The sequence below is a fragment of the Leuresthes tenuis genome, unplaced genomic scaffold (genome assembly GCF_036924035.1).
Source record: "Leuresthes tenuis unplaced genomic scaffold, fLeuTen1.0.hap1 SCAF_17, whole genome shotgun sequence".
Classification (NCBI taxonomy): Eukaryota; Metazoa; Chordata; class Actinopteri; order Atheriniformes; family Atherinopsidae; genus Leuresthes; species Leuresthes tenuis.
Window position 1 is genome coordinate 24,260,814 of NW_027325371.1, and position 127,280 is coordinate 24,388,093.

General features: G+C 41.6%; 14 non-coding genes across 14 annotated transcripts; 8 read left to right on the plus strand and 6 right to left on the minus strand.

The window, feature by feature from the left end:
• Positions 1–9,837: 9,837 nt before the first annotated feature.
• LOC140274196 (U5 spliceosomal RNA) lies at positions 9,838–9,951 on the minus strand. The gene has a single exon (XR_011908171.1). It is a non-coding gene; the product is annotated as a U5 spliceosomal RNA (small nuclear RNA).
• Positions 9,952–15,483: 5,532 nt separating this feature from the next.
• On the plus strand, positions 15,484–15,597 carry LOC140274316 (U5 spliceosomal RNA). Its single transcript, XR_011908281.1, has one exon. It is a non-coding gene; the product is annotated as a U5 spliceosomal RNA (small nuclear RNA).
• Positions 15,598–15,905: 308 nt separating this feature from the next.
• LOC140274179 (U2 spliceosomal RNA) lies at positions 15,906–16,089 on the plus strand. The gene has a single exon (XR_011908155.1). It is a non-coding gene; the product is annotated as a U2 spliceosomal RNA (small nuclear RNA).
• A 17,359-nt stretch (positions 16,090–33,448) lies between these two features.
• LOC140274197 (U5 spliceosomal RNA) lies at positions 33,449–33,562 on the plus strand. Its single transcript, XR_011908172.1, has one exon. It is a non-coding gene; the product is annotated as a U5 spliceosomal RNA (small nuclear RNA).
• Positions 33,563–36,807: 3,245 nt separating this feature from the next.
• LOC140274096 (U2 spliceosomal RNA) lies at positions 36,808–36,991 on the minus strand. Its single transcript, XR_011908087.1, has one exon. It is a non-coding gene; the product is annotated as a U2 spliceosomal RNA (small nuclear RNA).
• Positions 36,992–37,299: 308 nt separating this feature from the next.
• LOC140274131 (U5 spliceosomal RNA) lies at positions 37,300–37,413 on the minus strand. Its single transcript, XR_011908112.1, has one exon. It is a non-coding gene; the product is annotated as a U5 spliceosomal RNA (small nuclear RNA).
• Positions 37,414–49,509: 12,096 nt separating this feature from the next.
• On the minus strand, positions 49,510–49,623 carry LOC140274198 (U5 spliceosomal RNA). Its single transcript, XR_011908173.1, has one exon. It is a non-coding gene; the product is annotated as a U5 spliceosomal RNA (small nuclear RNA).
• An 11,168-nt stretch (positions 49,624–60,791) lies between these two features.
• Positions 60,792–60,905, plus strand: LOC140274200 (U5 spliceosomal RNA). Its single transcript, XR_011908174.1, has one exon. It is a non-coding gene; the product is annotated as a U5 spliceosomal RNA (small nuclear RNA).
• A 3,245-nt stretch (positions 60,906–64,150) lies between these two features.
• LOC140274099 (U2 spliceosomal RNA) lies at positions 64,151–64,334 on the minus strand. The gene has a single exon (XR_011908090.1). It is a non-coding gene; the product is annotated as a U2 spliceosomal RNA (small nuclear RNA).
• A 308-nt stretch (positions 64,335–64,642) lies between these two features.
• Positions 64,643–64,756, minus strand: LOC140274323 (U5 spliceosomal RNA). The gene has a single exon (XR_011908287.1). It is a non-coding gene; the product is annotated as a U5 spliceosomal RNA (small nuclear RNA).
• A 15,561-nt stretch (positions 64,757–80,317) lies between these two features.
• LOC140274317 (U5 spliceosomal RNA) lies at positions 80,318–80,431 on the plus strand. Its single transcript, XR_011908282.1, has one exon. It is a non-coding gene; the product is annotated as a U5 spliceosomal RNA (small nuclear RNA).
• Positions 80,432–80,739: 308 nt separating this feature from the next.
• On the plus strand, positions 80,740–80,923 carry LOC140274252 (U2 spliceosomal RNA). Its single transcript, XR_011908223.1, has one exon. It is a non-coding gene; the product is annotated as a U2 spliceosomal RNA (small nuclear RNA).
• Positions 80,924–96,159: 15,236 nt separating this feature from the next.
• On the plus strand, positions 96,160–96,273 carry LOC140274318 (U5 spliceosomal RNA). Its single transcript, XR_011908283.1, has one exon. It is a non-coding gene; the product is annotated as a U5 spliceosomal RNA (small nuclear RNA).
• A 308-nt stretch (positions 96,274–96,581) lies between these two features.
• On the plus strand, positions 96,582–96,765 carry LOC140274191 (U2 spliceosomal RNA). Its single transcript, XR_011908166.1, has one exon. It is a non-coding gene; the product is annotated as a U2 spliceosomal RNA (small nuclear RNA).
• The last annotated feature ends 30,515 nt before the right edge of the window (positions 96,766–127,280 follow it).

The window sequence follows — 127,280 nt, forward strand, 5'->3', positions numbered from 1 at the left end:
CAAAAAGCTGTTGAGAAAGGGTGAGAATGCCCGACTATAAACTATCAAATGTGGGAGCGGAGTTGTTCGGCTGTGAGTAGGTGTGATTCTACAACCATAATTGCTGAAAAATGTGTTAGAAAAGGTAAGAATGCCGGACCATATATCACCAAAAGCGGGAGAGGTTGTGTTCGGCTGCAAGTAGGTGTGAATGTCCAGCCATAATTACTCACAAATGGGTAAGAAAAGGTAGTATTGCCAGACCATATATGATCAAAACAGGGAGCGGAGGTGGTTCAGCTGCAAGAAGGTTTGAATGTCCGACTAAAGTTTGTAAAAAGCGGGTAAGACAAGGTGTGAATTCCCGACAATGTATGATCAAAAGAGGAGTGGAGGTTTTCGGCTGCAAGAAGGTCTGAATGTCCACCCATAATTACTGAAAAATGGGTAAGAAAAGGTGCGAAAGCCCAACCGCACATGATCATAAGTGGATGAGAAGGTGTTCGACTGCAAGTAGGTGTGAATGTAAGATCATAATTTGTAAAAAGCGGGTAAGAAAAGGTAAGAATGCCCAACCATAAATTATCAAAAGCGGCAGCAGAGTTTCGACTGGTATTTATCAATGTCTAGATAGATTCAACAAAAAACAACGTTGTACTTTGCAGTAAAAGAAAGTGCAAATCAAAAGTTTTAGGAATCCGAGAATAAGCTTATTTTCATGAGTTCTGCACGATTTCGGATTTTATGTATAAAATGAATTCCTTCACGCAAACTAAGTTAACACTGCTTTGTCCTTCATATGTACCCATTTCTACATATATTTCAAGCATAAACTTCCTCATACTACCCTGAATGAGAAAGAGCCACACTTGTGATTAAGCCATACGCCCCTTTTGAGGAGTTCTGCATGGTTTGGGATTTTATCTATAAAATTAATTCCTTCACACAAACTATGTTAAAACGGCTTTTACCTTCATATTTATCAATGTCTCGATAGATTTAAACAAAAAAACAACGTTGTACTTTGCAATAAAAGAAAGAGCAAATCAAAAGTTTTAGGAATCCGAGAATAAGCTTATTTTCATGAGTTCTGCACGATTTCGGATTTTATGTATAAAATGAATTCATTCACTCAAACCGAGTTAAAACTGCTTTTTCCTTCATATTTATCAATGTCTAGATCGACTTCAACAAAGAACAACATTGTATTTTGCAGTAGAAGAAAGAGCAAAACTGAAGGATCAGGAATCCGAGGATAAGCTTCTTTTCATACGTTCTGCATGATTTGGGATTTTATGTATAAAATGAATTCCTTCACTCAAACTAAGTTAACACTGCTTTGTCCTTCATATGTACCCATTTCTACATATATTTCAAGCATAAACTTCCTCATACTACCCTGAATGAGAAAGAGCCACACTTGTGATTAAGCCATACGCCCCTTTTGAGGAGTTCTGCATGATTTGGGATTTTATCTATAAAATCAATTCCTTCACTCAAACTATGTTAAAACGGCTTTTACCTTCATATTTATCAATGTCTGGATAGATTTAAACAAAAAAACAACGTTGTACTTTGCAGTAAAAGAAAGAGCCAATCAAAATTTTTAGGAATCCGAGAATAAGCTTATTTTCATGAGTTCTGCACGATTTCGGATTTTATGTATAAAATGAATTCATTCACTCAAACCAAGTTAAAACTGCTTTTTCATTCATATTTATCAATGTCTAGATCGACTTCAACAAAGAACAACATTGTATTTTGCAGTAGAAGAAAGAGCAAAACTGAAGGATCAGGAATCCGAGAATAAGCTTATTTTCTTATGGGCAAGTGGGAACTGCTTTGTCCTTCGTATTTATCAATGTGTAGATGGATTTGAACTTCTTCTACTGCAAAGTCCAATGTTTTTCTTTGTTGAAGTCGATCCTAGACATTGATGAATATGGAAGGACAAAGCAGTTTTAACTTGGTTTGAGCAAAGCAATTCATTTTATAGCAAAATCCGAAATCGTGCAGAACTCATGAAAGCAGGCTTATACTCGGATTCCTGAAACTTTAGATTTGCTCTTTCTTTTACTGCAAAGTACAACGTTGTTTTTTTGTTTAAATCTTTCTAGACATGGTAAATATGAAGGACAAATCAGTTTTAACATAGTTTGAGTGAAGTAATGCATTTTATAAGCAAAACCCCAAATCATGCAAAACTCACGAAAAGCTTTTTCTCGCTTTTCACTGCTTTTTACAAACTTTGGTCGGACGTTCACACCTTCTTGCATCCGAACACCTCCGCTTCCGCTTTTGATGATGTATATTCGGGCATTCCAACCTTTTATTACCCGCTTTTTACAAACCATTGTTGGACTTTCACACCTTCTTGCAGCCGAACACCACCTCTCCCGCTTTTGATGATGTATGGTCCAGTATTCTTACCTTTTCTAACACATTTTTCAGCAATTATGGTCGGACATTCACACCTACTCACAGCTGGACACCTCCGCTCCCGCTTTTGATCATACAATGTCGGGACATCGCTCCTTGTCTTACCAGCTTTTTACAAACTTTAGTCGAACATTCACACCTTCTTGCAGCTGAACACCTCCGCTCCCGCTTTTGATGATGTATAGTCGGGCTTTCGAGCCTTTTCTTACCCGGTTTTTACAAATTATGGTTGGAAATTCAGACCTTGCAGCCGAACACCTCCGCTCTCTCTTTTGATCATACATTGTCGGGCATTCGCACCTTGTCTTACCCGCTTTTTACAAACTATAGTCAGACATTCACACCTTGCAGCTGAACCTCCGCTCCCTGTTTTGATCATGTATGGTCTGGCAATACTACCTTTTCTTCCCCCGTTTGTGAGTAATTATGGCTGGACATTCACACCTACTTGCAGTCGAACAGCTCTGCTCCCGCTTTTGATTATGTTTGGTTGGATATTCGAACCTTTTCTTAACTGCTTTTTACAAACCATGGTCGTACTTTCACACCTTCTTGTAGCCGAACAACTCCGCTCCCGCTATTGATTTTGTACAGTCGGGTATTTTAACCTTTTCTTACCCGCTTTTTACCAACTATGGTCGGACATTCAGACCTTCGTACAGCGGAACACCTCCGCTCCCTCTTTTGATGGTGTATGTTCGGGCATTCAAACCTTTTCTTACCCGCTTTTTCCAAACTATGGTCGGCTATTCACAGCTTCCTCTCCACCCACCATACTTGTATGGTGGGATATTCACACCCACTTGCATCCGAAGACCTCCGCCCCAAATTTTGTTGATATTTAGTCGGACATTCGCACCTTACCCGCTTTTGGCAAACTATGGCCTTCTTGCAGCCAAACAACTCTGATCTTGCTTTTGATGATGTAAGGTTGGGCATTCAGACCTTGCTTCACCTGCTTTTCACCAAATATAGTCGGACATTCACACCTTCTTGCAGCCGAACACTTCCGCTCCACCTTTTAGTGTTCTATCACACCTTTTTTTTCACCGCATTTTATACATTATGGTTGGAAATTTTCAACCACTCTCATCCGAAGACCTCTCCTCCCGCTTTTGTTAATATATTTGAACTTTAGTTTGACATTCAAACCTTCTTGCAGCTGAACCACCTCCGCTCCCTGTTTTGATCATATATGGTCTGGCTACTACCTTTTCTTACCCGTTTGTGAGTAATTATGGCTGGACATTCACACCTACTTGCAGTCGAAAACAACCTCTCTCGCTTTTGATGATGTATGGACCGGCATTTTTACCTTTTCTAACACATTTTTCAGCAATTATGGTCGGAGATTCACACCTACTCACAGCCGAACAACTCCGCTCCCGCATTTGATGATGTATAGTCGGGCATTCTCACCCTTTCTCATCAGCTTTTTGCAAATTATGATCTGACATTCACACCTACTTGCAGTCGAACAGCTCTGCTCCCGCTTTTGATTATGTTTGGTTGGATATTCGAACCTTTTCTTAACTTCTTTTTACATATTTTGGTTGGACGTTCACACCTTCTTGTAGCCGAACACTTCCACTCCTGCTTTTGATGATGTATGGTTGGGCATTCACACCTTTTTTTTGCCCATTTTTCAGGAATTATGGGTGGACATTCACACCTTGCAGCTGAACACCTCCTATCCCACTTATGATCATGTGCGGTTTGATTTTCGAAAAGTTTCTTTCATGTTTTCTAGCAATTATTGATGGACATGTAGACCTTCTTGCAGCTGAACACCTCCGCTCCCGCTTTTGATCATACATTGTCAGGCATTCGCACCTTGTCTTACCCACTTTTTACAAACTTTAGTCGAACAGTCACACCTTTTTGCAGCCGAACACCACCTCTCCCGCTTTTGATGATGTATGGTCCAGCATTCTTACCTTTTCTAACACATTCTTCAGCAATTATGGTCGGACATTCACACCTACTCAGAGCCGAACACCTCCGCTCCCGCATTTGATGGTGTATAGTCGGGCATTCTCACCCTTTCTCATCAGCTTTTTACAAATTATGATCTGACATTCACACCTGCTTTTGATAATGTATTGTTAGGCATTCGCACCTTTTTTTTTACCCATTTTTCATGAATTATGGGTGGACATTCACACCTTCTTTCAGCCGAACACCTCCTCTCCCGCTTATGATCATGTGCGGTTTGATATTCGAAAATTTACTTTCTTGTTTTAAAGCAATTATTGATGGACATTCAAACCTTCTTTTTGATGGTGTATAGTCGGGCTTTCGAGCCTTTTCTTCCCGGTTTTTACAAACCATGGTCAGACTTTCACACCTTCTTGTAGCCGAACAACTCCGCTCCCGCTATTGATTGTGTACAGTCGGGTATTTTAACCTTTTCTTACCCGCTTTTTACCAAGTATGGTTGGACATTCACACCGTCTTACAGCGGAACACCTCTGCTCCCGCTTTTGATGGTGTATAGTCGGGCATTCGAACCTTTTCTTACCCGCTTTTTACAAACTATGGTGGGACATTCAAACCTTCTTGTATCCGAAAACCTCCGCTCTCTCTTTTGATCATACATTGTCGGACATTCGCACCTTTTCTTACCCGCTTTTTACAAACCATGGTCGGACTTTCACATCTTCTTGTAGCCGAACACATCCGCTCCCGCTATTGATTGTGTACAGTCGGGTATTTTAACCTTTTCTTACCCGCTTTTTACAAACCATTGTTGGACTTTCACACCTTCTTGCAGTCGAACACCACCTCTCCCGCTTTTGATGATGTATGGTCCAGTATTCTTACCTTTTCTAACACATTTTTCAGCAATTATGGTCGGACATTCACACCTACTCACAGCTGGACACCTCCGCTCCCGCTTTTGATCATACAATGTCGGGACATCGCTCCTTATCTTACCAGCTTTTTACAAACTTTAGTCGAACATTCACACCTTCTTGCAGCTGAACACCTCCGCTCCCGCTTTTGATGATGTATAGTCGGGCTTTCGAGCCTTTTCTTACCCGGTTTTTACAAATTATGGTTGGACAATCAGACTTTGCAGCCGAACACCTCCGCTCTCTCTTTTGATCATACATTGTCGGGCATTCGCACCTTGTCTTACACGCTTTTTACAAACTATAGTCAGACATTCACACCTTGCAGCTGAACCTCCGCTCCCTGTTTTGATCATGTATGGTCTGGCAATACTACCTTTTCTTCCCCCGTTTGTGAGTAATTATGGCTGGACATTCACACCTACTTGCAGTCGAACAGCTCTGCTCCCGCTTTTGATTATGTTTGGTTGGATATTCGAACCTTTTCTTAACTGCTTTTTACAAACCATGGTCGTACTTTCACACCTTCTTGTAGCCGAACCACTCTGCTCCCGCTATTGATTGTGTACAGTCGGGTATATTAACCTTTTCTTACCCGCTTTTTACCAAGTATGGTTGGACATTCACACCTTCGTACAGCGGAACACCTCCGCTCCCTCTTTTGATGGTGTATGTTCGGGCATTCAAACCTTTTCTTACCCGCTTTTTACCAACTATGGTCGGACATTCACACCGTCTTACAGCGGAACACCTCCGCTCCCGCTTTTTATGGTGTATAGTCGGGCATTTGAACCTTTTCTTACCCGCTATTTACAAACTATGGTAGGACATTCAAACTTTCGTGTATCCGAAAACCTCCGCTCTCTCTTTTGATCATACATTGTCGGACATTCGCACCTTTTCTTACCGGCTTTTTACTAACCATGGCCGGACTGTCACACCTTCTTGTAGCCGAACACATCCGCTCCCGCTATTGATTGTGTACAGTCGGGTATATTAACCTTTTCTTACCCGCTTTTTACCAAGTATGGTTGGACATTCACACCTTCGTACAGCGGAACACCTCCGCTCCCTCTTTTGATGGTGTATGTTCGGGCATTCAAACCTTTTCTTACCCGCTTTTTCCAAACTATGGTCGGCTATTCACAGCTTCCTCTCCACCCACCATACTTGTATGGTGGGATATTCACACCCACTTGCATCCGAAGACCTCCGCCCCAAATTTTGTTGATATTTAGTCGGACATTCGCACCTTACCCGCTTTTGGCAAACTATGGCCTTCTTGCAGCCAAACAACTCTGATCTTGCTTTTGATGATGTAAGGTTGGGCATTCAGACCTTGCTTCACCTGCTTTTCACCAAATATAGTCGGACATTCACACCTTCTTGCAGCCGAACACTTCCGCTCCACCTTTTAGTGTTCTATCACACCTTTTTTTTCACCGCATTTTATACATTATGGTTGGAAATTTTCAACCACTCTCATCCGAAGACCTCTCCTCCCGCTTTTGTTAATATATTTGAACTTTAGTTTGACATTCAAACCTTCTTGCAGCTGAACCACCTCCGCTCCCTGTTTTGATCATATATGGTCTGGCTACTACCTTTTCTTACCCGTTTGTGAGTAATTATGGCTGGACATTCACACCTACTTGCAGTCGAACACAACCTCTCTCGCTTTTGATGATGTATGGACCGGCATTTTTACCTTTTCTAACACATTTTTCAGCAATTATGGTCGGAGATTCACACCTACTCACAGCCGAACAACTCCGCTCCCGCATTTGATGATGTATAGTCGGGCATTCTCACCCTTTCTCATCAGCTTTTTGCAAATTATGATCTGACATTCACACCTACTTGCAGTCGAACAGCTCTGCTCCCGCTTTTGATTATGTTTGGTTGGATATTCGAACCTTTTCTTAACTTCTTTTTACATATTTTGGTTGGACGTTCACACCTTCTTGTAGCCGAACACTTCCACTCCCGCTTTTGATGATGTATGGTCCAGTATTCTTACCTTTTCTAACACATTTTTCAGCAATTATGGTCGGACATTCACACCTACTCACAGCTGGACACCTCCGCTCCCGCTTTTGATCATACAATGTCGGGACATCGCTCCTTGTCTTACCAGCTTTTTACAAACTTTAGTCGAACATTCACACCTTCTTGCAGCTGAACACCTCCGCTCTCTCTTTTGATCATACATTGTCGGGCATTCGCACCTTGTCTTACCCGCTTTTTACAAACTATAGTCAGACATTCACACCTTGCAACTGAACCTCCGTTCCCTGTTTTGATCATGTATGGTCTGGCAATACTACCTTTTCTTCCCCCGTTTGTGAGTAATTATGGCTGGACGTTCACACCTTCTTGTAGCCGAACAACTCCGCTCCCGCTATTGATTTTGTACAGTCGGGTATTTTAACCTTTTCTTACCCGCTTTTTACCAACTATGGTTGGACATTCACACCGTCTTACAGCGGAACACCTTCGCTCCCGCTTTTTATGGTGTATAGTCGGGCATTTGAACCTTTTCTTACCCGCTATTTACAAACTATGGTAGGACATTCAAACTTTCGTGTATCCGAAAACCTCCGCTCTCTCTTTTGATCATACATTGTCGGACATTCGCACCTTTTCTTACCGGCTTTTTACAAACCATGGTCGGACTGTCACTCCTTCTTGTAGCCGAACACATCCGCTCCCGCTATTGATTGTGTACAGTCGGGTATATTAACCTTTTCTTACCCGCTTTTTACCAAGTATGGTTGGACATTCACACCTTCGTACAGCGGAACACCTCCGCTCCCTCTTTTGATGGTGTATGTTCGGGCATTCAAACCTTTTCTTACCCGCTTTTTCCAAACTATGGTCGGCTATTCACAGCTTCCTCTCCACCCACCATACTTGTATGGTGGGATATTCACACCCACTTGCATCCGAAGACCTCCGCCCCAAATTTTGTTGATATTTAGTCGGACATTCACACCTTACCCGCTTTTGGCAAACTATGGCCTTCTTGCAGCCAAACAACTCTGATCTTGCTATTGATGATGTAAGGTTGGGCATTCAGACTTTGCTTCACCTGCTTTTCACCAAATATAGTCGGACATTCACACCTTCTTGCAGCCGAACACTTCCGCTTTTAGTGTTCTATGAGGCATTCACATATTTTTTTTCACCGTATTTTATAGATTATGGTTGGAAATTCTCACCCACTCTCATCCGAAGACCTCTCCTCCCGCTTTTGTTAATATATAGTCGGGCATTTGAACCTTTTCTTACCCGCTTTTTACAAATTATAGTCGAACATTCACACCTACTTGCAGCTGAATACTTCCGCTCCACCTTGTAGGTATGTATGGTTGGCATTTGCACCTCTTTTTATACTGATTGCTGAAGATTAAGTTGTACTTTCTCAAACTACAACTTTTTTTTATTTGTTGAAACTTGATTTGAAGTGGATAAATAAGGAGGACAAACAGTTTTAAGTCACGCTGATAGAAGAAATTAATTTTATAGCAAAATCTGTACTTCGTCATATGTCGAGAGATGCTTATTGCTGAAGAAGTTCTTTCTCATTCTACAAAGTACAACGTTGTTTATCGTTGAAACTTGATTAGACATGAATAAATATGAAGGACAAAGCAGTCTTAACTTGGTTTGAGTTAATGAATTCGTTTTATAGGAGAATCCGAATTCGTGCATAACTCATAAAACAGAGCTTATTGTCGGATTCCTGAAGAATGATTCTGGTTCTTTCTAATAATACAAAGTTTGTTGTTTATTGTTGAAACTTCATCAGAAGTGAAGAAATAAATGAATGCCTATCAACAAATTGACCTTCTGTTGACCTTCGGGGAGGTGAGTATCTTCACTAGACTCACCTGTCTGCTCTTCCTCCTCATTTAGCGTAGCTCCACCCTCTGCCTGTGAATTCTCACAGACTTCAACACTGAGTGGTGAGGCCTCTACAGGCCCCTCCCCTTTTTGCTCCTCACTTCCAATCCGAACTTTTGGCGGGAAGTTTGAATTTATTGGGTCAACCTCTTCACTTTGTTCACCAACTGCCACCTTTGGTCCTTCTCTTTGTTGGCTTGACTGTGGCTTTACCGTCTTTAATTTGTTGGCAAAAGATTTAGGGCAATCTCTGAAGAGGTGATTTAATTCTCCACAGAGATTACATTTCCTGCCATTTGGACACTCTCCAAAAGTTTGCCCAATTTCTCTGCTCTTCCCACATAACACCTTGGTACAAGCCTCAACCAGGTGCCCATGCTCACCACACTTGCGGCAGAACTTGGGCTGCCCCTGGTAGTGGATGTAACCTCGGTTTTCAAGGTGGCCAGAGTGTCGCCCACCCGCTGCACTGAGCACTCTTCAGCCCTTTTAAATGGTATAACTTTGCACTCCCGCACGCTCCAGCAAGCACCATTCAAGCAACAACTTTGCACTCCAGCTTCGAACATCGGCACAGTCGCAACAAGTAAGGCGACTCTACTCAGAGAAGTCACTCTGCATAGTAACAAGATTTCTTTTGCACAGACAGAAAGGGCTTCACCCGCAAAGGTAAAGCCTGCCAAAAATAGAAACAACTCATTAGTGCTGCTCTCCACAGAAATCTTTAGTAAAAGGCGAAAGACTTGTACGTTATGAAGAGAAACCAGAGTACGATTATCCGTCACTGCGGGAGCAGGGCATCAGGCGTGGTGAGCTTTGCTTGGTTGAGACGCTTGCCCCCCCCCCCTTGCTCCTCGGCTGACCAAGTAGGAACAATCGGGCCCTCTTCGATGGCTGCCTTGTCTTTTACTCTATGCAAAAGACAAGGCAGCAACAAAAACACCACGAGAATCCCGTATTGAGGCTTTGTTCTGACCGCTCATTCAGTGTCGCGTTTCTTTCAAGCAATTCTCCCGGTTAGCCGACACTCGGCTCGCTCCCATAGCCGTGTTAAAGTCTACTTCGCATTCACTCTCTTTTCTCTGCAGACTCTTGGGATTTTATCTATAAAATGAATTCCTTCACTCAAACTATGTTAAAACTGCTTTGTCGTTCATATTTACCATGTCTAGAAAGATTTAAACAAAAAAACAACGTTGTACTTTGCAATAAAAGAAAGAGCAAATCAAAAGTTTTAGGAATCCGAGAATAAGCTTATTTTCATGAGTTCTGCACGATTTCGGATTTTATGTATAAAATGAATTCATTCACTCAAACCAAGTTAAAACTGCTTTTTCCTTCATATTTATCAATGTCTAGATCGACTTCAACAAAGAACAACATTGTATTTTGCAGTAGAAGAAAGAGCAAAACTGAAGGATCAGGAGTCCGAGAATAAGCTTCTTTTCATACGTTCTGCATGATTTGGGATTTTATGTATAAAATGAATTCCTTCACTCAAACTAAGTTAACACTGCTTTGTCCTTCATATGTACCCATTTCTACATATATTTCAAGCATAAACTTCCTCATACTACCCTGAATGAGAAAGAGCCACACTTGTGATTAAGCCATACGCCCCTTTTGAGGAGTTCTGCATGATTTGGGATTTTATCTATAAAATCAATTCCTTCACTCAAACTATGTTAAAACGGCTTTTACCTTCATATTTATCAATGTCTCGATAGATTTAAACAAAAAAACAACGTTGTACTTTGCAGTAAAAGAAAGAGCCAATCAAAAGTTTTAGGAATCCGAGAATAAGCTTATTTTCATGAGTTCTGCACGATTTCGGATTTTATGTATAAAATGAATTCATTCACTCAAACCAAGTTAAAACTGCTTTTTCCTTCATGTTTATCAATGTCTAGATCGACTTCAACAAAGAACAACATTGTATTTTGCAGTAGAAGAAAGAGCAACACTGAAGGATCAGGAATCCGAGAATACGCTTATTTTCTTATGGGCAAGTGGGAACTGCTTTGTCCTTCGTATTTATCAATGTGTAGATGGATTTGAACTTCTTCTACTGCAAAGTCCAATGTTTTTCTTTGTTGAAGTCGATCTAGACATTGATGAATATCGAAGGACAAAGCAGTTTTAACTTGGTTTGAGCAAAGCAATTCATTTTATAGCAAAATCCGAAATCGTGCAGAACTCATGAAAGCAGGCTTATACTCGGATTCCTGAAACTTTAGATTTGCTCTTTCTTTTACTGCAAAGTACAACGTTGTTTTTTTGTTTAAATCTTTCTAGACATGGTAAATATGAAGGACAAATCAGTTTTAACATAGTTTGAGTGAAGTAATGCATTTTATAAGCAAAATCCCAAATCATGCAAAACTCATGAAAAGCTTTTTCTCGCTTTTCCCTGCTTTTTACAAACTTTGGTCGGACGTTCACACCTTCTTGCATCCGAACACCTCCGCTTCCGCTTTTGATGATGTATATTCTGGCATTCGAACCTTTTATTACCCGCTATTTACAAACTATGGTAGGACATTCAAACTTTCGTGTATCCGAAAACCTCCGCTCTCTCTTTTGATCATACATTGTCGGACATTCGCACCTTTTCTTACCGGCTTTTTACAAACCAAGGTCGGACTTTCACACCTTCTCTTAGCTGAACAACTCCGCTCCCTCTTTTGATTGTGTACAGTCGGGTAATTTAACCTTTTCTTACCCGCTTTTTACCAAGTATGGTTGGACATTCACACCTTCGTACAGCGGAACACCTCCGCTCCCTCTTTTGATGGTGTATGTTCGGGCATTCAAACCTTTTCTTACCCGCTTTTTCCAAACTATGGTCGGCTATTCACAGCTTCCTCTCCACCCACCATACTTGTATGGTGGTATATTCACACCCACTTGCATCCGAAGACCTCCGCCCCAAATTTTGTTGATATTTAGTCGGACATTCGCACCTTACCCGCTTTTGGCAAACTATGGCCTTCTTGCAGCCAAACAACTCTGATCTTGCTTTTGATGATGTAAGGTTGGGCATTCAGACCTTGCTTCACCTGCTTTTCACCAAATATAGTCGGACATTCACACCTTCTTGCAGCCGAACACTTCCGCTCCACCTTTTAGTGTTCTATCACACCTTTTTTTTCACCGCATTTTATACATTATGGTTGGAAATTTTCAACCACTCTCATCCGAAGACCTCTCCTCCCGCTTTTGTTAATATATTTGAACTTTAGTTTGACATTCAAACCTTCTTGCAGCTGAACCACCTCCGCTCCCTGTTTTGATCATATATGGTCTGGCTACTACCTTTTCTTACCCGTTTGTGAGTAATTATGGCTGGACATTCACACCTACTTGCAGTCGAACACAACCTCTCTCGCTTTTGATGATGTATGGACCGGCATTTTTACCTTTTCTAACACATTTTTCAGCAATTATGGTCGGAGATTCACACCTACTCACAGCCGAACAACTCCGCTCCCGCATTTGATGATGTATAGTCGGGCATTCTCACCCTTTCTCATCAGCTTTTTGCAAATTATGATCTGACATTCACACCTACTTGCAGTCGAACAGCTCTGCTCCCGCTTTTGATTATGTTTGGTTGGATATTCGAACCTTTTCTTAACTTCTTTTTACATATTTTGGTTGGACGTTCACACCTTCTTGTAGCCGAACACTTCCACTCCTGCTTTTGATGATGTATGGTTGGGCATTCACACCTTTTTTTTGCCCATTTTTCAGGAATTATGGGTGGACATTCACACCTTGCAGCTGAACACCTCCTATCCCACTTATGATCATGTGCGGTTTGATTTTCGAAAAGTTTCTTTCATGTTTTCTAGCAATTATTGTTGGACATTCAGACCTTCTTGCAGCTGAACACCTCCGCCCCCACTTTTGTTGATGGTGTATAATCGGTCATTCGCACCTTACCCGCTTTTGGCAAACTATGGCCTTCTTGCAGCCAAACACCTCTGATCTCGCTTTTGATGATGTAAGGTTGGGCATTCAGACCTTGCTTCACCTGCTTTTCACCAAATATAGTCGGACATTCACACCTTCTTGCAGCCGAACACTTCCGCTTCACCTTTTAGTGTTCTATGGGGTATTCACACCTTTTTTTTCACCGCATTTTATAGATTATGGTTGGAAATTCTCACCCACTCTCATCCGAAGACCTCTCCTCCCACTTTTGTTAATATATAGTCAGGCATTCGAACCTTTTCTTACCCGCTTTTTACAAATTATGGTCGAACATTCACACCTACTTGCAGCCGAATACTTCCGCTCCACCTTTTAGTGATGTATGGTTGGCATTTGCACCTTTTCTTACCCTCTTTTTATAATGATTGCTTAAGATTAAGTTGTTTTTTCTCAAACTACAACATTTTTTTAATTGTTGAAACTTGATTTGAAGTGGATAAATAAGGAGGACAAACAGTTTTAAGTCAGGCTGATAGAAGGAATTAATTTTATAGCAAAATCTGTATTTCGTCATATGTCGTGAGATGCTTATTGCTGAAGAAGTTCTTTCTCATTCTACAAAGTACAACGTTGTTTATCGTTGAAACTTGATTAGACATGAATAAATATGAAGGACAAAGCAGTCTTAACTTGGTTAGAGTTAAGGAATTCGTTTTATAGGAGAATCCGAATTCGTGCATAACTCGTAAAATAGAGCTTATTTTCGGATTCCTGAAGAATGAGTCTGGTTCTTTCTCATAATACAAAGTTTGTTGTTTATTGTTGAAACTTCATCAGAAGTGAAGAAATAAATGAATGCCTATCAACAAATGTGGGATCTAAACTCTAGTGCTTCCTCTAAAATAATTTCCTTTCTCAATTTAGAAATGTGTGTGTGTAAGTCACAACACCCGTGACACCAAAACGGCTTTCTTTTCTCTCTTTTCTCTACACTCTGCACTGTGAGCACACACACCAAATCAGAAAGGCTTTTTTCTCTCTTTTCTACATTATGGACTGTGGGGACACAAAACCGCTCTCACTTTTTTTTTTTTTGATTGTGTGCCAGGGCGTTGTCTCACGTATTAGATTATGCTTACGATACGAATGGGTTTATCAGTCACATCAGAATCCATACATACTGATCCTCCCGTAATAAAATGGTCGGATCTAATCAAACACACTTTGTTTCTTGTGACAATCAAGTCAGCGAAACACAGATACACGTCAAGACACTGAATCAAGTTTGCCACAAGAACTCATAAGTTTGGCAGTATTGCTCTGCCGTCAGCAATCATACACCCATTTTATTTTCGTGAGACATGTGCAGGCACCTGTTCATCTACTGTTCTATCACTATGAATTAGTTTATCTATTATCAATAAGGATACTTCTACAACTACTATCAAAGTATGTCCAGACTTCTTATGTTGTCAGTTGCTATATATGAATAAGTGGGTAGCTACTGACAAGCATTAAGCATGTCACACAGCCCAAACATATAACATTTCAGGACACACCACACAGTTAACAACCACAGTGAAGTGTCAAAGCCCAAACATGTAACATTCAACAGGACACTTACACAACACATTCAAATCAAACAGTCAGACAACATACAAGAACATATACCCCAGCCGGCATTGCTCCCTGCCTATTTTCCTACAGCTCACTATGTGTGCGCACACCTTTATTCACAAACTCTTCAACTTATACTCTTTTACCAAAGCTGCTACAGCTCGATTGGCCGAATACCCTTAGATCCTATTTCGGTGAATTTGACATCTGCCTTACATGTAACAGATTAGCGGTTTAGCAGTTTTAATTTAGTTTGAGTGAAGGAATTCATTTTATAGCAAAATCCGAAATCGTGAAGAACTCATGAAAGTAAGCTTATTCTCGGATTCCTGAAACTTTAGATTTGCTCTTTCTTTTACTGCAAAGTACAACGTTGTTTTTTTTTTTTGTTTAAATCTTTCTAGACATGGTAAATATGAAGGACAAAGCAGTTTTAACATAGTTTGAGTGAAGGAATTCATTTTATAGATAAAATCCCAAGAGTCTGCTGAGAAAAGAGAGTGAATGCGAAGTAGACTTTAACACGGCTCTGGGAGCGAGCCGAGTGTGGGCTAACCGGGAGAATTGCTTGAAAGAAACGCGACACCGAATGAGCGGTCAGAACAAAGCCTCAATACGGGATTCCCGTGGTGTTTTTGTTGCTGCCTTGTCTTTTGCACAGGGGCAAGCGTTTCAACCAAGCAACGCTCACCATGGGGAAGGTGGCTATGGCAACTAGCCTGATGCCCTGCTCCCGCAGTGACGGATAATCGTACTCTGGTTTCTCTTCATAACATACAAGTCTTTCGCCTTTTACTAAAGACTTTCGTGGAGAGCAGCACTAATGAGTTGTTTCTATTTTTGGCAGGCTTTACCTTTGCGGGTGAAGCCCTTTCTGTCTGTGCAAAAGAAATCTTGTTACTGTGCAGAGTGACTTCTCTGAGTAGAGTCGCCTTACTTGTTGCGATTGTGCCGATGTTCGAAGCTGGAGTGCAAAGTTGTTGCTTGAATGGTGCTTGCTGGAGCATGCGGGAGTGCAAAGTTATACCATTTAAAAGGGCTGAAGAGTGCTCAGTGCAGCGGGTGGGCGGAGGTGCAACGTGACACTCTGGCCACCTATGGCCATAAAAAGAACACTGCTACAAGTGCGCATTGTGCCAGCAAGGGCCCTCGGACCTGAAACAGTGGACAGTTATCGCTTCTCGGCCTTTTGGCTAAGATCAAGTGTAGTATCTGTTCTTATCAGTTTAATATGTCCTCTATACGAGGACTACATATTAAATGGATTTTTAAGAATAGGAGTTGAAAAAGAAGCTTGCTCCGTTCACTCCAAGCATCGACCCAGTACTGCAGTGCCGCTGGGAACGGTGCGCTCTTCTCTGCTCTTGTGAAAAAGCAAACAGCGGTGCAGGATGGAAGTTTCAGGGAGCCCAAGATGAAACTTTCTTTTAATCTGCTGAGAAAAGAGAGTGAATGCGAAGTAGACTTTAACACAGCTCTGGGAGCGAGCCGAGTGTGGGCTAACCGGGAGAATTGCTTGAAAGAAACGCGACACCGAATGAGTGGTCAGAACAAAGCCTCAATACGGTGTTCCCGTGGTGTTTGTGGCTGCCTTGTCTTTTGCACAGAGTAAAAGACAAGGCAGCCATCGAATAGGGCCCGATTGTTCCTACTTGGTCAGCCAAGGAGCAAGGGGGGGGAGCAAGCGTCTCAACCAAGCAAATCTCACCAAGTAGGAACAATCGGGCCCTATTCGATGGCTGCAACACCTGAAAGAGATATTGATGAGAGACCCGATCAAAAGCTTTTTCAAAGTCTAAATTTAAGATGACAAGCCGGGTGTTTCTGTCTCTAGCGTAATCAATGATGTCTCGAATCAGTACGAGGCTGTCGGTGAGTTGTCTCTCTGAGATGGCACAAGCCTGGTCTGGGTGAATTACCTCCTCTAAAACAGAGGACATCCGTGTCGTTAAAACCTTGCTAAAAAGTTTACAGTCAAAGTTTAAAAGTGTGATGGGCCTCCAATTCTTTAGGTCAGTCTTATCATTTTTATCAGAAGTGAAGAAATAAATGAATGCCTATCAACAAATGTGGGATCTAAACTCTAGTGCTTCCTCTAAAATAATTTCCTTTCTCAATTTAGAAATGTGTTCGAAAAGGTAAAAATGCCGGTCTATACATAATCAAAATCGGGAGAGGTGGTGTTCAGCTGCAAGAAGGTCTAAATGTCCATCAATAATTGCTAGAAAACATGAAAGAAAATTTTCGAAAATCAAACCACACATGATCATAAGTGGGAGAGGAGGTGTTCAGCTGCAAGAAGGTGTGAATGTCCACCCATAATACCTGAAAAATGGGTAAAAAAAAGGTGCGAATGCCCAACCATACATCATCAAAAGCAGGAGTGCATGTGTTCGGCTACAAGAAGGTGTGAACGTCCAACCAAAGTTTGTAAAAAGCAGTTAAGAAAAGGTTCGAATATCCAACCATACATAATCAAAAGCGGGAGCAGAGCTGTTCGACTGCAAGTAGGTGTGAATGTCAGATCATAATTTGCAAAAAGCTGATGAGAAAGGGTGAGAATGCCCGACTATACACCATCAAATGCGGGAGCGGAGTTGTTCGGCTGTGAGTAGGTGTGAATCTCCGACCATAATTGCTGAAAAATGTGTTAGAAAAGGTAAGAATGCCGGTCCATACATCATCAAAAGCGAGAGAGGTTGTGTTCGGCTGCAAGTAGGTGTGAATGTCCAGCCATAATTACTCACAAACGGGTAAGAAAAGGTAGTATTGCCAGACCATATATGATCAAAACAGGGAGCGGAGGTGGTTCAGCTGCAAGAAGGTTTGAATGTCCGACTAAAGTTCAAATATATTAACAAAAGCGGGAGGAGAGGTCTTCGGATGAGAGTGTTTGATAATTTCCAACCATAATGTATAAAATGCGGTGAAAAAAAGGTGTGATAGAACACTAAAAGGTGGAGCGGAAGTGTTCGGCTGCAAGAAGGTGTGAATGTCCGACTATATTTGGTGAAAAGCAGGTGAAGCAAGGTCTGAATGCCCAACCTTACATCATCAAAAGCGAGATCAGAGGTGTTTGGCTGCAAGAAGGCCATAGTTTGCCAAAAGCGGGTAAGGTGCGAATGTCCGACTAAATATCAACAAAATTTGGGGCGGAGGTCTTCGGATGCAAGTGGGTGTGAATGTCCGACTATATTTGGTGAAAAGCAGGTGAAGTAAGGTCTGAATGCCCAACCTTACATCATCAAAAGCGAGATCAGAGGTGTTTGGCTGCAAGAAGGCCATAGTTTGCCAAAAGCGGGTAAGGTGCGAATGTCCGACTAAATATCAACAAAATTTGGGGCGGAGATCTTCGGATGCAAGTGGGTGTGAATGTCCGACTATATTTGGTGAAAAGCAGGTGAAGCAAGGCCTGAATGCCCAACCTTACATCATCAAAAGCGAGATCAGAGGTGTTTGGCTGCAAGAAGGCCATAGTTTGCCAAAAGCGGGTAAGGTGCGAATGACCGACTAAATATCAACAAAAGTGGGGGCGGAGGTCTTCGGATGCAAGTGGGTGTGAATATCCCACCATACAAGTATGGTGGAGAGGAAGCTGTGAATGGCCGACCATAGTAAAAGGCGGGTGAGAGAAGGTGCGAATGTCAAAGCATACATAATCAAAACAGGGAGCGGAGGTGTTCTGCTGTAAGAAGGTGTGAATGTCCAACCATAGTTGGTAAAAAGCGGGTAAGAAAAGGTTAAAATACCCGACTGTACACAATCAATAGCGGGAGCGGAGTTGTTCGGCTACTAAAAGGTGTGAAAGTCCGACCCTGGTTTGTAAAAAGCGGGTAAGAAAAGGTGCGAATGCCCGACAATGTATGATCAAAAGAGGGAGTGGAGGTTTTCGGCTGCAAGAAGGTCTGAATGTCCAACCATAATTTGTAAAAACCGGGGAAGAAAAGGCTCGAAAGCCCGACTATACACCATCAAAAGTGGGAGCGGAGGTGTTCAGCTGCAAGACGGTCTGAATGTCCATCAATAATTGCTAGAAAACATGAAAGAAAATTTTCGAATATCAAACTGCACATGATCATAAGCGGGAGAGGAGGTGTTCAGCTGCAAGAAGGTGTGAATGTCTACCCATAATTACTGAAAAATGGGTAAGAAAAGGTGCGAAAGCCTAACCATACATCATCAAAAGAGGGAGCGGAGGTGTTCCGCTGTAAGACGGTGTGAATGTCCGACCATAGATGGTAAAGAGCGGGTAAGAAAAGGTTAAATTACCCGACTGTACACAATCAAAAGAGGGAGCGGAGTTGTTCAGCTAAGAGAAGGTGTGAAAGTCCGACCTTGGTTTGTAAAAAGCAGGTAAGAAAAGGTTCGTATGCCCGAATATACACCATCAAAAGCGGAAGCGGAGGTGTTCGGCTGCAAGATATTGTGAACGTCCGACCAAAGTTTGTAAAAAGCAGTTAAGAAAAGGTTCGAATATCTAACCAAACATAATCAAAAGCGGGAGCAGAGCTGTTCGACTGGAAGTAGGTGTGAATGTCAGCTCATAATTTGCAAAAAGCTGATGAGAAAGGGTGAGAATGCCCGACTATACACCATCAAATGCGGTAGCGGAGTTGTTCGGCTGTGAGTAGGTGTGAATCTCCAACCATAATTGCTGAAAAATGTGTTAGAAAAGGTAAAAATGCCGGTCCATACATCATCAAAATCGGGAGAGGTGGTGTTCAGCTGCAAGAAGGTCTACATGTCCATCAATAATTGCTAGAAAACATGAAAGAAAATTTTCGAAAATCAAACCACACATGATCATAAGTGGGAGAGGAGGTGTTCAGCTGCAAGAAGGTGTGAATGTCCACCCATAATACCTGAAAAATGGGTAAAAAAAAGGTGCGAATGCCCAACCATACATCATCAAAAGCAGGAGTGCATGTGTTCGGCTACAAGAAGGTGTGAACGTCCAACCAAAGTTTGTAAAAAGCAGTTAAGAAAAGGTTCGAATATCCAACCATACATAATAAAAAGCGGGAGCAGAACTGTTCGACTGCAAGTAGGTGTGAATGTCAGATCATAATTTGCAAAAAGCTGATGAGAAAGGGTGAGAATGCCCGACTATACACCATCAAATGCGGTAGCGGAGTTGTTCGGCTGTGAGTAGGTGTGAATCTGCAACCATAATTGCTGAAAAATGTGTTAGAAAAGGTAAAATTGCCGGTCCATACATAATCAAAATCGGGAGAGGTGGTGTTCAGCTGCAAGAAGGTCTAAATGTCCATCAATAATTGCTAGAAAACATGAAAGAAAATTTTCGAAAATCAAACCACACATGATCATAAGTGGGAGAGGAGGTGTTCAGCTGCAAGAAGGTGTGAATGTCCACCCATAATACCTGAAAAATGGGTAAAAAAAAAGGTGCGAATGCCCAACCATACATCATCAAAAGCAAGAGTGCATGTGTGCGCCTACAAGAAGGTGTGAACGTCCAACCAAAGTTTGTAAAAAGCAGTTAAGAAAAGGTTCGAATATCCAAACATACATAATCAAAAGCGGGAGCAGAGCTGTTCGAATGCAAGTAGGTGTGAATGTCAGATCATAATTTGCAAAAAGCTGATGGGAAAGGGTGAGAATGCCCGACTATACACCATCAAATGCGGGAGCGGAGTTGTTCGGCTGTGAGTAGGTGTGAATATCCGACCATAATTGCTGAAAAATGTGTTAGAAAAGGTAAGAATGCCGGTCCATACATCATCAAAAGCGAGAGAGGTTGTGTTCGACTGCAAGTAGGTGTGAATGTCCAGCCATAATTACTCACAAACGGGTAAGAAAAGGTAGTAGCCAGACCATATATGATCAAAACAGGGAGCGGAGGTGGTTCAGCTGCAAGAAGGTTTGAATGTCAAACTAAAGTTCAAATATATTAACAAAAGCGGGAGGAGAGGTCTTCGGATGAGAGTGTTTGAAAATTTCCAACCATAATGTATAAAATGCGGTGAAAAAAAGGTGTGATAGAACACTAAAAGGTGGAGCGGAAGTGTTCGGCTGCAAGTGGGTGTGAATGTCCGACTATATTTGGTGAAAAGCAGGTGAAGCAAGGTCTGAATGCCCAACCTTACATCATCAAAAGCGAGATCAGAGGTGTTTGGCTGCAAGAAGGCCATAGTTTGCTAAAAGCGGGTAAGGTGCGAATGACCGACTAAATATCAACAAAAGTGGGGGCGGAGGTCTTCGGATGCAGGTGGGTGTGAATATCCCACCATACAATTATGGTGGAGAAGAAGCTGTGAATGGCCGACCATAGTAAAAGGCGGGTGAGAGAAGGTGCGAATGTCAAACCATACATAATCAAAACAGGGAGCGGAGGTGTTCTGCTGTAAGAAGGTGTGAATGTCCAACCATAGTTGGTAAAAAGCGGGTAAGAAAAGGTTAAAATACCCGACTGTACACAATCAATAGCGGGAGCGGAGTTGTTCAGCTAAGAGAAGGTGTGAAAGTCCGACCTTGGTTTGTAAAAAGCGGGTAAGAAAAGGTTCGTATGCCCGAATATACACCATCAAAAGCGGAAGCGGAGGTGTTCGGCTGCAAGATATTGTGAACGTCCGACCAAAGTTTGTAAAAAGCAGTTAAGAAAAGGTTCGAATATCTAACCAAACATAAGAATGAGTCTTTTCCGCTGTAGAATGCCCGACTATAGACCATCAAATGCGGGAGCGGAGGTGTTCGGCTCTGAGTAGGTGTGAATGTCCGACCATAATTGCTGAAGAATGTGTTAGAAAAGGTAAGAATGCTGGACCATACATCATCAAAAGCGGTAGAGGTGGTGTTCGGCTGCAAAAAGGTGTGACTGTTCGACTAAAGTTTGTAAAAAGTGGGTAAGACAAGGTGCGAATGCCTGACAATGTATGATCAAAAGCGGGAGCGGAGGTGTTCAGCTGCAAGAAGGTCTACATGTCCATCAATAATTGCTAGAAAACATGAAAGAAACTTTTCGAAAATCAAACCGCACATGATCATAAGTGGGATAGGAGGTATTCAGCTGCAAGGTGTGAATGTCCACCCATAATTCCTGAAAAATGGGCAAAAAAAAGGTGTGAATGCCCAACCATACATCATCAAAAGCAGGAGTGGAAGTGTTCGGCTACAAGAAGGTGTGAACGTCCAACCAAAATATGTAAAAAGAAGTTAAGAAAAGGTTCGAATATCCAACCAAACATAATCAAAAGCGGGAGTAGAGCTGTTCGACTGCAAGTAGGTGTGAATGTCAGATCATAATTTGCAAAAAGCTGATGAGAAAGGGTGAGAATGCCCGACTATACATCATCAAATGCGGGAGCGGAGTTGTTCGGCTGTGAGTAGGTGTGAATCTCCGACCATAATTGCTGAAAAATGTGTTAGAAAAGGTAAAAATGCCGGTCCATACATCATCAAAAGCAAGAGAGGTTGTGTTCGGCTGCAAGTAGGTGTGAATGTCCAGCCATAATTACTCACAAACGGGTAAGAAAAGGTAGTATTGCCAGACCATATATGATCAAAACAGGGAGCGGAGGTGGTTCAGCTGCAAGAAGGTTTGAATGTCAAACTAAAGTTCAAATATATTAACAAAAGTGGGAGGAGAGGTCTTCGGATGAAAGTGGTTGAAAATTTCCAACCATAATGTATAAAATGCGGTGAAAAAAAAGTGTGATAGAACACTAAAAGGTGGAGCGGAAGTGTTCGGCTGCAAGAAGGTGTGAATGTCCGACTATATTTGGTGAAAAGCAGGTGAAGCAAGGTCTGAATGCCCAACCTTACATCATCAAAAGCGAGATCAGAGGTGTTTGGCTGGAAGAAGGCCATAGTTTGCCAAAAGCGGGTAAGGTGCGAACGTCCGACTAAATATCAACAAAATTGGGGCGGAGGTTTTCGGATGCAAGTGGGTGTGAATATCCCACCATACAAGTATGGTGGAGAGGAAGCTGTGAATAGCCGACCATAGTTTGGAAAAAGCGGGTAAGAAAAGGTTTGAATTCCCGAACATACACCATCAAAAGAGGGAGCGGAGGTGTTCCGCTGTACGGAGGTGTCCGACCATACTTGGTAAAAAGCGGGTAAGAAAAGGTTAAAATACCCGACTGTACACAATCAATAGCGGGAGCGGATGTGTTCGGCTACAAGAAGGTGTGACAGTCCGACCATGGTTTGTAAAAAGTAGGTAAGATAAGGTGCGAATGTCCGACAATGTATGATCAAAAGAGAGAGCGGAGGTTTTCGGATACACGAAGGTTTGAATGTCCTACCATAGTTTGTAAATAGCGGGTAAGAAAAGGTTCGAATGCCCGACTATACACCATAAAAAGCGGGAGCGGAGGTGTTCCGCTGTAAGACGGTGTGAATGTCCGACCATAGTTGGTAAAAAGCAGGTAAGAAAAGGTTAAAATACCCGACTGTACACAATCAATAGCGGGAGCGGAGTTGTTCGGCTACAAGAAGGTGTGAAAGTCCGACCATGGTTTGTAAAAATCAGTTAAGAAAAGGTTTTAATATCCAAACCAAACATAATCAAAAGCGGGAGCAGAGCAGTTCGACTGCAAGTAGGTGTGAATGTCCAGCCATAATTACTCACAAACGGGGGAAGATAAGGTAGTATTGCCAGACCATACATGATCAAAACAGGGAGCGGAGGTTCAGCTGCAAGGTGTGAATGTCTGACTATAGTTTGTAAAAAGCGGGTAAGACAAGGTGCGAATGCCCAACAATGTATGATCAAAAGAGAGAGCGGAGGTGTTCGGCTGCAAGGTCTGAATGTCCAACCATAATTTGTAAAAACCGGGTAAGAAAAGGCTCGAAAGCCCGACTATACATCATCAAAAGCGGGAGCGGAGGTGTTCAGCTGCAAGAAGGTGTGAATGTTCGACTAAAGTTTGTAAAAAGCAGGTAAGACAAGGAGCGATGTCCCGACATTGTATGATCAAAAGCGGGAGCGGAGGTGTCCAGCTGTGAGTAGGTGTGAATGTCCGACCATAATTGCTGAAAAATGTGTTAGAAAAGGTAAGAATACTGGACCATACATCATCAAAAGCGGGAGAGGTGGTGTTCGGCTGCAAGAAGGTGTGAAAGTCCGACAATGGTTTGTAAAAAGCGGGTAAGAAAAGGTTCGAATGCCCGAATATACATCATCAAAAGCGGAAGCGGAGGTGTTCGGATGCAAGAAGGTGTGAACGTCCGACCAAAGTTTGTAAAAAGCAGTGAAAAGCGAGAAAAAGCATTTCGTGAGTTCTGCATGATTTGGGATTTTGCTTATAAAATGCATTACTTCACTCAAACCATGTTAAAACTGATTTGTCCTTCATATTTACCATGTCTAGAAATATTTAAACAAAAAAACAACGTTGTACTTTGCAGTAAAAGAAAGAGCAAATCTAAAGTTTCAGGAATCCGAGTATAAGCCTGCTTTCATGCGTTCTGCACGATTTCGGATTTTGCTATAAAATGAATTGCTTTGCTCAAACCAAGTTAAAACTGCTTTGTCCTTCCATATTCATCAATGTCTAGATCGACTTCAACAAAGAAAAACATTGGACTTTGCAGTAGAAGAAGTTGAAATCCATCTACACATTGATAAATATGAAGGACAAAGCAGTTCCCACTTGCCCATAAGAAAATAAGCTTATTCTCGGATTCCTGATCCTTCAGTGTTGCTCTTTCTTCTACTGCAAAATACAATGTTGTTCTTTGTTGAAGTCGATCTAGACATTGATAAATATGAAGGAAAAAGCAGTTTTAACTTGGTTTGAGTGAATGAATTCATTTTATACATAAAATCCGAAATCGTGCAGAACTCATGAAAATAAGCTTATTCTCGGATTCCTAAAACTTTTGATTGGCTCTTTCTTTTACTGCAAAGTACAACGTTGTTTTTTTGTTTAAATCTATCGAGACATTGATAAATATGAAGGTAAAAGCCGTTTTAACATAGTTTGAGTGAAGGAATTGATTTTATAGATAAAATCCCAAATCATGCAGAACTCCTCAAAAGGGGCGTATGGCTTAATCACAAGTGTGGTTCTTTCTCATTCAGGGTAGTATGAGGAAGTTTATGCTTGAAATATATGTAGAAATGGGTACATATGAAGGACAAAGCAGTGTTAACTTAGTTTGAGTGAAGGAATTCATTTTATACATAAAATCCCAAATCATGCAGAACGTATGAAAAGAAGCTTATTCTCGGATTCCTGATCCTTCAGTGTTGCTCTTTCTTCTACTGCAAAATACAATGTTGTTCTTTGTTGAAGTCGATCTAGACATTGATAAATATGAAGGAAAAAGCAGTTTTATCTTGGTTTGAGTGAATGAATTCATTTTATACATAAAATCCGAAATCGTGCAGAACACATGAAAATAAGCTTATTCTCGGATTCCTAAAACTTTTGATTTGCTCTTTCTTTTATTGCAAAGTACAACGTTGTTTTTTTGTTTAAATCTATCAAGACATTGATAAATATGAAGGTAAAAGCCGTTTTAACATAGTTTGAGTGAAGGAATTAATTTCATAGATAAAATCCCAAATCATGCAGAACTCCTCAAAAGGGAGGTATGGCTTAATCACAAGTGTGGCTCTTTCTCATTCAGGGTAATATGAGGAAGTTTATGCTTGAAATATATGTAGAAATGGGTACATATGAAGGACAAAGCAGTGTTAACTTAGTTTGCGTGAAGAAATTCATTTTATACATAAAATCCGAAATCGTGCAGAACTCATGAAAATAAGCTTATTCTCGGATTCCTAAAACTATTGATTTGCACTTTCTTTTATTGCAAAGTACAACGTTGTTTTTTGTTGAAATCTATCTAGACATTGATAAATACCAGTCGAAACTCTGCTGCCGCTTTTGATAATTTATGGTCGGGCATACTTACCTTTTCTTACCCGCTTTTTAAAAATTATGATCTTACATTCACACCTACTTGCAGTCGAACACCTTCTCATCCACTTATGATCATGTGCGGTTGGGCTTTCGCACCTTTTCTTACCCATTTTTCAGTAATTATGGGTGGACATTCAGACCTTCTTGCAGCCGAAAACCTCCGCTCCTCTTTTGATCATACATTGTCGGGCATTCACACCTTGTCTTACCCGCTTTTTACAAACTTTAGTCGGACATTCAAACCTTCTTGCAGCTGAACCACCTCCGCTCCCTGTTTTGATCATATATGGTCTGGCAATAGTACCTTTTCTTACCCGTTTGTGAGTAATTATGGCTGGACATTCACACCTTCTTGCAGCTGAACACCTCCTCTCCCGCTAATGATCATGTAAGGTTTGATATTCGAAAATTTTCTTTCATGTTTTAAAGCAATTATTAATGGACATTCACACCTACTTGCAGCCGAACACCACCTCTCCCGCTTTTGATGATGTATGGACCGGCATTCTTACCTTTTCTAACACATTTTTCAGCAATTATGGTTGGAGAATCACACCTACTCATAGCCGAACAACTCCGCTACCGCATTTGATGGTGTATAGTCGGGATTTCTCACCCTTTCTCATCAGCTTTTTGCAAATTATTCTCTGACATTCAGACCTACTTGCAGTCGAACAGCTCTGCTCCCGCTTTTGATTATGTTTGGTTAGATATTCGAACCTTTTCTTAACTGCTTTTTTACAAACTTTGGTCGGACGTTCACACCTTCTTGTAGCGGAACACCTACGCTTCCGGTTTTGATAGTGTATATTCGGGCATACGAACCTTTTCTTACCCGCTTTTTACAAACCATGGTCGGACTTTCACACCTTCTCTTAGCTGAACAACTCCGCTCCCTCTTTTGATTGTGTACAGTCGGGTATTTTAACCTTTTCTTACCCGCTTTTTACCAACTATGATCGGACATTCACACCGTCTTACAGCGGAACACCTCCGCTCCCTCTTTTGATGGTGTATGTTCGGGCATTCGAACCTTTTCTTACCCGCTTTTTACAAACCAGGGTCGGACTTTCACACCTTTTAGTAGCCGAACAACTCCGCTCCCGCTATTGATTGTGTACAGTCGGGTATTTTAACCTTTTCTTACCCGCTTTTTAGCAACTATGGTCTGACATTCATACCTTCTTACAGCGGAACACCTCCGCTCCCTCTTTTGATGGTGTATGTTCGGGCATTCGAACCTTTTCTTACCCGCTTTTTACAAACTATGGTGGGACATTCAAACCTTCTTGTATCCGAAAACCTCCGCTCTCTCTTTTGATCATACATTGTCGGACATTCGCACCTTTTCTTATCCGCTTTTTACAAACCATGGTTGGACTTTCACACCTTCTTGTAGCCGAACACATCCGCTCCCGCTATTGATTGTGTACAGTCGGGTATTTTAACCTTTTCTTACCCGCTTTTTACCAACTATGGTCGGACATTCACACCTTCGTACAGCGGAACACCTCCGCTCCCTCTTTTGATGGTGTATGTTCAGGGTATTCAAACCTTTTCTTACCCGCTTTTTCCAAACTATGGTCGGCTATTCACAGCTTCCTCTCCACCATACTTGTATGGTTGGATATTCACACCCACTTGCATCCGAAGACCTCTGCCCCAAATTTTGTTGATATTTAGTCGGACATTCGCACCTTACCCGCTTTTGGCAAACTATGGCCTTCTTGCAGCCAAACACCTCCGCTCCCGCTTTTGATCATACATTGTCAGGCATACGCACCTTGTCTTACCCACTTTTTACAAACTTTAGTCGAACAGTCACACCTACTTGCAGCCGAACACAACCTCTCTCGCTTTTGATGATGTATGGACCGGCATTCTTACCTTTTTTAACACATTTTTCAGCAATTATGGTCGGAGATTCACACCTACTCACAGCCGAACAACTCCGCTCCCGCATTTGATGGTGTATAGTCGGGCATTCTCACCCTTTCTCATCAGCTTTTTGCAAATTATGATCTGACATTCACACCTACTTGCAGTCGAACAGCTCTGCTCCCGCTTTTGATTATGTTTGGTTGGATATTCGAACCTTTTCTTAACTGCTTTTTACAAACTTTGGTCGGACGTTCACACCTTCTTGTAGCCGAACACATGCACTCCTGCTTTTGATGATGTATGGTTGGGCATTCGCACCTTTTTTTTACCCATTTTTCAGGTATTATGGGTGGACATTCACACCTTCTTGCAGCTGAACACCTCCTCTCCCACTTATGATCATGTGTGGTTTGATTTTCGAAAATTTTCTTTCATGTTTTCTAGCAATTATTGATGGACATTTAGACCTTCTTGCAGCTGAACACCACCTCTCCCGATTTTGATGATGTATGGACCGGCATTTTTACCTTTTCTAACACATTTTTCAGCAATTATGGTTGGAGATTCACAACTACTCACAGCCAAATAACTCCGCTACCGCATTTGATGGTGTATAGTCGGGCATTCTCACCCTTTCTCATCAGCTTTTTGCAAATTATGATCTGACATTCACACCTACTTCCAGTCGAACAGCTCTGCTCCCGCTTTTGATTATGTTTGGTTAGATATTTGAACCTTTTCTTAACTGCTTTTTACAAACTTTGGTCGGACGTTCACAATATCTTGCAGCCGAACACCTCCGCTTCCGCTTTTGATGGTGTATATTCGGGCATACGAACCTTTTCTTACCCGCTTTTTACAAACCAAGGTCGGACTTTCACACCTTCTCTTAGCTGAACAACTCCGCTCCCTCTTTTGATTGTGTACAGTCGGGTAATTTAACCTTTTCTTACCCGCTCTTTACCATCTATGGTCGGACATTCACACCGTCTTACAGCGGAACACCTCCGCTCCCTCTTTTGATGATGTATGGTTAGGCATTCGCACCTTTTCTTACCCATTTTTCAGTAATTATGGGTAGACATTCACACCTTCTTGCAGCTGAACACCTCCTCTCCCGCCTATGATCATGTGCAGTTTGATATTCGAAAATTTTCTTTCATGTTTTCTAGCAATTATTGATGGACATTCAGACCGTCTTGCAGCTGAACACCTCCGCTCCCACTTTTGATGGTGTATAGTCGGGCTTTCGAGCCTTTTCTTCCCCGTTTTTTACAAATTATGGTTGGACATTCAGACCTTCTTGCAGCCGAAAACCTCCACTCCCTCTTTTGATCATACATTGTCGGGCATTCGCACCTTTTCTTACCCGCTATTTACAAACCATGGTCGGACTTTCACACCTTTTAGGAGCCGAACAACTCCGCTCCCGCTATTGATTGTGTACAGTCGGGTATTTTAACCTTTTCTTACCCGCTTTTTACCAACTATGGTTGGACATTCACACCTTCTTACAGCAGAACACCTCCGCTCCCTGTTTTGATTATGTATGGTTTGACATTCGCACCTTCTCTCACCCGCCTTTTACTATGGTCGGCCATTCACAGCTTCCTCTCCACCATACTTGTATGGTGGGATATTCACACCCACTTGCATCCGAAGACCTCCGCCCCCACTTTTGTTGATATTTAGTCGGTCATTCGCACCTTACCCGCTTTTGGCAAACTATGGCCTTCTTGCAGCCAAACACCTCTGATCTCGCTTTTGATGATGTAAGGTTGGGCATTCAGACCTTGCTTCACCTGCTTTTCACCAAATATAGTCGGACATTCACACCCACTTGCATCCGAAGACCTCCGCCCCAAATTTTGTTGATATTTAGTCGGACATTCGCACCTTACCCGCTTTTGGCAAACTATGGCCTTCTTCCAGCCAAACACCTCTGATCTCGCTTTTGATGATGTAAGGTTGGGCATTCAGACCTTGCTTCACCTCCTTTTCACCAAATATAGTCGGACATTCACACCTTCTTGCAGCCGAACACTTCCGCTCCACCTTTTAGTGTTCTATCACACCTTTTTTTCACCGCATTTTATACATTATGGTTGGAAATTTTCAACCACTCTCATCCGAAGACTTCTCCTCCCGCTTTTGTTAATATATTTGAACTTTAGTTGGACATTCAAACCTTCTTGCAGCTGAACCACCTCCGCTCCCTGTTTTGATCATATATGGTCTGGCAATACTACCTTTTCTTACCCGTTTGTGAGTAATTATGGCTGGACATTCACACCTACTTGCAGCCGAACACAACCTCTCTCGCTTTTGATGATGTATGGACCGGCATTCTTACCTTTTCTAACACATTTTTCAGCAATTATGGTCGGAGATTCACACCTACTCACAGCCGAACAACTCCGCTCCCGCATTTGATGGTGTATAGTCGGGCATTCTCACCCTTTCTCATCAGCTTTTTGCAAATTATGATCTGACATTCACACCTACTTGCAGTCGAAAAGCTCTGCTCCCGCTTTTGATTATGTATGGTTGGATATTCAAACCTTTTCTTAACTGCTTTTTACAAACTTTGGTTGGACGTTCACACCTTCTTGTAGCCGAACACATGCACTCCTGCTTTTGATGATGTATGGTTGGGCATTCGCACCTTTTTTTTACCCATTTTTCAGGTGTTATGGGTGGACATTCACACCTTCTTGCAGCTGAACACCTCCTCTCCCACTTATGATCATGTGTGGTTTGATTTTCGAAAATTTTCTTTCATGTTTTCTAGCAATTATTGATGGACATTTAGACCTTCTTGCAGCTGAACATCACCTCTCCCGATTTTGATTATGTATGGACCGGCATTTTTACCTTTTCTAACACATTTTTCAGCAATTATGGTTGGAGATTCACACCTACTCACAGCCGAACAACTCCGCTACCGCATTTGATGGTGTATAGTCGGGCATTCTCACCCTTTCTCATCAGCTTTTTGCAAATTATTCTCTGACATTCAGACCTACTTGCAGTCGAACAGCTCTGCTCCCGCTTTTGATTATGTTTGGTTAGATATTCGAACCTTTTCTTAACTGCTTTTTACAAACTTTGGTCGGACGTTCACAATATCTTGCAGCCGAACACCTCCGCTTCCGCTTTTGATGGTGTATATTCGGGCATACGAACCTTTTCTTACCCACTTTTTACAAACCAAGGTCGGACTTTCACACCTTCTCTTAGCTGAACAACTCCGCTCCCTCTTTTGATTGTGTACAGTCGGGTAATTTAACCTTTTCTTACCCGCTTTTTACCATCTATGGTCGGACATTCACACCGTCTTACAGCGGAACACCTCCGCTCCCTGTTTTGATTATGTATGGTTTTACATTCGCACCTTCTCTCACCCGCCTTTTACTATGGTCGGCCATTCACAGCTTCCACTCCACCATACTTTTATGGTGGGATATTCACACCCACTTGCATCCGAAGACCTCCGCCCCACTTTTGTTGATATTTAGTCGGTCATTCGCACCTTACCCGCTTTTGGCAAACTATGGCCTTCTTGCAGCCAAACACCTCTGATCTCGCTTTTGATGATGTAAGGTTGGGCATTCAGACCTTGCTTCACCTGCTTTTCACCAAATATAGTCGGACATTCACACCTTCTTGCAGCCGAACACTTCCGCTTTTAGTGTTCTATGAGGCATTCACATATTTTTTTTCACCGTATTTTATAGATTATGGTTGGAAATTCTCACCCACTCTCATCCGAAGACCTCTCCTCCCGCTTTTGTTAATATATAGTCGGGCATTCGAACCTTTTCTTACCCGCTTTTTACAAATTATGGTCAAACATTCACTCCTACTTGCAGCTGAATACTTCCGCTCCACCTTTTAGGTATGTATGGTTGGCATTTGCACCTCTTTTTATACTGATTGCTGAAGATTAAGTTGTTCTTTCTCAAACTACAAATTTTTTTTAATTGTTGAAACTTGATTTGAAGTGGATAAATAAGGAGGACAAACAGTTTTAAGTCAGGCTGATAGAAGGAATTAATTTTATAGCAAAATCTGTATTTCGTCATATGTCGAGAGATGCTTATTGCTGAAGAAGTTCTTTCTCATTCTACAAAGTACAACGTTGTTTATCGTTGAAACTTGATTAGACATGAATAAATATGAAGGACAAAGCAGTCTTAACTTGGTTTGAGTTAATGAATTCTTTTTATAGGAGAATCCGAATTCGTGCATAACTCATAAAATAGAGCTTATTTTCGGATTCCTGAAGAATGAGTCTGGTTCTTTCTCATAATACAAAGTTTGTTGTTTATTGTTGAAACTTCATCAGAAGTGAGGAAATAAATGAATGCCTATCAACAAATGTGGGATCTAAACTCTAGTGCTTCCTCTAAAATAATTTCCTTTCTCAATTTAGAAATGTGTGTGTGTAAGTCACAACACCCGTGACACCAAAACGGTTTTCTTTTCTCTACACTCTGCACTATGAGCACACACACCAAATCAGAAAGGCTTTTTTCTCTCTTTTCTACATTATGGACTGTGGGGACACAAAACCGCTCTCTCTCTTTTTTTTTTTTTATCGTGTGCCAGGGCGTTGTCTCACGTATTAGATTATGCTTAAGATACGAATGGGTTTATCAGTCACATCAGAATCCATACATACTGATCCTCCCGTAATAAAATGGTCGGATCTTATCAAACACACTTTGTTTCTTGTGACAATCAAGTCAGCGAAACAGCGTATACACGTCAAGACACTGAATCAAGTTTGCCACAAGAACTCATAAGTTTGGCAGTATTGCTCTGCCGTCAGCAATCATACACCCATTTTATTTCCGTGAGACATGTGCAAACACCTGTTCATCTACTGTTCTATCACTATGAATTAGTGATCTATTATCAATAAGGATACTTCTACAACTACTATCAAAGTATGTCCGTACTTCTTATGTTGTCAGTTGCTATATATGAATAAGTGGGTAGCTACTGACAAGCATTAAGCATGTCACACAGCCCAAACATATAACATTTCAGGACACACCACACAGTTAACAACCACAGTGAAGTGTCAAAGCCCAAACATGTAACATTCAACAGGACACTTACACAACACATTCAAATCAAACAGTCAGACAACATACAAGAACATATACCCCAGCCGGCATTGCTCCCTGCCTATTTTCTTACAGCACACTATGTGTGCGCACACCTTTATTCACAAACTCTTCAACTTATACTCTTTTACCGAAGCTGCTACAGCTCGATTGGCCGAATACCCTTTGATCCTATTTCGGTGAATTTGACATCTGCCTTACATATAACAGATTAGCGGTTTAGCAGTTTTAATTTAGTTTGAGTGAAGGAATTCATTTCATAGCAAAATCCGAAATCGTGAAGAACTCATGAAAGTAAGCTTATTCTCGGATTCCTGAAACTTTAGATTTGCTCTTTCTTTTACTGCAAAGTACAACGTTGTTTTTTTTGTTTAAATCTTTCTAGACATGGTAAATATTAAGGACAAAGCAGTTTTCACATAGTTTGAGTGAAGGAATTCATTTTATAGATAAAATCCCAAGAGTCTGCTGAGAAAAGAGAGTGAATGCGAAGTAGACTTTAACACGGCTATGGGAGCGAGCCGAGTGTGGGCTAACCGGGAGAATTGCTTGAAAGAAACGCGACACTGAATGAGCAATCAGAACAAAGCCTCAATACGGGATTCTCGTGGTGTTTTTGTTGCTGCCTTGTCTTTTGCACAGAGTAAAAGACAAGGCAGCCATCGAATAGGGCCCGATTGTTCCTAGTTGATCAGCCGAGGAGCAAGGGGGGGGGGAGCAAGCGTCTCAACCAAGCAAAGCTCACCATGGGGAAGGTGGCTATGCCAACTAGCCTGATGCCCTGCTCCCGCAGTGACGGATAATCGTACTCTGGTTTCTCTTCATAACGTACAAGTCTTTCGCCTTTTACTAAAGATTTCTGTGGAGAGCAGCACTAATGAGTTGTTTCTATTTTTGGCAGGCTTTACCTTTGCGGGTGAAGCCCTTTCTGTCTGTGCAAAAGAAATCTTCTTACTGTGCAGAGTGACTTCTCTGAGTAGAGTCGCCTTACTTGTTGCGACTGTGCCGATGTTCGAAGCTGGAGTGCAAAGTTGTTGCTTGAATGGTGCTTGCTGGAGCGTGCGGGAGTGCAAAGTTATACCATTTAAAAGGGCTGAAGAGTGCTCAGTGCAGCGGTTGGGCGACACTCTGGCCACCTTGAAAACCGAGGTTACATCCACTACCAGGGGCAGCCCAAGTTCTGCCGCAAGTGTGGTGAGCATGGGCACCTGGTTGAGGCTTGTACCAAGGTGTTATGTGGGAAGAGCAGAGAAATTGGGCAAACTTTTGGAGAGTGTCCAAATGGCAGGAAATGTAATCTCTGTGGAGAATTAAATCACCTCTTCAGAGATTGCCCTAAATCTTTTGCCAACAAATTAAAGACGGTAAAGCCACAGTCAAGCCAACAAAGAGAAGGACCAAAGGTGGCAGTTGGTAAACAAAGTGAAGAGGTTGACCCAATAAATTCAAACTTCCCGCCAAAAGCTTGGATTGGAAGTGAGGAGCAAAAAGGGGAGGGGCCTGTAGAGGCCTCACCACTCAGTGTTGAAGTCTGTGAGAATTCACAGGCAGAGGGTGGAGCTACGCTAAATGAGGAGGAAGAGCAGACAGGTGAGTCTAGTGAAGATACTCACCTCCCCGAAGGTCAACAGCCGAAGAGGACGGCATCTGAGCCTCTGATTCCCCAGTTGTATCAGAGAAGAGGGGAAGGGTTAGGTCCCTTTCAGACAGTTCTTCAGTGGAAGAACCTAGAGTCTTCCCCTCCGACTCACCAAATGAGGTCTCCTTTTTAACTTCAGCTCTGCAATCAACCCCCAGGGACTCAAAGTTGAATGCAACATTGCGTCAGAGGCCAACACCGAGAGTCCGAAAAGGAAATATAGATCACCCTACTCACTTTTCACCTAAAGAAATGAAGGAAGAGCTAGTTTCCCAAGAAATAACCTGTGTGTAATTTGTTTTGATAACTTAGAAAAACGAAAATGACATACCTACTTTCCTTTATGCTTTTAATGGTTCTCACCTTCTCAACACTAAATGTGAGAAGTGTGAAATCAAAGACAAGAGCCCAGAGTATTTTATCCTTCTTAGACTCCATAAAATCAGATGTGTTTTTAATACAAGAATGTGGACTACCTTTTTTAAAAAACCATAGACAATGGGAGGAAATGTGGCCCCATTTATCGAAATGGAGTGGCTCAAATCAAAATAAAAATGATGGTGTGGCCATTCTAATTAAAAATCTGCATGTTCTGGTGAAAGGTAGCACAGTGGTGAGAGACGGACGGGCACTTTTAGCACACTTGAATTTTATGGGGCAAGACTTTAACCTCTTAAATATTTATGGTTTCAATGGAAAAAATGAAAGGTATGACCTTTTAGAAGATATACAGCTTTACATGCTAGGGCAAGTACCTTTAGTTGTAGGAGGGGATTTTAACTGTATCTTGAGCAGGAAAGATAGAAAAAGAGCAGGGGTAGATTTTAAAGTGGATAAGACTTCGATTTTACTTCAGCGCATATGCAGGGATTTTAAGCTTACTGACTGTTTTAAAACCATGCATCCCAGAGAGGAGGGCTTCACCTGGTTTAGTCATGATGGCACCAGAGCCTCTCGCATTGATTATTTCTTTACTAGAGATTGCCCACCCACTGATGTTAGATTAACCCCTGTTTTCTTTTCAGACCACCTTATGCTCTCCTGCACCCTTTCACCCCCTTCTGGTGTGACGGTAGGAAGTGGTCTGTGGAAACTCAACTGTTCCCTGTTGGAGGATGAAATCATAGTCAGTCAGTACAGGGAATGTTATAAAGAGTGGCAGACCCTTCAAGACCTCTACGAAACACATGCACAATGGTGGGAAATGGTGAAGGAAATGACCCAGACTTTTTTTAAACAGCAAGGTAAACGTAAAAAAAGGAAAGAGAATAGATGTATGATGGGACTACATAAACGCTTACAGCACTACTTTAAACTAAATCAGTGTGGCATAGACTTTAAAGAAGAAATCAAAGATGTCAAAAAGGAAATGTCAGTTTTAGCAGAAATAAAGAGTAAAGGAATTTTTGTAAGAAGCAGGGAGCAGGAAATTGAGGAAGGTGAAAAAGAAAGAAAGTTATAAATAAAAAGGAGTGTATTCAAAATCTAAAAAGAGAAGATGGGTTTTTAACAAAATCCACACAAGAGATGATTGAAACTGTACATACCTTTTATAGTAACATGTACAAAGAGAAACCAGTGCACTTGGAAACATCGGCAGAAATCTTAAAATTCGTTGACAAAACCGTAAAAGAGAATGCACACTTGACACAGAATTTTACTGCTTTAGAGTTAAAAAAATGCCTAACAGGTTTTAAGAGAAGTCGAGCTCCGGGTTTAGACGGGCTTCCTGCAGAATTCTATCTGACCTATTGGGACCTTTTATCATCAGACATTTTAGATGTTTTTAAAGATTTTGAAAAACTCGACCGACTGCCTGACAGTTTTAGAGTGGGAATAGTGACTCTACTTTATAAAAAAAATGATAAGACTGACCTAAAGAATTGGAGGCCCATCACACTTTTAAACTTTGACTGTAAACATTTTAGCAAGGTTTTAGCGACACGGATGTCCTCTGTTTTAGAGGAGGTAATTCACCCAGACCAAGCTTGTGCCATCTCAGGGAGACAACTCACCGACAGCCTCGTACTGATTCGAGACATCATTGATTACGCTAGAGACAGAAACACCCGGCTTGTCATCTTAAATTTAGACTTTGAAAAAGCATTTGATCGGGTCTCGCATCAATATCTCTTTCAGGTGTTGCAGCCATCGAAAAGGGCCCGATTGTTCCTACTTGGTGAGCTTTGCTTGGTTGAGACGCTTGCCCCCCCCCCCCTGCTCCTCGGCTGACCAAGTAGAAACAATCTATTCGATGGCTGCCTTGTCTTTTACTCTGTGCAAAAGACAAGGCAGCCACAAACACCACGGGAACACCGTATTGAGGCTTTGTTCTGACCACTCATTCGGTGTCGCGTTTCTTTCAAGCAATTCTCCCGGTTAGCCCGCACTCAGCTCGCTCCCAGAGCCGTGTTAAAGTCCACTTCGCATTCACTCTCTTTTCTCAGCAGATTAAAAGAAAGTTTCATCTTGGGCTCCCTGAAACTTCCATCCTGCACCGCTGTTTGCTTTTTCACAAGAGCAGAGGAGAGCGCACCGTTCCCAGCGGCACTGCAGTACCGGGTCGAGGCTTGGAGTGAACGGAGCAAGCTTCTTTTTCAACTCCTATTCTTAAAAATCCATTTAATAAGTTGTCCTCGTATAGAGGACATATTAAACTGATAAGAACAGATACTACACTTGATCTTAGCCAAAAGGCCGAGAAGCGATAACTGTCCACTGTTTCAGGTCCGAGGGCCCTTGCTGGCACAATGCGCACTTGTAGCAGTGTTCTTTTTATGGCCATAGGTGGCCAGAGTGTCACGTTGCACCTCCGCCCACCCGCTGCACTGAGCACTCTTCAGCCCTTTTAAATGGTATAACTTTGCACTCCCGCATGCTCCAGCAAGCACCATTCAAGCAACAACTTTGCACTCCAGCTTCGAACATCGGCACAGTCGCAACAAGTAAGGCGACTCTACTCAGAGAAGTCACTCTGCAAAGTAGCAAGATTTATTTTGCACAGACAGAAAGGGCTTCACCCGCAAAGGTAAAGCCTGCCAATAATAGAAACAACTCATTAGTGCTGCTCTCCACGGAAGTCTTTAGTAAAAGGCGAAAGACTTGTATGTTATGAAGAGAAACCAGAGTACGATTATCCGTCACTGCGGGAGCAGGGCATCAGGCGTGGTGAGCTTTGCTTGGTTGAGACGCAACTGACAACATAAGAAGTCTGGACATACTTTGATAGTAGTTGTAGAAGTATCCTTATTGATAATAGATAAACTAATTCATAGTGATAGAACAGTAGATGAACAGGTGCCTGCACGTCTCACGAAAATAAAATGGGTGTATGATTGCTGACGGCAGAGCAATACTGCCAAACTTATGAGTGCTTGTGGCAAACTTGATTCAGTGTCTTGACGTGTATACGCTGTTTCGCTGACTTGATTGTCACAAGAAACAAAGTGTGTTTGATAAGATCCGACCATTTTATTACGGGAGGATCAGTATGTATGGATTCTGATGTGACTGATAAACCCATTCGTATCTTAAGCATAATCTAATACGTGAGACAACGCCCTGGCACACAATCAAAAAAAAAAAGAGAGAGCGGTTTTGTGTCCCCACAGTCCATAATGTAGAAAAGAGAGAAAAAAGCCTTTCTGATTTGGTGTGTGTGCTCATAGTGCAGAGTGTAGAGAAAAGAGAGAAAAGAAAGCCGTTTTGGTGTCACGGGTGTTGTGACTTACACACACACATTTCTGAATTGAGAAAAGAAATTATTTTAGAGGAAGCAGTAGAGTTTAGATCCCACATTTGTTGATAGGCATTCATTTATTTCTTCACTTCTGATGAAGTTTCAACAATAAACAACAAACTTTGTATTATGAGAAAGAACCAGACTCATTCTTCAGGAATCCGAAAATAAGCACGAATTCGGATTCTCCTATAAAACGAATTAATTAACTCAAACCAAGTTAAGACTGCTTTGTCCTTCATATTTATTCATGTCTAATCAAGTTTCAACGATAAACAACGTTGTACTTTGTAGAATGAGAAAGAACTTCTTCAGCGATAAGCATCTCTCGACATATGACGAAATACAGATTTTGCTATAAAATTAATTTCTTCTATCAGCGTGACTTAAAACTGTTTGTCCTCCTTATTTATCCACTCCAAATCAAGTTTCAACAATTAAAAAAAAATTGTAGTTTGAGAAAGAACAACTTAATCTTCAGCAATCAGTATAAAAAGAGGGTAACAAAAGGTGCAAATGCCAACCATACATCACTAAAAGGTGGAGCGGAAGTATTCAGCGTCAAGTAGGTGTGAATGTTCGACCAAAATTTGTAAAAAGTGGGTAAGAAAAGGTTCGAATGCCCGACTAAATATTAACAAAAGCGGGAGGAGAGGTCTTCGGATGAGAGTGGGTGAGAATTTCCTACCATACAAGTATGGTGGAGAGGAAGCTGTGATTGGCCGACAATAGTAAAAAGCAGGTGAGAAAAGGTGCGAATGTCAAAACATACATGATCAAAACAGGGAGCGGAGGTGTTTGGCTGCGACAAGGTGTGAATGTCTACCCATAATTAATGAAAAACGGGCAACAAGTAGGTTCGAATGCCCAACCATACATCATCAAAAGCAGGAGTGGATGTGTTCGGCTTCAAGAAGGTATGAATGTCCATCAATAATTGCTATAAAACATGAAAGAAAATTTTCGAATATCAAACCGCACATAATCGTAAGCGGGAGAGGAGGTGTTCCGCTGCAAGAAGGTGTGAATATCCACCCATAATTACTGAAAAATGGGTAAGAAAAGGTGCGAATGCCCAACCATACATCATCAAAAGCAGGAGTGGATGTGTTCGGCTACAAGAAGGTTTGAATGTCCGACCATAGTTTGTAAAAAGCGGGTAAGAACAGGTTTGTATGCCCGAATGTACACAATCAAAAGAGGGAGCGGAGTTGTTCAGCTACAAGAAGGTGTGAAAGTCCGACCATGGTTTGTAAAAAGCGGGTAAGAACAGGTTCGTATGCCCGAATATACACCATCAAATGCGGGAGCGGAGGTGTTCGGCTGTGAGTAGGTGTGAATCTCCAACCATAATTGCTGAAAAATGTGTTAGAAAAGGTAAGAATGCCGGTCCATACATCATCAAAAGCGGGAGAGGTGGTGTTCGGCTGCAAGTAGGTGTGAATGTCCTGCCATAATTACTCACAAATGGGTAAGAAAAGGTAGTATTGCCAGACCATACATCATCAAAACAGGGAGCGGAGGTGGTTAAGCTGCAAGAAGGTGTTAATGTCCGACTAAAGTTTGTAAAAAGCGGGTAAGAAAAGGTGCGAATGCCCGACAATGTATGATCAAAAGAGGGAGCGGAGGTTTTCGGCTGAAAGAAGGTCTGAATGTCCAACCATAATTTGTAAAAACCGGGGAAGAAAAGGCTCGAAAGCCCGACTATACACCATCAAAAGCTGGAGCGGAGGTGTTCAGCTGCAAGAAGGTCTGAATGTCCATCAATAATTGCTAGAAAACATGAAAGAGAATTTTCGAATATCAAACCGCACATGATAATAAGCGGGAGAGGAGGTGTTCAGCTGCAAGAAGGTGTGAATGTCCACCCATAATTACTGAAAAATGGGTAAGAAAAGGTGCGAATTCCCAACCATACATCATCAAATGCACGAGTGGATGTGTTCGGCTACAAGAAGGTTTGAATGTCCGACCATAGTTTGTAAAAAGCGGGTAAGAAAAGGTTCGAATGCCCAAACATACACCATCAAAAGAGGGAGCGGAGGTGTTCCGCTGTAAGAAGGTGTGAATGTCCGACCATAGTTGGTAAAAAGCGGGTAAGAAAAGGTTAAAATACCCGACTTTACACAATCAATAGCGGGAGCGGAGTTGTTCGGCTACTAAAAGGTGTGAAAGTCCGGCCCTGGTTTTAAAAAGCGGGTAAGAAAAGGTTCGAATGCCCGAACATACACCATCAAAAGAGGTAGCGGAGGTGTTCCGCTGTAAGACGGTGTGAATGTCCGATCATAGTTGGTAAAAAGCGGGTAAGAAAAGGTTAAAATACCCGACTGTACACAATCAAAAGAGGGAGCGGAGTTGTTCAGCTAAGAGAAGGTGTGAAAATCCGACCATGGTTTGTAAAAAGCGGGTAAGAAAAGGTTCGTATGCCCGAATATACACTATCAAAACCGGAAGCGTAGGTGTTCGGCTGCAAGAAGGTGTGAACGTCCGACCAAAGTTTGTGAAAAAGCAGTTAAGAAAAGGTTCGAATATCTAACCAAACACAATCAAAAGCGGGAGCAGAGCTGTTCGACTGCAAGTAGGTGTGAATGTCAGAGAATAATTTGCAAAAAGCTGATGAGAAAGGGTGAGAAATCCCGACTATACACCATCAAATGCGGTAGCGGAGTTGTTCGGCTGTGAGTAGGTGTTATTCTCCAACCATAATTGCTGAAAAATGTGTTAGAAAAGGTAAGAATGCCGGTCCATACATCATCAAAAGCGGGAGAGGTGGTGTTCGGCTGCAAGTAGGTGTGAATGTCCATCAATAATTGCTTTAAAACATGAAAGAAAATTTTCGAATATCAAACCTTACATGATCATTAGCGGGAGAGGAGGTGTTCAGCTGCAAGAAGGTGTGAATATCCACCCATAATTACTGAAAAATGGGTAGGAACAGATGCGAATGTCCAACCATAAATCATCAAAAGCAGGAGTGGAGTTGTTCAGCTACAAGAAGGTATGAAAGTCCAACCATGGTTTGTAAAAAGCGGGTAAGAGAAGGTTCGAATACCCGAATATATACCATCAAAAGCGGAAGCGGAGGTGTTCGGCTGCAAGAAGGTGTGAACGTCCGACCAAAGTTTGTTAAAAGCAGTTAAGAAAAGGTTTGAATATCCAACCGAACATAATCAAAAGCGGGAGCAGAGCTGTTCGACTGCAAGTAGGTGTGAATGTCAGATCATAATTGCTGAAAAATGTGATAGAAAAGACTAGAATGCCGGACAATACATCATCAAAAGCGGGAGAGGTGGTTTTTCGGCTGCAAGTAGGTGTGAATGTCCAGCCATAATCACTCACAAACGGGGGAAGAAAAGGTAGTATTTCCAGACCACACAAGATCAAAACAGGGAATGGAGGTGGTTCAGCTGCAAGGTGTGAATGTCTGACTAAAGTTTGTAAAAACCGTGTAAGACAAGGGGCGAGTGCCCGACAATGTATGATCAAAAGAGGGAGCGGAGGTTTTCGGCTGCAAGGTCTGAATGTCCAACCACAATTTGTAAAAATCGGGGAAGAAAAGGCTCGAAAGCCCGACTATACACCATCAAAAGCGGGAGCAGAGGTGTTCAGGTGCAAGAAGGTCTGAATATCCGACCAAAAATTAATGAAAAATGGGTAAGAAAAGGTGCAAATGCCAAATAATACATCATCAAAAGCAGGAGCGGATGTGTTCGGCTACAAGAAGGTTTGAATGTCCAACCATAGTAAGTAATAGGCGGGTAAGAAAAGGCTCGAATGCCCGAATATACACCATCAAAAGCGGGAGCGGAGGTGTTCGGCTGCAAGACGGTGTGAACGTCCGACCAAAGTTTGTAAAAAGCAGTTAAGAAAATGTTCGAATATCCAACCAAACATAATCAAAAGCGGGAGCAGAGCTGTTCGACTGCAAGTAGGTGTGAATATCAGATCATAATTTGCAAAAAGCTGTTGAGAAAGGGTGAGAATGCCCGACTATACACTATCAAATGTGGGAGCGGAGTTGTTCGGCTGTGAGTAGGTGTGATTCTACAACCATAATTGCTGAAAAATGTGTTAGAAAAGGTAAGAATGCCGGACCATTTATCACCAAAAGCGGGAGAGGTTGTGTTCGGCTGCAAGTAGGTGTGAATGTCCAGCCATAATTACTCACAAACGGGTAAGAAAAGGTACTATTGCCAGACCATATATGATCAAAACAGGGAGCGTGGTTCAGCTGCAAGAAGGTTTGAATGTCCGACTAAAGTTTGTAAAAAGCGGGTAAGACAAGGTGTGAATTCCCGACAATGTATGATCAAAAGAGGAGTGGAGGTTTTCGGCTGCAAGAAGGTCTGAATGTCCACCCATAATTACTGAAAAATGGGTAAGAAAAGGTGCGAAAGCCCAACCGCACATGATCATAAGTGGATGAGAAGGTGTTCGACTGCAAGTAGGTGTGAATGTAAGATCATAATTTGTAAAAAGCGGGTAAGAAAAGGTAAGAATGCCCAACCATAAATTATCAAAAGCGGCAGCAGAGTTTCGACTAGTATTTATCAATGTCTAGATAGATTTCAACAAAAAACAACGTTGAACTTTGCAGTAAAAGAAAGTGCAAATCAAAAGTTTTAGGAATCCGAGAATAAGCTTATTTTCATGAGTTCTGCACGATTTCGGATTTTATGTATAAAATGAATTCCTTCACGCAAACTAAGTTAACACTGCTTTGTCCTTCATATGTACCCATTTCTACATATATTTCAAGCATAAACTTCCTCATACTACCCTGAATGAGAAAGAGCCACACTTGGGATTAAGCCATACGCCCCTTTTGAGGAGTTCTGCATGGTTTGGGATTTTATCTATAAAATTAATTCCTTCGCTCAAACTATGTTAAAACGGCTTTTACCTTCATATTTATCAATGTCTCGATAGATTTAAACAAAAAAACAACGTTGTACTTTGCAATAAAAGAAAGAGCAAATCAAAAGTTTTAGGAATCCGAGAATAAGCTTATTTTCATGAGTTCTGCACGATTTCGGATTTTATGTATAAAATGAATTCATTCACTCAAACCAAGTTAAAACTGCTTTTTCCTTCATATTTATCAATGTCTAGATCGACTTCAACAAAGAACAACATTGTATTTTGCAGTAGAAGAAAGAGCAAAACTGAAGGATCAGGAATCCGAGAATAAGCTTCTTTTCATACGTTCTGCATGATTTGGGATTTTATGTATAAAATGAATTCCTTCACTCAAACTAAGTTAACACTGCTTTGTCCTTCATATGTACCCATTTCTACATATATTTCAAGCATAAACTTCCTCATACTACCCTGAATGAGAAAGAGCCACACTTGTGATTAAGCCATACGCCCCTTTTGAGGAGTTCTGCATGATTTGGGATTTTATCTATAAAATCAATTCCTTCACTCAAACTATGTTAAAACGGCTTTTACCTTCATATTTATCAATGTCTCGATAGATTTAAACAAAAAAACAACGTTGTACTTTGCAGTAAAAGAAAGAGCCAATCAAAAGTTTTAGGAATCCGAGAATAAGCTTATTTTCATGAGTTCTGCACGATTTCGGATTTTATGTATAAAATGAATTCATTCACTCAAACCAAGTTAAAACTGCTTTTTCATTCATATTTATCAATGTCTAGATCGACTTCAACAAAGAACAACATTGTATTTTGCAGTAGAAGAAAGAGCAAAACTGAAGGATCAGGAATCCGAGAATAAGCTTATTTTCTTATGGGCAAGTGGGAACTGCTTTGTCCTTCGTATTTATCAATGTGTAGATGGATTTGAACTTCTTCTACTGCAAAGTCCAATGTTTTTCTTTGTTGAAGTCGATCTAGACATTGATGAATATGGAAGGACAAAGCAGTTTTAACTTGGTTTGAGCAAAGCAATTCATTTTATAGCAAAATCCGAAATCGTGCAGAACTCATGAAAGCAGGCTTATACTCGGATTCCTGAAACTTTAGATTTGCTCTTTCTTTTACTGCAAAGTACAACGTTGTTTTTTTTGTTTAAATCTTTCTAGACATGGTAAATATGAAGGACAAATCAGTTTTAACATAGTTTGAGTGAAGTAATGCATTTTATAAGCAAAATCCCAAATCATGCAAAACTCACGAAAAGCTTTTTCTCGCTTTTCACTGCTTTTTACAAACTTTGGTCGGACGTTCACACCTTCTTGCATCCGAACACCTCCGCTTCCGCTTTTGATGATGTATATTCGGGCATTCGAACCTTTTATTACCCGCTTTTTACAAACCATTGTTGGACTTTCACACCTTCTTGCAGCCGAACACCACCTCTCCCGCTTTTGATGATGTATGGTCCAGTATTCTTACCTTTTCTAACACATTTTTCAGCAATTATGGTCGGACATTCACACCTACTCACAGCTGGACACCTCCGCTCCCGCTTTTGATCATACAATGTCGGGACATCGCTCCTTGTCTTACCAGCTTTTTACAAACTTTAGTCGAACATTCACACCTTCTTGCAGCTGAACACCTCCGCTCCCGCTTTTGATGATGTATAGTCGGGCTTTCGAGCCTTTTCTTACCCGGTTTTTACAAATTATGGTTGGACATTCAGACCTTGCAGCCGAACACCTCCGCTCTCTCTTTTGATCATACATTGTCGGGCATTCGCACCTTGTCTTACCCGCTTTTTACAAACTATAGTCAGACATTCACACCTTGCAGCTGAACCTCCGCTCCCTGTTTTGATCATGTATGGTCTGGCAATACTACCTTTTCTTCCCCCGTTTGTGAGTAATTATGGCTGGACATTCACACCTACTTGCAGTCGAACAGCTCTGCTCCCGCTTTTGATTATGTTTGGTTGGATATTCGAACCTTTTCTTAACTGCTTTTTACAAACCATGGTCGTACTTTCACACCTTCTTGTAGCCGAACAACTCCGCTCCCGCTATTGATTTTGTACAGTCGGGTATTTTAACCTTTTCTTACCCGCTTTTTACCAACTATGGTCGGACATTCACACCGTCTTACAGCGGAACACCTCCGCTCCCGCTTTTTATGGTGTATAGTCGGGCATTTGAACCTTTTCTTACCCGCTATTTACAAACTATGGTAGGACATTCAAACTTTCGTGTATCCGAAAACCTCCGCTCTCTCTTTTGATCATACATTGTCGGACATTCGCACCTTTTCTTACCGGCTTTTTACAAACCATGGTCGGACTGTCACACCTTCTTGTAGCCGAACACATCCGCTCCCGCTATTGATTGTGTACAGTCGGGTATATTAACCTTTTCTTACCCGCTTTTTACCAAGTATGGTTGGACATTCACACCTTCGTACAGCGGAACACCTCCGCTCCCTCTTTTGATGGTGTATGTTCGGGCATTCAAACCTTTTCTTACCCGCTTTTTCCAAACTATGGTCGGCTATTCACAGCTTCCTCTCCACCCACCATACTTGTATGGTGGGATATTCACACCCACTTGCATCCGAAGACCTCCGCCCCAAATTTTTTTGATATTTAGTCGGACATTCGCACCTTACCCGCTTTTGGCAAACTATGGCCTTCTTGCAGCCAAACAACTCTGATCTTGCTTTTGATGATGTAAGGTTGGGCATTCAGACCTTGCTTCACCTGCTTTTCACCAAATATAGTCGGACATTCACACCTTCTTGCAGCCGAACACTTCCGCTCCACCTTTTAGTGTTCTATCACACCTTTTTTTTCACCGCATTTTATACATTATGGTTGGAAATTTTCAACCACTCTCATCCGAAGACCTCTCCTCCCGCTTTTGTTAATATATTTGAACTTTAGTTTGACATTCAAACCTTCTTGCAGCTGAACCACCTCCGCTCCCTGTTTTGATCATATATGGTCTGGCTACTACCTTTTCTTACCCGTTTGTGAGTAATTATGGCTGGACATTCACACCTACTTGCAGTCGAACACAACCTCTCTCGCTTTTGATGATGTATGGACCGGCATTTTTACCTTTTCTAACACATTTTTCAGCAATTATGGTCGGAGATTCACACCTACTCACAGCCGAACAACTCCGCTCCCGCATTTGATGATGTATAGTCGGGCATTCTCACCCTTTCTCATCAGCTTTTTGCAAATTATGATCTGATATTCACACCTACTTGCAGTCGAACAGCTCTGCTCCCGCTTTTGATTATGTTTGGTTGGATATTCGAACCTTTTCTTAACTTCTTTTTACATATTTTGGTTGGACGTTCACACCTTCTTGTAGCCGAACACTTCCACTCCTGCTTTTGATGATGTATGGTTGGGCATTCACACCTTTTTTTTGCCCATTTTTCAGGAATTATGGGTGGACATTCAAACCTTGCAGCTGAACACCTCCTATCCCACTTATGATCATGTGCGGTTTGATTTTCGAAAAGTTTCTTTCATATTTTCTAGCAATTATTGATGGACATGTAGACCTTCTTGCAGCTGAACACCTCCGCTCCCGCTTTTGATCATACATTGTCAGGCATTCGCACCTTGTCTTACCCACTTTTTACAAACTTTAGTCGAACAGTCACACCTTTTTGCAGCTGAACACCACCTCTCCCGCTTTTGATTATGTATGGTCCAGCATTCTTACCTTTTCTAACACATTCTTCAGCAATTATGGTCGGACATTCACACCTACTCAGAGCCGAACACCTCCGCTCCCGCATTTGATGGTGTATAGTCGGGCATTCTCACCCTTTCTCATCAGCTTTTTACAAATTATGATCTGACATTCAAACCTGCTTTTGATAATGTATTGTTAGGCATTCGCACCTTTTTTTTTACCCATTTTTCATGAATTATGGGTGGACATTCACACCTTCTTGCAGCCGAACACCTCCTCTCCCGCTTATGATCATGTGCGGTTTGATATTCGAAAATTTACTTTCTTGTTTTAAAGCAATTATTGATGGACATTCAAACCTTCTTTTTGATGGTGTATAGTCGGGCTTTCGAGCCTTTTCTTCCCGGTTTTTACAAACCATGGTCGGACTTTCACACCTTCTTGTAGCCGAACAACTCCGCTCCCGCTATTGATTGTGTACAGTCGGGTATTTTAACCTTTTCTTACCCGCTTTTTACCAACTATGGTTGGACATTCACACCGTCTTACAGCGGAACACCTCTGCTCCCGCTTTTGATGGTGTATAGTCGGGCATTCGAACCTTTTCTTACCCGCTTTTTACAAACTATGGTGGGACATTCAAACCTTCTTGTATCTGAAAACCTCCGCTCTCTCTTTTGATCATACATTGTCGGACATTCGCACCTTTTCTTACCCGCTTTTTACAAACCATGGTCGGACTTTCACATCTTCTTGTAGCCGAACACATCCGCTCCCGCTATTGATTGTGTACAGTCGGGTATTTTAACCTTTTCTTACCCGCTTTTTACCAACTATGGTCGGACATTCACACCGTCTTACAGCGGAACACCTCCGCTCCCGCTTTTTATGGTGTATAGTCGGGCATTTGAACCTTTTCTTACCCGCTATTTACAAACTATGGTAGGACATTCAAACTTTCGTGTATCCGAAAACCTCCGCTCTCTCTTTTGATCATACATTGTCGGACATTCGCACCTTTTCTTACCGGCTTTTTACAAACCATGGTCGGACTCTCACACCTTCTTGTAGCCGAACACATCCGCTCCCGCTATTGATTGTGTACAGTCGGGTATATTAACCTTTTCTTACCCGCTTTTTACCAAGTATGGTTGGACATTCACACCTTCGTACAGCGGAACACCTCCGCTCCCTCTTTTGATGGTGTATGTTCGGGCATTCAAACCTTTTCTTACCCGCTTTTTCCAAACTATGGTCGGCTATTCACAGTTTCCTCTCCACCATACTTGTATGGTGGGATATTCACACCCACTTGCATCCGAAGACCTCCGCCCCAAATTTTGTTGATATTTAGTCGGACATTCGCACCTTACCCGCTTTTGGAAAACTATGGCCTTCTTGCAGCCACACACCTCTGATCTCGCTTTTGATGATATAAGGTTGGGCATTCAGACCTTGCTTCACCTGCTTTTCACCAAATATAGTCGGACATTCACACCTTCTTGCATTCGAACACTTCCGCTTTTAGTGTTCTATGAGGCATTCACATATTTTTTTTCACCGTATTTTATAGATTATGGTTGGAAATTCTCACCCACTCTCATCCGAAGACCTCTCTTACCCGCTTTTTACAAATTATAGTCGAACATTCACACCTACTTGCAGCTGAATACTTCCGCTCCACCTTGTAGGTATGTATGGTTGGCATTTGCACCTCTTTTTATACTGATTGCTGAAGATTAAGTTGTACTCTCTCAAACTACAACTTTTTTTTATTTGTTGAAACTTGATTTGAAGTGGATAAATAAGGAGGACAAACAGTTTTAAGTCAGGCTGATAGAAGGAATTAATTTTATAGCAAAATCTGTACTTCGTCATATGTCGAGAGATGCTTATTGCTGAAGAAGTTCTTTCTCATTCTACAAAGTACAACGTTGTTTATCGTTGAAACTTGATTAGACATGAATAAATATGAAGGACAAAGCAGTCTTAACTTGGTTTGAGTTAATGAATTCGTTTTATAGGAGAATCCGAATTCGTGCATAACTCATAAAATAGAGCTTATTTTCGGATTCCTGAAGAATGATTCTGGTTCTTTCTAATAATACAAAGTTTGTTGTTTATTGTTGAAACTTCATCAGAAGTGAAGAAATAAATGAATGCCTATCAACAAATTGACCTTCTGTTGACCTTCGGGGAGGTGAGTATCTTCACTAGACTCACCTGTCTGCTCTTCCTCCTCATTAAGCGTAGCTCCACCCTCTGCCTGTGAATTCTCACAGACTTCAACACTGAGTGGTAAGGCCTCTACAGGCCCCTCCCCTTTTTGCTCCTCACTTCCAATCCAAGCTTTTGGCGGGAAGTTTGAAAATTATTGGGTCAACCTCTTCACTTTGTTCACCAACTGCCACCTTTGGTCCTTCTCTTTGTTGGCTTGACTGTGGCTTTACCGTCTTTAATTTGTTGGCAAAAGATTTAGGGCAATCTCTGAAGAGGTGATTTAATTCTCCACAGAGATTACATTTCCTGCCATTTGGACACTCTCCAAAAGTTTGCCCAATTTCTCTGCTCTTCCCACATAACACCTTGGTACAAGCCTCAACCAGGTGCCCGTGCTCACCACACTTGCGGCAGAACTTGGGCTGCCCCTGGTAGTGGATGTAACCTCGGTTTTCAAGGTGGCCAGAGTGTCGCCCACCCGCTGCACTGAGCACTCTTCAGCCCTTTTAAATGGTATAACTTTGCACTCCCGCACGCTCCAGCAAGCACCATTCAAGCAACAACTTTGCACTCCAGCTTCGAACATCGGCACAGTCGCAACAAGTAAGGCGACTCTACTCAGAGAAGTCACTCTGCACAGTAACAAGATTTCTTTTGCACAGACAGAAAGGGCTTCACCCGCAAAGGTAAAGCCTGCCAAAAATAGAAACAACTCATTAGTGCTGCTCTCCACAGAAATCTTTAGTAAAAGGCGAAAGACTTGTACGTTATGAAGAGAAACCAGAGTACGATTATCCGTCACTGCGGGAGCAGGGCATCAGGCTTGTTGGCATAGCCACCTTCCCCATGGTGAGCTTTGCTTGGTTGAGACGCTTGCTCCCCCTCCCTTGCTCCTCGGCTGACCAAGTAGGAACAATCGGGCCCTATTCGATGGCTGCCTTGTCTTTTACTCTGTGCAAAAGACAAGGCAGCAACAAAAACACCACGAGAATCCCGTATTGAGGCTTTGTTCTGACCGCTCATTCGGGGTCGCGTTTCTTTCAAGCAATTCTCCTGGTTAGCCCACACTCGGCTCGCTCCCATAGCCGTGTTAAAGTCTACTTTGCATTCACTCTCTTTTCTCAGCAGACTCTTGGGATTTTATCTATAAAATGAATTCCTTCACTCAAACTATGTGAAAACTGCTTTGTCCTTAATATTTACCATGTCTAGAAAGATTTAAACAAAAAAAACAACGTTGTACTTTGCAGTAAAAGAAAGAGCAAATCTAAAGTTTCAGGAATCCGAGAATAAGCTTACTTTCATGAGTTCTTCACGATTTCGGATTTTGCTATAAAATGAATTCCTTCACTCAAACTAAATTAAAACTGCTAAACCGCTAATCTGTTATATGTAAGGCAGATGTCAAATTCACCGAAATAGGATCAAAGGGTATTCGGCCAATCGAGCTGTAGCAGCTTCGGTAAAAGAGTATAAGTTGAAGAGTTTGTGAATAAAGGTGTGCGCACACATAGTGTGCTGTATGAAAATAGGCAGGGAGCAATGCCGGCTGGGGTATATGTTCTTGTATGTTGTCTGACTGTTTGATTTGAATGTGTTGTGTAAGTGTCCTGTTGAATGTTACATGTTTGGGCTTTGACACGCTTCACTGTGGTTGTTAACTGTGTGGTGTGTCCTGAAATGTTATATGTTTGGGCTGTGTGACATGCTTAATGCTTGTCAGTAGCTACCCATTTATTCATATACTATCAAAGTATGTCCGGACTTCTTATGTTGTCAGTTCCCATCAAAAGCAGGTGAAGCAAGGTCTGAATGCCCAACCTTACATCATCAAAAGCGAGATCAGAGGTGTTTGGCTGCAAGAAGGCCATAGTTTGCCAAAAGCGGGTAAGGTGCGAATGACCGACTAAATATCAACAAAAGTGGGGGCGGAGGTCTTCGGATGCAAGTGGGTGTGAATATCCCACCATACAAGTATGGTGGAGAGGAAGCTGTGAATGGCCGACCATAGTAAAAGGCGGGTGAGAGAAGGTGCGAATGTCAAACCATACATAATCAAAACAGGGAGCGGAGGTTTTCTGCTGTAAGAAGGTGTGAATGTCCAACCATAGTTGGTAAAAAGCGGGTAAGAAAAGGTTAAAATACCCGACTGTACACAATCAATAGCGGGAGCGGAGTTGTTCGGCTACTAAAAGGTGTGAAAGTCCGACCATGGTTTGTAAAAAGCGGGTAAGAAAAGGTGCGAATGCCCGACAATGTATGATCAAAAGAGGGAGTGGAGGTTTTCGGCTGCAAGAAGGTCTGAATGTCCAACCATAATTTGTAAAAACCGGGGAAGAAAAGGCTCGAAAGCCCGACTATACACCATCAAAAGTGGGAGCGGAGGTGTTCAGCTGCAAGACGGTCTGAATGTCCATCAATAATTGCTAGAAAACATGAAAGAAAATTTTCGAATATCAAACTGCACATGATCATAAGCGGGAGAGGAGGTGTTCAGGTGCAAGAAGGTGTGAATGTCTACCCATAATTACTGAAAAATGGGTAAGAAAAGGTGCGAATGCCTAACCATACATCATCAAAAGAGGGAGCGGAGGTGTTCCGCTGTAAGACGGTGTGAATGTCCGACCATAGATGGTAAAAAGCGGGTAAGAAAAGGTTAAATTACCCGACTGTACACAATCAAAAGAGGGAGCGGAGTTGTTCAGCTAAGAGAAGGTGTGAAAGTCCGACCTTGGTTTGTAAAAAGCGGGTAAGAAAAGGTTCGTATGCCCGAATATACACCATCAAAAGCGGAAGCGGAGGTGTTCGGCTGCAAGATATTGTGAACGTCCGACCAAAGTTTGTAAAAAGCAGTTAAGAAAAGGTTCGAATATCTAACCAAACATAAGAATGAGTCTTTTCCGCTGTAGAATGCCCGACTATAGACCATCAAATGCGGGAGCGGAGGTGTTCAGCTGCAAGAAGGTGTGAATGTTCGACTAAAGTTTGTAAAAAGCAGGTAAGACAAGGAGCGATGTCCCGACATTGTATGATCAAAAGCGGGAGCGGAGGTGTCCAGCTGTGAGTAGGTGTGAATGTCCGACCATAATTGCTGAAAAATGTGTTAGAAAAGGTAAGAATACTGGACCATACATCATCAAAAGCGGGAGAGGTGGTGTTCGGCTGCAAGAAGGTGTGAAAGTCCGACAATGGTTTGTAAAAAGCGGGTAAAAAAAGGTTCGAATGCCCGAATATACATCATCAAAAGCGGAAGCGGAGGTGTTCGGATGCAAGAAGGTGTGAACGTCCGACCAAAGTTTGTAAAAAGCAGTGAAAAGCGAGAAAAAGCATTTCGTGAGTTCTGCATGATTTGGGATTTTGCTTATAAAATGCATTACTTCACTCAAACTATGTTAAAACTGATTTGTCCTTCATATTTACCATGTCTAGAAATATTTAAACAAAAAAACAACGTTGTACTTTGCAGTAAAAGAAAGAGCAAATCTAAAGTTTCAGGAATCCGAGTATAAGCCTGCTTTCATGAGTTCTGCACGATTTCGGATTTTGCTATAAAATTAATTGCTTTGCTCAAACCAAGTTAAAACTGCTTTGTCCTTCCATATTCATCAATGTCTAGATCGACTTCAACAAAGAAAAACATTGGACTTTGCAGTAGAAGAAGTTGAAATCCATCTACACATTGATAAATATGAAGGACAAAGCAGTTCCCACTTGCCCATAAGAAAATAAGCTTATTCTCGGATTCCTGATCCTTCAGTGTTGCTCTTTCTTCTACTGCAAAATACAATGTTGTTCTTTGTTGAAGTCGATCTAGACATTGATAAATATGAAGGAAAAAGCAGTTTTAACTTGGTTTGAGTGAATTAATTCATTTTATACATAAAATCCGAAATCGTGCAGAACTCATGAAAATAAGCTTAATCTCGGATTCCTAAAACTTTTGATTGGCTCTTTCTTTTGCTGCAAAGTACAACGTTGTTTTTTTGTTTAAATCTATCGAGACATTGATACATATGAAGGTAAAAGCCGTTTTAACATAGTTTGAGTGAAGGAATTAATTTTATAGATAAAATCCCAAATCATGCAGAACTCCTCAAAAGGGGCGTATGGCTTAATCACAAGTGTGGTTCTTTCTCATTCAGGGTAGTATGAGGAAGTTTATGCTTGAAATATATGTAGAAATGGGTACATATGAAGGACAAAGCAGTGTTAACTTAGTTTGCGTGAAGAAATTCATTTTATACATAAAATCCGAAATCGTGCAGAACTCATGAAAATAAGCTTATTCTCGGATTCCTAAAACTTTTGATTTGCACTTTCTTTTACTGCAAAGTACAACGTTGTTTTTTGTTGAAATCTATCTAGACATTGATAAATACCAGCCGAAACTCTGCTGCCGCTTTTGATAATTTATGGTTGGGCATTCTTACCTTTTCTTACCCGCTTTTTACAAATTATGATCTTACATTCACACCTACTTGCAGTCGAACACCTTCTCATCCACTTATGATCACGTGCGGTTGGGCTTTCGCAACTTTTCTTACCCATTTTTCAGTAATTATGGGTGGACATTCAGACCTTCTTGCAGCCGAAAACCTCCGCTCCTCTTTTGATCATACATTGTCGGGCATTCACACCTTGTCTTACCCGCTTTTTACAAACTTTAGTCAGACATTCAAACCTTCTTGCAGCTGAACCACCTCCGCTCCCTGTTTTGATCATATATGGTCTGGCAATAGTACCTTTTCTTACCCGTTTGTGAGTAATTATGGCTGGACATTCACACCTTCTTGCAGCTGAACACCTCCTCTCCCGCTAATGATCATGTAAGGTTTGATATTCGAAAATTTTCTTTCATGTTTTAAAGCAATTATTAATGGACATTCACACCTACTTGCAGCCGAACACCACCTCTCCCGCTTTTGATGATGTATGGACCGGCATTCTTACCTTTTCTAACACATTTTTCAGCAATTATGGTTGGAGAATCACACCTACTCACAGCCGAACAACTCTGCTACCGCATTTGATGGTGTATAGTCGGGATTTCTCACCCTTTCTCATCAGCTTTTTGCAAATTATTCTCTGACATTCACACCTACTTGCAGTCGAACAGCTCTGCTCCCGCTTTTGATTATGTTCGGTTAGATATTCGAACCTTTTCTTTACTGCTTTTTTACAAACTTCGGTCGGACGTTCACACCTTCTTGCAGCGGAACACCTACGCTTCCGGTTTTGATAGTGTATATTCGGGCATACGAACCTTTTCTTACCCGCTTTTTACAAACCATGGTCGGACTTTCACACCTTCTCTTAGCTGAACAACTCCGCTCCCTCTTTTGATTGTGTACAGTCGGGTATTTTAACCTTTTCTTACCCGCTTTTTACCAACTATGATCGGACATTCACACCGTCTTACAGCGGAACACCTCCGCTCCCTCTTTTGATGGTGTATGTTCGGGCATTCGAGCCTTTTCTTACCCGCTTTTTACAAACCAGGGTCGGACTTTCACACCTTTTAGTAGCCGAACAACTCCGCTCCCGCTATTGATTGTGTACAGTCGGGTATTTTAACCTTTTCTTACCCGCTTTTTAGCAACTATGGTCTGACATTCACACCTTCTTACAGCGGAACACCTCCGCTCCCTCTTTTGATGGTGTATGTTCGGGCATTCGAACCTTTTCTTACCCGCTTTTTACAAACTATGGTGGGACATTCAAACCTTCTTGTATCCGAAAACCGCAGCTCTCTCTTTTGATCATACATTGTCGGACATTCGCACCTTTTCTTATCCGCTTTTCACAAACCATGGTTGGACTTTCACACCTTCTTGTAGCCGAACACATCCGCTCCCGCTATTGATTGTGTACAGTCGGGTATTTTAACCTTTTCTTACCCGCTTTTTACCAACTATGGTCGGACATTCACACCTTCGTACAGCGGAACACCTCCGCTCCCTCTTTTGATGGTGTATGTTCGGGTATTCAAACCTTTTCTTACCCGCTTTTTCCAAACTATGGTCGGCTATTCACAGCTTCCTCTCCACCATACTTGTATGGTTGGATATTCACACCCACTTGCATCCGAAGACCTCTGCCCCAAATTTTGTTGATATTTAGTCGGACATTCGCACCTTACCCGCTTTTGGCAAACTATGGCCTTCTTGCAGCCAAACACCTCTGATCTCGCTTTTGATGATGTAAGGTTGGGCATTCAGACCTTGCTTCACCTGCTTTTCACCAAATATAGTCGGACATTCACACCTTCTTGCAGCCGAACACTTCCGCTCCACCTTTTAGTGTTCTATCACACCTTTTTTTCACCGCATTTTATACATTATGGTTGGAAATTTTCAACCACTCTCATCCGAAGACCTCTCCTCCCGCTTTTGTTAATATATTTGAACTTTAGTCGGACATTCAAACCTTCTTGCAGCTGAACCACCTCCGCTCCCTGTTTTGATCATATATGGTCTGGCAATACTACCTTTTCTTACCCGTTTGTGAGTAATTATGGCTGGACATTCACACCTTCTTGCAGCTGAACACCTCCTCTCCCGCTAATGATCATGTAAGGTTTGATATTCGAAAATTTTCTTTCATGTTTTAAAGCAATTATTAATGGACATTCACACCTACTTGCAGCCGAACACAACCTCTCTCGCTTTTGATGATGTATGGACCGGCATTTTTACCTTTTCTAACACATTTTTCAGCAATTATGGTCGGAGATTCACACCTACTCACAGCCGAACAACTCCGCTCCCGCATTTGATGATGTATAGTCGGGCATTCTCACCCTTTCTCATCAGCTTTTTGCAAATTATGATCTGACATTCACACCTACTTGCAGTCGAAAAGCTCTGCTCCCGCTTTTGATTATGTATGGTTGGATATTCGAACCTTTTCTTAACTGCTTTTTACAAACTTTGGTTGGACGTTCACACCTTCTTGTAGCCGAACACTTCCACTCCTGCTTTTGATGATGTATGGTTGGGCATTCACACCTTTTTTTTGCCCATTTTTCAGGAATTATGGGTGGACATTCACACCTTGCAGCTGAACACCTCCTATCCCACTTATGATCATGTACGGTTTGATTTTCGAAAAGTTTCTTTCATGTTTTCTAGCAATTATTGATGGACATGTAGACCTTCTTGCAGCTGAACACCTCCGCTCCCGCTTTTGATCATACATTGTCAGGCATTCGCACCTTGTCTTACCCACTTTTTACAAACTTTACTCGAACAGTCACACCTACTTGCAGCCGAACACAACCTCTCTCGCTTTTGATGATGTATGGTTGGGCATTCGCACCTTTTTTTTACCCATTTTTCAGGTATTATTGGTGGACATTCACACCTTCTTGCAGCTGAACACCACCTCTCCCGATTTTGATGATGTATGGACCGGCATTTTTACCTTTTCTAACACATTTTTCAGCAATTATGGTTGGAGATTCACAACTACTCACAGCCAAATAACTCCGCTACCGCATTTGATGGTGTATAGTCGGGCATTCTCACCCTTTCTCATCAGCTTTTTGCAAATTATGATCTGACATTCACACCTACTTCCAGTCGAACAGCTCTGCTCCCGCTTTTGATTATGTTTGGTTAGATATTTGAACCTTTTCTTAACTGCTTTTTACAAACTTTGGTCGGACGTTCACAATATCTTGCAGCCGAACACCTCCGCTTCCGCTTTTGATGGTGTATATTCGGGCATACGAACCTTTTCTTACCCGCTTTTTACAAACCAAGGTCGGACTTTCACACCTTCTCTTAGCTGAACAACTCCGCTCCCTCTTTTGATTGTGTACAGTCGGGTAATTTAACCTTTTCTTACCCGCTTTTTACCATCTATGGTCGGACATTCACACCGTCTTACAGCGGAACACCTCCGCTCCCTCTTTTGATGATGTATGGTTAGGCATTCGCACCTTTTCTTACCCATTTTTCAGTAATTATGGGTAGACATTCACACCTTCTTGCAGCTGAACACCTCCTCTCCCGCTTATGATCATGTGCAGTTTGATATTCGAAAATTTTCTTTCATGTTTTCTAGCAATTATTGATGGACATTCAGACCGTCTTGCAGCTGAACACCTCCGCTCCCACTTTTGATGGTGTATAGTCGGGCTTTCGAGCCTTTTCTTCCCCGGTTTTTACAAATTATGGTTGGACATTCAGACCTTCTTGCAGCCGAGAACCTCCACTCCCTCTTTTGATCATACATTGTCGGGCATTCGCACCTTTTCTTACCCACTTTTTACAAACCATGGTCGGACTTTCACACCTTTTAGTAGCCGAACAACTCCGCTCCCGCTATTGATTGTGTACAGTCGGGTATTTTAACCTTTTCTTACCCGCTTTTTAAAAACTATGGTTGGACATTCACACCTTCTTACAGCAGAACACCTCCGCTCCCTGTTTTGATTATGTATGGTTTGACATTCGCACCTTCTCTCACTCGCCTTTTACTATGGTCGGCCATTCACAGCTTCCTCTCCACCATACTTGTATGGTGGGATATTCACACCCACCTGCATCCGAAGACCTCCGCCCCCACTTTTGTTGATATTTAGTCGGTCATTCGCACCTTACCCGCTTTTGGCAAACTATGGCCTTCTTGCAGCCAAACACCTCTGATCTCGCTTTTGATGATGTAAGGTTGGGCATTCAGACCTTGCTTCACCTGCTTTTCACCAAATATAGTCGGACATTCACACCTTCTTGCAGCCGAACACTTCCGCTTTTAGTGTTCTATGAGGCATTCACATATTTTTTTTCACCGTATTTTATAGATTATGGTTGGAAATTCTCACCCACTCTCATCCGAAGACCTCTCCTCCTGCTTTTGTTAATATATAGTCGGGCATTCGAACCTTTTCTTACCCGCTTTTTACAAATTATGGTCGAACATTCACTCCTACTTGCAGCTGAATACTTCCGCTCCACCTTTTAGGTATGTATGGTTGGCATTTGCACCTCTTTTTATACTGATTGCTGAAGATTAAGTTGTTCTTTCTCAAACTACAAATTTTCTTTAATTGTTGAAACTTGATTTGAAGTGGATAAATAAGGAGGACAAACAGTTTTAAGTCAGGCTGATAGAAGGAATTAATTTTATAGCGAAATCTGTATTTCGTCATATGTCGAGAGATGCTTATTGCTGAAGAAGTTCTTTCTCATTCTACAAAGTACAACGTTGTTTATCGTTGAAACTTGATTAGACATGAATAAATATGAAGGACAAAGCAGTCTTAACTTGGTTTGAGTTAATGAATTCTTTTTATAGGAGAATCCGAATTCGTGCATAACTCATAAAATAGAGCTTATTTTCGGATTCCTGAAGAATGAGTCTGGTTCTTTCTCATAATACAAAGTTTGTTGTTTATTGTTGAAACTTCATCAGAAGTGAGGAAATAAATGAATGCCTATCAACAAACGTGGGATCTAAACTCTAGTGCTTCCTCTAAAATAATTTCCTTTCTCAATTTAGAAATATAGATAAGATATTCACACCTTCTTGCAGCGGAACACCTCCTCTCCCGCTTACGATTATGTGCGGTTTGATATTCGAAAATTTTCTTTCATGTTTTATAGCAATTATTGATGGACATTCATACCTTCTTGAAGCCGAACACATCCACTCCTGCTTTTGATGATGTATGGTTGGGCATTCGAACCTACTCGTTGCCCGTTTTTCATTAATTATGGGTAGACATTCACACCTTGTCGCAGCCAAACACCTCCGCTCCCTGTTTTGATCATGTATGTTTTGACATTCGCACCTTTTCTCACCTGCTTTTTACTATTGTCGGCCAATCACAGCTTCCTCTCCACCATACTTGTATGGTAGGAAATTCTCACCCACTCTCATCCGAAGACCTCTCCTCCCGCTTTTGTTAATATTTAGTCGGGCATTCGAACCTTTTCTTACCCACTTTTTACAAATTTTGGTCGAACATTCAGACCTACTTGACGCTGAATACTCTTTTTATACTGATTGCTGAAGATTAAGTTGTTCTTTCTCAAACTACAATTTTTTTTTAATTGTTGAAACAATTATTGAAATTATTATTATTGATAATTGAAACAAAATCTGTATTTCGTCATATGTCGAGAGATGCTTATTGCTGAAGAAGTTCTTTCTCATTCTACAAAGTACAACGTTGTTTATCGTTGAAACTTGATTAGACATGAATAAATATGAAGGACAAAGCAGTCTTAACTTGGTTTGAGCTAATTAATTCGTTTTATAGGAGAATCCGAATTCGTGCTTATTTTCGGATTCCTGAAGAATGAGTCTGGTTCTTTCTCATAATACAAAGTTTGTTGTTTATTGTTGAAACTTCATCAGAAGTGAAGAAATAAATGAATGCCTATCAAGAAATGTGGGATCTAAACTCTACTGCTTCCTCTAAAATAATTTCTTTTCTCAATTCAGAAATGTGTGTGTGTAAGTCACAACACCCGTGACACCAAAACGGCTTTCTTTTCTCTACACTCTGCACTATGAGCACACACACCAAATCAGAAAAGCTTTTTTCTCTCTTTTCTACATTATGGACTGTGGGGACACAAAACCGCTCTCTCTCTTTTTTTTTTTTTATCGTGTGCCAGGGCGTTGTCTCACGTATTAGATTATGCTTAAGATACGAATGGGTTTATCAGTCACATCAGAATCCATACATACTGATCCTCCCGTAATAAAATGGTCGGATCTTATCAAACACACTTTGTTTCTTGTGACAATCAAGTCAGCGAAACAGCGTATACACGTCAAGACACTGAATCAAGTTTGCCACAAGAACTCATAAGTTTGGCAGTATTGCTCTGCCGTCAGCAATCATACACCCATTTTATTTCCGTGAGACATGTGCAAACACCTGTTCATCTACTGTTCTATCACTATGAATTAGTGATCTATTATCAATAAGGATACTTCTACAACTACTATCAAAGTATGTCCGGACTTCTTATGTTGTCAGTTGCTATATATGAATAAGTGGGTAGCTACTGACAAGCATTAAGCATGTCACACAGCCCAAACATATAACATTTCAGGACACACCACACAGTTAACAACCACAGTGAAGTGTCAAAGCCCAAACATGTAACATTCAACAGGACACTTACACAACACATTCAAATCAAACAGTCAGACAACATACAAGAACATATACCCCAGCCGGCATTGCTCCCTGCCTATTTTCTTACAGCACACTATGTGTGCGCACACCTTTATTCACAAACTCTTCAACTTATACTCTTTTACCGAAGCTGCTACAGCTCGATTGGCCGAATACCCTTTGATCCTATTTCGGTGAATTTGACATCTGCCTTACATATAACAGATTAGCGGTTTAGCAGTTTTAATTTAGTTTGAGTGAAGGAATTCATTTCATAGCAAAATCCGAAATCGTGAAGAACTCATGAAAGTAAGCTTATTCTCGGATTCCTGAAACTTTAGATTTGCTCTTTCTTTTACTGCAAAGTACAACGTTGTTTTTTTTGTTTAAATCTTTCTAGACATGGTAAATATTAAGGACAAAGCAGTTTTCACATAGTTTGAGTGAAGGAATTCATTTTATAGATAAAATCCCAAGAGTCTGCTGAGAAAAGAGAGTGAATGCGAAGTAGACTTTAACACGGCTATGGGAGCGAGCCGAGTGTGGGCTAACCGGGAGAATTGCTTGAAAGAAACGCGACACCGAATGAGCGATCAGAACAAAGCCTCAATACGGGATTCTCGTGGTGTTTTTGTTGCTGCCTTGTCTTTTGCACAGAGTAAAAGACAAGGCAGCCATCGAATAGGGCCCGATTGTTCCTAGTTGATCAGCCGAGGAGCAAGGGGGGGGGGAGCAAGCGTCTCAACCAAGCAAAGCTCACCATGGGGAAGGTGGCTATGCCAACTAGCCTGATGCCCTGCTCCCGCAGTGACGGATAATCGTACTCTGGTTTCTCTTCATAACGTACAAGTCTTTCGCCTTTTACTAAAGATTTCTGTGGAGAGCAGCACTAATGAGTTGTTTCTATTTTTGGCAGGCTTTACCTTTGCGGGTGAAGCCCTTTCTGTCTGTGCAAAAGAAATCTTGTTACTGTGCAGAGTGACTTCTCTGAGTAGAGTCGCCTTACTTGTTGCGACTGTGCCGATGTTCGAAGCTGGAGTGCAAAGTTGTTGCTTGAATGGTGCTTGCTGGAGCGTGCGGGAGTGCAAAGTTATACCATTTAAAAGGGCTGAAGAGTGCTCAGTGCAGCGGTTGGGCGACACTCTGGCCACCTTGAAAACCGAGGTTACATCCACTACCAGGGGCAGCCCAAGTTCTGCCGCAAGTGTGGTGAGCATGGGCACCTGGTTGAGGCTTGTACCAAGGTGTTATGTGGGAAGAGCAGAGAAATTGGGCAAACTTTTGGAGAGTGTCCAAATGGCAGGAAATGTAATCTCTGTGGAGAATTAAATCACCTCTTCAGAGATTGCCCTAAATCTTTTGCCAACAAATTAAAGACGGTAAAGCCACAGTCAAGCCAACAAAGAGAAGGACCAAAGGTGGCAGTTGGTAAACAAAGTGAAGAGGTTGACCCAATAAATTCAAACTTCCCGCCAAAAGCTTGGATTGGAAGTGAGGAGCAAAAAGGGGAGGGGCCTGTAGAGGCCTCACCACTCAGTGTTGAAGTCTGTGAGAATTCACAGGCAGAGGGTGGAGCTACGCTAAATGAGGAGGAAGAGCAGACAGGTGAGTCTAGTGAAGATACTCACCTCCCCGAAGGTCAACAGCCGAAGAGGACGGCATCTGAGCCTCTGATTCCCCAGTGGTATCAGAGAAGAGGGGAAGGGTTAGGTCCCTTTCAGACAGTTCTTCAGTGGAAGAACCTAGAGTCTTCCCCTCCGACTCACCAAATGAGGTCTCCTTTTTAACTTCAGCTCTGCAATCAACCCCCAGGGACTCAAAGTTAAATGCAACATTGCGTCAGAGGCCAACACCGAGAGTCCGAAAAGGAAATATAGATCACCCTACTCACTTTTCACCTAAAGAAATGAAGGAAGAGCTAGTTTCCCAAGAAATAACCTGTGTGTAATTTGTTTTGATAACTTAGAAAAACGAAAATGACATACCTACTTTCCTTTATGGTTTTAATGGTTCTCACCTTCTCAACACTAAATGTGAGAAGTGTGAAATCAAAGACAAGAGCCCAGAGTATTTTATCCTTCTTAGACTCCATAAAATCAGATGTGTTTTTAATACAAGAATGTGGACTACCTTTTTTAAAAAACCATAGACAATGGGAGGAAATGTGGCCCCATTTATCGATATGGAGTGGCTCAAATCAAAATAAAAATGATGGTGTGGCCATTCTAATTAAAAATCTGCATGTTCTGGTGAAAGGTAGCACAGTGGTGAGAGACGGACGGGCACTTTTAGCACACTTGAATTTTATGGGGCAAGACTTTAACCTCTTAAATATTTATGGTTTCAATGGAAAAAATGAAAGGTATGACCTTTTAGAAGATATACAGCTTTACATGCTAGGGCAAGTACCTTTAGTTGTAGGAGGGGATTTTAACTGTATCTTGAGCAGGAAAGATAGAAAAAGAGCAGGGGTAGATTTTAAAGTGGATAAGACTTCGATTTTACTTCAGGGCATATGCAGGGATTTTAAGCTTACTGACTGTTTTAAAACCATGCATCCCAGAGAGGAGGGCTTCACCTGGTTTAGTCATGATGGCACCAGAGCCTCTCGCATTGATTATTTCTTTACTAGAGATTGCCCACCCACTGATGTTAGATTAACCCCTGTTTTCTTTTCAGACCACCTTATGCTCTCCTGCACCCTTTCACCCCCTTCTGGTGTGACGGTAGGAAGTGGTCTGTGGAAACTCAACTGTTCCCTGTTGGAGGATGAAATCATAGTCAGTCAGTACAGGGAATGTTATAAAGAGTGGCAGACCCTTCAAGACCTCTACGAAACACATGCACAATGGTGGGAAATGGTGAAGGAAACGACCCAGACTTTTTTTAAACAGCAAGGTAAACTTAAAAAAAGGAAAGAGAATAGATGTATGATGGGACTACATAAACGCTTACAGCGCTACTTTAAACTAAATCAGTGTGGCATAGACTTTAAAGAAGAAATCAAAGATGTCAAAAAGGAAATGTCAGTTTTAGCAGAAATAAAGAGTAAAGGAATTTTTGTAAGAAGCAGGGAGCAGGAAATTGAGGAAGGTGAAAAAGAAAGAAAGTTATAAATAAAAAGGAGTGTATTCAAAATCTAAAAAGAGAAGATGGGTTTTTAACAAAATCCACACAAGAGATGATTGAAACTGTACATACCTTTTATAGTAACATGTACAAAGAGAAACCAGTGCACTTGGAAACATCGGCAGAAATCTTAAAATTCGTTGACAAAACCGTAAAAGAGAATGCACACTTGACACAGAATTTTACTGCTTTAGAGTTAAAAAAATGCCTAACAGGTTTTAAGAGAAGTTGAGCTCCGGGTTTAGACGGGCTTCCTGCAGAATTCCATCTGACCTATTGGGACCTTTTATCATCAGACATTTTAGATGTTTTTAAAGATTTTGAAAAACTCGACCGACTGCCTGACAGTTTTAGAGTGGGAATAGTGACTCTACTTTATAAAAAAAATGATAAGACTGACCTAAAGAATTGGAGGCCCATCACACTTTTAAACTTTGACTGTAAACATTTTAGCAAGGTTTTAGCGACACGGATGTCCTCTGTTTTAGAGGAGGTAATTCACCCAGACCAAGCTTGTGCCATCTCAGGGAGACAACTCACCGACAGCCTCGTACTGATTCGAGACATCATTGATTACGCTAGAGACAGAAACACCCGGCTTGTCATCTTAAATTTAGACTTTGAAAAAGCATTTGATCGGGTCTCGCATCAATATCTCTTTCAGGTGTTGCAGCCATCGAAAAGGGCCCGATTGTTCCTACTTGGTGAGCTTTGCTTGGTTGAGACGCTTGCCCCCCCCCCCCTGCTCCTCGGCTGACCAAGTAGAAACAATCTATTCGATGGCTGCCTTGTCTTTTACTCTGTGCAAAAGACAAGGCAGCCACAAACACCACGGGAACACCGTATTGAGGCTTTGTTCTGACCACTCATTCGGTGTCGCGTTTCTTTCAAGCAATTCTCCCGGTTAGCCCGCACTCGGCTCGCTCCCAGAGCCGTGTTAAAGTCCACTTCGCATTCACTCTCTCTTCTCAGCAGATTAAAAGAAAGTTTCATCTTGGGCTCCCTGAAACTTCCATCCTGCACCGCTGTTTGCTTTTTCACAAGAGCAGAGGAGAGCGCACCGTTCCCAGCGGCACTGCAGTACCGGGTCGAGGCTTGGAGTGAACGGAGCAAGCTTCTTTTTCAACTCCTATTCTTAAAAATCCATTTAATATGTTGTCCTCGTATAGAGGAAATATTAAACTGATAAGAACAGATACTACACTTGATCTTAGCCAAAAGGCCGAGAAGCGATAACTGTCCACTGTTTCAGGTCCGAGGGCCCTTGCTGGCACAATGCGCACTTGTAGCAGTGTTCTTTTTATGGCCATAGGTGGCCAGAGTTGCACGTTGCACCTCCGCCCACCCGCTGCACTGAGCACTCTTCAGCCCTTTTAAATGGTATAACTTTGCACTCCCGCATGCTCCAGCAAGCACCATTCAAGCAACAACTTTGCACTCCAGCTTCGAACATCGGCACAGTCGCAACAAGTAAGGCGACTCTACTCAGAGAAGTCACTCTGCAAAGTAGCAAGATTTCTTTTGCACAGACAGAAAGGGCTTCACCCGCAAAGGTAAAGCCTGCCAATAATAGAAACAACTCATTAGTGCTGCTCTACACGGAAGTCTTTAGTAAAAGGCGAAAGACTTGTATGTTATGAAGAGAAACCAGAGTACGATTATCCGTCACTGCGGGAGCAGGGCATCAGGCGTGGTGAGCTTTGCTCCCCCCCCCCCCCCCCCCCCCCTTGCTCCTCGGCTGACCAAGTAGGAACAATCGGGCCCTCTTCGATGGCTGCCTTGTCTTTTACTCTATGCAAAAGACAAGGCAGCAACAAAAACACCACGAGAATCCCGTATTGAGGCTTTGTTCTGACCGCTCATTCAGTGTCGCGTTTCTTTCAAGCAATTCTCCCGGTTAGCCGACACTCGGCTCGCTCCCATAGCCGTGTTAAAGTCTACTTCGCATTCACTCTCTTTTCTCTGCAGACTCTTGGGATTTTATCTATAAAATGAATTCCTTCACTCAAACTATGTTAAAACTGCTTTGTCGTTCATATTTACCATGTCTAGAAAGATTTAAACAAAAAAAACAACGTTGTACTTTGCAGTAAAAGAAAGAGCAAATCTAAAGTTTCAGGAATCCGAGAATAAGCTTACTTTCATGAGTGCTTCACGATTTCGGATTTTGCTATAAAATGAATTCCTTCACTCAAACTAAATTAAAACTGCTAAACCGCTAATCTGTTACATGTAAGGCAGATGTCAAATTCACCGAAATAGGATCTAAGGGTATTCGGCCAATCGAGCTGTAGCAGCTTCGGTAAAAGAGTATAAGTTGAAGAGTTTGTGAATAAAGGTGTGCGCACACATAGTGAGCTGTAGGAAAATAGGCAGGGAGCAATGCCGGCTGGGGTATATGTTCTTGTATGTTGTCTGACTGTTTGATTTGAATGTGTTTTGTAAGTGTCCTGTTGAATGTTTGGGCTTTGACACTTCACTGTGGTTGTTAACTGTGTGGTGTGTCCTGAAATGTTATATGTTTGGGCTGTGTGACATGCTTAATGCTTGTCAGTAGCTACCCACTTATTCATATATAGCAACTGACAACATAAGAAGTCTGGACATACTTTGATAGTAGTTGTAGAAGTATCCTTATTGATAATAGATAAACTAATTCATAGTGATAGAACAGTAGATGAACAGGTGCCTGCACGTCTCACGAAAATAAAATGGGTGTATGATTGCTGACGGCAGAGCAATACTGCCAAACTTATGAGTGCTTGTGGCAAACTTGATTCAGTGTCTTGACGTGTATACGCTGTTTCGCTGACTTGATTGTCACAAGAAACAAAGTGTGTTTGATAAGATCCGACCATTTTATTACGGGAGGATCAGTATGTATGGATTCTGATGTGACTGATAAACCCATGCGTATCTTAAGCATAATCTAATACGCGAGACAACGCCCTGGCACACAATCAAAAAAAAAAAGAGAGAGCGGTTTTGTGTCCCCACAGTCCATAATGTAGAAAAGAGAGAAAAAAGCCTTTCTGATTTGGTGTGTGTGCTCATAGTGCAGAGTGTAGAGAAAAGAGAGAAAAGAAAGCCGTTTTGGTGTCACGGGTGTTGTGACTTACACACACACATTTCTGAATTGAGAAAAGAAATTATTTTAGAGGAAGCAGTAGAGTTTAGATCCCACATTTGTTGATAGGCATTCATTTATTTCTTCACTTCTGATGAAGTTTCAACAATAAACAACAAACTTTGTATTATGAGAAAGAACCAGACTCATTCTTCAGGAATCCGAAAATAAGCACAAATTCGGATTCTCCTATAAAACGAATTAATTAACTCAAACCAAGTTAAGACTGCTTTGTCCTTCATATTTATTCATGTCTAATCAAGTTTCAACGATAAACAACGTTGTACTTTGTAGAATGAGAAAGAACTTCTTCAGCAATAAGCATCTCTCGACATATGACGAAATACAGATTTTGCTATAAAATTAATTTCTTCTATCAGCGTGACTTAAAACTGTTTGTCCTCCTTATTTATCCACTTCAAATCAAGTTTCAACAATTAAAAAAAATTGTAGTTTGAGAAAGAACAACTTAATCTTCAGCAATCAGTATAAAAAGAGGGTAACAAAAGGTGCAAATGCCAACCATACATCACTAAAAGGTGGAGCGGAAGTATTCAGCGTCAAGTAGGTGTGAATGTTCGACCAAAATTTGTAAAAAGTGGGTAAGAAAAGGTTCGAATGCCCGACTAAATATTAACAAAAGCGGGAGGAGAGGTCTTCGGATGAGAGTGGGTGAGAATTTCCTACCATACAAGTATGGTGGAGAGGAAGCTGTGATTGGCCGACAATAGTAAAAAGCAGGTGAGAAAAGGTGCGAATGTCAAAACATACATGATCATAACAGGGAGCGGAGGTGTTTGGCTGCGACAAGGTGTGAATGTCTACCCATAATTAATGAAAAACGGGCAACAAGTAGGTTCGAATGCCCAACCATACATCATCAAAAGCAGGAGTGGATGTGTTCGGCTTCAAGAAGGTATGAATGTCTATCAATAATTGCTATAAAACATGAAAGAAAATTTTCGAATATCAAACCGCACATAATCGTAAGCGGGAGAGGAGGTGTTCCGTTGCAAGAAGGTGTGAATATCCACCCATAATTACTGAAAAATGGGTAAGAAAAGGTGCGAATGCCCAACCATACATCATCAAAAGCAGGAGTGGATGTGTTCGGCTACAAGAAGGTTTGAATGTCCGACCATAGTTTGTAAAAAGCGGGTAAGAACAGGTTTGTATGCCCGACTGTACACAATCAAAAGAGGGAGCGGAGTTGTTCAGCTACAAGAAGGTGTGAAAGTCCGACCATGGTTTGTAAAACGCGGGTAAGAACAGGTTCGTATGCCCGAATATACACCATCAAATGCGGGAGCGGAGGTGTTCGGCTGTGAGTAGGTGTGAATCTCCAACCATAATTGCTGAAAAATGTGTTAGAAAAGGTAAGAATGCCGGTCCATACATCATCAAAAGCGGGAGAGGTGGTGTTCGGCTGCAAGTAGGTGTGAATGTCCAGCCATAATTACTCACAAATGGGTAAGAAAAGGTAGTATTGCCAGACCATACATCATCAAAACAGGGAGCGGAGGTGGTTAAGCTGCAAGAAGGTGTTAATGTCCGACTAAAGTTTGTAAAAAGCGGGTAAGAAAAGGTGCGAATGCCCGACAATGTATGATCAAAAGAGGGAGCGGAGGTTTTCGGCTGAAAGAAGGTCTGAATGTCCAACCATAATTTGTAAAAACCGGGGAAGAAAAGGCTCGAAAGCCCGACTATACACCATCAAAAGCTGGAGCGGAGGTGTTCAGCTGCAAGAAGGTCTGAATGTCCATCAATAATTGCTAGAAAACATGAAAGAGAATTTTCGAATATTAAACCGCACATGATAATAAGCGGGAGAGGAGGTGTTCAGCTGCAAGAAGGTGTGAATGTCCACCCATAATTACTGAAAAATGGGTAAGAAAAGGTGCGAATTCCCAACCATACATCATCAAATGCACGAGTGGATGTGTTCGGCTACAAGAAGGTTTGAATGTCCGACCATAGTTTGTATAAAGCGGGTAAGAAAAGGTTCGAATGCCCAAACATACACCATCAAAAGAGGGAGCGGAGGTGTTCCGCTGTAAGAAGGTGTGAATGTCCGACCATAGTTGGTAAAAAGCGGGTAAGAAAAGGTTAAAATACCCGACTGTACACAATCAATAGCGGGAGCGGAGTTGTTCGGCTACTAAAAGGTGTGAAAGTCCGACCCTGGTTTTAAAAAGCGGGTAAGAAAAGGTTCCAATGCCCGAACATACACCATCAAAAGAGGTAGCGGAGGTGTTCCGCTGTAAGACGGTGTGAATGTCCGATCATAGTTGGTAAAAACCGGGTAAGAAAAGGTTAAAATACCCGACTGTACACAATCAAAAGAGGGAGCGGAGTTGTTCAGCTAAGAGAAGGTGTGAAAGTCCGACCATGGTTTGTAAAAAGCGGGTAAGAAAAGGTTCGTATGCCCGAATATACACTATCAAAACCGGAAGCGTAGGTGTTCGGCTGCAAGAAGGTGTGAACGTCCGACCAAAGTTTGTGAAAAAGCAGTTAAGAAAAGGTTCGAATATCTAACCAAACACAATCAAAAGCGGGAGCAGAGCTGTTCGACTGCAAGTAGGTGTGAATGTCAGAGAATAATTTGCAAAAAGCTGATGAGAAAGGGTGAGAAATCCCGACTATACACCATCAAATGCGGTAGCGGAGTTGTTCGGCTGTGAGTAGGTGTGATTCTCCAACCATAATTGCTGAAAAATGTGTTAGAAAAGGTAAGAATGCCGGTCCATACATCATCAAAAGCGGGAGAGGTGGTGTTCGGCTGCAAGTAGGTGTGAATGTCCATCAATAATTGCTTTAAAACATGAAAGAAAATTTTCGAATATCAAACCTTACATGATTATTAGCGGGAGAGGAGGTGTTCAGCTGCAAGAAGGTGTGAATATCCACCCATAATTACTGAAAAATGGGTAGGAAAAGATGCGAATGTCCAACCATAAATCTTCAAAAGCAGGAGTGGAGTTGTTCAGCAACAAGAAGGTATGAAAGTCCGACCATGGTTTGTAAAAAGCGGGTAAGAGAAGGTTCGAATACCCGAATATATACCATCAAAAGCGGAAGCGGAGGTGTTCGGCTGCAAGAAGGTGTGAACGTCCGACAAAAGTTTGTAAAAAGCAGTTATGAAAAGGTTTGAATATCCAACCGAACATAATCAAAAGCGGGAGCAGAGCTGTTCGACTGCAAGTAGGTGTGAATGTCAGATCATAATTGCTGAAAAATGTGATAGAAAAGACTAGAATGCCGGACAATACATCATCAAAAGCGGGAGAGGTGGTTTTTCGGCTGCAAGTAGGTGTGAATGTCCAGCCATAATCACTCACAAACGGGGGAAGAAAAGGTAGTATTTCCAGACCACACATGATCAAAACAGGGAATGGAGGTGGTTCAGCTGCAAGGTGTGAATGTCTGACTAAAGTTTGTAAAAAGCGGGTAAGACAAGGTGTGAATTCCCGACAATGTATAATCAAAAGAGGAGTGGAGGTTTTCGGCTGCAAGAAGGTCTGAATGTCCACCCATAATTACTGAAAAATGGGTAAGAAAAGGTGCGAAAGCCCAACCGCACATGATCATAAGTGGATGAGAAGGTGTTCGACTGCAAGTAGGTGTGAATGTAAGATCATAATTTGTAAAAAGCGGGTAAGAAAAGGTAAGAATGCCCAACCATAAATTATCAAAAGCGGCAGCAGAGTTTCGACTGGTATTTATCAATGTCTAGATAGATTTCAACAAAAAACACTTTGTACTTTGCAGTAAAAGAAAGTGCAAATCAAAAGTTTTAGGAATCCGAGAATAAGCTTATTTTCATGAGTTCTGCACGATTTCGGATTTTATGTATAAAATGAATTCCTTCACGCAAACTAAGTTAACACTGCTTTGTCCTTCATATGTACCCATTTCTACATATATTTCAAGCATAAACTTCCTCATACTACCCTGAATGAGAAAGAGCCACACTTGTGATTAAGCCATACGCCCCTTTTGAGGAGTTCTGCATGGTTTGGGATTTTATCTATAAAATTAATTCCTTCACTCAAACTATGTTAAAACGGCTTTTACCTTCATATTTATCAATGTCTCGATAGATTTAAACAAAAAAACAACGTTGTACTTTGCAATAAAAGAAAGAGCAAATCAAAAGTTTTAGGAATCCGAGAATAAGCTTATTTTCATGAGTTCTGCACGATTTCGGATTTTATGTATAAAATGAATTCATTCACTCAAACCAAGTTAAAACTGCTTTTTCCTTCATATTTATCAATGTCTAGATCGACTTCAACAAAGAACAACATTGTATTTTGCAGTAGAAGAAAGAGCAAAACTGAAGGATCAGGAATCCGAGAATAAGCTTCTTTTCATACGTTCTGCATGATTTTGGATTTTATGTATAAAATGAATTCCTTCACTCAAACTAAGTTAACACTGCTTTGTCCTTCATATGTACCCATTTCTACATATATTTCAAGCATAAACTTCCTCATACTACCCTGAATGAGAAAGAGCCACACTTGTGATTAAGCCATACGCCCCTTTTGAGGAGTTCTGCATGATTTGGGATTTTATCTATAAAATCAATTCCTTCACTCAAACTATGTTAAAACGGCTTTTATCTTCTGCAAAGTCCAATGTTTTTCTTTGTTGAAGTCGATCTAGACATTGATGAATATGGAAGGACAAAGCAATTTTAACTTGGTTTGAGCAAAGCAATTCATTTTATAGCAAAATCCGAAATCGTGCAGAACTCATGAAAGCAGGCTTATACTCGGATTCCTGAAACTTTAGATTTGCTCTTTCTTTTACTGCAAAGTACAACGTTGTTTTTTGTTTAAATCTTTCTAGACATGGTAAATATGAAGGACAAATCAGTTTTAACATAGTTTGAGTGAAGTAATGCATTTTATAAGCAAAATCCCAAATCATGCAAATCTCACGAAAAGCTTTTTCTCGCTTTTCACTGCTTTTTACAAACTTTGGTCGGACGTTCACACCTTCTTGCATCCGAACACCTCCGCTTCCGCTTTTGATGATGTATATTCGGGCATTCGAACCTTTTATTACCCGCTTTTTACAAACCATTGTTGGACTTTCACACCTTCTTGCAGCCGAACACCACCTCTCCCGCTTTTGATGATGTATGGTCCAGTATTCTTACCTTTTCTAACACATTTTTCAGCAATTATGGTCGGACATTCACACCTACTCACAGCTGGACACCTCCGCTCCCGCTTTTGATCATACAATGTCGGGACATCGCTCCTTGTCTTACCAGCTTTTTACAAACTTTAGTCGAACATTCACACCTTCTTGCAGCTGAACACCTCCGCTCCCGCTTTTGATGATGTATAGTCGGGCTTTCGAGCCTTTTCTTACCCGGTTTTTACAAATTATGGTTGGACATTCAGACCTTGCAGCCGAACACCTCCGCTCTCTCTTTTGATCATACATTGTCGGGCATTCGCACCTTGTCTTACCCGCTTTTTACAAACTATAGTCAGACATTCACACCTTGCAGCTGAACCTCCGCTCCCTGTTTTGATCATGTATGGTCTGGCAATACTACCTTTTCTTCCCCCGTTTGTGAGTAATTATGGCTGGACATTCACACCTACTTGCAGTCGAACAGCTCTGCTCCCGCTTTTGATTATGTTTGGTTGGATATTCGAACCTTTTCTTAACTGCTTTTTACAAACCATGGTCGTACTTTCACACCTTCTTGTAGCCGAACAACTCCGCTCCCGCTTTTGATTATGTTTGGTTGGATATTCGAACCTTTTCTTAACTTCTTTTTACATATTTTGGTTGGACGTTCACACCTTCTTGTAGCCGAACACTTCCACTCCTGCTTTTGATGATGTATGGTTGGGCATTCGCACCTTTTTTTGCCCATTTTTCAGGAATTATGGGTGGACAGTCACACCTTTTAGCTGAACACCTCCTATCCCACTTATGATCATGTGCGGTTTGATTTTCGAAAAGTTTCTTTCATATTTTCTAGCAATTATTGATGGACATGTAGACCTTCTTGCAGCTGAACACCTCCGCTCCCGCTTTTGATCATACATTGTCAGGCATTCGCACCTTGTCTTACCCACTTTTTACAAACTTTAGTCGAACAGTCACACCTTTTTGCAGCTGAACACCACCTCTCCCGCTTTTGATGATGTATGGTCCAGCATTCTTACCTTTTCTAACACATTCTTCAGCAATTATGGTCGGACATTCACACCTACTCAGAGCCGAACACCTCCGCTCCCGCATTTGATGGTGTATAGTCGGACATTCTCACCCTTTCTCATCAGCTTTTTACAAATTATGATCTGACATTCACACCTGCTTTTGATAATGTATTGTTAGGCATTCGCACCTTTTTTTTTACCCATTTTTCATGAATTATGGGTGGACATTCACACCTTCTTGCAGCCGAACACCTCCTCTCCCGCTTATGATCATGTGCGGTTTGATATTCGAAAATTTACTTTCTTGTTTTAAAGCAATTATTGATGGACATTCAAACCTTCTTTTTGATGGTGTATAGTCGGGCTTTCGAGCCTTTTCTTCCCGGTTTTTACAAACCATGGTCGGACTTTCACACCTTCTTGTAGCCGAACAACTCCGCTCCCGCTATTGATTGTGTACAGTCGGGTATTTTAACCTTTTCTTACCCGCTTTTTACCAGCTATGGTCGGACATTCACACCGTCTTACAGCGGAACACCTCTGCTCCAGCTTTTGATGGTGTATAGTCGGGCATTCGAACCTTTTCTTACCCGCTTTTTACAAACTATGGTGGGACATTCAAACCTTCTTGTATCCGAAAACCTCCGCTCTCTCTTTTGATCATACATTGTCGGACATTCGCACCTTTTCTTACCCGCTTTTTACAAACCATGGTCGGACTTTCACATCTTCTTGTATCCGAACACATCCGCTCCCGCTATTGATTGTGTACAGTCGGGTATTTTAACCTTTTCTTACCCGCTTTTTACAAACCATTGTTGGATTTTCACACCTTCTTGCAGCCGAACACCACCTCTCCCGCTTTTGATGATGTATGGTCCAGTATTCTTACCTTTTCTAACACATTTTTCAGCAATTATGGTCGTACATTCACACCTACTCACAGCTGGACACATCCGCTCCCGCTTTTGATCATACAATGTCGGGACATCGCTCCTTGTCTTACCAGCTTTTTATAAACTTTAGTCGAACATTCACACCTTCTTGCAGCTGAACACCTCCGCTCCCGCTTTTGATGATGTATAGTCGGGCTTTCGAGCCTTTTCTTACCCGGTTTTTACAAATTATGGTTGGACATTCAGACTTTGCAGCCGAACACCTCCGCTCTCTCTTTTGATCATACATTGTCGGGCATTCGCACCTTGTCTTACCCGCTTTTTACAAACTATAGTCAGACATTCACACCTTGCAGCTGAACCTCCGCTCCCTGTTTTGATCATGTATGGTCTGGCAATACTACCTTTTCTTCCCCCGTTTGTGAATAATTATGGCTGGACATTCACACCTACTTGCAGTCGAACAGCTCTGCTCCCGCTTTTGATTATGTTTGGTTGGATATTCGAACCTTTTCTTAACTGCTTTTTACAAACCATGGTCGTACTTTCACACCGTCTTGTAGCCGAACAACTCCGCTCCCGCTATTGATTTTGTACAGTCGGGTATTTTAACCTTTTCTTACCAGCTTTTTACCAACTATGGTCGGACATTCACACCGTCTTACAGCGGAACACCTCCGCTCACGCTTTTTATGGTGTATAGTCGGGCATTCGAACCTTTTCTTACCCGCTATTTAAAAACTATGGTAGGACATTCAAACCTTCGTGTATCCGCAAACCTCCGCTCTCTCTTTTGATCATACATTGTCGGACATTCGCACCTTTTCTTACCCGCTTTTTACAAACCATGGTCGGACTGTCACACCTTCTTGTAGCCGAACACATCCGCTCCCGCTATTGATTGTGTACAGTCGGGTATTTTAACCTTTTCTTACCCGCTTTTTACCAAGTATGGTCGGACATTCACACCTTCGTACAGCGGAACACCTCCGCTCCCTCTTTTGATGGTGTATGTTCGGGCATTCAAACCTTTTCTTACCCGCTTTTTCCAAACTATGGTCGGCTATTCACAGCTTCCTCTCCACCATACTTGTATGGTGGGATATTCACACCCACTTGCATCCGAAAACCTCCGCCCCAAATTTTGTTGATATTTAGTCGGACATTCGCACCTTACCCGCTTTTGGCAAACTATGGCCTTCTTGCAGCCAAACAACTCTGATATTGCTTTTGATGATGTAAGGTTGGGCATTCAGACCTTGCTTCACCTGCTTTTCACCAAATATAGTCGGACATTCACACCTTCTTGCAGCCGAACACTTCCGCTCCACCTTTTAGTGTTCTATCACACCTTTTTTTTCACCGCATTTTATACATTATGGTTTGAAATTTTCAACCACTTTCATCCAAAGACCTCTCCTCCCGCTTTTGTTAATATATTTGAACTTTAGTTTGACATTCAAACCTTCTTGCAGCTGAACCACCTCCGCTCCCTGTTTTGATCATATATGGTCTGGCAATACTACCTTTTCTTACCCGTTTGTGAGTAATTATGGCTGGACATTCACACCTACTTGCAGCCGAACACAACCTCTCTCGCTTTTGATGATGTATGGACCGGCATTTTTACCTTTTCTAACACACTTTTCAGCAATTATGGTCGGAGATTCACACCTACTCACAGCCGAACAACTCCGCTCCGGCATTTGATGATGTATAGTCGGGCATTCTCACCCTTTCTCATCAGCTTTTTGCAAATTATGATCTGACATTCACACCTACTTGCAGTCGAACAGCTCTGCTCCCGCTTTTGATTATGTTTGGTTGGATATTCGAACCTTTTCTTAACTTCTTTTTACATATTTTGGTTGGACGTTCACACCTTCTTGTAGCCGAACACTTCCACTCCTGCTTTTGATGATGTATGGTTGGGCATTCACACCTTTTTTTTGCCCATTTTTCAGGAATTATGGGTGGACATTCACACCTTTTAGCTGAACACCTCCTATCCCACTTATGATCATGTGCGGTTTGATTTTCGAAAAGTTTCTTTCATGTTTTCTAGCAATTATTGATGGACATGTAGACCTTCTTGCAGCTGAACACCTCCGTTCCCGCTTTTGATCATACATTGTCAGGCATTCGCACCTTGTCTTACCCACTTTTTACAAACTTTAGTCGAACAGTCACACCTTTTTGCAGCCCAACACCACCTCTACCGCTTTTGATGATGTATGGTCCAGCATTCTTACCTTTTCTAACACATTCTTCAGCAATTATGGTCGGACATTCACACCTACTCAGAGCCGAACACCTCCGCTCCCGCATTTGATGGTCTATAGTCGGGCATTCTACAGCGGAAAAGACTCATTCTTATGTTTGGTTAGATATTCAAACCTTTTCTTAACTGCTTTTTACAAACTTTGGTCGGACGTTCACAATATCTTGCAGCCGAACACCTCCGCTTCCGCTTTTGATGGTGTATATTCAGGCATACGAACCTTTTCTTACCCGCTTTTTACAAACCAAGGTCGGACTTTCACACCTTCTCTTAGCTGAACAACTCCGCTCCCTCTTTTGATTGTGTACAGTCGGGTAATTTAACCTTTTCTTACCCGCTTTTTACCATCTATGGTCGGACATTCACACCGTCTTACAGCGGAACACCTCCGCTCCCTCTTTTGATGATGTATGGTTAGGCATTCGCACCTTTTCTTACCCATTTTTCAGTAATTATGGGTAGACATTCACACCTTCTTGCAGCTGAACACCTCCTCTCCTGCTTATGATCATGTGCAGTTTGATATTCGAAAATTTTCTTTCATGTTTTCTAGCAATTATTGATGGACATTCAGACCGTCTTGAAGCTGAACACCTCCGCTCCCACTTTTGATGGTGTATAGTCGGGCTTTCGAGCCTTTTCTTCCCCGGTTTTTACAAATTATGGTTGGACATTCAGACCTTCTTGCAGCCGAAAACCTCCACTCCCTCTTTTGATCATACATTGTCGGGCATTCGCACCTTTTCTTACCCGCTTTTTACAAACCATGGTCGGACTTTCACACCTTCTTGTAGCCGAACAACTCCGCTCCCGCTATTGATTGTGTACAGTCGGGTATTCTAACCTTTTCTTACCCGCTTTTTACCAACTATTGTTGGACATTCACACCGTCTTACAGCGGAACACCTCCGCTCCCTCTTTTGATGGTGTATGTTCGGGCACTCGAACCTTTTCTTACCCGCTTTTTACAAACTATGGTCAGACATTCAAACCTTCTTGTAGCCGAACACATCCACTCCTGCTTTTGATGATGGGTATTCAAACCTACTTGTTGCCCGCTTTTCATTAATTATGGGTGGACATACACACCTTGTCGCAGCCAAACACCTCCGCTCCCTGTTTCGATCATGTATGATTGGACATTCGCACCTTTTCTCACCCGCTTTTTACTATGGTCGGCCATTCACAGCTTCCTCTCCACCATACTTGTATGGTGGGATATTCACACCCACTTGCATCCGAAGACCTCCGCCCCCACTTTTGTTGATATTTAGTCGGTCATTCGCAGCTTACCCGCTTTTGGCAAACTATGGCCTTCTTGCAGCCAAACACCTCTGATCTCGTTTTTGATGATGTAAGGTTGGGCATTCAGACCTTGCTTCACCTGCTTTTCACCAAATATAGTCGAACAGTCACACCTTCTTGCAGCCGAACACTTCTGCTCCACCTTTTAGTGTTCTATGGGGTATTCACACCTTTTTTTCACCGCATTTTATAGATTATGGTTGGAAATTCTCACCCACTCTTATTCGAAGACCTCTCCTCCTGCTTTGGTTAATATATAGTCGGGAATTCGAACCTTTTCTTACCCGCTTTTTACAAATTTTGGTCGAACATTCACACCTACTTGCAGCCGAACACCTCCACTCCCGCTTTTGATGGTGTATAGTCGGGCTTTAGAGCCTTTTCTTCCCCGGTTTTTACAAATTATGGTTGGACATTCAGACCTTGCAGCCGAAAACCTCCGCTCCCTCTTTTGATCATACATTGTCAAGCATTCGCACCTACTTGCAGCCGAATACTTCCGCTTCACCTTTTAGTGATGTATGGTTGGCACTTGCACCTTTTCTTACCCATTTTTCAGTAATTATGGGTGGACATTTACACCTTCTTGCAGCTGAACACCTCCTCTCCCACTTATGATCATGTGTGGTTTGATATTCGAAAATTTTCTTTCATGTTTTCTAGCAATTACTGATGGACATTCAGACCTTCTTTCAGCTGAACACCTCCGCTTCTGCTTTTGATGGTGTATGTTCGGGCATTCGAACCTTTTCTAACCCGCTTTTTACAAACTATGGTTGGACATTCAAACCTTCTTGTAGCCGAACACATCCACTCCTGCTTTTGATGATGCATGGTTGGGCATTCAAACCTTTTCTTACCCATTTTTCAGTAATTATGGTTGGACACTCACACCTTCTTGCAGCTGCACACCTCCTCTGCCGCTTATGATCATGTGCGGTTTGATATTCAAAAATTCTCTTTCATGTTTTCTAGCAATTATTGTTGGACATTCAGACCTTCTTGCAGCTGAACACCTCCGCCCCCACTTTTGTTGATGGTGTATAATCGGTCATTCGCACCTTACCCGCTTTTGGCAAACTATGGCCTTCTTGCAGCCAAACACCTCTGATCTCGCTTTTGATGATGTAAGGTTGGGCATTCAGACCTTGCTTCACCTGCTTTTCACCAAATATAGTCGGACATTCACACCTTCTTGCAGCCGAACACTTCCGCTTCACCTTTTACTGTTCTATGGGGTATTCATACCTTTTTTTTCACCGCATTTTATAGATTATGGTTGGAAATTCTCACCCACTCTCATCCGAAGACCTCTCCTCCCACTTTTGTTAATATATAGTCGGGCATTCAAACCTTTTCTTACCCGCTTTTTACAAATTATGGTCGAACATTCACACCTACTTGCAGCCGAATACTTCCGCTCCACCTTTTAGTGATGTATGGTTGGCATTTGCACCTTTTCTTACCCTCTTTTTATAATGATTGCTTAAGATTAAATTGTTTTTTCTCAAACTACAACATTTTTTTAATTGTTGAAACTTGATTTGAAGTGGATAAATAAGGAGGACAAACAGTTTTAAGTCAGGCTGATAGAAGGAATTAATTTTATAGCAAAATCTGTATTTCGTCATATGTCGTGAGATGCTTATTGCTGAAGAAGTTCTTTCTCATTCTACAAAGTACAACGTTGTTTATCGTTGAAACTTGATTAGACATGAATAAATATGAAGGACAAAGCAGTCTTAACTTGGTTAGAGTTAAGGAATTCGTTTTATAGGAGAATCCGAATTCGTGCATAACTCGTAAAATAGAGCTTATTTTCGGATTCCTGAAGAATGAGTCTGGTTCTTTCTCATAATACAAAGTTTGTTGTTTATTGTTGAAACTTCATCAGAAGTGAAGAAATAAATGAATGCCTATCAACAAATGTGGGATCTAAACTCTAGTGCTTCCTCTAAAATAATTTCCTTTCTCAATTTAGAAATGTGTGTGTGTAAGTCACAACACCCGTGACACCAAAACGGCTTTCTTTTCTCTCTTTTCTCTACACTCTGCAGTGTGAGCACACACACCAAATCAGAAAGGCTTTTTTCTCTCTTTTCTACATTATGGACTGTGGGGACACAAAACCGCTCTCTCTTTTTTTTTTTGATTGTGTGCCAGGGCGTTGTCTCACGTATTAGATTATGCTTACGATACGAATGGGTTTATCAGTCACATCAGAATCCATACATACTGATCCTCCCGTAATAAAATGGTCGGATCTAATCAAACACACTTTGTTTCTTGTGACAATCAAGTCAGCGAAACAGCGTATACACGTCAAGACACTGAATCAAGTTTGCGTCAAGAACTCATAAGTTTGGCAGTATTGCTCTGCCGTCAGCAATCATACATTATTTTCGTGAGACATTTGCAGGCACCTGTTCATCTACTGTTCTATCACTATGAATTAGTTTATCTATTATCAATAAGGATACTTCTACAACTACTATCAAAGTATGTCCAGACTTCTTATGTTGTCAGTTGCTATATATGAATAAGTGGGTAGCTACTGACAAGCATTAAGCATGTCACACAGCCCAAACATATAACATTTCAGGACACACCACACAGTTAACAACCACAGTGAAGTGTCAAAGCCCAAACATGTAACATTCAACAGGACACTTACACAACACATTCAAATCAAACAGTCAGACAACATACAAGAACATATACCCCAGCCGGCATTGCTCCCTGCCTATTTTCCTACAGCTCACTATGTGTGCGCACACCTTTATTCACAAACTCTTCAACTTATACTCTTTTACCAAAGCTGCTACAGCTCGATTGGCCGAATACCCTTAGATCCTATTTCGGTGAATTTGACATCTGCCTTACATGTAACAGATTAGCGGTTTAGCAGTTTTAATTTAGTTTGAGTGAAGGAATTCATTTTATAGCAAAATCCGAAATCGTGAAGAACTCATGAAAGTAAGCTTATTCTCGGATTCCTGAAACTTTAGATTTGCTCTTTCTTTTACTGCAAAGTACAACGTTGTTTTTTTTTTTGTTTAAATCTTTCTAGACATGGTAAATATGAAGGACAAAGCAGTTTTAACATAGTTTGAGTGAAAGAATTCATTTTATAGATAAAATCCCAAGAGTCTGCTGAGAAAAGAGAGTGAATGCGAAGTAGACTTTAATACGGCTCTGGGAGCGAGCCGAGTGTGGGCTAACCGGGAGAATTGCTTGAAAGAAACGCGACACCGAATGAGCGGTCAGAACAAAGCCTCAATACGGTGTTCCCGTGGTGTTTTTGTTGCTGCCTTGTCGATTGCACAGGGGCAAGCGTTTCAACCAAGCAACGCTCACCATGGGGAAGGTGGCTATGCCAACTAGCCTGATGCCCTGCTCCCGCAGTGACGGATAATCGTACTCTGGTTTCTCTTCATAACATACAAGTCTTTCGCCTTTTACTAAAGACTTTCGTGGAGAGCAGCACTAATGAGTTGTTTCTATTTTTGGCAGGCTTTACCTTTGCGGGTGAAGCCCTTTCTGTCTGTGCAAAAGAAATCTTGTTACTGTGCAGAGTGACTTCTCTGAGTAGAGTCGCCTTACTTGTTGCGATTGTGCCGATGTTCGAAGCTGGAGTGCAAAGTTGTTGCTTGAATGGTGCTTGCTGGAGCATGCGGGAGTGCAAAGTTATACCATTTAAAAGGGCTGAAGAGTGCTCAGTGCAGCGGGTGGGCGGAGGTGCAACGTGACACTCTGGCCACCTATGGCCATAAAAAGAACACTGCTACAAGTGCGCATTGTGCCAGCAAGGGCCCTCGGACCTGAAACAGTGGGCAGTTATCGCTTCTCGGCCTTTTGGCTAAGATCAAGTGTAGTATCTGTTCTTATCAGTTTAATATGTCCTCTATACGAGGACTACATATTAAATGGATTTTTAAGAATAGGAGTTGAAAAAGAAGCTTGCTCCGTTCACTCCAAGCATCAACCCAGTACTGCAGTGCCGCTGGGAACGGTGCGCTCTTCTCTGCTCTTGTGAAAAAGCAAACAGCGGTGCAGGATGGAAGTTTCAGGGAGCCCAAGATGAAACTTTCTTTTAATCTGCTGAGAAAAGAGAGTGAATGCGAAGTAGACTTTAACACAGCTCTGGGAGCGAGCCGAGTGTGGGCTAACCGGGAGAATTGCTTGAAAGAAACGCGACACCGAATGAGTGGTCAGAACAAAGCCTCAATACGGTGTTCCCGTGGTGTTTGTGGCTGCTTTGTCTTTTGCACAGAGTAAAAGACAAGGGAGCCATCGAATAGGGCCTGATTGTTCCTACTTGGTCAGCCGAGGAGCAAGGGGGGGGAGCAAGCGTCTCAACCAAGCAAATCTCACCAAGTAGGAACAATCGGGCCCTATTCGATGGCTGCAACACCTGAAAGAGATATTGATGAGAGACCCGATCAAAAGCTTTTTCAAAGTCTAAATTTAAGATGACAAGCCGGGTGTTTCTGTCTCTAGCGTAATCAATGATGTCTCGAATCAGTACGAGGCTGTCGGTGAGTTGTCTCTCTGAGATGGCACAAGCCTGGTCTGGGTGAATTACCTCCTCTAAAACAGAGGACATCCGTGTCGTTAAAACCTTGCTAAAAAGTTTACAGTCAAAGTTTAAAAGTGTGATGGGCCTCCAATTCTTTAGGTCAGTCTTATCATTTTTATCAGAAGTGAAGAAATAAATGAATGCCTATCAACAAATGTGGGATCTAAACTCTAGTGCTTCCTCTAAAATAATTTCCTTTCTCAATTTAAAAATGTGTTCGAAAAGGTAAAAATGCCGGTCCATACATAATCAAAATCGGGAGAGGTGGTGTTCAGCTGCAAGAAGGTCTAAATGTCCATCAATAATTGCTAGAAAACATGAAAGAAAATTTTCGAAAATCAAACCACACATGATCATAAGTGGGAGAGGAGGTGTTCAGCTGCAAGAAGGTGTGAATGTCCACCCATAATACCTGAAAAATGGGTAAAAAAAAGGTGCGAATGCCCAACCATACATCATCAAAAGCAGGAGTGCATTTGTTCGGCTACAAGAAGGTGTGAACGTCCAACCAAAGTTTGTAAAAAGCAGTTAAGAAAAGGTTCGAATATCCAACCATACATAATCAAAAGTGGGAGCAGAGCTGTTCGACTGCAAGTAGGTGTGAATGTCAGATCATAATTTGCAAAAAGCTGATGAGAAAGGGTGAGAATGCCCGACTATACACCATCAAATGCGGTAGCGGAGTTGTTCGGCTGTGAGTAGGTGTGAATCTCCAACCATAATTGCTGAAAAATGTGTTAGAAAAGGTAAAAATGCCGGTCCATACATAATCAAAATCGGGAGAGGTGATGTTCAGCTGCAAGAAGGTCTAAATGTCCATCAATAATTGCTAGAAAACATGAAAGAAAATTTTTGAAAATCAAACCACACATGATCATAAGTGGGAGAGGAGGTGTTCAGCTGCAAGAAGGTGTGAATGTCCACCCATAATACCTGAAAAATGGATAAAAAAAAGGTGCGAATGCCCAACCATACATCATCAAAAGCAGGAGTGCATGTGTTCGGCTACAAGAAGGTGTGAACGTCCAACCAAAGTTTGTAAAAAGCAGTTAAGAAAAGGTTCGAATATCCAACCTTACATAATCAAAAGAGGGAGCAGAGCTGTTCGACTGCAAGTAGGTGTGAATGTCAGATCATAATTTGCAAAAAGCTGATGAGAAAGGGTGAGAATGCCCGACTATACACCATCAAATGCGGGAGCGGAGTTGTTCGGCTGTGAGTAGGTGTGAATCTCCGACCATAATTGCTGAAAAATGTGTTAGAAAAGGTAAGAATGCCGGTCCATACATCATCAAAAGCGAAAGAGGTTGTGTTCGGCTGCAAGTAGGTGTGAATGTCCAGCCATAATTACTCACAAACGGGTAAGAAAAGGTAGTATTGCCAGACCATATATGATCAAAACAGGGAGCGGAGGTGGTTCAGCTGCAAGAAGGTTTGAATGTCCGACTAAAGTTCAAATATATTAACAAAAGCGGGAGGAGAGGTCTTCGGATGAGAGTGGTTGAAAATTTCCAACCATAATGTATAAAATGCGGTGAAAAAAAGGTGTGATAGAACACTAAAAGGTGGAGCGGAAGTGTTCGGCTGCAAGAAGGTGTGAATGTCCGACTATATTTGGTGAAAAGCAGGTGAAGCAAGGTCTGAATGCCCAACCTTACATCATCAAAAGCGAGATCAGAGGTGTTTGGCTGCAAGAAGGCCATAGTTTGCCAAAAGCGGGTAAGGTGCGAATGTCCGACTAAATATCAACAAAATTTGGGGCGGAGGTCTTCGGATGCAAGTGGGTGTGAATGTCCGACTATATTTGGTGAAAAGCAGGTGAAGCAAGGTCTGAATGCCCAACCTTACATCATCAAAAGCGAGATCAGAGGTGTTTGGCTGCAAGAAGGCCATAGTTTGCCAAAAGCGGGTAAGGTGCGAATGACCGACTAAATATCAACAAAAGTGGGGGCGGAGGTCTTCGGATGCAAGTGGGTGTGAATATCCCACCATACAAGTATGGTGGAGAGGAAGCTGTGAATGGCCGACCATAGTAAAAGGCGGGTGAGAGAAGGTGCGAATGTCAAACCATACATAATCAAAACAGGGAGCGGAGGTGTTCTGCTGTAAGAAGGTGTGAATGTCCAACCATAGTTGGTAAAAAGCGGGTAAGAAAAGGTTAAAATACCCGACTGTACACAATCAATAGCGGAAGCGGAGTTGTTCGGCTACTAAAAGGTGTGAAAGTCCGACCATGGTTTGTAAAAAGCGGGTAAGAAAAGGTGCGAATGCCCGACAATGTATGATCAAAAGAGGGAGTGGAGGTTTTCGGCTGCAAGAAGGTCTGAATGTCCAACCATAATTTGTAAAAACCGGGGAAGAAAAGGCTCGAAAGCCCGACTATACACCATCAAAAGCGGGAGAGGAGGTGTTCAGCTGCAAGAAGGTGTGAATGTCTACCCATAATTACTGAAAAATGGGTAAGAAAAGGTGCGAATGCCTAACCATACATCATCAAAAGAGGGAGCGGAGGTGTTCCGCTGTAAGACGGTGTGAATGTCCGACCATAGATGGTAAAAAGCGGGTAAGAAAAGGTTAAATTACCCGACTGTACACAATCAAAAGAGGGAGCGGAGTTGTTCAGCTAAGAGAAGGTGTGAAAGTCCGACCTTGGTTTGTAAAAAGCGGGTAAGAAAAGGTTCGTATGCCCGAATATACACCATCAAAAGCGGAAGCGGAGGTGTTCGGCTGCAAGATATTGTGAACGTCCGACCAAAGTTTGTAAAAAGCAGTTAAGAAAAGGAACGAATATCTAACCAAACATAAGAATGAGTCTTTTCCGCTGTAGAATGCCCGACTATAGACCATCAAATGCGGGAGCGGAGGTGTTCGGCTCTGAGTAGGTGTGAATGTCCGACCATAATTGCTGAAGAATGTGTTAGAAAAGGTAAGAATGCTGGACCATACATCATCAAAAGCGGTAGAGGTGGTGTTCGGCTGCAAAAAGGTGTGACTGTTCGACTAAAGTTTGTAAAAAGTGGGTAAGACAAGGTGCGAATGCCTGACAATGTATGATCAAAAGCGGGAGCGGAGGTGTTCAGCTGCAAGAAGGTCTACATGTCCATCAATAATTGGTAGAAAACATGAAAGAAACTTTTCGAAAATCAAACCGCACATGATCATAAGTGGGATAGGAGGTGTTCAGCTGCAAGGTGTGAATGTCCACCCATAATTCCTGAAAAATGGGCAAAAAAAGGTGTGAATGCCCAACCATACATCATCAAAAGCAGGAGTGGAAGTGTTCGGCTACAAGAAGGTGTGAACGTCCAACCAAAATATGTAAAAAGAAGTTAAGAAAAGGTTCGAATATCCAACCAAACATAGTCAAAAGCGGGAGCAGAGCTGTTCGACTGCAAGTAGGTGTGAATGTCAGATCATAATTTGCAAAAAGCTGATGAGAAAGGGTGAGAATGCCCGACTATACATCATCAAATGTGGGAGCGGAGTTGTTCGGCTGTGAGTAGGTGTGAATCTCCGACCATAATTGCTGAAAAATGTGTTAGAAAAGGTAAAAATGCCGGTCCATACATCATCAAAAGCGAGAGAGGTTGTGTTCGGCTGCAAGTAGGTGTGAATGTCCAGCCATAATTACTCACAAACGGGTAAGAAAAGGTAGTATTGCCAGACCATATATGATCAAAACAGGGAGCGGAGGTGGTTCAGCTGCAAGAAGGTTTGAATGTCAAACTAAAGTTCAAATATATTAACAAAAGTGGGAGGAGAGGTCTTCGGATGAAAGTGGTTGAAAATTTCCAACCATAATGTATAAAATGCGGTGAAAAAAGAGTGTGATAGAACACTAAAAGGTGGAGCGGAAGTGTTCGGCTGCAAGAAGGTGTGAATGTCCGACTATATTTGGTGAAAAGCAGGTGAAGCAAGGTCTGAATGCCCAACCTTACATCATCAAAAGCGAGATCAGAGGTGTTTGGCTGCAAGAAGGCCATAGTTTGCCAAAAGCGGGTAAGGTGCGAATGTCCGACTAAATATCAACAAAATTGGGGCGGAGGTTTTCGGATGCAAGTGGGTGTGAATATCCCACCATACAAGTATGGTGGAGAGGAAGCTGTGAATAGCCGACCATAGTTTGGAAAAAGCGGGTAAGAAAAGGTTTGAATGCCCGAACATACACCATCAAAAGAGGGAGCGGAGGTGTTCCGCTGTACGGAGGTGTGAATGTCCGACCATACTTGGTAAAAAGCGGGTAAGAAAAGGTTAAAATACCCGACTGTACACAATCAATAGCGGGAGCGGATGTGTTCGGCTACAAGAAGGTGTGACAGTCCGACCATGGTTTGTAAAAAGTGGGTAAGAAAAGGTGCGAATGTCCGACAATGTATGATCAAAAGAGAGAGCGGAGGTTTTCGGATACACGAAGGTTTGAATGTCCTACCATAGTTTGTAAATAGCGGGTAAGAAAAGGTTCGAATGCCCGACTATACACCATAAAAAGCGGGAGCGGAGGTGTTCCGCTGTAAGACGGTGTGAATGTCCGACCATAGTTGGTAAAAAGCGGGTAAGAAAAGGTTAAAATACCCGACTGTACACAATCAATAGCGGGAGCAGAGTTGTTCGGCTACAAGAAGGTGTGAAAGTCCGACCATGGTTTGTAAAAAGCAGTTAAGAAAAGGTTCGAATATCCAAACCAAACATAATCAAAAGCGGGAGCAGAGCAGTTCGACTGCAAGTAGGTGTGAATGTCCAGCCATAATTACTCACAAACGGGGGAAGAAAAGGTAGTATTGCCAGACCATACATGATCAAAACAGGGAGCGGAGGTTCAGCTGCAAGGTGTGAATGTCTGACTATAGTTTGTAAAAAGCGGGTAAGACAAGGTGCGAATGCCCAACAATGTATGATCAAAAGAGAGAGCGGAGGTGTTCGGCTGCAAGGTCTGAATGTCCAACCATAATTTGTAAAAACCGCGTAAGAAAAGGCTCGAAAGCCCGACTATACATCATCAAAAGCGGGAGCGGAGGAGTTCAGCTGCAAGAAGGTGTGAATGTTCGACTAAAGTTTGTAAAAAGCAGGTAAGACAAGGAGCGATGTCCCGACATTGTATGATCAAAAGCGGGAGCGGAGGTGTCCAGCTGTGAGTAGGTGTGAATGTCCGACCATAATTGCTGAAAAATGTGTTAGAAAAGGTAAGAATACTGGACCATACATCATCAAAAGCGGGAGAGGTGGTGTTCGGCTGCAAGAAGGTGTGAAAGTCCGACAATGGTTTGTAAAAAGCGGGTAAAAAAAGGTTCGAATGCCCGAATATACATCATCAAAAGCGGAAGCGGAGGTGTTCGGATGCAAGAAGGTGTGAACGTCCGACCAAAGTTTGTAAAAAGCAGTGAAAAGCGAGAAAAAGCATTTCGTGAGTTCTGCATGATTTGGGATTTTGCTTATAAAATGCATTACTTCACTCAAACTATGTTAAAACTGATTTGTCCTTCATATTTACCATGTCTAGAAATATTTAAACAAAAAAACTTTGCAGTAAAAGAAAGAGCAAATCTAAAGTTTCAGGAATCCGAGTATAAGCCTGCTTTCATGAGTTCTGCACGATTTCGGATTTTGCTATAAAATGAATTGCTTTGCTCAAACCAAGTTAAAACTGCTTTGTCCTTCCATATTCATCAATGTCTAGATCGACTTCAACAAAGAAAAACATTGGACTTTGCAGTAGAAGAAGTTGAAATCCATCTACACATTGATAAATATGAAGGACAAAGCAGTTCCCACTTGCCCATAAGAAAATAAGCTTATTCTCGGATTCCTGATCCTTCAGTGTTGCTCTTTCTTCTACTGCAAAATACAATGTTGTTCTTTGTTGAAGTCAATCTAGACATTGATAAATATGAAGGAAAAAGCAGTTTTAACTTGGTTTGAGTGAATGAATTCATTTTATACATAAAATCCGAAATCGTGCAGAACTCATGAAAATAAGCTTATTCTCGGATTCCTAAAACTTTTGATTGGCTCTTTCTTTTGCTGCAAAGTACAACGTTGTTTTTTTGTTTAAATCTATCGAGACATTGATAAATATGAAGGTAAAAGCCGTTTAAACATAGTTTGAGTGAAGGAATTGATTTTATAGATAAAATCCCAAATCATGCAGAACTCCTCAAAAGGGGCGTATGGCTTAATCACAAGTGTGGCTCTTTCTCATTCAGGGTAATATGAGGAAGTTTATGCTTGAAATATATGTAGAAATGGGTACATATGAAGGACAAAGCAGTGTTAACTTAGTTTGAGTGAAGGAATTCATTTTATACATAAAATCCCAAATCATGCAGAACGTATGAAAAGAAGCTTATTCTCGGATTCCTGATCCTTCAGTGTTGCTCTTTCTTCTACTGCAAAATACAATGTTGTTCTTTGTTGAAGTCGATCTAGACATTGATAAATATGAAGGAAAAAGCAGTTTTAACTTGGTTTGAGTGAATGAATTCATTTTATACATAAAATCCGAAATCGTGCAGAACACATGAAAATAAGCTTATTCTCGGATTCCTAAAACTTTTGATTTGCTCTTTCTTTTATTGCAAAGTACAACGTTGTTTTTTTGTTTAAATCTATCGAGACATTGATAAATATGAAGGTAAAAGCCGTTTTAACATAGTTTGAGTGAAGGAATTAATTTTATAGATAAAATCCCAAATCATGCAGAACTCCTCAAAAGGGAGGTATGGCTTAATCACAAGTGTGGCTCTTTCTCATTCAGGGTAATATGAGGAAGTTTATGCTTGAAATATATGTAGAAATGGGTACATATGAAGGACAAAGCAGTGTTAACTTAGTTTGCGTGAAGAAATTCATTTTATACATAAAATCCGAAATCGTGCAGAACTCATGAAAATAAGCTTATTCTCGGATTCCTAAAACTTTTGATTTGCACTTTCTTTTACTGCAAAGTACAACGTTGTTTTTTGTTGAAATCTATCTAGACATTGATAAATACCAGCCGAAACTCTGCTGCCGCTTTTGATAATTTATGGTTGGGCATTCTTACCTTTTCTTACCCGCTTTTTACAAATTATGATCTTACATTCACACCTACTTGCAGTCGAACACCTTCTCATCCACTTATGATCATGTGCGGTTGGGCTTTCGCACCTTTTCTTACCCATTTTTCAGTAATTATGGGTGGACATTCAGACCTTCTTGCAGCCGAAAACCTCCGCTCCTCTTTTGATCATACATTGTCGGGCATTCACACCTTGTCTTACCCGCTTTTTACAAACTTTAGTCGGACATTCAAACCTTCTTGCAGCTGAACCACCTCCGCTCCCTGTTTTGATCATATATGGTCTGGCAATAGTACCTTTTCTTACCCGTTTGTGAGTAATTATGGCTGGACATTCACACCTTCTTGCAGCTGAACACCTCCTCTCCTGCTAATGATCATGTAAGGTTTGATATTCGAAAATTTTCTTTCATGTTTTAAAGCAATTATTAATGGACATTCACACCTACTTGCAGCCGAACACCACCTCTCCCGCTTTTGATGATGTATGGACCGGCATTCTTACCTTTTCTAACACATTTTTCAGCAATTATGGTTGGAGAATCACACCTACTCACAGCCGAACAACTCCGCTACCGCATTTGATGGTGTATAGTCGGGATTTCTCACCCTTTCTCATCAGCTTTTTGCAAACTATTCTCTGACATTCACACCTACTTGCAGTCGAACAGCTCTGCTCCCGCTTTTGATTATGTTTGGTTGGATATTCGAACCTTTTCTTAACTGCTTTTTACAAACTTTGGTTGGACGTTCACACCTTCTTGTAGCCGAACACATGCTTTCCTGCTTTTGATGATGTATGGTTGGGCATTCGCACCTTTTTTTTACCCATTTTTCAGGTATTATGGGTGGACATTCACACCTTCTTGCAGCTGAACACCTCCTCTCCCACTTATGATCATGTGTGGTTTGATTTTCAAAAATTTTCTTTCATGTTTTCTAGCAATTATTGATGGACATTTAGACCTTCTTGCAGCTGAACACCACCTCTCCCGATTTGGATGATGTATGGACCGGCATTTTTACCTTTTCTAACACATTTTTCAGCAATTATGGTTGGAGATTCACACCTACTCACAGCCGAACAACTCCGCTACCGCATTTGATGGTGTATAGTCGGGCATTCTCACCCTTTCTCATCAGCTTTTTGCAAATTATGATCTGACATTCACACCTACTTCCAGTCGAACAGCTCTGCTCCCGCTTTTGATTATGTTTGGTTAGATATTTGAACCTTTTCTTAACTGCTTTTTACAAACTTTGGTCGGACGTTCACAATAACTTGCAGCCGAACACCTCCGCTTCCGCTTTTGATGGTGTATATTCGGGCATACGAACCTTTTCTTACCCGCTTTTTACAAACCAAGGTCGGACTATCACACCCTCTCTTAGCTGAACAACTCCGCTCCCTCTTTTGATTGTGTACAGTCGGGTAATTTAACCTTTTCTTACCCGCTTTTTACCATCTATGGTCGGACATTCACACCGTCTTACAGCGGAACACCTCCGCTCCCTCTTTTGATGATGTATGGTTAGGCATTCGCACCTTTTCTTACCCATTTTTCAGTAATTATGGGTAGACATTCACACCTTCTTGCAGCTGAACACCTCCTCTCCCGCTTATGATCATGTGCAGTTTGATATTCGAAAATTTTCTTTCATGTTTTCTAGCAATTATTGATGGACATTCAGACCGTCTTGCAGCTGAACACCTCCGCTCCCACTTTTGATGGTGTATAGTCGGGCTTTCGAGCCTTTTCTTCCCCGGTTTTTACAAATTATGGTTGGACATTCAGACCTTCTTGCAGCCGAGAACCTCCACTCCCTCTTTTGATCATACATTGTCGGGCATTCGCACCTTTTCTTACCCACTTTTTACAAACCATGGTCGGACTTTCACACCTTTTAGTAGCCGAACAACTCCGCTTCCGCTATTGATTGTGTACAGTCGGGTATTTTAACCTTTTCTTACCCGCTTTTTAAAAACTCTGGTTGGACATTCACACCTTCTTACAGCAGAACACCTCCGCTCCCTGTTTTGATTATGTATGGTTTGACATTCGCACCTTCTCTCACTCGCCTTTTACTATGGTCGGCCATTCACAGCTTCCTCTCCACCATACTTGTATGGTGGGATATTCACACCCACTTGCATCCGAAGACCTCCGCCCCCACTTTTGTTGATATTTAGTCGGTCATTCGCACCTTACCCGCTTTTGGCAAACTATGGCCTTCTTGCAGCCAAACACCTCTGATCTCGCTTTTGATTATGTAAGGTTGGGCATTCAGACCTTGCTTCACCTGCTTTTCACCAAATATAGTCGGACATTCACACCTTCTTGCAGCCGAACACTTCCGCTCCACCTTTTAGTGTTCTATCACACCTTTTTTTCACCTCATTTTATACATTATGGTTGGAAATTTTCAACCACTCTCATCCGAAGACCTCTCCTCCCGCTTTTGTTAATATATTTGAACTTTAGTCGGACATTCAAACCTTCCTGCAGCTTAACCACCTCCGCTCCCTGTTTTGATCATATATGGTCTGGCAATACTACCTTTTCTTACCCGTTTGTGAGTAATTATGGCTGGACATTCACACCTACTTGCAGCCGAACACAACCTCTCTCGCTTTTGATGATGTATGGACCGGCATTCTTACCTTTTCTAACACATTTTTCAGCAATTATGGTCGGAGATTCACACCTACTCACAGCCGAACAACTCCGCTCCCGCATTTGATGGTGTATAGTCGGGCATTCTCACCCTTTCTCATCAGCTTTTTGCAAATTATGATCTGACATTCACACCTACTTGCAGTCGAACAGCTCTGCTCCCGCTTTTGATTATGTATGGTTGGATATTCGAACCTTTTCTTAACTGCTTTTTACAAACTTTGGTTGGACGTTCACACCTTCTTGTAGCCGAACACATGCACTCCTGCTTTTGATGATGTATGGTTGGGCATTCGCACCTTTTTTTTTACCCATTTTTCAGGTATTATGGGTGGACATTCACACCTTCTTGCAGCTGAACACCTCCTCTCCCACTTATGATCATGTGTGGTTTGATTTTCGAAAATTTTCTTTCATGTTTTCTAGCAATTATTGATGGACATTTAGACCTTCTTGCAGCTGAACACCACCTCTCCCGATTTTGATTATGTATGGACCGGCATTTTTACCTTTTCTAACACATTTTTCAGCAATTATGGTTGGAGATTCACACCTACTCACAGCCGAACAACTCCGCTACCGCATTTGATGGTGTATAGTCGGGCATTCTCACCCTTTCTCATCAGCTTTTTGCAAATTATGATCTGACATTCACACCTACTTCCAGTCGAACAGCTCTGCTCCCGCTTTTGATTATGTTTGGTTAGATATTCAAACCTTTTCTTAACTGCTTTTTACAAACTTTGGTCGGACGTTCACAATATCTTGCAGCCGAACACCTCCGCTTCCGCTTTTGATGGTGTATATTCGGGCATACGAACCTTTTCTTACCCGCTTTTTACAATCCAAGGTCGGACTTTCACACCTTCTCTTAGCTGAACAACTCCGCTCCCTCTTTTGATTGTGTACAGTCGGGTAATTTAACCTTTTCTTACCCGCTTTTTACCATCTATGGTCGGACATTCACACCGTCTTACAGCGGAACACCTCCGCTCCCTCTTTTGATGATGTATGGTTAGGCATTCGCACCTTTTCTTACCCATTTTTCAGTAATTATGGGTAGACATTCACACCTTCTTGCAGCTGAACACCTCCTCTCCCGCTTATGATCATGTGCAGTTTGATATTCGAGAATTTTCTTTCATGTTTTCTAGCAATTATTGATGGACATTCAGACCGTCTTGCAGCTGAACACCTCCGCTCCCACTTTTGATGGTGTATAGTCGGGCTTTCGAGCCTTTTCTTCCCCGGTTTTTACAAATTATGGTTGGACATTCAGACCTTCTTGCAGCCGAGAACCTCCACTCCCTCTTTTGATCATACATTGTCGGGCATTCGCACCTTTTCTTACCCACTTTTTACAAACCATGGTCGGACTTTCACACCTTTTAGTAGCCGAACAACTCCGCTCCCGCTATTGATTGTGTACAGTCGGGTATTTTAACCTTTTCTTACCCGCTTTTTAAAAACTATGGTTGGACATTCACACCTTCTTACAGCAGAACACCTCCGCTCCCTGTTTTGATTATGTATGGTTTGACATTCGCACCTTCTCTCACTCGCCTTTTACTATGGTCGGCCATTCACAGCTTCCTCTCCACCATACTTGTATGGTGGGATATTCACACCCACTTGCATCCGAAGACCTCCGCCCCCACTTTTGTTGATATTTAGTCGGTCATTCGCACCTTACCCGCTTTTGGCAAACTATGGCCTTCTTGCAGCCAAACACCTCTGATCTCGCTTTTGATGATGTAAGGTTGGGCATTCAGACCTTGCTTCACCTGCTTTTCACCAAATATAGTCGGACATTCACACCTTCTTGCAGCCGAACACTTCCGCTTTTAGTGTTCTATGAGGCATTCACATATTTTTTTTCACCGTATTTTATAGATTATGGTTGGAAATTCTCACCCACTCTCATCCGAAGACCTCTCCTCCCGCTTTTGTTAATATATAGTCGGGCATTCGAACCTTTTCTTACCCGCTTTTTACAAATTATGGTCGAACATTCACTCCTACTTGCAGCTGAATACTTCCGCTCCACCTTTTAGGTATGTATGGTTGGCATTTGCACCTCTTTTTATACTGATTGCTGAAGATTAAGTTGTTCTTTCTCAAACTACAAATTTTTTTTAATTGTTGAAACTTGATTTGAAGTGGATAAATAAGGAGGACAAACAGTTTTAAGTCAGGCTGATAGAAGGAATTAATTTTATAGCGAAATCTGTATTTCGTCATATGTCGAGAGATGCTTATTGCTGAAGAAGTTCTTTCTCATTCTACAAAGTACAACGTTGTTTATCGTTGAAACTTGATTAGACATGAATAAATATGAAGGACAAAGCAGTCTTAACTTGGTTTGAGTTAATGAATTCTTTTTATAGGAGAATCCGAATTCGTGCATAACTCATAAAATAGAGCTTATTTTCGGATTCCTGAAGAATGAGTCTGGTTCTTTCTCATAATACAAAGTTTGTTGTTTATTGTTGAAACTTCATCAGAAGTGAGGAAATAAATGAATGCCTATCAACAAACGTGGGATCTAAACTCTAGTGCTTCCTCTAAAATAATTTCCTTTCTCAATTTAGAAATATAGATAAGATATTCACACCTTCTTGCAGCGGAACACCTCCTCCCCCGCTTACGATTATGTGCGGTTTGATATTCGAAAATTTTCTTTCATGTTTTATAGCAATTATTGATGGACATTCATACCTTCTTGAAGCCGAACACATCCACTCCTGCTTTTGATGATGTATGGTTGGGCATTCGAACCTACTCGTTGCCCGTTTTTCATTAATTATGGGTAGACATTCACACCTTGTCGCAGCCAAACACCTCCGCTCCCTGTTTTGATCATGTATGTTTTGACATTCGCACCTTTTCTCACCTGCTTTTTACTATTGTCGGCCAATCACAGCTTCCTCTCCACCATACTTGTATGGTAGGAAATTCTCACCCACTCTCATCCGAAGACCTCTCCTCCCGCTTTTGTTAATATTTAGTCGGGCATTCGAACCTTTTCTTACCCACTTTTTACAAATTTTGGTCGAACATTCACACCTACTTGACGCTGAATACTCTTTTTATACTGATTGCTGAAGATTAAGTTTCTCAAACTACAATTTTTTTTTAATTGTTGAAACAATTATTGAAATTATTATTATTGATAATTGAAACAAAATCTGTATTTCGTCATATGTCGAGAGATGCTTATTGCTGAAGAAGTTCTTTCTCATTCTACAAAGTACAACGTTGTTTATCGTTGAAACTTGATTAGACATGAATAAATATGAAGGACAAAGCAGTCTTAACTTGGTTTGAGTTAATTAATTCGTTTTATAGGAGAATCCGAATTCGTGCTTATTTTCGGATTCCTGAAGAATGAGTCTGGTTCTTTCTCATAATACAAAGTTTGTTGTTTATTGTTGAAACTTCATCAGAAGTGAAGAAATAAATGAATGCCTATCAAGAAATGTGGGATCTAAACTCTACTGCTTCCTCTAAAATAATTTCTTTTCTCAATTCAGAAATGTGTGTGTAAGTCACAACACCCGTGACACCAAAACGGCTTTCTTTTCTCTACACTCTGCACTATGAGCACACACACCAAATCAGAAAGGCTTTTTTCTCTCTTTTCTACATTATGGACTGTGGGGACACAAAACCGCTCTCTCTTTTTTTTTTTGATTGTGTGCCAGGGCGTTGTCTCACGTATTAGATTATGCTTACGATACGAATGGGTTTATCAGTCACATCAGAATCCATACATACTGATCCTCCCGTAATAAAATGGTCGGATCTAATCAAACACACTTTGTTTCTTGTGACAATCAAGTCAGCGAAACAGCGTATACACGTCAAGACACTGAATCAAGTTTGCCACAAGAACTCATAAGTTTGGCAGTATTGCTCTGCCGTCAGCAATCATACACCCATTTTATTTTCGTGAGACATGTGCAGGCACCTGTTCATCTACTGTTCTATCACTATGAATTAGTTTATCTATTATCAATAAGGATACTTCTACAACTACTATCAAAGTATGTCCAGACTTCTTATGTTGTCAGTTGCTATATATGAATAAGTGGGTAGCTACTGACAAGCATTAAGCATGTCACACAGCCCAAACATATAACATTTCAGGACACACCACACAGTTAACAACCACTGAGCAGACATGTAACATTCAACAGGACACTTACACAACACATTCAAATCAAACAGTCAGACAACATACAAGAACATATACCCCAGCCGGCATTGCTCCCTGCCTATTTTCCTACAGCTCACTATGTGTGCGCACACCTTTATTCACAAACTCTTCAACTTATACTCTTTTACCAAAGCTGCTACAGCTCGATTGGCCGAATACCCTTAGATCCTATTTCGGTGAATTTGACATCTGCCTTACATGTAACAGATTAGCGGTTTAGCAGTTTTAATTTAGTTTGAGTGAAGGAATTCATTTTATAGCAAAATCCGAAATCGTGAAGAACTCATGAAAGTAAGCTTATTCTCGGATTCCTGAAACTTTAGATTTGCTCTTTCTTTTACTGCAAAGTACAACGTTTTTTTTTTATTTGTTTAAATCTTTCTAGACATGGTAAATATGAAGGACAAAGCAGTTTTAACATAGTTTGAGTGAAGGAATTCATTTTATAGATAAAATCCCAAGAGTCTGCTGAGAAAAGAGAGTGAATGCGAAGTAGACTTTAACACGGCTCTGGGAGCGAGCCGAGTGTGGGCTAACCGGGAGAATTGCTTGAAAGAAACGCGACACCGAATGAGCGGTCAGAACAAAGCCTCAATACGGTGTTCCCGTGGTGTTTTTGTTGCTGCCTTGTCGATTGCACAGGGGCAAGCGTTTCAACCAAGCAACGCTCACCATGGGGAAGGTGGCTATGGCAACTAGCCTGATGCCCTGCTCCCGCAGTGACGGATAATCGTACTCTGGTTTCTCTTCATAACATACAAGTCTTTCGCCTTTTACTAAAGACTTTCGTGGAGAGCAGCACTAATGAGTTGTTTCTATTTTTGGCAGGCTTTACCTTTGCGGGTGAAGCCCTTTCTGTCTGTGCAAAAGAAATCTTGTTACTGTGCAGAGTGACTTCTCTGAGTAGAGTCGCCTTACTTGTTGCGATTGTGCCGATGTTCGAAGCTGGAGTGCAAAGTTGTTGCTTGAATGGTGCTTGCTGGAGCATGCGGGAGTGCAAAGTTATACCATTTAAAAGGGTTGAAGAGTGCTAAGTGCAGCGGGTGGGCGGAGGTGCAACGTGACACTCTGGCCACCTATGGCCATAAAAAGAACACTGCTACAAGTGCGCATTGTGCCAGCAAGGGCCCTCGGACCTGAAACAGTGGACAGTTATCGCTTCTCGGCCTTTTGGCTAAGATCAAGTGTAGTATCTGTTCTTATCAGTTTAATATGTCCTCTATACGAGGACTACATATTAAATGGATTTTTAAGAATAGGAGTTGAAAAAGAAGCTTGCTCCGTTCACTCCAAGCATCGACCCAGTACTGCAGTGCCGCTGGGAACGGTGCGCTCTTCTCTGCTCTTGTGAAAAAGCAAACAGCGGTGCAGGATGGAAGTTTCAGGGAGCCCAAGATGAAACTTTCTTTTAATCTGCTGAGAAAAGAGAGTGAATGCGAAGTAGACTTTAACACAGCTCTGGGAGCGAGCCGAGTGTGGGCTAACCGGGAGAATTGCTTGAAAGAAACGCGACACCGAATGAGTGGTCAGAACAAAGCCTCAATACGGTGTTCCCGTGGTGTTTGTGGCTGCCTTGTCTTTTGCACAGAGTAAAAGACAAGGCAGCCATCGAATAGGGCCCGATTGTTCCTACTTGGTCAGCCGAGGAGCAAGGGGGGGGGAGCAAGCGTCTCAACCAAGCAAATCTCACCAAGTAGGAACAATCGGGCCCTATTCGATGGCTGCAACACCTGAAAGAGATATTGATGAGAGACCCGATCAAAAGCTTTTTCAAAGTCTAAATTTAAGATGACAAGCCGGGTGTTTCTGTCTCTAGCGTAATCAATGATGTATCGAATCAGTACGAGGCTGTCGGTGAGTTGTCTCTCTGAGATGGCACAAGCCTGGTCTGGGTGAATTACCTCCTCTAAAACAGAGGACATCCGTGTCGTTAAAACCTTGCTAAAAAGTTTACAGTCAAAGTTTAAAAGTGTGATGGGCCTCCAATTCTTTAGGTCAGTCTTATCATTTTTATCAGAAGTGAAGAAATAAATGAATGCCTATCAACAAATGTGGGATCTAAACTCTAGTGCTTCCTCTAAAATAATTTCCTTTCTCAATTTAGAAATGTGTTCGAAAAGGTAAAAATGCCGGTCCATACATAATCAAAATCGGGAGAGGTGGTGTTCAGCTGCAAGAAGGTCTAAATGTCCATCAATAATTGCTAGAAAACATGAAAGAAAATTTTCGAAAATCAAACCACACATGATCATAAGTGGGAGAGGAGGTGTTCAGCTGCAAGAAGGTGTGAATGTCCACCCATAATACCTGAAAAATGGGTAAAAAAAAGGTGCGAATGCCCAACCATACATCATCAAAAGCAGGAGTGCATGTGTTCGGCTACAAGAAGGTGTGAACGTCCAACCAAAGTTTGTAAAAAGCAGTTAAGAAAAGGTTCGAATATACAACCATACATAATCAAAAGCGGGAGCAGAGCTGTTCGACTGCAAGTAGGTGTGAATGTCAGATCATAATTTGCAAAAAGCTGATGAGAAAGGGTGAGAATGCCGGACTATACACCATCAAATGCGGTAGCGGAGTTGTTCGGCTGTGAGTAGGTGTGAATCTCCGACCATAATTGCTGAAAAATGTGTTAGAAAAGGTAAGAATGCCGGTCCATACATCATCAAAAGCGAGAGAGGTTGTGTTCGGCTGCAAGTAGGTGTGAATGTCCAGCCATAATTACTCACAAACGGGTAAGAAAAGGTAGTATTGCCAGACGATATATGATCAAAACAGGGAGCGGAGGTGGTTCAGCTGCAAGGTTTGAATGTCCGACTAAAGTTCAAATATATTAACAAAAGCGGGAGGAGAGGTCTTCGGATGAGAGTGGTTGAAAATTTCCAACCATAATGTATAAAATGCGGTGAAAAAAAGGTGTGATAGAACACTAAAAGGTGGAGCGGAAGTGTTCGGCTGCAAGAAGGTGTGAATGTCCGACTATATTTGGTGAAAAGCAGGTGAAGCAAGGTCTGAATACCCAACCTTACATCATCAAAAGCGAGATCAGAGGTGTTTGGCTGCAAGAAGGCCATAGTTTGCCAAAAGCGGGTAAGGTGCGAATGTCCGACTAAATATCAACAAAATTTGGGGCGGAGGTCTTCGGATGCAAGTGGGTGTGAATGTCCGACTATATTTGGTGAAAAGCAGGTGAAGCAAGGTCTGAATGCCCAACCTTACATCATCAAAAGCGAGATCAGAGGTGTTTGGCTGCAAGAAGGCCATAGTTTGCCAAAAGCGGGTAAGGTGCGAATGACCGACTAAATATCAACAAAAGTGGGGGCGGAGGTCTTCGGATGCAAGTGGGTGTGAATATCCCACCATACAAGTATGGTGGAGAGGAAGCTGTGAATGGCCGACCATAGTAAAAGGCGGGTGAGAGAAGGTGCAAATGTCAAACCATACATAATCAAAACAGGGAGCGGAGGTGTTCTGCTGTAAGAAGGTGTGAATGTCCAACCATAGTTGGTAAAAAGCGGGTAAGAAAAGGTTAAAATACCCGACTGTACACAATAAATAGCGGGAGCGGAGTTGTTCGGCTACTAAAAGGTGTGAAAGTCCGACCATGGTTTGTAAAAAGCGGGTAAGAAAAGGTGCGAATGCCCGACAATGTATGATCAAAAGAGGGAGTGGAGGTTTTCGGCTGCAAGAAGGTCTGAATGTCCAACCATAATTTGTAAAAACCGGGGAAGAAAAGGCTCGAAAGCCCGACTATACACCATCAAAAGTGGGAGCGGAGGTGTTCAGCTGCAAGACGGTCTGAATGTCCATCAATAATCGCTAGAAAACATGAAAGAAAATTTTCGAATATCAAACTGCACATGATCATAAGCGGGAGAGGAGGTGTTCAGCTGCAAGAAGGTGTGAATGTCTACCCATAATTACTGAAAAATGGGTAAGAAAAGGTGCGAATGCCTAACCATACATCATCAAAAGAGGGAGCGGAGGTGTTCCGCTGTAAGACGGTGTGAATGTCCGACCATAGATGGTAAAAAGCGGGTAAGAAAAGGTTAAATTACCCGACTGTACACAATCAAAAGAGGGAGCGGAGTTGTTCAGCTAAGAGAAGGTGTGAAAGTCCGACCTTGGTTTCTAAAAAGCGGGTAAGAAAAGGTTCGTATGCCCGAATATACACCATCAAATGCGGTAGCGGAGTTGTTCGGCTCTGAGTAGGTGTGATTCTCCAAACATAATTGCTGAAAAATGTGTTAGAAAAGGTAAGAATGCCGGTCCATACATCATCAAAAGCGGGAGAGGTGGTGTTCGGCTGCAAGTAGGTGTGAATGTCCATCAATAATTGCTTTAAAACATGAAAGAAAATTTTCGAATATCAAACCTTACATGATCATTAGCGGGAGAGGAGGTGTTCAGCTGCAAGAAGGTGTGAATATCCACCCATAATTACTGAAAAATGGGTAGGAAAAGATGCGAATGTCCAACCATAAATCATCAAAAGCAGGAGTGGAGTTGTTCAGCTACAAGAAGGTATGAAAGTCCAACCATGGTTTGTAAAAAGCGGGTAAGAGAAGGTTCGAATACCCGAATATATACCATCAAAAGCGGAAGCGGAGGTGTTCGGCTGCAAGAAGGTGTGAACGTCCGACCAAAGTTTGTAAAAAGCAGTTAAGAAAAGGTTTGAATATCCAACCGAACATAATCAAAAGCGGGAGCAGAGCTGTTCGACTGCAAGTAGGTGTGAATGTCAGATCATAATTGCTGAAAAATGTGATAGAAAAGACTAGAATGCCGGACAATACATCATCAAAAGCGGGAGAGGTGGTTTTTCGGCTGCAAGTAGGTGTGAATGTCCAGCCATAATCACTCACAAACGGGGGAAGAAAAGGTAGTATTTCCAGACCACACATGATCAAAACAGGGAATGGAGGTGGTTCAGCTGCAAGGTGTGAATGTCTGACTAAAGTTTGTAAAAACCGTGTAAGACAAGGGGCGAATGCCCGACAATGTATGATCAAAAGAGGGAGCGGAGGTTTTCGGCTGCAAGGTCTGAATGTCCAACCACAATTTGTAAAAATCGGGGAAGAAAAGGCTCGAAAGCCCGACTATACACCATCAAAAGTGGGAGCAGAGGTGTTCAGGTGCAAGAAGGTTTGAATATCCGACCAAAAATTAATGAAAAATGGGTAAGAAAAGGTGCAAATGCCAAATAATACATCATCAAAAGCAGGAGCGGATGTGTTCGGCTACAAGAAGGTTTGAATGTCCAACCATAGTAAGTAATAGGCGGGTAAGAAAAGGCTCGAATGCCCGACTATATACCATCAAAAGCGGAAGCGGAGGTGTTCGGCTGCAAGACGGTGTGAACGTCCGACCAAAGTTTGTAAAAAGCAGTTAAGAAAATGTTCGAATATCCAACCAAACATAATCAAAAGCAGGAGCAGAGCTGTTCGACTGCAAGTAGGTGTGAATATCAGATCATAATTTGCAAAAAGCTGTTGAGAAAGGGTGAGAATGCCCAACTATACACTATCAAATGTGGGAGCGGAGTTGTTCGGCTGTGAGTAGGTGTGATTCTACAACCATAATTGCTGAAAAATGTGTTAGAAAAGGTAAGAATGCCGGACCATATATCACCAAAAGCGGGAGAGGTTGTGTTCGGCTGCAAGTAGGTGTGAATGTCCAGCCATAATTACTCACAAACGGGTAAGAAAAGGTACTATTGCCAGACCATATATGATCAAAACAGGGAGCGGAGGTGGTTCAGCTGCAAGAAGGTCTGAATATCCGACCAAAAATTAATGAAAAATGGGTAAGAAAAGGTGCAAATGCCAAATAATACATGATCAAAAGCAGGAGCGGATGTGTTCGGCTACAAGAAGGTTTGAATGTCCAACCATAGTAAGTAATAGGCGGGTAAGAAAAGGCTCGAATGCCCGACTATATACCATCAAAAGCGGAAGCGGAGGTGTTCGGCTGCAAGACGGTGTGAACGTCCGACCAAAGTTTGTAAAAAGCAGTTAAGAAAATGTTCGAATATCCAACCAAACATAATCAAAAGCGGGAGCAGAGCTGTTCGACTGCAAGTAGGTGTGAATATCAGATCATAATTTGCAAAAAGCTGTTGAGAAAGGGTGAGAATGCCCAACTATACACTATCAAATGTGGGAGCGGAGTTGTTCGGCTGTGAGTAGGTGTGATTCTACAACAATAATTGCTGAAAAATGTGTTAGAAAAGGTAAGAATGCCGGACCATATATCACCAAAAGCGGGAGAGGTTGTGTTCGGCTGCAAGTAGGTGTGAATGTCCAGCCATAATTACTCACAAACGGGTAAGAAAAGGTACTATTGCCAGACCATATATGATCAAAACAGGGAGCGGAGGTGGTTCAGCTGCAAGAAGGTTTGAATGTCCGACTAAAGTTTGTAAAAAGCGGGTAAGACAAGGTGTGAATTCCCGACAATGTATGATCAAAAGAGGAGTGGAGGTTTTCGGCTGCAAGAAGGTCTGAATGTCCACCCATAATTACTGAAAAATGGGTAAGAAAAGGTGCGAAAGCCCAACCGCACATGATCATAAGTGGATGAGAAGGTGTTCGACTGCAAGTAGGTGTGAATGTAAGATCATAATTTGTAAAAAGCGGGTAAGAAAAGGTAAGAATGCCCAACCATAAATTATCAAAAGCGGCAGCAGAGTTTCGACTGGTATTTATCAATGTCTAGATAGATTTCAACAAAAAACAACGTTGTACTTTGCAGTAAAAGAAAGTGCAAATCAAAAGTTTTAGGAATCCGAGAATAAGCTTATTTTCATGAGTTCTGCACGATTTCGGATTTTATGTATAAAATGAATTGCTTTACGCAAACTAAGTTAACACTGCTTTGTCCTTCATATGTACCCATTTCTACATATATTTCAAGCATAAACTTCCTCATACTACCCTGAATGAGAAAGAGCCACACTTGTGATTAAGCCATACGCCCCTTTTGAGGAGTTCTGCATGGTTTGGGATTTTATCTATAAAATTAATTCCTTCACTCAAACTATGTTAAAACGGCTTTTACCTTCATATTTATCAATGTCTCGATAGATTTAAACAAAAAAACAACGTTGTACTTTGCAATAAAAGAAAGAGCAAATCAAAAGTTTTAGGAATCCGAGAATAAGCTTATTTTCATGAGTTCTGCACGATTTCGGATTTTATGTATAAAATGAATTCATTCACTCAAACCAAGTTAAAACTGCTTTTTCCTTCATATTTATCAATGTCTAGATCGACTTCAACAAAGAACAACATTGTATTTTGCAGTAGAAGAAAGAGCAAAACTGAAGAATCAGGAATCCGAGAATAAGCTTCTTTTCATACGTTCTGCATGATTTGGGATTTTATGTATAAAATGAATTCCTTCACTCAAACTAAGTTAACACTGCTTTGTCCTTCATATGTACCCATTTCTACATATATTTCAAGCATAAACTTCCTCATACTACCCTGAATGAGAAAGAGCCACACTTGTGATTAAGCCATACGCCCCTTTTGAGGAGTTCTGCATGATTTGGGATTTTATCTATAAAATCAATTCCTTCACTCAAACTATGTTAAAACGGCTTTTACCTTCATATTTATCAATGTCTCGATAGATTTAAACAAAAAAACAAAGTTGTACTTTGCAGTAAAAAAAAGAGCCAATCAAAAGTTTTAGGAATCCGAGAATAAGCTTATTTTCATGAGTTCTGCACGATTTTGGATTTTATGTATAAAATGAATTCATTCACTCAAACCAAGTTAAAACTGCTTTTTCATTCATATTTATCAATGTCTAGATCGACTTCAACAAAGAACAACATTGTATTTTGCAGTAGAAGAAAGAGCAAAACTGAAGGAATAGGAATCCGAGAATAAGCTTATTTTCTTATGGGCAAGTGGGAACTGCTTTGTCCTTCGTATTTATCAATGTGTAGATGGATTTCAACTTCTTCTACTGCAAAGTCCAATGTTTTTCTTTGTTGAAGTCGATCTAGACATTGATGAATATGGAAGGACAAAGCAGTTTTAACTTGGTTTGAGCAAAGCAATTAATTTTATAGCAAAATCCGAAATCGTGCAGAACTCATGAAAGCAGGCTTATACTCGGATTCCTGAAACTTTAGATTTGCTCTTTCTTTTACTGCAAAGTACAACGTTGTTTTTTTGTTTAAATCTTTCTAGACATGGTAAATATGAAGGACAAATCAGTTTTAACATAGTTTGAGTGAAGTAATGCATTTTATAAGCAAAATCCCAAATCATGCAAAACTCACGAAAAGCTTTTTCTCGCTTTTCACTGCTTTTTGCAAACTTTGGTCGGACGTTCACACCTTCTTGCATCCGAACACCTCCGCTTCCGCTTTTGATGATGTATATTCGGGCATTCGAGCCTTTTCTTACCCGGTTTTTACAAATTATGGTTGGACATTCAGACCTTGCAGCCGAACACCTCCGCTCTCTCTTTTGATCATACATTGTCGGGCATTCGCACCTTGTCTTATCCGCTTTTTACAAACTATAGTCAGACATTCACACCTTGCAGCTGAACCTCCGCTCCCTGTTTTGATCATGTATGGTCTGGCAATACTACCTTTTCTTCCCCCGTTTGTGAGTAATTATGGCTGGACATTCACACCTACTTGCAGTCGAACAGCTCTGCTCCCGCTTTTGATCATGTTTGGTTGGATATTCGAACCTTTTCTTAACTGCTTTTTACAAACCATGGTCGTACTTTCACACCGTCTTGTAGCCGAACAACTCCGCTCCCGCTATTGATTTTGTACAGTCGGGTATTTTAACCTTTTCTTACCCGCTTTTTACCAACTACGGTCGGACATTCACACCGTCTTACAGCGGAACACCTCCGCTCCCGCTTTTTATGGTGTATAGTCGGGCATTTGAACCTTTTCTTACCCGCTATTTACAAACTATGGTAGGACATTCAAACTTTCGTGTATCCGAAAACCTCCGCTCTCTCTTTTGATCATACATTGTCGGACATTCGCACCTTTTCTTACCGGCTTTTTACAAACCATGGTCGGACTGTCACACCTTCTTGTAGCCGAACACATCCGCTCCCGCTATTGATTGTGTACAGTCGGGTATATTAACCTTTTCTTACCCGCTTTTTGCCAAGTATGGTTGGACATTCACACCTTCGTACAGCGGAACACCTCCGCTCCCTCTTTTGATGGTGTATGTTCGGGCATTCAAACCTTTTCTTACCCGCTTTTTCCAAACTATGGTCGGCTATTCACAGCTTCCTCTCCACCCACCATACTTGTATGGTGGGATATTCACACCCACTTGCATCCGAAGACCTCCGCCCCAAATTTTGTTGATATTTAGTCGGACATTCGCACCTTACCCGCTTTTGGCAAACTATGGCCTTCTTGCAGCCAAACAACTCTGATCTTGCTTTTGATGATGTAAGGTTGGGCATTCAGACCTTGCTTCACCTGCTTTTCACCAAATATAGTCGGACATTCACACCTTCTTGCAGCCGAACACTTCCGCTCCACCTTTTAGTGTTCTATCACACCTTTTTTTTCACCGCATTTTATACATTATGGTTGGAAATTTTCAACCACTCTCATCCGAAGACCTCTCCTCCCGCTTTTGTTAATATATTTGAACTTTAGTTTGACATTCAAACCTTCTTGCAGCTGAACCACCTCCGCTCCCTGTTTTGATCATATATGGTCTGGCTACTACCTTTTCTTACCCGTTTGTGAGTAATTATGGCTGGACATTCACACCTACTTGCAGTCGAACACAACCTCTCTCGCTTTTGATGATGTATGGACCGGCATTTTTACCTTTTCTAACACATTTTTCAACAATTATGGTCGGAGATTCACACCTACTCACAGCCGAACAACTCCGCTCCCGCATTTGATGATGTATAGTCGGGCATTCTCACCCTTTCTCATCAGCTTTTTGCAAATTATGATCTGACATTCACACCTACTTGCAGTCGAACAGCTCTGCTCCCGCATTTGATTATGTTTGGTTGGATATTCGAACCTTTTCTTAACTTCTTTTTACATATTTTGGTTGGACGTTCACACCTTCTTGTAGCCGAACACTTCCACTCCTGCTTTTGATGATGTATGGTTGGGCATTCACACCTTTTTTTTGCCCATTTTTCAGGAATTATGGGTGGACATTCACACCTTGCAGCTGAACACTTGTCTTACCCGCTTTTTACAAACTTTAGTCAGAAATTCACACCCTGCAGCTGAACCACCTCCACTCCCTGTTTTGATCATGTATGGTCTGGCAATACTACCTTTTCTTACCCGTTTGTGAGTAATTATGGCTGGACATTCACACCTACTCACAGCCGAACACTTCCGCTCCCGCAATTGATTGTGTTCAGTCGGGTATGTCAACCTTTTCTTACCTGCTTTTTACCAACTATGGTCGGACATTCACACCGTCTTACAGCGGAACCCCTCCGCTCCCTCTTTTGATCATACATTGTCGCGCATTCGCACCTTGTCTTACCCGCTTTTTATAAACTTTAGTCAGACATTCAGACCTTGCGGCTGAACCACCTCCGCTCCCTGTTTTGATCGTGTATGGTCTGGCAAAACTACCTTTTCTTACCCGTTTGTGAGTAATTATGGCTGGACATTCACACCTACTTGCAGCCGAACACCACCTCTCCCAGCTTTTGATGATGTATTGTCCGGCATTCTAGTCTTTTCTAACACATTTTTCAGCAATTATGGTCGGACATTCACACCTACTCACAGCCGAACAACTCCGCTCCCGCATTTGATGGTGTATAGTCGGGCATTCTCACCCTTTCTCATCAGCTTTTTGCAAATTATGATCTTACATTCACACCTACTTGCAGTTGAACAGCTCTGCTCCCGCTTTTGATTATGTTTGGTTGGATATTCGAACCTTTTCTTAACTGCTTTTTAAAAACTTTGGTCAGACGTTCACACCTTCTTGCAGCCGAAAACCTCCGCTCCCTCTTTTGATCATACATTGTCGGGCATTCGCACTTTGTCTTACCCGCTATTTACAAACTTTAGTCAGAAATTCACACCCTGCAGCTGAACAACCTCCGCTCCCTGTTTTGATCATGTATGGTCTGGCGGGTAAGCGGGTCGGCTACTGACCTGGAGCCTTGGCGTAGTGAGAGCAGTCGGTTGCCCGCCTCTTTACCACGAACAGGATGGTCGAAGACCCCTCTCATCTCCACCACGAACCGCCGGTAGGAGGAGCAGAGCTGGGGGTTGCCCTCCCACATAGCCAGCGCCCAAGAACCCAAGAACATTCCTCCGGCCCATAACCCTCCCAGTCAACCAAATACTGGAAACCCCTGCCTCGACGTCTGACATTCAGAATCCGATTAATTGAGTAAGCAGGATGGCCATCCACGACCAGGGGGGGGAGGAGGAGGTTCAGCTGGAGGACCAAGTGCACAAGAGGTGACTGGCTTTAAGAGGGACACATGAAACGTGGGGTGTACCTTAAGGGAGTCTGGGAGCTTAAGGCGCACAGCCGAGGGATTAATGATTCTGACCGCTGGAAAAGGACCAATGAAACGAGGGGACAGCTTACGGGAATCTACCTGCAAAGGCAGGTCCCTGGTGGATAACCACACCATCTGCCCAGGCTGATAATTAGGAGCGGGCGAACGCCGACACTCTGCGAACTCGTCGCAAGTGTTCCTGAACAGAAGGGACGGACACATCATCCTCCTGGGAAGGGAACAAAGGGGGTTGAAAACCATACATTACCATGAATGGCGACATACCAGTAGCAGATGTGGAGAGACTGTTATGAGCATACTCCACCCACGGTAGCTGAACACTCCAGGAGGTTGGGTTACGTGCACACACACATCTTAAAGCGGCCTCCAGGTCTTGGTTGGCCCGTTCTGTCTGGCCGTTCGACTGAGGATGGTACCCAGACGATAGACTAACCCTCGCCCCCAATGCGCCACAGAACGCTCGCCAAACCTGGGAAAAAAACTGGGGTCCCCGATCAGAAACGATGTCCATGGGGATACCATGGTGACGAAAAACATGATGAACCAAGAGTTCAGCAGTCTCCAGAGCAGAAGGGAGCTTCGACAGTGGTACAAAATGCACAGCCTTAGAAAAACGATCAACAATAGTAAGGATGACAGAGTTACCTGCAGAAGGAGGTAGACCAGAGACAAAATCCTACGCGATGTGAGGGAATGGGGAGAGGGTTCAGCAAGCAAGCGGGCCGTTGGTGCGAGGCCTTCCCTCGGGCACAGACAGAGCACGCTGCCACAAACTGATTGGTGTCACGGACCAGCGTGGGCCACCAGGACCGCTGTCGAATAAGCTCAAGTGTGCGTGCCGCCCCAGGATGGCAGGCCAATCTGGAGGAGTGCCCCCACTGCAGCACCTGAGACCTAACGTTCTCGGGAACGAACAAAGAGTTAGGTGGTCCGATCTCTGGACGGGGACAACGGGAAAGGGCCCTCTTAACCTGCTGCTCAACCTCCCAATGGACCGCTCCCACAAAACGGCTTGGAGGGAGCACAGGCTCAGAGGGATCAGTCAATGGCTGTCTCTCTGTCTGACGGGAAAGGGCATCAGGCTTTAAATTATGGGAACCAGGTCTATAAGAGAGAGTAAAATTAAATCTGCCTAAAAAAGTGCCCATCTGGCCTGTCGAGAATAAAGTTACCTTATTTGTCTTTGGAAGAATAACTTTTGAAGAAAATGACCTTTTAATTGTTTCTTATTTTGATAAAAGAATCCAAACAAGTGCGTAATTTTTTTTTTCATGTTTTATTTTATTTAAACACATAAATCAATGTAATAATAATTTGTGTAGGATCTTATTCATATTCTTATTTGAATGACACAATAATGCTCTGAACAGTTGTGAGAACACCAGATTCTCACATGTGGGGATGCTTCCAGCATAAATCCCCACATCCTGAATCAGTTGTTCAGGATGAAAAGATAGAGTCGTGCAAAAGATAGATACATTTGAAGTATTTTTATTGATGTTACTGTAACAGGAGGTATAGAGATTTCATTGGATGACTAGTCTTGTGCGCGAATACTAAACGCTGCTGCTACTTTCTCTCTTGATGTTGTTGTATTTGTATTGTCTACGATGTTTTGGCGTCATATATTTTTTGAAGAGCCTCCACATTGAAGGCAGCTCTGGTCTTTCTTCTGAGGGGTTAAACCTATCCACTGCTTGTTCTGGTACTGCAAGTTGAAGAGACAAGTCTTCTGTGGTATGTAAGGGGTTTGATGTTGGAGAGTCCTCTGACTGTTTAGAGGCTGGTTCCATTTCGATGACAATGAAAGTTCTTTCTTGATTTTGCTTTGGAAGTGGTTCTTGGACAACGATCAGTGATGAAATGTCCTCCGTGTCTTGAGTTTCCTGCATGACTTCAGACTGGTCGTTCTTTATAATGGTCTCTACCGTCTTTTTGCTTTCGCGCCGACGCTTTTTAGAGGAAACTTTCTCCTTTGGTGGCTCTGAGACATCTTTTGGTTGTGGGACTAATTCCATTTCGATGTCACTCACCAGCTCTGGGACCACGTCTGGTTGTGGCACTCCAGCCTGATGAGCCAAATCTGATGGAATCACTTCCTGTGAGTCTTCAGAAGCCCTTTCTATTTCCTTTTCTTCCACGGGTTCAGAAATCTTCTCTGGTTCCTGGATATAAATCGGTGATGAAATGTCCTCCGTGTCTTGAGGTTCCTGGATGACTTCAGGCAGGTTCTTTACAATGGTTTCTGGCATCTTTTTGTTCTTGCGCCGACGCTTCTTTGATGTAACGTTCTCTTTTGGTGGCTCAGGGATCCCTTGTGGTTCTGTTTTGTTGACTCCATCCACTTCTGGATTCGATACTTCCACTTGTGAAGCCAGCTCTTCTACAGTTATGTTCTTTGGTGGAAGACGTATCTGATCTAAATGGAGTTCTGGGAGGATGTACAGCTCTGTTTTTTCTTCTGGCTTGATGATGAGGGATAGAAATACAGCCTTCATAAGTTCTGCCACCTTCTTTTCCTGTGTCTTTGTTTCCTCCTCCTGTGCCTTTAGTTTGGAGGCAAGATCAATATTGGAGGCAGTCTTTTCTTTGAGTTGTTCTTTCAAGCTCTCTACCTCTTTTACAACTGACTGATATTCAGTTTCAGATACTGGTGGTTTCAGTGTTTCAATCAATTCTGCAATTACGTCATTGCATTCCTTGAGCTCCTGCTCACACTTTTCACGGAGATGACGCTCACACTTCAAACAGTTTTCCAGGTCCTTGAGTTTTTCCTCAGAAATGGAGCAGCTATTCTCTGCTGCGACTCTTCTGTCTTTTTCTCGTGTTAGAAAGAAATTCTTTTTCAGCAGCTTAGTCCTGACAATATCCATCCGATGGTATAAATAGTTGATCTTGTCCTTATTATGTTGGTAAGATTCCTGTAATTTTTCTGATCCATAATCATCGTCGGCAGCAGAGGCATTAGAGGGAATCTCCTCGGTTTGTGAAATTGGAAACTTCCACGTGACGCGACGAACTTTGGAGGCCTGGGGATGATCCTGCACAAGCTGGACGTCCTCGGAATGAGGAGTCACAGCCGCAGCAGAGACCTGGGATTGTTCCTTTTCCAACACGTCCAACATTTCTGATCTGTTGGTGGGTTCCTCCAAACTTTCATCACTGCCAAAAGTAATGTTATATTTGTAGGACGCCTGAGATTGTTCTTTTTCAAACAGGTCATTTTCTAGGTTTGATTTTAAAATTTCTCGCCTGTTGGTGGGTTCCTTATAACTTTCCTTACTGACAAAAGTAATGTTATAATTGTAGGACGCCTGAGATTGTTCTTTTTCAAACAGGTCATTTTCTAGGCTTGATGTTAAAATTTCTTGCCTGTTGGTGGGTTTCTTATAACTTTCATTACTGCCAAAAGTAATGTTATATTTGTTGGAGGCCTGGGCTTGTTTGTCGGTTTGTGAATTTGGAAACTTCCACGTGACGCAACGTACTTTGGAGGCCTGGGGATGATCCTGCACCAGCTGGACGTCCTCGGAATGAGGAGTCACAGCCGCAGCAGAGACCTGGGATGGTTCTTTTTCCTCTTCGTCATTTACTGTTTGAGGAGACGGGGAATCCTCAGAGGCCTGGCATTGTTCTTTTTCACACAGCTCATTTTCTGACCTGTTGGTGGGTTCCTCATAACCTTCATTATCGCCAAAAGTAATGGTATATGTGTAGATATCCTCAGGTAAATCGTCCTCTACCATGTCACACCACTGAAGTGGAGCAGATGATATCTTGGTTTGACTCATTTTGCTTGTTGTTTTTAAGAGCTTGTCAAAATTACTATTTAAGATAGTAATTAAGTGTTGTTTTTAATAGTTTGTCAAAATTACTATTTAAGATAGTAATTAAGTGTTGTTTTTTTAGACGATGTGAAAACCGTTTGCTGTGACTTTCAAATTCGCTTCGAAAACTGGACGTGTTTCTTCAGATAAACTCCTGACGAACTGTGAAATAGGAGGGAAAATGTCTGGCCTATATAACATTTGTGATGTCAAACAACATCAGTGGTGACATCAATTGTGATGTCAAACAACATCAGTGGTGACATCAATTGTGATGTCATCATCAGTGATGACCAGAAGACCAGAAGAGAGATTGTGATGTCATCAGTGATGTCATCAGTGATGACATCACAATTTAGTGATAAGACTAAAAAAGAGCAATGGCATTCCGTTCTCAGTCACCATCTTGTGTGTTGTTTTGCTCTCTTGTTCAGTTTTATGATTATACATTTTTAAACTTTTTTCTGTGAAATCTCAAAATATTATTGTCCAGGTCAGTTTTAATGCATTCATTGTATGTTATGGTACTCACGACTGCTTTCTTCATGCCTCCACTGGAAAATTGGACCTCATTCTGTGATGATCTGCAGGTTTGAAGGCCTCTGTTCTGTCTCTCTTCTGGTCTGTGATTCCAACCACAGATTCTGAATGGAATTGAAGTCCGGATTCCAGAATGTTGATTTTTGTTCTCTGTTAATCACTTGACGACTTCAGCTGAATACTTCATGTCACTGTCACGTTGGAAGGTCCACTTCTGCCAGTTTTCAGCAACCAGTGTAATGTTTCCCACTAGCAGTGTTTTCCAAGACAGAATAATGTCAGTTTTTAAAATGTTTCCAAAATAAACCTTTTTCCACATTCAAACTGAAGCAGACACCCTTTCCACTTTTAAGATTAGGCTTAAAACTTTCCTTTTTGATAAAGCTTATAGTTAGGGATGGCTCAGGTGATCCTGAAACATCCCATAGTTAAGCTGCTATAGGATTAGACTGCTGGGGTTCATCTGTCCCACCTTTCCTCACTTTGTTCTCTTTTTCCCCATTTAAAAAAGCCTCAAAATAAAAGTGAGTTTTAGGTGGCTACAATAGAATAGAATAGAATAGAATAGAATAGAATAGAATAGAATAGAATAGATAAATATTTTATTCATCCCCCAGTGAGGGAAATTCAAATTAGTCAAGTAGCTCATTAAAATATAAATATTTCCAATGATTGTATATTAGACAACAACAACAATCATAATAATAATCAATGACTAATTAAATAAATTTGAGAAGAACATGTCAGCAGTCGCTGTTAAAAAGCCTTATGGCTGTGGGGACAAAGGACCTCCTGAACCTCTCAGTCCTGCAGTTCAGTGAGATGAGCCTCTCACTGCAGCTGCTCCTCTCTCCTGCCAGGATGCTGTGGAGAGGATGTTTATTGTTCTCCAAAACAGAATATGATTTCCTCCTCATCCGTTGCTCCACCACAGCACCGAGAGGGTCGAGCCTTCTGCCTACCACAGAACAAGTCTTTTTCACCAGTTTGTCCAGGCACCTTGTTAGAATTAAAATTAACTAACAGACAACGGCATGAAACCAAGAAATCCCTCAGAGGCCTCAGTATTTTACTTGCAAGGGGAGAACAACACCCGAACCTACTCTCTGCAGATTCACAAGAGTTCTCCAACGAGTGGTTGCTTCCCTTGCTCTTTTATTAGGTGACACACACACACACACACATACATACAATCCCCTATGTGCCCAGGTCTGGCATATCTCCTTAGTTTGGAGGCATCTCCTTATTTGGGGAGCTATAAAGATAACGATCAGTGGGGAGACAACATTCCTTCTTCTTCTCCTTGTGAAGTTTTGATATGAACTGGCCTCTCTGGCTGTGACTTTTATTTAATGATAAAAAGCAAACTTTTCTGACACACCTACAGTTTTTGTCTTAAGTGCAACTCCCCCAGCAGACAACAGCATTGAACAGTGCATAGGAGTGATCAAACATGCATTTCATATCTCTACAGACATGAGCCGTCTAGGGAAGAAGAGACGGCTCAGGCCAATCTGAACACTGAACGCTAAGGACAAACTTTTTCCTTTGCGCCTTTGATTATGAGCGAATATATCCAACTAATGTGTGAGTCATTTTGTCATCATCACCCGTCTTGCATAGGTACTGTACTTTTCAGCAGCATTAGATTTCTAAGATAATGCGTCATTTGGAAGGTCAGACATGATAGTTTGTAGTATATTGGGTCCAAACTGTCTATCAAGGCAGACAGCATGAAGGTATGTTTACAGACTGTGTTTGTATCTAAATGTGTCTTTATTCTGTATGAACCTGCCATTGTCTCACTGCTCTTTGTATCAATAATGCAGATCAGGACCACTGAGCTCCTGCACGGAATCCCTGATTGTTCAGCAAATATTTAAAGTCAGAGTGAACATTCCCGGTTTCCCCAATTGTCACTGTCAAGTACAGTCAAATGTGCTAAAGTTGATGTTTTCTTGGCACATTTACTTTTCACCAGGGGAGAAGTGCTGCTGAGCAGAATTTTTACTTCCATAAAGATTCAAGTTGCATACACATAATTAACCTCTTGGTGACTGAATGATTAATAGAGGTCCATAATTCATGCATTACTTTAGAAAATTCCTAAGATTGCTGCAGAGCAGCATGATTCTCCAGAGAAACCTAATCTGAGCTGCACTGTCACCACTCCTGCAGCACTCTCTCCAGAAGATGGAGACCTTGTGCCAGTGTAGAGATTCCTGCCCGAGCACCAAAGATATCACAGTTAAAAGTCTCAGATGATAAGGAGTTGTTGGTGAAAATATAATGAAGCATCTCAAAAATGTTTTAACCACATTTTCACATTTTTCTGTGTAAGGGTTTGTTATAAAAGAAGAGTCCACAAAGCCTGAGTAGCAGACCTGTGCTTCATCTTGACTTGAGGGATTTCAGGAGAAACTGTCTTGCAATTACAACCTCAGGGAGCTTCCCGCAGAATAAATCTGGTTTTAATTATTGTCAAAACAGTTCAACTTTCTTTCACTTTAAGAGACCACTGTAATATACACAGTTTCATGGAATACTAATGACCATTTGAATGATAAAGAATCAATGTAAGTAACTAAGATGACTTTATTAAGATTACTTTATTGTCATGTAGTCACACGAAATTACTCTCCGCATCTGACTCATCCGGGTTGGCACCTGTTGAACACACACATGCACGGGGTGACACACTCAGCGCCCAGGGAGCATGGGGGGTACGGAGCGGCGAGATTAGGAATGGAAGGTTATTGGAGGACCCACTCTAACCACAGAGCCTGATAGGTTGTGGGTACAGTGGCACACGTTACACCGGCGGCTCCTGGGTACGGGGACCATTATGAAGAATTGAATCTCTGCACCATGCAAATCAAAGATGTCAGATGACACCAAACGAAAAAACAAAAAATAAGGAAGAGGTAAATCTGAAATGGTTGTTAAAAAACCATCTGAGGTTGCCGTGACAAAGTGACAGGATAACAAGGCAGTCTTGATGGCCTCCACTGTCCGTGGGATACAGCCCCAGGACAGTTGCATGAGATGGTCAACAAAAGAGAAGCTCCATGTTACTGTGCCTCGACCAGCTGTTGTAGCTGAATACAACAAAAACATGGGCGGCTTCGGTTTGTGCGACCGCATGATCAGCTTCTATCCAATGTCAAGCCGCACAAGAAAATGGACCTGCATTTTGTTAACCTGGCAGCTGGATCGAGTACAGGTCAGACCACCAAGTCTCTGGAAAACCAGAGAAAGAGAGGCTGCAGTATTTCGACTTCAAACTGCTGCTGGCTGAGGAGATGATTGCTCAGGCACAGGGAGATCACAAGGCTGACAATGTGGCCAGTGATGATGAAGAGATGAGTACTGATGAAGAGTACATTCCAACAAAGAAGAGGAGGCCTGTTGAACCTCAGCCCAATGCCAATGTCCAAAAATACAGGGCAGTCCATTTGCCAAAGATGGAGGAGGCTGCTCATTCATCACGGTGCAGAAGAGAGGGATGCAAAGGGGACACATATGTCAAGTGCATCAAGCATAACATGTTTCTGTGTGTTTCAAAGGCCAAAAACTGTTTCCTGTTGTACCATTCATGATACACTGTGATTTGGAGCTGTATGTGATGCCGTAAATTTGAGTATTCAAACATTGTTGGGTGTTCTGCTAAGTTTAAATTCTTGTTCAAATGTTTATTGTGGGGAGTACCAGTAAGGATATTCCAGTAAATATGTGTTTATTTTGGTGCCATGTTTAACTAACCCTGTTTGGTAGTTTGAAGAGTTGACAGTGAGAAATTGCGATAGTATAGGTCAGACAGAAATGTGCTGATTTCCTCCCTCATGTAAAATAGCCAGATCATTCAGATGTCTTCATCTATTTTAATGTTTATGAAATAAGAAGATTTTTTAAAAGAAATCCACATGAAAATGAATTCGGTATTATAACATTACATCATTACATTTTATATCAAACAAGACCCGATGTCCACCACAAGGGACAGTCCAGAAAAAATAAATAAACAATGTTTTTGAAAAAAAATTGTTGCAGTATGTTTCTTTCAACCACAATACTTAAATTATCATAAAAATATCAAAAAAGCAAAACTTGTTTCCTCTGGGTCTCTCATGGCATACTAATAACCATTTGAATGGTAAAGAATCAATGTAAGTAACTAAGATGACTTTATTAAGATTACTTTATTGTCATGTAGTCACACGAAATGACTCTCCGCATCTGACTCATCCAGGTTGGCACCTGTTGAACACACACATGCACGGGGTGACACACTCAGCGCCCAGGGAGCATGGGGGGTACGGAGCGGCGAGATTAGGAATGGAAGGTTATTGGAGGACCCACTCTAACCACAGAGCCTGATAGGTTGTGGGTACAGTGGCACACGTTACACCGGCGGCTCCTGGGTACGGGGACCATTATGAAGAATTGAATCTTTGCACCATGCAAATCAAAGATGTCAGATGACACCAAACGAAAAAACAAAAAATAAGGAAGAGGTAAATTGCACCTTTTCTTACCCATTTTTCAGTAATTATGGGTGGAAATTCACACCTTCTTGCAGCTGAACACCTCCTCTCCCACTTATGATCATGTGTGGTTTGATATTCGAAAATTTTCTTTCATGTTTTCTAGCAATTATTGATGGACATTCAGACCTTCTTTCAGCTGAACACCTCCGCTTCCGCTTTTGATTGTGTATAGTCGGGCTTTCGAGCCTTTTCTTCCCCGGTTTTTACAAATTATGGTTGGACATTCAGACCTTCTTGCAGCCGAAAACCTCCGCTCCCTCTTTTAATCATACATTGTCGGGCATTCGCAGCTTTTCTTACCTGCTTTTTACAAACCAGGGTCGGACTTTCACATCTTTTAGTAGCCTAACACCTCCGCTCCCGTTATTGATTGTGTACAGTTGGGTATTTTAACCTTTTCTTACCCGCTTTTTACCAACTATGGTCTGACATTCACACCTTCTTGCAGCCGAACACTTCCGCTTCACCTTTTAGTGTTCTATGGGGTATTCACACCTTTTTTTTCACCGCATTTTATAGATTATGGTTGGAAATTCTCACCCACTCTCATCCGAAGACCTCTCCTCCCACTTTTGTTAATATATAGTCGGGCATTCGAACCTTTTCTTACCCGCTTTTTACAAATTATGGTCGAACATTCCCACCTACTTGCAGCCGAATACTTCCGCTCCACCTTTTAGTGATGTATGGTTGGCATTTGCACCTTTTCTTACCCTCTTTTTATACTGATTGCTGAAGATTAAGTTGTTCTTTCTCAAACTACAACATTTTTTTAATTGTTGAAACTTGATTTGAAGTGGATAAATAAGGAGGACAAACAGTTTTAAGTCAGGCTGATAGAAGGAATTAATTTTATAGCAAAATCTGTATTTCGTCATATGTCAAGAAATGCTTATTGCTGAAGAAGTTCTTTCTCATTCTACAAAGTACAACGTTGTTTATCGTTGAAACTTGATTAGACATGAATAAATATGAAGGACAAAGCAGTCTTAACTTGGTTTGAGTTAAGGAATTCGTTTTATAGTAGAATCCGAATTCGTGCATAACTCGTAAAATAGAGCTTATTTTCGGATTCCTGAAGAATGAGTCTGGTTCTTTCTCATAATACAAAGTTTGTTGTTTATTGTTGAAACTTCATCAGAAGTGAAGAAATAAGGACAAACCGTTTTAAGTAAGTTTGATAGAAGGATTTCATTTTATAGCAAAATCTGTATTCTTTCATATCTCCTGGAGAGAAGCTTATTGCTGAAAATTAGGTCTGGTTCTTTTTCATACTACAAAATACAGTGTTGTTTATTGTTGAAACTAGATTAGAAGTAGATAAATATGAAGGACAAAGCAGTTTGAACTTGGTTTGAGAGAAGGAATTAATTTTATTGCAAAATCCGAATTCATGCATAACTCGTCAAATAGATAGTGATGTGTCGTTCGTGAGCGATTTGTTCGATATGAACTAATTTTTTATATGACTCGGGAGTAACGAGTTGTCTCAATGAGTGATTTGTTCAATTTCATGCAGTAGCCTTCCTCACCACATGGCAGGCGGCAGCTTCATAAGTTCAGTCAGCAGGACAGGAAACAGTATTGATTCGTTCACGACTCAACTCCTCGGCTGACGGGTCCTCGCACAGGAAACAGTATTGATTCGTTTATGACTCAACTCCTTGGGTCTTTGTTCATTTGTCACGTTTCAAATTCTACGTTTCATTTGACAGGCTGAAGAGCAGTAGGCACAACAGTTCGTTCACAAACCGGATCATTAATCTCATAGACTATTCTACCTTCAACAAGTTGGAAACCACAATCGACTCTCTAGATGCAGAAAAGGCATTTGATCGAGTGAACTGGAAATTTTTATTCGCAACATTAAACAAATTCGGGTTTGGGTCACACTTCATCAAATGGATAAGGATATTATATAGCTCCCCAAATGCAAGTGTCAGGACAAATGATCAAACTTCTCCAAGCTTCAGTCTGCAGAGAGGTACAAGACAGGGTTGCCCATTTTCTTCCTCATTTTTTGCTTTTTTCATCAAACCTTTAGCAGCTTCTATCAGACAAGATAGAAATATTAAAGGCATCCAATCCCAAAATATTGAGCATAAAATAAGTCTTTATGCTGATGATGTATTATTTTTCCTTCAGAACTCACAGACGTCTCTCACACACACGATCACACTCATAAATAAATTCCCAGCACTTTCTGACTACTCTATCAACTGGTCTAAGACCACAGTTCTGCCCATTAACTGTAGGGTCCAGAATATACCTGCAATCACTTTACAGTCAGGAAATATTAGATATTTAGGCATAAACATTTCCTCCAGGGTCTCAGAGCTAACAAACCTAAATTATGTTTTAAATTTTTCACAAGAACATCTTGTTTGGTCAGTTAAGTACTGAAAAGTCATTGATTTGGGCATACTTTAACATGTTAAAGGGGCTTTTGAAACTGTTATTTTTCACACAAAGGATTTTTCTGATGTGAAAGTGTATAGTAGAGGTCGGTTAAAAAACCTTTTTAAAAGAATTTGAGCTCATTCAAGGATAGTATGATGAGGGGCTGATATACTAACCTTTCCATATATATATATATATAATTGTTTCACTGATGTTAATTTGTTTAAAATCTGGTCATTTCTAACATATGTATCGGCCCACAATTTCACAATCGGTGCCTCCAAAGTAAGTTCTTTCCTATACTCACATGAGTGAAGTGCACAGTGAATTAGAAGTTACTGAAGGCCTGTCAGAGGGAGCATTGGGCCCAGTATTCATTGTAAATGCCTTGTGATACGTCTTCGTAACATGTTTTATATAGTACAACCTGTCACTAAAGGAGCTCCACAGTTTGTCTGTCGTACTGCTTTGGTGGAGGTTGTGGGCCTTATAAATAAATTATATTCATATATTTATAGATTCTAAAGATATAGTGATTAAAAGAGGTTGACAACGCCACCTAGGTTTGAGAGCCCAAGACTCTAAAGACACGTACAGGTTCTTAATCAAAACAAGGTTTGAGCAGACTTAAAAAAACAGGAGTCTAACTGGTATTTTACAAGATTTATTGTCATAAAATAGGTAACCCAGCCCAAAATCTCCGCCAAGGATCCCACAGCCTCTGGATCATCTCACTCTCCAACTCTCTGGGGCAAGTGACAGACATCCAACTCTGGTGGTGGAACAAACCCTCAGTCACTCCAAAACACAAGAGTGAGGAAATATCAGTACTCACTGGTAGTCCACCTCCACCTCCACGGCCCTTGAAGAAGGCTCCGTACCCCCCATGCTCCCCGGGCGCTGTAATTGGCTGCCCCACTGCTCCAGTGTATGGCATCTGTCTCCATGAGTGTGTCACCCTGTGCATGTGTGTGTTCAACAGGTCCCAACCTGGATAGGTCAAATGCGGAGGAGTAATATTAAATTAAATAATTTTAGTTATTTACACTGATCCTCTATCATTCAAATAGTTATTAGTATGCCATGAGACTAAAGTGAAAGAAAGTTTACCAGTTTTGACAATAATTAAAACCAGATTCATTCTGCGGGAGGCTCCCTGGGGTTATAATTGCAAGACAGTTTCTCCTGAAATGCCTCAAGTCAAGATGAAGCACAGGTCTGCTACTCAGGCTTTGTGGACTCTTCTTTTATAACGAACCTTTACACAGAAAACTGTGAAAATGTCGTTCCTCCTCTCCAGTACCCCCGAATAGACCTTACCAGGGAGGCTGAGGAGTGTGATCCCGTTATTCCTGTCTGACACACATATTCTTACAATTTGAATTTATTGAAGTCTGTTAAAAATGAAAAATGTGTTTTTATGTCCAACAACGTTCTTTTAAATATTTGATGCTAATGATAAAAGCTCCAATGATGTCAGATTTTATGTTCAAAGCAGAACATGTGAAACAGCATAAAAAGTGAACGTTGACTTAACAGCATACATGTGTAACTGTGCTGTCGACACAGTGATGTAAACACCAGATAAAGAGAGAAAATGAGCTTTTACTGTCGGACTGTGTTGATTAAAGTGAGGACAGAAAACAACAGACTGAGCGAACAAAGAGAAAATCAGGAGCCTGCAGGGAAATCTTGCCCCACAGCTGAAAGTTTCTCCTTTAAACAGAGAAGTTTCAGTATTTTTCTGTTTTCACCACACTGCTGAATGAGTTCAGGTGTTGATGCTGTTCAGTGTTTCCTGAATCTTTCTGTTCTGTTGAAGAGTACTTTTTGTTGTAAATGATGTTGTCAGATTGGTGAATAAAATCTACTCTTTGTTCCACTGTCTTTATATAGAAAGTCCAAGATCTTTAATCCTTCCGCAGGCAAGAGGAAACATGGCTCTGATGAGGCTAAAGAACACGAGCAACAATTTACTAAAAGTTTATTGAACTTTTTGCATTGTTTCATTCCAACAAATACTCCTGCAGTTAAAGTGTTCCACACATACGTTATCTAACTTTTTAAACAAAATCACATGTATACATATATTTAATTTCTATTGAGAAATGCAGCAGAGCACCAGAGTTTCCTCATGTGTAAGAGGATGGAGGTGTGTTTGATGGGTCAAACACACAAAAAACACCTGGGCAGTCAGATCAAGCAGCTTTAAGCAGCTTGGTGGTTTTACTCTCTTTGGCTCCACTTTCTCAAGACGTCCTCTGCTGCGTCCAGAGTGGAGTCCTCCTGTTAGATACTAATTCATATGCTGATGTACATTCCAGCTGCCGTGACACTAAACAGGGAAACTCATCTTTTAACACCAGTAAAATCTATTCATTATTCAAATATTTTGACCTGTTTTGACTCCCCCTGTAAGCATGTAGTGTTCTAACACTTCACACTGTGCGGTCAATGCTTGTTCCTTTAAAAAAGGAGTGTATCAACTCTATGTAAGCACAGTGCATAAATGTGTACAATAAAAGGGGATATCAAACCCTCAACAATATCAAAAATACCTTATTTGTCTTTGGAAGAATAACTTTTGAAGAAAATGACCTTTTAATTGTTTCTTATTTTGATAAAAGAATCCAAACAAGTGCGTAATTTTTTTTTTCATGTTTTATTTTATTTAAACACATAAATCAATGTAATAATAATTTGTGTAGGATCTTATTCATATTCTTATTTGAATGACACAATAATGCTCTGAACAGTTGTGAGAACACCAGATTCTCACATGTGGGGATGCTTCCAGCATAAATCCCCACATCCTGAATCAGTTGTTCAGGATGAAAAGATAGAGTCGTGCAAAAGATAGATACATTTGAAGTATTTTTATTGATGTTACTGTAACAGGAGGTATAGAGATTTCATTGGATGACTAGTCTTGTGCGCGAATACTAAACGCTGCTGCTACTTTCTCTCTTGATGTTGTTGTATTTGTATTGTCTACGATGTTTTGGCGTCATATATTTTTTGAAGAGCCTCCACATTGAAGGCAGCTCTGGTCTTTCTTCTGAGGGGTTAAACTTGTCCACTGCTTGTTCTGGTACTGCAAGTTGAAGAGACAAGTCTTCTGTGGTATGTAAGGGGTTTGATGTTGGAGAGTCCTCTGACTGTTTAGAGGCTGGTTCCATTTCGATGACAATGAAAGTTCTTTCTTGATTTTGCTTTGGAAGTGGTTCTTGGACAACGATCAGTGATGAAATGTCCTCCGTGTCTTGAGTTTCCTGCATGACTTCAGACTGGTCGTTCTTTATAATGGTCTCTACCGTCTTTTTGCTTTCGCGCCGACGCTTTTTAGAGGAAACTTTCTCCTTTGGTGGCTCTGAGACATCTTTTGGTTGTGGGACTAATTCCATTTCGATGTCACTCACCAGCTCTGGGACCACGTCTGGTTGTGGCACTCCAGCCTGATGAGCCAAATCTGATGGAATCACTTCCTGTGAGTCTTCAGAAGCCCTTTCTATTTCCTTTTCTTCCACGGGTTCAGAAATCTTCTCTGGTTCCTGGATATAAATCGGTGATGAAATGTCCTCCGTGTCTTGAGGTTCCTGGATGACTTCAGGCAGGTTCTTTACAATGGTTTCTGGCATCTTTTTGTTCTTGCGCCGACGCTTCTTTGATGTAACGTTCTCTTTTGGTGGCTCAGGGATCCCTTGTGGTTCTGTTTTGTTGACTCCATCCACTTCTGGATTCGATACTTCCACTTGTGAAGCCAGCTCTTCTACAGTTATGTTCTTTGGTGGAAGACGTATCTGATCTAAATGGAGTTCTGGGAGGATGTACAGCTCTGTTTTTTCTTCTGGCTTGATGATGAGGGATAGAAATACAGCCTTCATAAGTTCTGCCACCTTCTTTTCCTGTGTCTTTGTTTCCTCCTCCTGTGCCTTTAGTTTGGAGGCAAGATCAATATTGGAGGCAGTCTTTTCTTTGAGTTGTTCTTTCAAGCTCTCTACCTCTTTTACAACTGACTGATATTCAGTTTCAGATACTGGTGGTTTCAGTGTTTCAATCAATTCTGCAATTACGTCATTGCATTCCTTGAGCTCCTGCTCACACTTTTCACGGAGATGACGCTCACACTTCAAACAGTTTTCCAGGTCCTTGAGTTTTTCCTCAGAAATGGAGCAGCTATTCTCTGCTGCGACTCTTCTGTCTTTTTCTCGTGTTAGAAAGAAATTCTTTTTCAGCAGCTTAGTCCTGACAATATCCATCCGATGGTATAAATAGTTGATCTTGTCCTTATTATGTTGGTAAGATTCCTGTAATTTTTCTGATCCATAATCATCGTCGGCAGCAGAGGCATTAGAGGGAATCTCCTCGGTTTGTGAAATTGGAAACTTCCACGTGACGCGACGAACTTTGGAGGCCTGGGGATGATCCTGCACAAGCTGGACGTCCTCGGAATGAGGAGTCACAGCCGCAGCAGAGACCTGGGATTGTTCCTTTTCCAACACGTCCAACATTTCTGATCTGTTGGTGGGTTCCTCCAAACTTTCATCACTGCCAAAAGTAATGTTATATTTGTAGGACGCCTGAGATTGTTCTTTTTCAAACAGGTCATTTTCTAGGTTTGATTTTAAAATTTCTCGCCTGTTGGTGGGTTCCTTATAACTTTCCTTACTGACAAAAGTAATGTTATAATTGTAGGACGCCTGAGATTGTTCTTTTTCAAACAGGTCATTTTCTAGGCTTGATGTTAAAATTTCTTGCCTGTTGGTGGGTTTCTTATAACTTTCATTACTGCCAAAAGTAATGTTATATTTGTTGGAGGCCTGGGCTTGTTTGTCGGTTTGTGAATTTGGAAACTTCCACGTGACGCAACGTACTTTGGAGGCCTGGGGATGATCCTGCACCAGCTGGACGTCCTCGGAATGAGGAGTCACAGCCGCAGCAGAGACCTGGGATGGTTCTTTTTCCTCTTCGTCATTTACTGTTTGAGGAGACGGGGAATCCTCAGAGGCCTGGCATTGTTCTTTTTCACACAGTTCATTTTCTGACCTGTTGGTGGGTTCCTCATAACCTTCATTATCGCCAAAAGTAATGGTATATGTGTAGATATCCTCAGGTAAATCGTCCTCTACCATGTCACACCACTGAAGTGGAGCAGATGATATCTTGGTTTGACTCATTTTGCTTGTTGTTTTTAAGAGCTTGTCAAAATTACTATTTAAGATAGTAATTAAGTGTTGTTTTTAATAGTTTGTCAAAATTACTATTTAAGATAGTAATTAAGTGTTGTTTTTTTAGACGATGTGAAAACCGTTTGCTGTGACTTTCAAATTCGCTTCGAAAACTGGACGTGTTTCTTCAGATAAACTCCTGACGAACTGTGAAATAGGAGGGAAAATGTCTGGCCTATATAACATTTGTGATGTCAAACAACATCAGTGGTGACATCAATTGTGATGTCAAACAACATCAGTGGTGACATCAATTGTGATGTCATCATCAGTGATGACCAGAAGAGAGATTGTGATGTCATCAGTGATGTCATCAGTGATGACATCACAATTTAGTGATAAGACTAAAAAAGAGCAATGGCATTCCGTTCTCAGTCACCATCTTGTGTGTTGTTTTGCTCTCTTGTTCAGTTTTATGATTATACATTTTTAAACTTTTTTCTGTGAAATCTCAAAATATTATTGTCCAGGTCAGTTTTAATGCATTCATTGTATGTTATGGTACTCACGACTGCTTTCTTCATGCCTCCACTGGAAAATTGGACCTCATTCTGTGATGATCTGCAGGTTTGAAGGCCTCTGTTCTGTCTCTCTTCTGGTCTGTGATTCCAACCACAGATTCTGAATGGAATTGAAGTCCGGATTCCAGAATGTTGATTTTTGTTCTCTGTTAATCACTTGACGACTTCAGCTGAATACTTCATGTCACTGTCACGTTGGAAGGTCCACTTCTGCCAGTTTTCAGCAACCAGTGTAATGTTTCCCACTAGCAGTGTTTTCCAAGACAGAATAATGTCAGTTTTTAAAATGTTTCCAAAATAAACCTTTTTCCACATTCAAACTGAAGCAGACACCCTTTCCACTTTTAAGATTAGGCTTAAAACTTTCCTTTTTGATAAAGCTTATAGTTAGGGATGGCTCAGGTGATCCTGAAACATCCCATAGTTAAGCTGGTATAGGATTAGACTGCTGGGGTTCATCTGTCCCACCTTTCCTCACTTTGTTCTCTTTTTCCCCATTTAAAAAAGCCTCAAAATAAAAGTGAGTTTTAGGTGGCTACAATAGAATAGAATAGAATAGAATAGAATAGAATAGAATAGAATAGATAAATATTTTATTCATCCCCCAGTGAGGGAAATTCAAATTAGTCAAGTAGCTCATTAAAAAATAAATATTTCCAATGATTGTATATTAGACAACAACAACAATCATAATAATAATCAATGACTAATTAAATAAATTTGAGAAGAACATGTCAGCAGTCGCTGTTAAAAAGCCTTATGGCTGTGGGGACAAAGGACCTCCTGAACCTCTCAGTCCTGCAGTTCAGTGAGATGAGCCTCTCACTGCAGCTGCTCCTCTCTCCTGCCAGGATGCTGTGGAGAGGATGTTTATTGTTCTCCAAAACAGAATATGATTTCCTCCTCATCCGTTGCTCCACCACAGCACCGAGAGGGTCGAGCCTTCTGCCTACCACAGAACAAGTCTTTTTCACCAGTTTGTCCAGGCACCTTGTTAGAATTAAAATTAACTAACAGACAACGGCATGAAACCAAGAAATCCCTCAGAGGCCTCAGTATTTTACTTGCAAGGGGAGAACATACACCCGAACCTACTCTCTGCAGATTCACAAGAGTTCTCCAACGAGTGGTTGCTTCCCTTGCTCTTTTATTAGGTGACACACACACACACACACATACATACAATCCCCTATGTGCCCAGGTCTGGCATATCTCCTTAGTTTGGAGGCATCTCCTTATTTGGGGAGCTATAAAGATAACGATCAGTGGGGAGACAACATTCCTTCTTCTTCTCCTTGTGAAGTTTTGATATGAACTGGCCTCTCTGGCTGTGACTTTTATTTAATGATAAAAAGCAAACTTTTCTGACACACCTACAGTTTTTGTCTTAAGTGCAACTCCCCCAGCAGACAACAGCATTGAACAGTGCATAGGAGTGATCAAACATGCATTTCATATCTCTACAGACATGAGCCGTCTAGGGAAGAAGAGACGGCTCAGGCCAATCTGAACACTGAACGCTAAGGACAAACTTTTTCCTTTGCGCCTTTGATTATGAGCGAATATATCCAACTAATGTGTGAGTCATTTTGTCATCATCACCCGTCTTGCATAGGTACTGTACTTTTCAGCAGCATTAGATTTCTAAGATAATGCGTCATTTGGAAGGTCAGACATGATAGTTTGTAGTATATTGGGTCCAAACTGTCTATCAAGGCAGACAGCATGAAGGTATGTTTACAGACTGTGTTTGGATCTAAATGTGTCTTTATTCTGTATGAACCTGCCATTGTCTCACTGCTCTTTGTATCAATAATGCAGATCAGGACCACTGAGCTCCTGCACGGAATCCCTGATTGTTCAGCAAATATTTAAAGTCAGAGTGAACATTCCCGGTTTCCCCAATTGTCACTGTCAAGTACAGTCAAATGTGCTAAAGTTGATGTTTTCTTGGCACATTTACTTTTCACCAGGGGAGAAGTGCTGCTGAGCAGAATTTTTACTTCCATAAAGATTCAAGTTGCATACACATAATTAACCTCTTGGTGACTGAATGATTAATAGAGGTCCATAATTCATGCATTACTTTAGAAAATTCCTAAGATTGCTGCAGAGCAGCATGATTCTCCAGAGAAACCTAATCTGAGCTGCACTGTCACCACTCCTGCAGCACTCTCTCCAGAAGATGGAGACCTTGTGCCAGTGTAGAGATTCCTGCCCGAGCACCAAAGATATCACAGTTAAAAGTCTCAGATGATAAGGAGTTGTTGGTGAAAATATAATGAAGCATCTCAAAAATGTTTTAACCACATTTTCACATTTTTCTGTGTAAGGGTTTGTTATAAAAGAAGAGTCCACAAAGCCTGAGTAGCAGACCTGTGCTTCATCTTGACTTGAGGGATTTCAGGAGAAACTGTCTTGCAATTACAACCTCAGGGAGCTTCCCGCAGAATAAATCTGGTTTTAATTATTGTCAAAACAGTTCAACTTTCTTTCACTTTAAGAGACCACTGTAATATACACAGTTTCATGGAATACTAATGACCATTTGAATGATAAAGAATCAATGTAAGTAACTAAGATGACTTTATTAAGATTACTTTATTGTCATGTAGTCACACGAAATTACTCTCCGCATCTGACTCATCCGGGTTGGCACCTGTTGAACACACACATGCACGGGGTGACACACTCAGCGCCCAGGGAGCATGGGGGGTACGGAGCGGCGAGATTAGGAATGGAAGGTTATTGGAGGACCCACTCTAACCACAGAGCCTGATAGGTTGTGGGTACAGTGGCACACGTTACACCGGCGGCTCCTGGGTACGGGGACCATTATGAAGAATTGAATCTCTGCACCATGCAAATCAAAGATGTCAGATGACACCAAACGAAAAAACAAAAAATAAGGAAGAGGTAAATCTGAAATGGTTGTTAAAAAACCATCTGAGGTTGCCGTGACAAAGTGACAGGATAACAAGGCAGTCTTGATGGCCTCCACTGTCCGTGGGATACAGCCCCAGGACAGTTGCATGAGATGGTCAACAAAAGAGAAGCTCCATGTTACTGTGCCTCGACCAGCTGTTGTAGCTGAATACAACAAAAACATGGGCGGCTTCGGTTTGTGCGACCGCATGATCAGCTTCTATCCAATGTCAAGCCGCACAAGAAAATGGACCTGCATTTTGTTGACCTGGCAGCTGGATCGAGTACAGGTCAGACCACCAAGTCTCTGGAAAACCAGAGAAAGAGAGG